This window comes from Rhinopithecus roxellana, chromosome 18, assembly GCF_007565055.1.
Source record: "Rhinopithecus roxellana isolate Shanxi Qingling chromosome 18, ASM756505v1, whole genome shotgun sequence".
Lineage (NCBI taxonomy): Eukaryota > Metazoa > Chordata > Mammalia > Primates > Cercopithecidae > Rhinopithecus > Rhinopithecus roxellana.
This window is the reverse complement of record NC_044566.1, coordinates 44,599,688-44,743,866: the sequence shown is the minus strand read 5'-3', so window position 1 is coordinate 44,743,866 and position 144,179 is coordinate 44,599,688. Positions and strand designations below refer to the sequence as shown.

The 144,179-nt window shown below is 40.3% G+C and overlaps 1 protein-coding gene across 1 annotated transcript; it reads right to left on the bottom strand.

The window, feature by feature from the left end:
* Nucleotides 1-71,009: 71,009 nt before the first annotated feature.
* Nucleotides 71,010-137,089, bottom strand: SUCLA2 (succinate-CoA ligase ADP-forming beta subunit). The gene is made up of 11 exons (XM_010363864.1): nt 136,921-137,089; nt 131,599-131,779; nt 123,029-123,128; nt 122,693-122,855; nt 104,967-105,095; nt 99,506-99,644; nt 83,228-83,389; nt 82,972-83,114; nt 78,223-78,343; nt 77,677-77,765; nt 71,010-71,789 (listed from the first exon to the last, which is right to left on the bottom strand). Exons 1-11 carry the CDS (start codon nt 137,008-137,010, stop codon nt 71,715-71,717), a joined length of 1,392 nt encoding a protein of 463 aa, XP_010362166.1. The 5' UTR covers nt 137,011-137,089; the 3' UTR covers nt 71,010-71,714.
* Between the last annotated feature and the right edge of the window lie 7,090 nt (nt 137,090-144,179).

The following is a 144,179-nucleotide window of genomic DNA, read 5'->3' as shown; positions in this document are numbered from 1 at the left end:
CTGCAAATTCGTCTTGTCACTTCTACTCCTCTGACTGATGGATATTTTCCTCATTCTCAGCGATCTCTGGGGATAGCAATTTTGTATGGCCGCCATTGGAAACCTCTACAGTGGCAGCATGGTGAAGCAGGTGTGAGAGTTGAGAAGCATAAAGATGGGTGTTCCCAGTTCCCCCGGCACAGAATACAGCTTCTCCAAGGCTGTCAGGGCTGCGTTGAAAAGAGGTCTGGCCACACCAAGAATGGTTATCAGTGTGAATTTACCTGGTCTTACAGATATGCTCTCTGGTCCCACTGTCCTTTCCTTCCACCTTGCCAATTCAGCAGGTCTGACCCAGCCCAGACCATTGGCCCTTTCCATCCTTGGCAGCTACTACTACTAAGTGCATATCTTATCTAATGTCACCCTTGCTCCACTCTTGCTCTACCTCCCAGACCTTGAAATTCTATTCATATCTGATCTCAGCCTCCCAGTACCAGCACCTATATGTTCTATCAGTGCTGTAATGGCTAGCATACAAAGTGTGGCTTAAAAGAGCCAGGGTACCCATTTGCCAGTAGAGCAAAATGTTGGCATCTTATGTAATGATGCCTCTTATATTCAGCAAGTAAATTCCATAATGTGTCACCTACCCATTTTAAATGCTAATAAAAGAAATGAGTGCATCTCTCGTAACTATCACAGTAGTGGGAGTTGTAAGGGGAAAAAAAGGCCAGATGCATTTTGCTTTCTTTCTTAGTTACCACTAACATCTTTGCTCTATATTTGTGTCTCAGTGATGTTCCCCTCTTGCTGCTAAGCCTGGTCTATTGTTGGCATAGCACATGTGGGCTGCATGGGTAATTTGTGTCCTAGGAGGTTTCAGTTTACAAAAATAGGCAAAGCTTGACTTTTCACAGTCACTTCCTCTGTAATTAAAATGGCATATTTCTTAAGTTAGGAAAAGATGAGTTTATGGTAAGGGGAATAACAGTCTCTTCAAAGAAACTGAATTTATATTCTTGAACTATTGCCATATATAATAAAAGGCCAAGCCATTACTTGAAAGTCAATTTAAACACTGGATATCACAAAATAGTGCAAATTGGATAAATTAAGCTTCAGGTTCTTTTCTATTGAAAGACATCTTGACTTTTTTGTGGGTTTTTTTGTTTGTTTGTTTGATCCTGGGGAAGTGGAGCAAATGGAAGCATTTTGGCACACATTTCTTTTAAAAAAAATGTAGTTAGGAATATGCACGTCTTCCTCTGGAAGGGTGGGGAGAATCTGTTTTGTTTTTCAATATTTGCTCCATTGTGAATTTATTTTTGGTGTAATGGTGTGTCCCAACACCATTTGTTGACTCATTCATCTTTTCACCACTGATTACAAACACCACATTTTCCTACTATAAAAATAAATAATGTTCCGTTAATTTTATATTTCATGACTAAAACAACTATATTTACATGTGTTAAGATATTTCCTTATTAAATTTAAACATGTAAGCTACACAAGTTTTAATATCCTGTCTTGGCATTTCTTCACTTTTAAAGATGTGCTAAGAAACAAACAGGAAACTGGCCAAGACTTCTCTTAACTGTTGAGAAGCTCCTAGAAATATGACCCACTACCTCACAGCTCTGCCTCTAGCAAGATTCCCCTAAGTCTTGGCCCTAGAGACTTTTACACAAAGACCAAGACATTCAGGTCATAAGGGCAGTGGCAGTGATGATCTCAGAGCCAATGATGGCAAATCGCTCAGCTCTGGCTCAGCACAGGTGAGGGCTGCAATGACATGGAGCAGATGGGGCACCAACCAGAGTCTAACCTGCTTGCTCCTGTGTCCACCACTAAGAGTCCTCAGAAGTCACTGACAGCAGAATGGAGAGGAGAAGGTGCTGATGAACAAAAGATATCCCCAGACTCTGACTGGAAGGGGCCAAGTCAGAGTCCCACTGTATGCTCACTGCCTCAGAGAAGGGCACCGCGGGTATGTGTGTGCATGTGTGTGTGTGTGTATAGCAGAGGAGGGGGCTGGCTGGGGAGGCCTCACAATTATGGTAGAAGGCAAAAGAGAATCAAAGTCCCGTCTTTCACGGCAGAGGCAAGAGAGAGAACATGAGCAGGGGAAATCCCCTTTATAAAACTATCAGATCTCATGAGACTTATTCACTATCACGAGAACAGCATGGGAAAGACCCACCCTCACGATTCAGTTACCTCCCACCAGGTCCCTCCCATGACACGTGGGAATTATGGGAGCTACAGTTTGAGATTTGGGTAGGGACACAGCCAAACCGTATCAGTTGCTTATGATTTGGAGCAGATATTTTGGTTTGGTATTGGTTTCTGCTCTTTGTCCCACAAAATGACTTCTGAACCTGAACGTCCTTCTTGTTGCCCTGAGTTGTTTTGACTGGATCCCAAAAGGCTTTCCCCAGGGGATGTTTGGAGAAGGAGCTCAGAATAGTTCAACTGGATCTAGTCCTCCTGGCTACTAAGAGACAGAGATAGGAATCATATAAGCATGTTTTTGTTTTCAGTTCTTCAGTGGGTTTTTTTTTCTCTCTCTTTTGACTAGGAAACAAGTTTACTGCAGGAAATGGATGCAGATAAAATATATTCAAGTGATTAGGACTTGGAATACCCTACAGAAAAGGTAGGCTATTTAACGTCAGAAAGCAAAACAAGAAGATTGGTTTTTATAATGAATGTTGAGCTGAATTATGTCCATCCCCTATGGTGTAGGGTTGGTAAAGGAGTAGTATGAACCCCACCCCAAGGGAAGTTATAGTCTAAGACTAGTAGGACAGAGGCAGGAAGCAGAAACGTCACTTTTCACAATACAATAACTACTGAGAACATTAGAAAGTACCCATATGAAGGCCCTCATTTTTATAGATAAGGAAACAGAAACCATTTCCAAATAGTTAAGGAGAGTGAGGAGGCTTCAGGTTGAGTGCTTTGTGCACATGAAGAGCACTCATTTACTCTTCACCATGGCTACATGGGGTAGACAATGTAGTTACAGCCATTTTCAAAAAGCTTCATTCACTAGGTTCTCAATAAATAACTCACGAAGGAATGAATTAACAACTCTAATGCATTTATTCTTTTACAGGGGATCCTCTTGGTAAGTTCCCTCACCAAGCCTGTTCCTCTTCCAAGGTTCCCTGTCTCTGTGAACTGCCCACCTTGCATCCATTTGCACGAGCCGGACACCTGTCTCCTTCATACCTCCCTCTCTGACACACGCTTAGAGAATTCATCATCCAGTCCTGACGGTTTTGCTGCCTAGAATTCTCCTAAATCCATCCACAGATCTCTGCCTCCACCACCTCTACCCTCATCCAAATTGCCATCAACTCTCACCCGATGACCGTGGCCATCTCCTGACTGGGTCCACATATCATTCTGAGCTCCCCGCAATCTGCTTGCCACACTATAGCAAGAGTAGCCTTTTCAAAAAACAAATCCCCTCTTTCTATTTTTTCTTTCCCTTTCCTTCCTGAACAATTCAGACCCAAAGCCACTAGGTGGGACAAAGCAAGGCAGGCATTCCAGTCTGAGATGCAAGAAGCTGCCTTAAAAGAGACCTCCAGGATACTACACACCCTAAGGTAGGTACATAGGACCCAAATCAACCCTACTCTGGGATTGGGGGTCAAATATCAAGGATTCCAGTAGTAATGCTATCTGGTGACAAGGCTGAAATGGGAGAAGAGACCACAGAATACAGCAACAAAGCAAAATCTCTCCAGATAACAGTTTTCTCAGCCTCTTGATTCTGATGTACATGGAGATCCCATCTTGTTTTTTCACTCCTTGCCCCTTCCTATTGAGCTTTTTACACAGAACCTGGCCACTGCATTTTAATTCATCAGGAAGGAGACAGAGCTTCACACTGGCAGCAGCACCTGTTCTCTGCCCAGCCACAAGCACAGATATTGGGAAATTATTCAATTATTCAATTAACACTTGCAGCCCACAGTTTACATTCTCAAGTCTTAAGTGAGGGCTAGTGAATGAGGCAATAATACACTGTTTTACATTTTCAAAAATTAAAGAATACTACTACTCACCTATTGGAATGGCCGAAATCCAGAATGCTGACCACCCAAATGCTAGTAATAATGTGAACCAATAGGAGCTCTCATTTATTGCTCATGGGAATGCAAAATGTTACAGCTACTTTGGAAAAGAGTTTGGCAGTTTCTCATAAAACTAAACATACTCTTACCATATGGCCCAGTAGTCATGATCCTTGGTAGTCAAAGGAGCTGAAAAGTTATGTCCGCACAAAAATCTGCACATGGATACTTACACCAGCTCTATTCATAATCGCCAAAACTTAGAAGTGACTAAGATGTCCTTCAGTAGGTGAATGGATAAACTGTGGTACATCCATACAACGGAAAATTAATTCAGTGCCAAAAAGAAATGAGCTATCAGCCAGGCACGGTGGATCATGCCTGTAATCCCAGCATTTTGGGAGGCCAAGGCGGGTGGATCACAAGGTCAGGAGTTCAAGATCAGCCTGGCCAATATGATGAAACCTCATCTCTACTAAAAATAAAAAAATTAGCTGGACATGGTAGCAGGCACCTGTAGTCCCAGCTACTCAGGAGGCTGAGGCAGGAGAATTGCTTGAACCCGGGAGGCAGAGGTTGCAGTGAGCTGACATCGTGCCACTGCACTCTAGCCTGGGCAACAGAGTGAGACTCTATCTCAAAAAAAAGAAAAAAAGAAAAAGAAAAGAAAAGAAAAGAAAAGAAAGGAAAGGAAAAGAAAAGAAAAGAAAAGAAAAGAAAAGAAAAGAAAAGAAAAGAAAAGAAAAGAAAAGAAAAAAGAAAAGAGCTATCAAACCACAAAAGGACATGGAGGAGGCCAGGTGCATTGGTTCAAGCCTATAATCCCAGCACTTTGGGAAGCCAAAGTGGGCTGATCACTTGAGGTTAGGAGTTCAAGACCAGCCTGGCCAACATGGTGAAACCCCATCCCTACTGAAAATACAAAAGTTAGCTGGGCATGGTGATGCACACCTGTAATCCCAGCTACTTGAGAGGCTGAGGCATGAGAATCACTTTAACCCAGGAGGCAGAAGTTGCAGTAAGTGGAGATTGCACCACTGCACTCCAGCCTGGGTGACAGAGTGAGACTCCATCTCAAAAAAAAAAAAGGGGGGGGTGATGATTATATTAATACAATCTTAATGCCATTGAATTACACATTTAAGGATGGTTAAAATGATAAATACTATGTTATGTATATTTTACCACAATACTAAGAATTACCAATGCCCCCCTCCACTCATTTTCCACTGTATACTCTTTGTATATTTATATCATGGGCTTGTATTACCTATTTAAAGCAGATGTTTTTAACCAAAAGATTTAACTTTATACATTTATAGGATGTTCTTTCGACTGCATAAAAGTGGCTCTACTGTATCTTAGAAATGAAAAATTATTGAAAAAAACAGCAAAGGCTTAAAACTGTATCTGAGGTAAGTAAATTCATCAATTGCTGCTGTTCCTCCACAGAAAGAAAGTACAGCCTCCCCCTTTCTTCCTCTCCTCATAGCCCCACACCAGCTTCCTGTCACGCACACTGAGAATTTCATCATTCTAGCAACCTCATATCCAAAAAAGGTTCCTGGCACAAGATTTATCACTCCCCAAAATTATCATGAAAATTATATTTTAATACCTGGCATATTAATGTGAGAATGTAAGCAATAATTGCAGTACTGTCATGAAAAGATTTTCAGTCTTTTTTTCCTTTCTAGAATTGAGAACAGTGGTGGATGTGGAAGCTGTAACTAGCCTGAAGAGTGCAGACAACCAAAATGAGTTTCCAGTAACATTAAAGCAAACCACAACAGAACAGGTAAGTCAGCCTTTATTTCTCAGGTGACACTTTGCACTGTGATACCACAGTGTTCACAAAAGGTATTAGAAGTATACAAGCCAAGTTAACCTATTTGAGAACTTTTCAGAGGCTACTTTGTGCCCAGCACTGTAACTTCAAGTTTCTATTCTACCAAATCTATGATGTCAAGTGGAAAAGACAAATTTTCCAGCTCTGCAGTGTCCCATGTAGAACCCTCTGAGAGGAGGGAGTATGCTTTGTTCCTGTCTACTGCCCAACACAGAGTAGGTGCTTACAAGATGCGTGAAGTTCTAATATTCCATAGCACTGCAGGATGACTACAGTAAACAATAATATATAGATTCAAATAGCTAGAAGGAGGATACTGAATGTTCCCAGCACAAAGAAATAATAAATGGTCAATTTGATGGATAAGCTAATTACCCTGATCTGATCACTATACACTATATATTGAAACATCACTCTGTATCCCATAAATATATACAATTACTATATGTCAATTTTACAAATAAAAAAAAAGATGTTTGAAGTAATGAATGAATAACAAAATGAAGTGGATGGCTGGGCGCAGTGGCTCATGCCTATAATCCCAACACTTTGGGAGGCTGAGGTGAGAGGATTACTTGAGGTCAGGAGTTCGAGACAAGCCTGGCCAACATGGTGAAACCCCATCTCTACTAAAAATACAAAAATTAGCCAGGCGTAGTGGAACATGCCTGTAATCCCAGCTACTCAGGAGGCTGAGGCAGAAGAATCGCTTGAACCCAGGAGGCAGAGGTTGCAGTGAGCTGAGATCATGCCACTGTACTCCAGCCTAGGTGACAGAGCAAGACTCTGTCTCAAGGAAGGAAGGAAGGAAGGAAGGAAGGAAGGAAGGAAGGAAGGAAGGAAGGAAGGAAGGAAGGAAGGAAGGAAGGAAGGAAGGAAGGAAGGAAGGAAGAAGTGGAGGTATGCAGCACCTATCCCATCAGTTTGCATGGCAATAATCAGCGACCTCTTCTTCAACACTTGGAGTGAACGCAAGCTGTTAATCATCCCAAACCAAGCTGTGACCATGCTGAGTGGTGGCCAGGAGATTAGGAATAATAGTTCATTCCGTAAGTATATATTGAATGTCTACTAAGCTCCAAATAAATGCAGGGTGCAGAGGACAAGGGAATGCTGTCCCTGCTCTTTTACTGCTGTATTAATCATAGCTTTTTATTTTATATAAATCTGATGCTCTGGCATCTGGGGCTATGCTGACCTTGGAGAGACTGCCCTTCCCAGGGCTAGCCAATTCCTAGAGATAGTAAATAAATTGCCTGCAAGTGCACCTTCCGAGCAATCCAGAGCCCGTGCCCCCACCACCTCCTCTATCAGACTGACATGCAGAGCTTTTATTTCCCTGCCCTAATCACCGCCAGGCAGGTACCAGACAACTCAGGACAATCCCTATGCCCCAAAACCCACTGAAATCATTCAAACTAGGCAATCCTAAGATGCTTACCCTTCCTCCCCAGCTGTTTCCCACAGAAACCATGATAAAGGCTCCTGCCCACATTTCCCCTTCACTCCCTTGCCTCCTGACTGACCCTGGTGCCTCCCCAGGTGGCCCAGCATGGTGTAGCATGCCCCTCCTCTTAGGAACTGTGAGCAACAAACTATCTTTTCAGTGGCAATCATCTCTTAATCTGCTGGCCTCACCATACCTGGATAATATTAAAACCCATATTTAAAAAGAGTTGCTTACAGTCTAGGAGGGGAGACCAACATATCTCCCTGCAATTACAGGGCTAGATGAGAAGTTCTATAAAGAAGACATGAGCAGAGGGTTGTGGGGGTACAGGGGGGGAGTACTTGATGTGGGCACTGCTGGAGATTCCAGTGAGAACCCTAAAATGAGCTTGAGTTGGCTGGTTTGTTGCTAAGGCAGAGAATGCAAGCATGAGAGAAGGCTGAGGGTGGGAAAGGCTTCACCTGGTGCTGGGAGGAGCCCTCTTTCCAAAGAAAGGAGATGGGCACCACTGCCCTCCTGCCTCTGGGACATGGCTGTTACCCTGTGGAAGGTTCTGGCTGACTATCTTCTATACCTCCAGAGAGGAGGGTAGGTAGTAACTTCAGCCTGGACCAGAGTTAAAAGACGTTGGTCTTGTGGTGGAAGAAAGTTGGGATTCTCTATTTTCTTTTAGCCCAGATTTTATAAATATGAACATTAAAGAATTTCTGGCTGGGCACAGTGGCTTACGCTTATAATCCCAGCATTTTGGGAGGCCGAGGTGGGTGGATCACCTGAGGTCAGGAGTTTGAGACTAGCCTGGCCAAATGACGAAACCTCGTCTCTACTAAAAATACAAAAATTAGCGGTGCGTGGTGGCGGGCACCTGTAATCCCAGTTACTTGGGAGGCTGAGGTAGGGAGAATCGCTTGAACCTGGGAGGCAGAGGTTGCAGTGAGCCAAGATCGCGGCATTGCACTCCAGCCTGGGCGACAGAGCAAGACTCCGTCTCAAAAAAAAAAAAAAAAAAAAAAAAAGTTTCCATTCTCATTCTTAAATTCAGGTTCCTGATCTGTAAAGTGGGTGAGGAGGTGGGTGAGGAGGACCAGGCATCTGAAGTCCACTCCAGTCCTTGACTTAGTATCTATTCCAGCTACAGAGAATAATACAATGTTACGGGCTGAATCGTGTCACCTCAAAATTAATTTGTTAAAGCCCTTGCCACCAGTACCTCAAGGTGTGATGGTATTTGGATACGTGTGTTACCAGCATGAGGTCATGTGGGTGGGCTCTAATCCAGTTTGACCAGTATCCTTATAAGAAGAGGACATTTGTATACGAAAGGAGAAACCGCAGTGATGCATGCACACAGAGGAAAGACCACGTGAGGACATGTGATGCAGCAGCCATCTGCAGGCCAAGGAGAGGAGCCTCAGGAGAAACAACTCTGCTCACACCTTGATCTTAAAGTTCCAGCCTCCAGAACTGGGAAAAAATAAATTTCTGTTTTTTTAAGCTACCTAGTCTGTGACAGCAGCCCTAGCAGACTATATGGTAACAGATCAATTGTTAAAAAATTTAAAGTGTCTAGGAAGAGGACTTCCTCAACAGGAAGCCACAAAATGCTCTCTGGTTATTTTGATATTCAGCCAATTCACCCAAATCTCTGTGCCATGACTAATAAGATGCAATTTAATATAACAAACATTGACCGAATGCCAGTCACAATGAGAGGCACTGGCAAACACATCTAATTCTCCAAGTTCATAAGGATTCAGATAGGGGAAAGAAAGAACAGGTTCTTCAAAAATCTCACTTTAGCCAAATAAACAAAACCTCTCCCTCTTTCCCATGTGACCTGAGTCTCAAATAACTGATGGATTCACCCCCCATCAGGACCACCTCCATCTCTCCCAGAGGTGAGACAATCAAGCGTGAAAAGGAAGAAAAGTAAAGTATAGAAATCCACACGTGTGGACTGGCCATTCTTACAGAGGAGAAGCTGTGGCTGTTCCCTGTGAGAAATTCTCCAACTCAAAGGGAGACAATTGAGAAAGGAACAAGAACTATAAAAACTTTCTAGAGTTTGTCATCAGAACAACCTCCTTCACTAGGGCCATAACCAGCAGAATGGAAAAGAACAGGTTGCACAACACTTAGATAATATTCTTGGATATGCCCAGAAAAGTATGGAGATGGGAAAACTCAAACCTAAGCTCTGTCTTTGGATAAAAATATAACAAAGCAGGGGGATAGGGAAAACAGAGAAATGGCAAAAAGGAAAGAAAGGTCTGGCGATTGGTATATTTTTATCGTTAATACCCAGGGATGAACATCTTTAGAAGCCATGCCACTATCACGAATCTTTAAGGCATCAACAATGTTAAAATAGAAAGGCAGAGACTAAATATTCTATCTTAATGCCTAAGAATCAAAGTCCCACAAATCCACCCACTGGCAAGCTAAGCGTTCCCAGACATCTCAGGAAGAAAACCTTCCATCGGGAGAGCCCAGAGGCCTCGTTTTTCAAGTAACGAAGATCTAAACTTGATTCTAGAGCATGATCCTAGCAGGATAGAATAGCACAAAGATTTTATTTTCTAAATATTCCTTTTGAAATTCTCTCTATATCCTTTCCCAGCAGAAAAAGCCAGTGGGTTTATCCTTCCAGGGCCCTCTCCTCTTCTTTCTCAAAAAAAGCTGGCAGTTGCTTCCAGAAATGGGATCTGCACCTCCCATAAGTCACCCTTGCCCCACAGTCAGGGCCAGGACTGTGTTGAATCAGAGCAACCCAAGAGAAAATTGCAGCCCGCCAGCCAAGGGTACAGCAGGTAGGTGTTGAGTCTCTAAGGACAATCCTCACAGAGAATCAGAGCCTGAGATTTGCATTAATGTGATGCTGGTGTTTGGACCTAAAAGAAACCCAATTCTGAAAGGAACCATGAGCAGGAAGAGCTCTGCACAGAGTCCAAGATCTGGTTCTATCTTTGCTGTGTGACTTGAAGTACTCACATAACTCCTCTGGACCACTGTGCTTTTTCACTGGAAGAAAGCAAATATCAGGTGAATTGCTAAGGTTCTTTCCAGCTGTAAAAGTATCATGGCTTCGGTTTCTTCAATTCATTCTGGTTAATATTCATAGAAAATAATTTTTAGAAAATAATTCATAGAAAATAATTTAAAAATTATTAAAATAATTTTAATAGTCACATAAGACTGTATTATCAACAATAAGCTATTAAAGCATCACAGATTGAAAATACTATTTTCTGAATTTATACTTGATATTTCTCATTCTTTTTTTTTACTAATTTTTTTCTGTATTTAAAGAGTCTCCCAGCCACGTGCAGTGCCTGTAATTCCAACACTTTGGGAGGCCGAGGTGGGTGGATCACCTGAGGTCAGGTGTTTGAGACCAGTCTGGCCATCTCTACTAAAAAATACAAAAATTAGCCAGGCGCAGTGGTGCTGGCCTATAATCCCAGCTACTCAGGAGGCTGAGGCAGGAGAATCACTTAAACCTGGGAGGCAATGGTTGCAGTAAGAGAAGATCGCGCCACTGCGCTCCAGCCTGGGCAACAGAGCGAGACTCCATCTCAAGAAAAAAATGAAAACATTGTAAAAAAAATAGCCTCCCACCCATAGGAGGTATTATGAGTGGAATTATGTCCCCTCAAAAATCATATATTAATGTCTAATCCCCCATATCTCATAATGTGACCTGATCTGGAAATAGGGTGACTGCAGATATAATTAGTCAAGATAAGGTCGTAGTGGAGTAGGGTGGGCCTCTAATCCCATGGGACTGGTGTCCTTATAAAAAGGAAAATTTGGAGACAATCACAGGAGAACACATGAAGGCTGGCATTGTGCTGCCACAAGCCAGACAACTACCAAAAGCTGGAGAGAGGCCTGGCACAGATCCTTTTCCAGTGCCTTCAGAGGGAGCACGGCCCTGCCGACACGGTGATCTTAGACTTGGACTTTCCAGAACTGTGAGGCAAGAAGTTCTGCTGGTTAAGGCACTCAGTGTGTGGTGCTTTGCTATGACAGCCTTAGCAAACCCGTACAGGTTAAACCTACCTCTCACTATAAAGCAAGAAAGACAGCTCCTCACTTTCTCAGCATTCCCTGTGGTTGGGGCCAGGATATGTGGCCTGGGCTCTGCCCATCAGACACACCAGCCACAGCTCTGAAGCAGAGAAGCAGTGACTTCCCTTCAGATGACATGTGGCAGAGCAGCAGCCACTCCATGCAGCTCCAGGAGGTGGCTGCAACAGAAGCCCCTGCAGCAGCAGCCAGAGTGGCCCATCCACAGTGTGTGTGGTGCCAGCAGGACCTGCTCCTGATGGCAATGGCAACTCATCTCCACAGGACTCATTCTGTAGTCTCTGAACCTGGTCCTTCTGGGAATTCCATAAGTTACTCCATACTTTCTCATCAATTTCCTTTCTGCTTTAACAGAGAAGGCTTCTATTGCTTGCCTAGAACAGTTCCTGACACAGTAGGTTCTTAGTAGTTGTCAATGTCTAATAAACCCTAAACTGACATAAGTGGTATTATATAAATCACATAACTTTCTAAAATAATTTCAATTTAATACACATATATTTTTGTGAATATCAAAAAAACAACAGTTACTTCTTACCTCACAACAGCACCTTGGGGAAGACCTTTCTAGTATCCTGACTTTCACAGATGAGGAAATTCCTGCTTGGAGACTTGCCCAAGGTCAGAACTAGCAGATGGCAAATACAGGGTTTGAACCGAGGCATTCTGATATAGTAATGTGAACAGAGTTCTCTGGAACAGTACTGAATTTTTTTTTTTACATGTTACTAGTCAAAGGTTCAAAGTCTCTGATTCTGAACCAGTTATACAACAATATTTGAAATTTGCCTGGGTGTCAATTTGTCTGGAAAAAGTGACATGTGTCTTGCCCTGAAGGAAGAGAACTAGAATAAAAACACTCTGTTTTTTGGGTGATGGTCCAGAGGAGAATGATGTCAATAGCTCTGTAACTTAGGGCACAAATTATTCAGGCAACAGCAAAGTTGAGGATTTAATCTGTCCAACAAATTATGTTGTGTCAGCTTGACTTATAAAACCAAGTTCATTTTTAAAAGTGTTAGCCATTACAAATTCTGAAATACTTTTTAAAGCTTCTGTTTGGCAAATGAGAACAGTTGAGAAAATAAATATGAGCAGTGAAAAGAGTTAAAATATCTTGTTCAAAAAAGAAATTATGATAACTGTGAAAACTAAGTATCAGAACAAATGTCCATTCTCAAGTTAGGCAGAGATGTCACCCTCAGAATCAAAGCATCATTTTTGGAAAATGTTGGAAAGAAACCCACGGTGTAGGTGACAGTAACAAATTTTCCGTTGGAGTTTCTAAGGTGAGGATGAATCAGGTCAGCGGGGACCTGCCTTCCCAGTCTCAGATAGAATCTTCTCTTGTAGAACTTAACTGCTGAAACCAGGTACTTACTTCCCTGCATGTGGATCCAGAATCACAGCAAGTTCTGTTGATTCATCGCCTCCCACGCTGAGCCTGGAATGCAGCCATTCCACCTCTTTCCTGGCCTGTCCTAGATGGAATTTGTGGCTTCTCTGGGCTCTGGCTTTCTCACGAAGTGAAGGGGCCACCTGCCTTATCCTGTCTGGCCTTTGATGCCTGAAAGTGGAGGCTGGGGTTGCTCCTGAAATTCCTGCAAGGTACCAGAGACCTTCCAGCTAAGCTGCCACTTAGCTCCTGGTTACTTCTCATCATATCCTCTCCTCGATCTCTGGGCTCAGAAGTACTGCATTGTGAGGAAGCCGGGGGACCTGAGGCTCACCAAGGCAAAGGCTTCAAGTTCAAGGTTCAGATGAGGCTGATCAAATCTACTAAAACTAAATATGTACCTACCCCATGACCCAGCAATTCTACTGCAGAGCATATGCCCAAGAAACTGTGTGTATGTCTCTTTCAGAAGACATGTGCTCATCATAGACAAAAACTAGACACTATCCAAATGTACATCCACAATACAATGGGCAAACAAACTGTGGCATGTTCATATTTTATTACACAACAACAAAAATAAAACACCTTTTATATTCAACAATATGGATAGATATAACATTGAGTGAAAGAAGCTAGATACCAAAAGTACCTACTGTATAATTCCATTAAGTTCAAGAACCAGAAACACAAATCTGTGGTGAAAGAGGTCAGACTAGGGTTTATCTCTGGGGAAGAGAGTGAGTATTGACTGGAAGGGGACATAAAAGAACTTTCTGGGATGCTGGACATGTCCTAGATATTGTCCTAATGGTAATTACAGGGGTATATAAACACATAAAATTTTAAAAGATATGTGTTCATTTACCTATGTAACAAACATTAAGTACCCCGGAACTTAAAATAAAAGCTGAAAAAAAAAAGATATGTGTTTTTCTGTAGGTATATTACATTCTTTTTTTTTTTTTTTTTTTTTTTTTTTTTTTTTTTTTGAGACGGAGTCTCGCTCTGTCACCCGGGCTGGAGTGCAGTGGCCGGATCTCAGCTCACTGCAAGCTCTGCCTCCCGGGTTTACGCCATTCTCCTGCCTCAGCCTCCCGAGTAGCTGGGACTACAGGTGCCCGCCACCTCGCCCGGCTAGTTTTTTGTATTTTTTAGTAGAGACGGGGTTTCACCGTGTTAGCCAGGATGGTCTCGATCTCCTGACCTCGTGATCCGCCCGCCTCGGCCTCCCAAAGTGCTGGGATTACAGGCTTGAGCCACCGCGCCCGACCTATTACATTCTTTTAAAGAAGTTTAAAGAATGGGCTAGAGGAGCTCAGGATGTCAGAGTTAAAATAGTGATGAGTAAGGGAGATTCCAATTAGGTTGCTCAGGTCAGAGCAATCAGGCTTCAGTGCTTAGTATTCAAGATAGCTCAGAATTCAGAGCTCATAATCAAAATATCTGCAAGCAAACAACAATAATTGCTACCATCTGTTAAGCACTTTCTAGGTGCCAGGCTCTAAACAAAGCATTTTACAAACATGACCTCATTTCATGCCTGCAACAACTTTATAAGGCAGGTGCTGGTAATATTTCCATTTTACAGAATAATGACATGCCTTGCTCAAGGTCATGCTGCTGGTAAGTGGCAGTCAGGAAGCTAAAGAGGATCTATCCAGGACGGAGGGATTGAATGGGTGAAGGGGTGTGGGGGAGTGAATTTTCCAGGTTCCTCTGCTCTGGACACTATATTTCTTAGTAAGAGATTAATCAACAAGACAAGGATGTCCTCTTTCACCACTCCTATTCAACATAGTATTGGAAGTTCTGACCAGGGCAATCAGGCAAGAGAAAGAAATAAAGCGTATTCAAATAGGAAGAGAGGAAGTCAAATTATCTCTGTTTGCAGATGACATCTCAGCCCAAAATCTCCTTAAGCTGATGAGCAACTTCAGCAAAGTCTCAGGATACAAAATCAGTGTGCAAAAATCACAAACATCCCTATACACCAATAACAGACAAAGAGAGAGCCAAATCATGAGTGAACTCCCATTCACAATTGCTACAAAGAGAATAAAATACCTAGGAATACAACTTACAAGGGACATGAAAGACCTCTTCGAAGAGAACTACAAACCACTGCTCAAGGAAATAAGAGAGGACACAAACAAATGGAAAAACATTCCATGCTCATGGATAGGAAGAATCAGTATCATGAAAATGGCCATACTGCCCAAAGTAATTTATAGATTCAATGCTATCCCCATCAAGCTACCATTGACTGTCTTCACAGAATTGGAAAAAAACTACTTTAAAGTTCATATGGAACCAAAAAAGAGGCCACATAGCCAAGACAATCCTGGGCAAGAAGAACAAAGCTGAAGGCATCATGCTACCTGCCTTCAAATTATACTACAAGGCTACAGTAACCAAAACAGCATGGTACTGGTACCAAAATAGATATATAGACCAATGGAACAGAACAGAGGCCTCAGAAATAACACCACACATCTACAACCATCTGATCTTTGACAAACCTGACAAAAACAAGCAATGGGGAAAAGATTCCCTATTTAATAAACGGTGTTGGGAAAACTGGCTAGCCATATGCAGAAAACTGAAACTGGACCCCTTCCTTAAACCTTATACAGAAATCAACTCAAGATGGATCAAAGCCTTAAACCTAAGACCCAAGACCATAAAAATCCTAGAAGAAAACCTGGGCAATTCAGGATGTAGGAATGGGCAAAGACTTCATGTCTAAAACACCAAAAGTAATGGCAATCAAAGCCAAAACAGTCAAATGGGGTCTAATTCAACTAAAGAGCTTCTGCACAGCAAAAGAAACTATTATCAGAGTGAACAGGCAACCTACAGAATGGGAGAAAATTTTTGCAATCTACCCATCTGACAAAGGGCTAATATCCAGAATCTACAAAGAACTTAAACAAATTTACAAGAAAAAAACAACTCCTCAAATAGTGGGCAAGGGATATGAACAGACACTTCTCAAAAGAAGACATTTATGCAGCCAACAGACATATGGGAAAAAAAACTCATCATCACTGGTCATTAGAGAAATGCAAATCAAAACCACAATGACATACCATCTCATGCCAGTTAGAATGGTGATCATTAAAAAGTCAGGAAACAACAGATGCTGGAGAGGATGTGGAGAAATAGAAACACTTTTACACTGTTGGTGGAAGTGTAAATTAGTTCAACCATCGTGGAAGACAGTGTGGCAATTCCTCAAGGATCTAGAACCAGAAACACGATTTGACCAGCAATCCCATTACTAGGTATATACCCAAAGGACTATAAATCATTCTATTATAAAGATATGTGCACACGGATGTTTATTGCAGCACTATTCACAATAGCAAAGACTTGGAACCAACCCAAATGTCCATCAATAATAGACTGGATAAAGAAAATATGGCACATATACACCATGGAACACTATGCAGCCATAAAAAAGGATGAGTTCATGTCCTTTGTAGGGACAAGGATGAAGCTGGAAACCATTATTCTCAGCAAACTATCACAAGGACAGAAAACCAAACACCGCATGTTCTCACTCATAAGTGGTAGCTAAAAAACAAGAACACACGGACACAGGGAGGGGAACATCACACACCGGGGCCTGTCACAGGGTAGGAGGCTAGGGGAGGGATAACATTAGGAGAAATACCTAATGTAGGTGATGGGTTGATGGGTGCAGCAAACCACCATGGCACCTGCATACCTATGTAACAAGCCTGCACGTTCTGCACATGTACCCCAGAACTTAAAGTATAATTAATAATAATAATAATAATGAGAGATTAACCAAGACTTCAAAAACAGAAATCCCTCTCCTTAGGCAACTAAGCCATCAACACACTGATGTGAGGGAAATCAGAAGGTAGTAAATCAGGTCCAGGCGTGAAATGGCTTCTGACTTTGTCAGCCAGTAGATTTTCTCCCTTGTAAAGAAATCACCACAGGAATGAACAGTGCCCCAGCAGGAGCTTATCATTCTCTTCCTTGAGAGTGTAAAGCTCCAATGCTGACTCGCATATGTGGAAGGGGCCAGAACCAAGTCAGGGCACAAGGGCCAGAAGCTCCTGCAGCTGTGGCCCCCAGGCCACCTGCCCACAGCCTTTCCCACACTTGTGACACTTTCATTTCCCTTTTATGAATTTCCCCCAGAGTCTTTTCAATAAATCTTGTGTTACTCATAGTTAGGGCTCTTGGTTACAGTAAAAACCTAATTTGAACCAGGTTAACTGAACAGACGAATTCACTGGAAAGATACAGGGTAACTCACAAACTTTAAAGACAGGGATGCAGCCAGTCTCAAGAATGGAACTATGGCTGCAGCCCTGTAGAGAACCTGAAGCCATCTCTCTGCAACATCCCATCTGTTTCTCCCTCTGTCTGCTCTACTCTTCCCTGTTACTACAAACCAGCCTCCTCTGCTCCTCCATCTATGTGGTGGGACCTGGCCACCACTGCTCCCAGGATTTCTACACTCTCAGTCATGCACCCAACAAGAGGCCTATCTCCAGCTCTTACTCCCCAACCAAAAATCTCAGGGAAATGACCGACTGGCCCAAGTTGAATCAAATGCCCCAGACCCGACAAACGTGGCAAGAAGTCAAGGTCCTGTAGAAACATGGCAACTCCTATCACAATTGTGGGAATGGATGGGGGAAGAAGGAACCAGTAGGAAAGGGAAGGTGGACAACAATCTTATGGGCATCCACCACATGGCCTAATTTAACCAATCTTTTGACAGTAGGGAAAACATCGACCTTGGAGAAACAGGGACTAGCTCTATCATTTATCAGTTCTGTGATCATGAGCAAGCTGCTTGACTTTCCCAAGCCTCTGTTCCCTCGTCTGCAAAGTAAGCACAGTAACACCTACCTCTTGGTGTCACTGAGATTAAGCAAGAAAGACTGTGCAACACCTAGTACAGTGCCTGACACACCTAAATGTTGAATAGTCCTAACCTTATTTTGAACATCAAAACAGTCATGGGAGGACTGAGTGTATTTTGTCTACAATGAATTGTTTTGCTGAAGAGGAGGTTTTCCTATGCTATGAAGCCTGCCAACTTAACGGCATTTCACCAGGGCATCACATGCTTTTAAAAACATGTTTTTAAAAAAATTAGCCATAAATTGTCTTTAGAGTTTGTCACAAGAAAAGTGAGAGGCCAAGACTGCAACATACTGCAGGTACCCAAACTAAATCCTCCCTATGAAGCCCCATAACAGTAAACTTTGTCCTTGGGATGTTTGAATTTGTTGAATGATGAGCACTAAGTGTAGACCTTTATCAGTGATAAGTTATAAATAAGAAAGTTCTGAAGAGGCTGAAAAGCTTATCAGACTACATGGGGAGGAGCGTTCTAGTTGTCAAAAAGATAGGTGGAAGTTTTTTCTTTTTCTCTCTTTTTATAAAGAGAACAATATTTTATTTTAGGAAATCCTGGACTATCTCCGACACTTCTTTCTAGGTCTGATTTAACACCTTGAAAAAGTTGGCTTCATGTCACCCATATCAAGATGGCATTTCATAAAACAAAGACAACAGATATTGACTTTGAACACAGCATGTTGAAATGCTGAGAAAGTGTCTTGTTAAGAGAAAGGGCCAGACTCTTGAAGGTTATCAGTTTGACATATCTTGGCTTAGGATTCCCAGGACTTCTCACTTGCAACAGGATCTGTAATAACTCCCATTCTCTGAAGCTGAATGAAGAAGGCCAGAGAAATTGCTCCATCTACAGTGTTTGCTGAAAATTAGTGCATGTGTGTCTAATATTCAGAGTAGAGCAGCATCTTGTTTGTGAATATTTATAAGCAACAACCCACATATAATTAACATTTTATATTGAAAAACTGTTTCTCAGGTAGATAAAAAAATTTATCTGCAACCTAAAATTTTAGCACACATTTTATGATGTGAAAAGACTCAAGGATTCTATTTTTTTTTTTTTTTTTTTTTTTTGAGACAGAGTCTCGCTGTGTCGTCCAGGCTAGAGTGCAGTGGCATAATCTCCGCTCACTGCAAGCTCCACCTCCCGGGTTCCCGCCATTCTCCTGCCTCAGTCTCCTGAATAGCTGGGACTACAGGTGCCTGCCACCACGCCCAGCTAATTTTTTGTATTTTTAGTAGAGATGGGGTTTCACCATGTTAGCCAAGATGGTCTCGATCTCCTGACCTTGTGATCCACCCGCCTCGACCTCCCAAAGTGCTGGAATTATAGGTGTGAGCCACTGCACTCGGCCAAGAATTCTTTAAATTAATCCATTTTAAATTAACAAAGCAAGTATTTCCTCTTTAGTGTCATGAAAAACAGCGTGCTCATATAAGAATCAAAGAAATCCACCTAGCACAGGAAATCCCTTTAAAACAGTCCTACAAATAATCGTTGACCCTCTTGTTTAATACTCTCAAATGATGGAGAGTGACTCACTAACTTATGAGGTGTCCTTGCCATCATTTGCTTTCACTTTCTACCGATTGGTACTTAGTATGTCTAGGAAGCAAAACAGAACAAGCCAGCCTTTAAATACCCTCTCAAAGATGTGACAATGGCCACAAGAATCCGTCTGTGCTATCTCCTTTATACCAAACTGAACTTTTGCTATCCTCCTGCTACGTTGTTTCACCTAAAGCTGCCTTCTTGAGTATTTTAAGCCTCAAGGTTTCTGGGTACATACTGAACTGAAACCTGACTGGATGTGGAAACAGACCAGAACCTGCTCTTGGAACAAGTAGCTAAGTCTCGGCCAGTCCCAGCAGCCAGACTTGGACACTCACAGGAAGCCAACCACTCAAACCCTGCTAAGATAAGGCAAACGCGAGCTGTAACCAACCCAGATGTTTCTGTACCTCACTTCCGTATTCTGTACCTCACTTTCGTTTTCTGTACCTCACTTCCGTTTTCTGTACCTCACTTCGATTTTCTGTACATCATTTTCCTTTCTCTGTCCATATATCCTTTTGAACTCCCGGCAGTGCCTGAGTAACTCTAAACCTATTCAGGTTGGGAGGTGGGGATTAGCTACTCAATTCACAAATTGTTCTTTACTCAGTTAAAATCTGTTAAATTTAATTTGTCTAAAATTTTTTTTTTTTTAACACTCCCAACAAGATATTTTGTCTAGGCCCTTTATCATCTTGAATCCCTTCCTCTAATCCATGACAGTCTCTCCTGAAACGCCATATTGGGAACTGAACTGGATCCAGCCCACGTTGTGGAGGAGCTTTCTGGTGGTGGGATGTGGTGTGAGCTTTCTTTAGAAACCACTTCACACCATTGGCTACTACTTTAAAAATAGCAGAAAAACGAACTATTTTCTCTAAGATGTTATCACATCTCAATATTACACATTATTTCCATTTTTCTTTGAAGTTACACTTATTTAAGTAGTTCTATTATAGGCCAGCACTGACCTTAAATGGGTTCCATTGTAAAGGAGCTGACTGCTGGTGCTGATCAGAAAATAGTTCTTTTGTTGGCAAGCAGAAAGGTATATATATATGTGCATACACAGACACAATATATTTTAATTCAGGTCAGGTGCCATGGCTCATGCCTGCAGTCCCAGCAATTTGGGAGGCCAAGGCAGGAGGATCATGTGAGACCAGGAGTTAGAGACCAGCTTGGGCAAAATAGTGAGACCTCATCTGTACCAAAAAAAAAAAAAAAAAAAAAAAAAGGCTAGGCATAGTGGTGCATGCCTGCACTCACATCTACTCAGGAGACTGAGGTGAAAGGATCACTTGAGCTCAAGAGGTCAAGGTTGTAGTGAGCTATGACCATACAACTGCACTCCAGCCTGACTGAAAAAGTGACACCCTGATCCCCCCCCCAAAAAATTAAAACATTCTCATTCCTTCCTTCTAGTTCTTGAATATATCTCAGCTACAACTGGTGAAACTGTAGGTAAAAGTACAAGAACTACTCTTCAAAGATGGGTAAATGACAAAACAAAACACAAGTGTGCAGCATGAAAATTAGAATGATTATTGTATAACTTCTCAGTCTTTCTGCTAAAATAAAGTGCAGAATGATTGTTTTTACTTGGTCAAATAGTGTGGACTTTCCAATGATGATAACCTAGTATGCCATGAAAATGTTCCAGAAGAGAACTGGAAGACACCACACCCACACCCCTCACAAATAAATAGTTTCTTCTATCCAGAGAGTACCTCCTGGTTAATGTAACTTCAGTTGAATTCTCTTAAGTTACTCTTTGAGGAAACATCTTTGCCCTCTCCCCGCATACATGCAAAACCACTTTTTAGCACTCCTGGGTATCTCTGAAGTTTGACAAAAACATCAGCACCCTGAGTGATTTCAACTATAATTAATAGAGCACGCTATTTGATGTATATAGTAACAGGAAGTTTATGCTCTGTGTCCACTCTGAGAATTCCTAGGCCATCCCGGTAGTCAGCATCTTCTCTTTCTCACAATTTTCCCTTCCAAATATCACCATTCTGTTACTTTCCATTAGCTCTCAGTCACCTTCACTCTCTTCTAGGACTAGTATTTCTGGCTGTATGCCCATACCACAACTCATTACATAAAATTTCCTGTGTCCTGGCAAACTTTATTAAAATTAAATGAGGATTTTCCTGGTTACATCTCTGAAGCCACAAATTTTAATCCCAGCTGCACATTAGAATCACTTGGAAAGCTTTTTAAAAATGTCATTGCCAAGGCCTCACCCTCAGAGATTCTAATTCAATACAGGGGTGCCCAGCACTAAGTCTCTTTTTTTATTTTCTTTTTATTTATTTATTTTTTTTTTTAAGAGACAGGGTTTTGCCATGTTGCCCAGGCTGGTCTTGAACTCCTGGGCTCAAGCAATTCACCTACCTTGGGCCTCCCAAAGTGCTGGGATTATAGGCATGAGCTACCATGCCTGGCCAGCACTGATAAGTCTTAAAAGCTTTTCAGGTGATTCTAATCTACAGCCAACGTTAAGAGTTAGTGTGTTAATACCCAAAATACCTGAAAGGTGTGATGTATGCCATTAGTAACTGGTTCTCATCACTGCAACTGTTTTCATGAGGCAGAGACAGCAAGATTCTTAGAGACAGACAGCTTCTAACAGTGAGTCCCAGAACACAGGAATGAATACAATCAAGAATTAAATGTCAACGCTGGGCACAGTGGCTCACACCTGTAATCCTAACACTTTGGGAGGCTGAGGCGGGTGCATCTCCTGAGCTCAGGGATTCAAGACCAGCCTGGGAAACATGACGAAACTCTGTCTCTCCCAAAAAAAAAAAAAAAAAAGCCAGGCGTGGATGCATGCACCTGTGGTCCCAGCTATTCAGGAGGCTGAGGTGGGAGGATCATTTGAGCCTGGGAGGCAGAGGTTGCAGTGAGCTGAGATTGCACCACTGCACTCCAGCCTGAATGATGGAGTGAGACTTTGTCTCAAAAAATAAATAAATAAACAAACAAATAATAAAAATAAAACGATTAAATGTCAGATAAGAAATAATGCTTAAGTTCACATGGAAAAATAAACACACTGAAGAGTTAAGAAAACACTGACAAGGGGCTGGGCACAGTGGCTCATGCCTGTAATCCCAGCACTTCAGGAGGTCAAGGCAGGCAGATTGCTTGAGGTCAGGAGTTCAAGACTAGCCCGGCCAACTTGGTGAAACCTCATCTCCACTAAAAGTACAAAAATTAGCTGGGCATGGTGGTGCATGCCTGTAGTCCCAGTTACTAGAGAGGCTGAGGCAGAAGAATCACTTGAATCCTGGAGGTGGAGGTTGCAGTGAGCCAAGATTGTGCCATTGCACTCGAGCCTGGGTGACAGAGGAAGACTCCATCTAAAAAAAAAAAAAGAAAAGAAAGAAAAGAAAAGAAAAGAAAAGAAGAAAAGAAACCACTGATGACAAGGAAGGGCTCAGAATAAACCAAGTCCAATTGGATATTAAAAATACACTACACAGCTCTTGAGGCTTCCAAGATGGCTGAATAGGAACAGCTCCAATCTGCAGCTCCCAGCAAGATCAATGCAGAAGACAGGTGATTTCTGCATTTCCAACTGAGGTACCTAGTTCATCTCAATGGGACTTGTTGGACAGTGGGTGCAGCTCACAGATGGAAAGCCGAAGCAGGGCAGAGTGTTGCCTCACCCGAGAAGCACAAGGGGTCAGGTGATTTCCCTTTCCTAGCCAAGGGAAGCTGAGACAGTCTGTACCTGGAGGAAAAGTACACTCCTGTGAAAACACTGTTTTTTCCGATAGTCTTTGCAACTGGCAGACCAGAAAATTCCCTCCTATGCCTGACTCAGCAGGTCCCACAGTCATAGAACCTTCCTCATTGCTAGCGCAGCAGTCTGAGATCAACCTGTGATGCTGCAGCTTGACAGGGAGAGGGGAGTCCAACATTGCTGAGGCTTGAGTAGGTGGTTTTGTGTTCACAGTGTAAACAAAGACGCCAGGAAGCTCAAACTGGGTGGAGCCCACCACAGCTCAGAAAGGTCTACTGCCTTGCTGTAGATTCCACTTTTGTGGGCAGGGCATATCAGAACAAAAGGCAGCAGACAATTTCAGCAGACCTAAATGTCCCTATCCAACAGCTCTGAATAGAGCAGTGGTTCTCCCAGCATGGTGTTCGAACTCTGAGAACAGACAGACTGCCTGCTCAAGTGAGTCCCTGAATCCCGTGTAGCCTGACTGGAAGGCACCTCCCAGTAGAGTCCGACAGACACCTCATCCAGGCAGATGCCCCTCTGAGACAAAGTTTGCAGAGGAAGGATCAGGCAGCAATATTTGCTGTTCTGCAGCCTCAGCTGGTGATACTCAGGCAAATAGGGTCTAGAGTGGACCTGCAGCAAACCCCAACAGACCTGCAGCTGAGGGGCTCAACTGTTAGAAGGAAAACTAACAAACAGAAAGGAATAGCATCAACATCAACAAAAAGCACATCCACACCAGAACCCCATCTGTAGGTCACCAACATCAAAGACCAAAGGTAGATGAAATCACAAAGATGGGGAGAAACCAGAGTAGAAAAGCTGAAAATTCTTTTTTTTTTTTTTTTTTATTAAACTTCTAGGGTACATGTGCACAAAGTGCAGGTTTGTTACATACACACACATGTGCCATGTTGGTGTGCTGCACACATTAACTCATCATTTACATTAGGTATATCTCCTAATGCTATCCCTCCCCCATCCTCTACCCCACGGCAGGCCCCAGTGTGTGATGTTCCCCTTCCTGTGTCCAAGTGTTCCATTGTTCAGTTCCCACCTATGAGCAAGAACATGCGGTGTTTGGTTTTTTTGTCCATGCGATAGTTTGCTGAGAATGATGGTTTCCAGCTTCATCCACGTCCGTACAAAGGACATGAACTCATCCTTTTTTATGGCTGAGTAGTATTCCATGGTGTGTATATGCCACATTTTCTTTCTTTTTTTTTTTTTTGGAACGGAGTCTCGCTCTGTCACCCAGGCTGGAGTGCAGTGGCCAGATCTCAGCTCACTGCAAGCTCCGCCCCCAGGTTTATGCCATTCTCCTGCCTCAGCCTCCCAAGTAGCTGGGACTACAGGCACCCGCTACCTTGCCCGGCTAGTTTTTTGTATTTTTTTTTAGTAGAGACGGGGTTTCACCCTGTTAGCCAGGATGGTCTCGATCTCCTGACCTCGTGATCCGCCCGTCTCAGCCTCCCAAAGTGCTGGGATTACAGGCTTGAGCCACCGCGCCCAGCCTATGCCACATTTTCTTAGTCTAGTCTATCATTGATGGACTTTTGGGTTGGTTCCCAGTTTTTGCTATTATGAATAGTGCCACAATAAACATATGTGTGCATGTCTTTATAGCAGCATGATTTATAATCCTTTGAGTATATACCCAGTAATGAAGTGGCTGAGTCAAATGGTATTTCTAGTTCTAGATCCTTGAGGAATCACCACACTCTCCTCCACAATGGTTGAACTAGTTTACAGTCCCACGAATAGTGTAAAAGTGTTCCTATTTCTCCACATCCTCTCCAGCACATTGTTTCCTGACTTTTTAATGATCACCATTCTAACTGATGTGAGATGGTATCTCATTGTGGTTTTGATTTGCATTTCTCTGATGGCCAGTGATGATGACCATTTTTTTCATGTCTCTATTGGCTACATACATGTCTTCTTTTGAGAAGTGTCTTTTCATATCCTTTGCCCACTTTTTGATGGGGTTTTTTCTTTTATATTTGTTTGAGTTCTTTGTAGATTCTGGATATTAGCCCTTTGTCAGACGAGTAGAATGCAAAAATGTTCTCCCATTCTATAGGTTGCCTCTTCACTCTGATGGTAGTTTCTTTTGCTGTGCAGAAGCTGTTTAGTTTAATTAGATCCCATTTGTCAATTTTCGCTTTTGTTGCCATTGCTTTTGATGTTTTAGACATGAAGTCCTCGCCCATGCCTATGTCCTGAATGGTATTACCTAGGTTTTCTTCTAGGGTTTTTTATGGTTTTAGGTCTAACATTTAAGTCTTTAATCCATCTTGAATTAATTTTTGTATAAGATGTAAGGAAATGATCCAGTTTCAGCTTTCCACATATGGCTAGCCAATTTCCCAGCACCTTTTATTAAGAAGGGAATCCTTTGCCCATTTCTTGTTTTTCTCAGATTTGTCAAAGATCAGATGGCTGTAGATGTGTGGTATTATTTCTGAGGGATCTGTTCTGTTCCCTTGGTCTACATCTCTGTTTTGGTACCAGTACCATGCTGTTTTGGTTACTGTAGCCTTGTAGTATAATTTGAAGGCAGGTGGCATGATCCCTCCAGCTTTGTTCTTTTGACTTAGGATTGTCTTGGCAATGCGGGCTCTTTTTTGGTTCCATATGAAATTTAAAGTAGTTTTTTCCAATTCTGTGAAGAAAGTCATTGGTAGCTTGATGGGGATGGCATTGAATCTATAAATCACCTTGGGCAGTATGGCCATTTTCACAATATTGATTCTTTCTATCCATGAGTATGGAATGTTCTTCCATTTGTTTGTGTCCTCTTTTATTTCATTGAGCAGTGGTTTGCAGTTCTCCTTGAGGAGGTCCTTCACATCCCTTGTAAGTTGGATTCCTAGGTATTTTATTCTCTTTGAAGCAATTGTGAATGTGAGTTCACTCAAGATTTGGCTCTTTGTTTGTCTGTTATTGGTGTATAAGAATGCTTGGGTTTTTGCACATTGATTTTGTATCCTGAAACTTTGCTGAAGTTTCTTATCAGCTTAAGGAGATTTAGGGCTGAGACTATCGGGTTTTCTAAATATACAATCATGTCATCTGCAAACAGAGACAATTTGACTTCCTCTTTTCCTAACTGAATACCCTTTATTTCTTTCGCCTGCCTCATTTCCCTGGCCTGAACTTACAACACTGTGTTGAATAGGAGTGGTGAGAGGGCATCTTGTGCTGGTTTTCAAAGAGAATGCTTCCAGTTTTTGCCCATTCAGTAAGATATTGGCTGTGGGTTTGTCATAAATAGGTCTTACTATTTTGAGATACGTCCCATCAATAACTGATTTGTTGAGAGTTTTTAGCATGAAGTGCTGTTGAATTTTGTCTAAGGCCTTTTCTGCATCTATTGAGATAATCACATGGTTTTGTCATTGGTTATGTTTACCTGATGGATTACGTTTATTGATTTGCAAATGTTGAACCAGCCTTGCATCCCAGGGATGAAGCCTACTTGGTCATGGTGGATAAGCTTTTTGATGTGCTGCTGAATCCGGTTTTCCAGTATTTTATTGAGGATTTTTGCATCGATGTTCATCAGGGGTATTGGTCGAAAATTCTCTTTTTTTGTTGTGTCTCTGCCAAGCTTTGGTACCAGGATGATGTTGGCCTCATAAAATGAGTTAGGGAGGATTCCCTCTTTTTCTATTGATTGGAATAGTTTCAGAAGGAATGGTAACAGCTCCTCCTTGTACCTCTGGTAGAATTCGGCTGTGAATTCGTCTGGTCCTGGACTTTCTTTGGTTGGTAGGCTATTAATTATTGCCTCAATTTCAGAGCCTGTTATTGGTCTATTTAGGGATTCAACTTCTTCCTGGTTTAGTCTTGTGAGGGTGTATGTGCCCAGGAATTTATCCATTTCTTCTAGATTTTCTAGTTTATTTGCATAGAGGTGTTTAAATAGTATTCACTGATGGCAGTTTGTATTTCTGTGGGATCAGTGGTGACATCCCCTTTATCATTTTTTATTGCATCTATTTGATTCTTCTCTCTTTTCCCCTTTATTAGTCTTGCTAGCAGTCTATCAATTTTGGTGATCTTTTCAAAAAACCAGCTCCTGGATTCATTGATTTTGTTTGAAGGATTTTTCATGTCTCTATCTCCTTCCGTTCTGCTCTGATCTTGGTTATTTCTTGCCTTCTGCTAGCTTTTGAATGTGTTTGCTCTTGTTTCTCTCGTTCTTTTAATATGATGTTAGGGTGTCAATTTTAGATATTTTCTGCTTTCTCTTGTGGGCATTTAGTGCTATAAATTTCCCTCTACACACTGCTTTAAATGTGTCCCAAAGATTCTAGTATGTTGTGTCTTTGTTCTCATTGGTTTCAAAGAACATCTTTACTTCTCCCTTCATTTCGTTATGCACCCAGTAGTCATTCAGGAGCAGGTTGTTCAGTTTCCATGTAGTTGAGCGGTTTTGAGTGAGTTTCTTAGTCCTGAGTTCTAGTTTGATTGCACTGTGGTCTGAGAGACAGTTTGTTATAATTTCTGTTCTTTTACATTTGCTGAGGAGTGCTTTACTTCCAATTATGTGGTCAATTTTGGAATAAGTGCGATGTAGTGCTGAGAAGAATGTATATTCTGTTGATTTGGGGTGGAGAGTTGTATAGATGTCTATTAGGTCTGCTTGGTGCAGAGATGAGTTCAATTCCTGGATATCCTTGTTAACTTCCTGTCTCATTGATCTGTCTAATGTTGACAGTGGAGTGTTGAAGTCTCCCATTATTATTGTATGGGAGTCTAAGTCTCTTTGTAAGTCTCTAAGGACTTGCTTTATGAATCTGGGTGCTCCTGTATTGGGTGCATATATATTTAGGATACTTAGCTCTTCCTGTTGAATTGATCCCTTTACCATTATGTAATGGCCTTCTTTGTCTCTTTTGATCTTTGATGGTTTAAAGTCTATTTTATCAGCGACGAGGATTGCAACCCCTGCTTTCTTTTGTTCTCCATTTGCTTGGTAGATCTTCCTCCATCCCTTTATTTTGAGCCTATGTATGTCTCTGCATGTGAGATGGGTCGCCTGAATACAGCAGACTGATGGGTCTTGACTCTTTATCCAGTTTGCCAGTCTGTGTCTTTTAATTGGAGCATTTAGTCCATTTACATTTAAGGCTAATATTGTTATGTGTGAATTTGATCCTGTTGTTATGTTAGCTGATTGTTTTCCTCGTTAGTTGATGCAGTTTCTTCCTAGCATCAATGGTCTTTACATTTTGGCATGTTTTTGCAGTCGCTGGTACCAGTTGTTCCTTTCCATCTTTAGTGCTTCCTTCAGGAGCTCTTGTAGGGCAGGCCTGGTGGTGACAAAATCTCTCAGCATTTGCTTGTCTATAAAGGATTTTATTTCTCCTTCACTTACGAAGCTTAGTTTGGCTGGATATGAAATTCTGGATTGAAAATTCTTTTCTTTAAGAATGTTGAATATTGGCCCCCACTCTCTTCTGGCTTGTAGAGTTTCTGCCAACAGATCCACTGTTAGTCTGATGGGCTTCCCTTTGTGGGTAACCCGACCTTTCTCTCTGGCTGCCCTTAACATTTTTTATCTTCATTTCAATTTTGGTGAATCTGACAATTATGTGTCTTGGAGTTACTCTTCTCAAGGAGTATCTTTTTGGCATTCTCTGTATTTCCTGAATTTGAATGTTGGCCTGCCCTACTAGGTTGGGGAAGTTCTCCTGGATAGTATCCTGCAGAGTGTTTTCCAACTTGATTGCATTCTTCCCATCATTTTGAGGTACATTAATCAGATGTAGATTTGGTCTTTTCACATAGTCCCATATTTCTTGGAGTCTTTGTTCATTTCTTTTAACTCTTCTTTATCTAAACTTTTCTCACTTCATTTCATTCATTTGATCTTCATTCACTGATACCCTTTCCTCCAGTTGATCGAATTGGCTACTGAAGCTGGTGCATTCGTCATGTAGTTCTCGTGCCATGGTTTTCAGCTCCATCAGGTCATTTATGGACTTTTCTACACTGGTTATTCTAGTTAGCCATTCGTCTAATCTTTTTTCAAGGTTTTAACTTCTTTGCAATTGGTTTGAACTTCCTCCTTTAGCTCAGAGAAGTTTGATCATCTGAAGCCTTCTTCTCTCAACTCATCAAAGTCATTCTCCATCCAGCTTTGTTCCATTGCTGGGAAGGAGCTGCATTCCTTTGGAGGGGGAGAGGCACTCTGATTTTCAGAATTTTCAGCTTTTCTGCTGTTTTTTCCCTTTGGTCTTTGATGACGGTGACGTACAGATGGGGTTTTGGTGTGGATGTCCTTTCTGTGTGTTAGTTTCCCTTCTAACAGTTAGGACCCTCAGCTGCAGGTCTGTTGGAGTTTGCTGGAGGTCCACTCCAGACCCTGTTTGCCTGGGTATCAGCAGCAGAGGCTGCAGAACAACAAATATTGCTGAACAGCAGATGTTGCTGCCTGATCGTTCCTCTGGAAACTTCATCTCAGAAGGGTATGTGATGTCCGTGTGAGGTGTCAGTCTGCCCCTACTGGGGGGTGCCTCCCAGTTAGGCTACTTGGGGGTCAGGGACCCACTTGAGGAGACAGTCTATCCGTTCTCAGATCTCAAACTCCGTGCTGGGAGAACCACTACTTCAAAGCTGTCAGACAGGGACATTTAAGTCTGCAGAGGTTTCTGCTGCCTTTTGTTCGGCTATGCCCTGTCCCCAGAGGTGGAGTCTACAGAGGCAAGCAGGCCTCCTTGAGCTGCAGTGGGCTCCACCCAGTTGGAGCTTCCTGGCCACTTTGTTTAATCTATTCAAGCCTCAGCAATGGTGGGCACCCCTCCCCCAGCCTCGCTGCCACCTTGCAGTTTGATCTCAGACTGCTGTGCTAGCAGTAAGCGAGGCTCTGTGGGCATGGGACCCTCCAAGCCAGGGGCGGCATAAATCTTCTGGTGTGCTGTTTGCTAAGACCATTGGAAAAGTACAGTATTAGGGTGGGAGTGAACCGATTTTCCAGGTGCCATCTGTCACAGCTTGCCTTGGCTAGGAAAGAGAATTCCCTCACCCCTTGTGCTTCCTGGGTGAGATGATGCCCTTTCCTGCTTTGGCTCATGCTCACTGGGCTGCACCCACTCTCCTGCACCCACTGTCTGACAAGCCCCAGTGAAATGAACCTGGTACCTTAGTTGCAAATGCAGAAATCACTTGTCTTCTGTGTAGCTCATGCTGGAAGCTGTAGACTGGAACTGTTCCTATTTGGCCATCTTGGAACCGCACCCAAAAAGCTGAAAATTCTAAAAACTAGAGCACCTATAATCCTCCAAAAGATCACAGCTCCTCACCAGCAAAGGAACAAAACTGGACGGAAAAGGAGTTTGACAAGTTAACAGAAGTAGGCTTTAGAAGGTCGGTAATATCAAACTTCTCCAAGCTAAAGGAGGATGTTCAAACCCATCTCAAGGAAGCTATAAACCTTGAAAAAAGGTTAGACGAATGGCTAATTAGAATAAACAGTGTAGAGAAGCCATTAAATGACCTGATAGAGCTGAAAAACACAGCATAAGAACTTAGTAACACATGCACAAGCTTCAATAGTCAATTTGATCGAGTGGAATAAAGGATATCAGTGGTTGAAGATCAGACAAATAATATAAAGTGAGAAAACAAAATTAGAGAAAAAAAGAGTGAAAAGAAATGAAGAAAGTCTCCAAGAAATATGGCGCTCTGTGAAAAGACCAAAACTACATTTGATTGGTGTTCCTGAACATGACAGGGAGAATGGATCCAAGTTAGAAAACACTCCAGGATATTATCCAGGAGAACGTCCCCAATTTGGCAAGGCAAGGCAACATTCAAATTCAGAAAATACCAAGAACACCACAAAGATACTCCTTGAGAAGAGCAACCCCAAGACACATAATTGTCAGATTCTCCAAGGTTGAAAAGAAGGAAAAAATGCCATTGCAAAAACATGCCAAATTGTAAAGACCATCAATGCTAGGAAGAAACCGCATCAATTAATGGACAAAATAATCAGCCAACATCATAATGACAGGATCAAATTCACACATAACAATATTAACCTTAAATGTAAATGGACTAAATGCACCAGTTAAAAGACACAGACTCCATAATTGGATAAAGAGACAAAAATCATCGGTGTGCTATATTCAGGAGACCCATCTCATGTGCAAAGACACACATAGGCTCAAAATAAAGGGACGGAGGAAGATCTACCAAGTAAATGGAAAGCAAAAAAAAAAAAAAAAAAGCAGGCGTTGCAATCCTAGTCTCTGATAAAACAGACTTTAAATCAACAAAGATTAAAAAGGACAAAGAAGGCCATTACATAATGGTAAAGGGATCAATTCAACAGGAAGAGCTAACTATCCTAAATATATATGCACCCAGGAAAAGGAACAGCTCCAGTCTCCAACTCCCAGCACGAGCGACACAGAAGACCGGTGATTTCTGAATTTTCAACTGAGGTACTGGGGTAATCTCACTAGGGAGTGCCGGACAATTGGTGCTGGTCAGCTGCTGCAGCCCGACCAGCGAGAGCTGAAGCAGGGCGAGGCATCGCCTCACCTGGGAAGAACAAGGGGGAAGGGAATCCCATTTCCTAGCCAGGGGAACTGAGACACACAACACCTGGAAAATCGGGTAACTCCCACCCCAATACTGCGCTTTAAGCAAATGGGCACACCAGGAGATTATACTCCACACCTGGCCAGGAAGGTCCCATGGCCACAGAGCCTCCCTCATTGCTAGCACAGCAGTCTGTGATCTAACTGCAAGGCAGCAGTGAGGCTGGGGGAGGGGCGCCCACCATTGCTGAGGCTTAAGTAGGTAAACAAAGCCACTGGGAAGCTCGAACTGGGTGGAGCTCACAGCAGCTCAAGGAAACCTGCCTGTCTCTGTAGACTCCACCTCTGGGGACAGGGCACAGCTAAACAACAACAACAAAAAAAGCAGGAGAAACCTCTGCAGACGCAAACGACTCTGTCTGACAGCTTTGAAGAGAGCAGTGGATCTCCCCACACGGAGGCTGAGATCTGAGAAGGGACAGACTGCCTGCTCAAGTGGGTCCCTGATCCCTGAGTAGCCTAACTGGGAGACATCCCCCACTAGGGGCAATCTGACACCCCACACCTCACAGGGTGGAGTACACCCCTGAGAGGAAGCCTCCAAAGTAAGAATCAGACAGTTACACTCTCTGTTCAGCAATATTCTATCTTCTGCAACCTCTGCTGCTGATACCCAGGCAAACAGGGTCTGGAGTGGACCTCAAGCAATCTCCAACAGACCTGCAGCTGAGGGTCCTGACTGTTAGAAGGAAAACTATCAAACAGGAAGGACACCTATACCAAAACCCCATCAGTACGTCACCATCATCAAAGACCAGAGGCAGATAAAACCACAAAGATGGGGAAAAAGCAGGGCAGAAAAGCTGGAAATTCAAAAATAAAAGCGCATCTCCCCCTGCAAAGGAGCGCAGCTCATCACCAGCAACGGATCAAAGCTGGTCAGAGAATGACTTTGACGAGATGAGAGAAGAAGGCTTCAGTCCATCAAACTTCTCAGAGCTAAAGGAGGAATTACGTACCCAGCGCAAAGAAACTAAAAATCTTGAAAAAAGAGTGGAAGAATTGACAGCTAGAATAATTAATGCAGAGAAGATCATAAACGAAATGACAGAGATGAAAACCATGACACGAGAAATACGTGACAGATGCACAAGCTTCAGTAACCAACTCGATCAACTGGAAGAAAGAGTATCAGTGATTGAGGATCAAATGAATGAAACGAAGCAGGAAGAGAAACCAAAAGAAAAAAGAAGAAAAAGAAATGAACAAAGCCAGCAAGAAGTACGGGATTATGTAAAGAGACCAAATCTATGTCTGATTGGGGTGCCTGAAAGTGAGGGGGAAAATGGAACCAAGTTGGAAAACACTCTTCAGGATATCATCCAGGAGAACTTCCCCAACCTAGTAGGGCAGGCCAACATTCAAATTCAGGAAATACAGAGAACTCCACAAAGATACTCCTCCAGAAGAGCAACTCCAAGACACATAATTGCCAGATTCACCAAAGTTGAAATGAAGGAAAAAAATCTTAAGGGCAGCCAGAGAGAAAGGTCGGGTTACCCACAAAGTGAAGCCCATCAGACTAACAGCAGATCTCTCGGCAGAAACTCTACAAGCCCGAAGAGAGTGGGGGCCAATATTCAACGTTCTTAAAGAAAAGAATTTTAAACCCAGAATTTCATATCCATCCAAACTAAGTGTCATCAGTGAAGGAGAAATAAAATCCTTTACAGATAAGCAAATGCTTAGAGATTTTGTTACCACCAGGCCTGCCTTACAAGAGACCCTGAAGGAAGCCCTAAACATGGAAAGGAACAACTGGTACCAGCCATTGCAAAAACATGCCAAAATGTAAAGACCGTCTACGCTAGGAAGAAACTGCATGAAATAACGAGCAAAATAACCAGTTAATATCACAATGGCAGGATCAAGTTCACACATAACAATATTAACCTTAAATGTTAATGGACTAAATGCTCCAATTAAAAGACACAGACTGGCAAACTGGATAAAGAATCGAGACCCATCAGTCTGCTGTATTCAGGAGACCCATCTCACATGTAGAGACATACATAGGCTCAAAATAAAGGGATGGAGGAAGATCTACCAAGCAAATGGAGAACAAAAAAAAGCAGGGGTTGCAATCCTCGTCGCTGATAAAATAGACTTTAAACCATCAAAGATCAAAAGAGACAAAGAAGGCCATTACATAATGGTAAAGGGATCAATTCAACAGGAAGAGCTAAGTATCCTAAATATATATGCACCCAATACAGGAGCACCCAGATTCATAAAGCAAGTCCTTAGAGACTTACAAAGAGACTTAGACTCCCATACAATAATAATGGGAGACTTCAACACTCCACTGTCAACATTAGACAGATCAACGAGACAGGAAGTTAACAAGGATATACAGGAATTGAACTCATCTCTGCACCAAGCGGACCTAATAGACATCTATACAACTCTCCACCCCAAATCAACAGAATATACATTCTTCTCAGCACCACATCGCACTTATTCCAAAATTGACCACATAATTGGAAGTAAAGCACTCCTTAGCAAATGTAAAAGAACAGAAATTATAACAAACTGTCTCTCAGACCACAGTGCAATCAAACTAGAACTCAGGACTAAGAAACTCAATCAAAACCGCTCAACTACATGGAAACTGAACAACCTGCTCCTGAATGACTACTGGGTACATAACGAAATGAAGGCAGAAATAAAGATGTTCTTTGAAACCAATGAGAACAAAGAGACAACATACCAGAATCTCTGGGACACATTTAAAGCAGTGTGTAGAGGGAAATTTATAGTACTAAATGCCCACAAGAGAAAGCTGGAAAGATCTAAAATTGACACTCTAACATCACAATTAAAAGAACTGGAGAGGCAAGAGCAAACACATTCAAAAGCTAGCAGAAGGCAAGAAATAACTAAGATCAGAGCAGAACTGAAGGAGACAGAGACACAAAAAACCCTCCAAAAAAATCAATGAATCCAGGAGTTGGTTTTTTGAAAAGATCACCAAAATTGATAGACCGCTAGCAAGACTAATAAAGAAGAAAAGAAAGAAGAATCAAATAGACTCAATAAAAAATGATAAAGGGGATATCACCACCGACCCCACAGAAATACAAACTACCATCAGAGAATACTATAAACACCTCTACGCAAATAAACTAGAAAATCTAGAAGAAATGGATAATTTCTTGGACACTTACACTCTTCCAAGACTAAACCAGGAAGAAGTTGAATCCCTAAATAGACCAATAGCAGGCCCTGAAATTGAGGCAATAATTAATAGCCTACCAACCAAAAAAAGTCCAGGACCAGATGGATTCACAGCTGAATTCTACCAGAGGTACAAGGAGGAGCTGGTACCATTCCTTCTGAAACTATTCCAATCAATAGGAAAAGAGGGAATCCTCCCTAACTCATTTTATGAGGCCAACATCATCCTGGTACCAAAGCCTGGCAGAGACAAAACAAAAAAAGAGAATTTTTGACCAATATCCCTGATGAACATCGATGCAAAAATCCTCAATAAAATACTGGAAAACTGAAAGCAGCAGCACATCAAAAAGCTTATCCACCATGATCAAGTAGGCTTCATCCCTGGGATGCAAGGCTGGTTCAACATTTGCAAATCAATAAACGTAATCCAGCATATAAACAGAACCAAAGACAAGAACCACATGATTATCTCAATAGATACAGAAAAGGCTTCTGACAAAATTCAACAGCCCTTCATGCTAAAAACCCTCAATAAATTCGGTATTGATGGAACGTACCTCAAAATAATAAGAGCTATTTATGACAAACCCACAGGCAATATCATACTGAATGGGCAAAAACTGGAAAAATTCCCTCTGAAAACTGGCACAAGACAGGGATGCCCTCTCTCACCGCTCCTATTCAACATAGTGTTGGAAGTTCTGGCTAGAGCAATCAGGCAAGAGAAAGAAATCAAGGGTATTCAGTTAGGAAAAGAAGAAGTCAAATTGTCCCTGTTTGCAGATGACATGATTGTATATTTAGAAAACCCCATTGTCTCAGCCCGAAATCTCCTTAAGCTGATAAGCAACTTCAGCAAAGTCTCAGGATACAAAATTAATGTGCAAAAATCACAAGCATTCTTATACACCAGTAACAGACAAACAGCCAAATCAGGAATGAACTTCCATTCACAATTGCTTCAAAGAGAATAAAATACCTAGGAATCCAGCTTACAAGGGATGTAAAGGACCTCTTCAAGGAGAACTACAAACCACTGCTCAGTGAAATCAAAGAGGACACAAACAAATGGAAGAACATACCATGCTCATGGATAGGAAGAATCAATATCATGAAAATGGCCATACTGCCCAAGGTTACTTATAGATTCAATCCCATCACCATCAAGCTACCAATGACTTTCTTCACAGAATTGGAAAAAACTGCTTTAAAGTTCATATGGAACCAAAAAAGAGCCCGCATTGCCAAGACAATCCTAAGTCAAAAGAACAAAGCTGGAGGGATCATGCCACCTGACTTCAAACTATACTACAAGACTACAGTAACCAAAACAGCATGGTACTGGTACCAAAACAGAGATATAGACCAATGGAACAGAACAGAGTCCTCAGAAATAATATCACGCATCTACAGCCATCTGATCTTGACAAACCTGAGAGAAACAAGAAATGGGGAAAGGATTCCCTATTTAATAAATTGTGCTGGGAAAATTGGCCAGCCACTAGTAGAAAGCTGAAACTGGATCCTTTCCTTACTCCTTATACGAAAATTAATTCAAGATGGATTAGAGACTTAAATATTAGACCTAATACCATAAAAACCCTAGAAGAAAACGTAGGTAGTACCATTCAGGACATAGGCATGGGCAAGGACTTCATGTCTAAAACACCAAAAGCTACGGCAGCAAAAGCCAAAATTGACAAATGGGATCTAATTAAACTAAAGAGCTTCTGCACAGCAAAAGAAACTACCATCAGAGTGAACAGGCAACCTACAGAATGGGAGAAAATTTTTGCAATCTACTCATCTGACAAAGGGCTGATATCCAGAACCCACAAAGAACTCAAACAAATTTACAAGAAAAAAACAAACAACCCCATCAAAAAGTGGGCAAAGGATATGAACAGACATTTCTCAAAAGAAGACATTCATACAGCCAACAGACACATGAAAAAATGCTCAACATCACTCGCCATCAGAGAAATGCAAATCAAAACCACAATGAGATACCATCTCACACCAGTTAGAATGGCAAACATTAAAAAGTCAGGCAACAACAGGTGCTGGAGAGGATGTGGAGAAATAGGAACACTTTTACACCGTTGGTGGGATTGTAAACTAGTTCAACCATTATGGAAAACAGTATGGCGATTCCTCAAGGATCTAGAACTAGATGTACCACATGACCCAGTCATCCCACTACTGGGTATATACCCAAAGGATTATAAATCATGCTGCTATAAAGACACATGCACACGTATGTTTATTGCGGCACTATTCACAATAGCAAAGACTTGGAATCAACCCAAATGTCCATCTGTGACAGACTGGATTAAGAAAATGTAGCACATATACACCATGAAATACTATGCAGCCATAAAAAAGGATGAGTTTGCGTCCTTTGTAGGGACATGGATGCAGCTGGAAACCATCATTCTTAGGAAACTATCACAAGAACAGAAAACCAAACACCACATGTTCTCATAGGTGGGAACTGAACAATGACATCACTTGGACTTGGGAAGGGGAACATCAAACACTGGGGCCTATCATGGGGAGGGGGGACGGGGGAGGGATTGCATTGGGAGTTATACCTGTTATAAATGACGAATTAATGGGTGCTGACGAGTTGATGGGTACAGCACACCAACATGGCACAAGTATACATATGTAACAAACCTGCACATTATGCACCTGTACGCTAGAACTTAAGGTAATATAAAATATATATATGTATATATGCACCCAATACAGGAGCACCCAGATTCATAAAGCAAGTCCTTACAGACCTACAAAGAGACTTACACTCCCACACAACAATAATAGGAGACTTCAAAACCCAACTGTCAATATTAGACAGATCAATGAGACAGAAGGTTAACAAGGATATCCAGGAATTGAACTCAGCTCTGGACCAAGCAGAACTAATAGACATCTACAGAACTCTCCATCCCAAATCAACAGAATATACATTCTTCTCAGCACCACATTGCAATTATTCTAAAATTGACCACATAATTGGAAGTAAAACACTCCTCAGCAAATGCAAAAGAAGAGAAATCACAACAGATGCTCCCTCAGACCACAGTGCAATCAAATTAGAACTCAGGATTTAAAACCTCACTGAAAACCACACAACTACATGGTAACTGAACAACCAGCACCTGAATGACTAATGGTTGAATAACAAAATGAAGGAAGAAATGAAGATGTTCTTTGAAACCAATGAGAACAAAGACACACTGTACCAGAATCTCTGGGGCCCATTTAAAGCAGTGTGTAGAGGGAAATTTATAGCACTAAATGTCCACAAGAGGAAGTAAGAAAAATCTAAAATCAACACCCTAACATCACAATAAAAAGAACTAGAGAACAAGAGAAAACATATTCAAAAGCTAGCAGAAGGCAAGAAATAACTAAGAGCAGAACTGAAGGAGATAGAGACACGAAAAACCCTTCAAAAAAAATCAATGAATCCAGGAGCTGGTTTTTTGAAAAGATCAACAAAATTGAGAGACCGCTAGCAAGACTAATAAAGAAGAAAAGAGAGAAGAATCAAATAGATGCAATAAAAAATAATAAGGGGATATCACCACTGATCCCACAGAAATACAAACTACCATCAGAGAATACTCTAAACACCTCTGCGCAAATAAACTAGAAAATCTAGAAAAAATGGATAAATTCCTGGGCACATACACCCTCACAAGACTAAATCAAGAAGAAGTTGAATCACTGAATAGACCAATAACAGGCTCTGAAATTGAGGCACTAATTAATAGCCTACCAACAAAAAAAATCCAGGACCAGATGGATTCACAGTCCAATTCTACCAGAGATACAAGGAGGAGCTGATACCATTCCTTCTGAAACTATTCCAATCAGCAGAAAAAGAGGGAATCCTCCCTAACTCATTTTATGAGGCCAGCATCATCCTGATACCAAAGCCTGTCAGAGACACACACACAAAAAGAGAATTTTAGACCAATATCCCTGATGAACATCGATGCGAAAATCCTCAATAAAATACAGGCAAACGGAATCCAGCAGCACATCTAAAAGCTTATCCACCACAATCAAGTCGGCTTCATCCCTGGGATCCAAGGCTCGTTCAACATATGCAAATCCATAAACGTAATCCATCAGAGAAACAGAATCAATGACAAAAACCACATGATTATCTCAATAGATACAGAAAAGGCCTTCAACAATATTCAACAGCGCTTCATGCTAAAAATTCTCAATAAACTAGGTATTAATGGAACATATCTCAAAATAATAAGAGCTATTTCTGACAAACCCACAGCCAATATCACACTGAATGGGCAAAAACTGGAAGCATTCCCTTTGAAAACCAGCATAAGACAAGTATGCCCTCTCTCACCACTCCTATTCAACATAGTGTTGGAAGTTCTGGTCAGGGCAATCAGACAAGAGAAAGAAAAAAAGAATATTCAATTAGGAAAAGAGGAAGTCAAATTGTCCCTGTTTGCAGATGACATGAGCGTATATTTAGAAAACCCCATTGTCTCAAACCAAAATCTCCTGAAGCTGATGAGCAACTTCAGCAAAGTCTCAGGATGCAAAATCAATGAGCAAAAATCACAAGCATTCCTATACACCAATAACAGACAAACAAAGAGCCAAATCTTGAGTGAACTCACATTCACTATTACTACAAAGAGAATAAAATATCTAGGAATCCAGCTTACAAGGGATGTGAAGGACCTCCCCAAGGAGAACTACAAACCACTGCTCAACAAAATAAAAGAGGACACAAATGGAAGAACATTCCATGCTCATGGATAGGAAGAATCAATATTGTGAAAACGGCCATACTGCCCAAGGTAATTTATAGATTCAATGCCATCCCTGTCAAGCTACCATTGCCTTTCTTCACAGAATTGGAAAAAACTACTTTAAAGTTCATATGGAATCAAAAAAGCGGCCACATAGCCAAGACAACCCTAAGCAAACAGAACAAAGCTGAAGGCATCACACTACCTGACTTCAAACTATACTATAAGGCTACAGTAACCAAAACAGCATGGTACTGGTACCAAAACAGAGCTATAGACCAATGGAACAGAACAAAGGCCTCAGAAATAACACCATACATCTATAGCCACCTGATCTTTGGCAAATCTGACAACAACTAGCAATGGGGAAAGAATTCCCTATATAATAAATGGTGTTGGGAAAACTGGCTAGCCATATGTAGAAAGCTGAAACTGGATCCCTTCCTTATACCTTATACAAAAATTAACTCAAGATGGATTAAAAATTTAATGTAACACCTAAAACCATAAAAACCCTAGAAGAAAACCTAGGCGATGCCATTCAGGACATAGGCATGGGCGAAGACTTCATGAATAAAATACCAAAAGCAATGACAGCAAAAGCCAAAATAGACAAATGGGATCTAATGAAACTAAAGAGCTTCTGCACAGCAAAAGAAACTATCATCACAGTGAACAGGCAACCTACACAATGGAAGAAAATGTTTGCAATCTACCCATCTGACAAAGGGCTGATATCCAGAATCTACAAAGAACTTAAACGAATTTACAAGAAAAGAAAACAAACCACCCCATCAAAAAGTGGGCAAAGGATATGAACAGACACTTCTCAAAAGAAGACATTTATGCAGCCAACAGGCATATGAAAAATGCTCATCATCACTGGTCATCAGAGGAATGCAAATCAAAACCATAATGAGATACCATCTCACACCAGTTAGAATGGTGATCATTAAAAAGTCAGGAAACAATAGATGCTGGAGAGGATGTGGAGAAACAGGAACACTTTTACACTGTTGGTGGGAGCTTAAATTAGTTCAACCACTGTGGAAGACAGTGTGGTGATTCCTCAAGGATCTAGAACTAGTAATACCATTTGACCTAGCAATCCCATTACTGGGTAAATACCCAAAGGATTATAAATCATTCTACTATAAAGACACATGCACATGTATGTTTACTGCAGTGCTATTCACAATAGCAAAGACTTGGAACCAACCCAAATGTCCATCAACAATAGACTGGATTAAGAAAATGTTGCACATAAACACCATGGAATACTATGCGGTCAAAAAAAAGGATGAGTTCATGTCCTTTAGGGGGCATGGATGAAGCTGGAAACCATCATTCTCAGCAAACTATCACAAGGACAGTAAACCAAATACTGCATGTTCTTACTTATAAGTGGGAGTTGAGCAGCGAGAACACATGGACACAGGGAGGGGAATATCACACACTGGGGCCTGTCAGGGGGTTGGGGGCTGGAGGAGGGATGGCATTAGGAGAAATACCTAATGGAAATGGTGAGTTGATGGGCACAGCAAACCAGCATGGCACATGTATACCTATGTAACAAACCTACACGTTTTGCACATGTACCCTAGAACTCATATATAATAAAATTAATTAATTGATTGATTAAATTAAAATAAAAATACACTACACGCCTCCATAGTTAAAACAGTGTAGTACTGTCATATGACTGGACAAACAGATCAAAGGAACAGAAAGTTCAGAAACAGACTCAACTATGTATAAAGATCAAGCATATAACAAAGGTGATATATCAAAACACTGGAGCAAACGTAGTCATGTGCAGTAAATGGTGTTGGTACAACTAGACAGCCATCTACAAAAAATATAAAATTAGATTCATTCCTTAAAGCAAAGAAAAGAAAAAATCTCAAATGGATCAGAGGTCTAAATGCAGAAAAGGAAAATATACAAGTACATGAAGAAAACATGAGTGTATTCTCCTTTAACTCTGGAGTAGAAGAAGCCTTTCTAATCATGACTCAAAATTCAGAGGCAATAAAAGAAAAGACTGATAAATTTGACAACATTTAAAAAGATTAAAACTTTTGGCCGGGCATGATGCCTCACTCCTGTAATCCCAGCACTTTGGGAGGCCAAGGCAAGAGGATCACTTGAGCCCAGAAGTTGAAGACCAGCCTGGACCACATAGTGAGACCCCATCTCTACAAAAACAAACAAAATTAGCCAGGTGTAATGGTGCACACATGTAGTCCCAGCTACTCAAGAGGCTGAGGTGGGAGGATAACTTAAGTCTGGGAAGTAGAGGCTGCAGTGAGCCAAGATCAAACCACTGCACTCCAGCCTGAGCAACAGAATGAGACAGTCTCAAGCTTTTGCATGATTAAAAATACCATAAGCAAAGTCAAAAGACAAAAAACTGAGGATAAATATTTGTATCATATATAATAGCTAATGGGCTAATATCCCCAATTCACAGTTTAAACTTTAAAACTGAGGGAAAATGATCACAAATCGTATGTTAAATAGGCAGTAGACATCAACAGATAATTCACAGAAAGGATACAATATGCAAATAGATTTTAAGCAAATGAAACAATGTTTAATTTTACTCATAATAAATGCAAATTAAAACTTTACTGAGTTGGCATTTATCACTCATCAAAAAAAAATAACAAATCAGACCAAAAAAACTCAAAAAGTTTCAATACACTTTGTTGGCAATACTGTGGGCAAATGGGCACACTCATACATTGTTGGAAGGGAACGCAAAACAGAATAGCCCCTATGGAGGACAATTTGGCAATATCTAAAAAAATTACATGTATATTTACTCTTCAAATCAGTAAACCCACATCTAGGAATTCACCCTAAAAAAGATACAACCTCAATAACATCAAAATGCATGACCACATATATTAAAGCATTAATTATAACTGCAAAATATTGGAAACTACCTATATGTCCAAGCAAAGGGGATTGGTTGCATAAAATATAGAAAATACACACAGGAGTACCATGCAGCTAAAAAGAATGAGGAAAATCTCTATGAACTAATATAGTGTGATTTTCAGGAGCTACTGCCCAGTAAAAAAAAAAAAGAAAAAAAGGCACCTTTATGTAAATTTATTAAAAATAAGAAAAAAAATCATATTTTCTTTTTCCGAAAACAAAAAAAAAACAGAATAACAAACTGGTAAACAATGTAATTCATTACCTACAAAAGATGAGGAGGGATGGAAAAATGGGAAAGTGACACTTCTCTAAATATATCTTTTTGTATAGTTTTGACTTTTGAAAGCATATTTATATCTTACCTGTTCAAAATGATAAAGTTGAATCAATAAGATTAGGAATTGGGGGAAAAAAAATCAAATTGAAAGCAATTTCAAACAAATGAACCTAACTGTATTTCAAATAAATAATATAACCACACCAAAGGGAAAAACAATAAAAAGAAAGAACTAGTGCAAGTAACTTATGAATACAGTATAGTAAAGTATTTGACCATATATCCTCAGTCTGGGGAGGGTAGAATATGGGACAAGGGAAAGAAGCACACACAAATCCTAAATGCTTCTTAATAGGCTTCATTTCATAGCGACATGGCAGAACGGTTCTGAAACTACTGTGGATGTGTTATTGAACTGAGCAAAAGAGTCAATATGTTGATACTGTAGATATATAGGATTTCATCATGGAATAAATATCAAATGGGAGACAGTGAGAAAAAGCTCCGTTGATATGGATTAAAATTAGAGTATTGGTGTGAGTTCATGATTTCTAAAATAAGTATACACACACACAGGGTGTATATACATACACATACATACACGTGTGTGAATACTATACATGCATTAATTTACTAGTTCTGCCTGCTAAAGGGCCAACAAGCAGTGACATCCCAGTAGAAATGAGTACACTTACAGCCCAGATCTTGGTCTCTAGTACTACTTTCCATTAAAGGAACCAGGGATCCTAGGAGAAACTTCTGATTCCACGGATAGGACAAGGTAAGCCTAAGAAGAAGGTGCTTAAAAAAAATGATGAGGCATATTGTGAAGACACAGAAGTCAGCTTGAAGGGGTTTCTATTGGTCGAATCTGGTGTAAATTGAGCACCACAATAGTTTAAAATAGTAATGAGGTAGGGAAAAAAATGGTGGACGGGGGCAGGACTAATTTGTAGCTCCCACTTGGATGAAAACAGCAGCATGTGGAGACTCACATTGTGAATTTTTACTGCAAGAAATACTGCAGAAATATACCAGGAAAACCAAGAGAATCCACAGACCCTTTGAAGGAAGTGGCTTGCCTCTGCAGGCTCCATGAGACAGCCAAAAAACTGTGAGTCCTCAAAGTGTGAAGGGAGAATGTCCACCCCTGAACACACATCCTTACTGGAGAACCTGAAGGTCCAGATCATGGGAGAAGGATTAGACCTAATCTGGAGCTGAGACAAATTTAGAGAGTTGAGCAAAATATAGGGGTAGAGGAAGCAGCAGGAAGAGCCCTGTGGGCACTTTCAATCCCCAGGAAAGTCATTTCTGACTTTGTCTTGCAGGGATCCTTGGGGAGGGTTGCCAGTGGAATTGGGGAAAGGTCACAGGGAGAAAGAAACTTCCAGCTGAACTCTGTTAACAATTTCAACTGAATGCAAAGCTTCCCAGACAGAATCTGGGAGAGAGGGCAAACCAGGAGCGCAGGTACCAGCACAGAAGCCATGGCAGCCAAGGAGCAGTGAAACCCAAAAGCCCTGCTTGCTTTCTTAGCAGGGAGGTTTGTAACCCAAGGCAAGTTCTCAGCCCTGCTTATGGGCTGCCTGAAAATAAACTCAGTGCTGTTGGGGGGCACAGTGGGAGTGAGACTGGCCTTTCAAGCTGTGTGGGAGCTGGGTGAGAACTATCACTGCTGGCTTTCCCCCATTTCCCTGGAGACCTGTAAGAAGCAGCAGAGGCAGCCATAATCCTCCTGGGACCCTAACTCCATCAGTCTGAAAACCACACCGCCATCCCCCTCAGTGGCGCACCAAGTTCCACCCAAAGACAGTCTGAGCTCAGACACACCTAATGCTGCCCCCACCTGATGGTCTTTCTCTATCCACTTTGGTAGCCAAAGACAAAGGACATATTCTCTTGGGAGCTCTATGGTCCCACCCACCACCTGAGAAGCAGGAAAACTTATCCAGGCAAGCTTAGGGCAAACTCGTATCCCCCTCTATACTACCGCAGCTGGTGCTCTCTTGAAAGCACCACCTCCTGGCTGGAGACCAACCAACACAAAACCAGTACACTCAACAAAACTGTAACCAAGGGCCTTCACAGAGTCCACTTCACTCCCCTGCTACCTCCACTAGAGCAGGTGCGGGTATCCACGGTTAAGAAACCTGAAGATAGTTCACATCATAGGACTCTGCAGATACCCTCCAGTACCAGCCCAGAGCCGAGTAGCTCTGCTGGGTGGCTAGACCCAGAAGAGACATAACAATTACTGCAGTTAGGCTCTCAGAAAGCCACATCCCTAGCGGAAGGGGGAGAGCACCACAACAAGGGAGCATCCTGTTGGACAAAAGAATTTGATCAGCATCTCTTGAGCCCCAGATCTTCCCTCTGACATAATGTACCCCAATGAGAAGGAACCAGAAAGACAATTCTGGTAATATGACAAAACAAGGTTCTTTAACACCCCCAAAAGATCACACTAGGTCACCAGCAATGAATCCAAATCAGGATGAAATCTCTGGATTGCCAGAAAGAGAATCCAAAAAGTCAATTGTTAAGCTAGCCAAGGAGGCACCAGAGAAAGAAGAAATCCAACTTAAAGAAATCCAAAAAGTGATACAGGATATGAATGAAAAATCTCCAGTGAAAGAGATACCATAAATAAAAAACAATCACAACTTCTGAAAATGAAGGACACACTGAGAGAAATGCAAAACTCACTGGAAAGTCTCAGCAATAGAATCAAACAAGTAGAAGAAAGAATTTCAGAGCTCGAAGACAAGGCTTTTGAGTTAACCCAATCTGACAAAGACAAAGAAAAAATAATTTCAAAAAATGAGCAAAGCCTCCAAAATGTTTGGGATTATGTTAAACAACCAAATCTAAGAATAATTGGTGTTCCTGAGGAAGAAGAGAAATCTAAAAGTTTGGAGAACACATTTGAAGGAATAATCAAGGAAAACTTCCCTTGTCTTGCTAGTGATCTAGACATGCAGATATTAATACCAGAAGCTCAAAGAACACCCAGGAAATTCACCATAAAAAGATCATTGCCTGGGCACATAGTCATCAGATTATCTAAAGTCAAGGCAAAGGAAAGAATCTTAAGAGCTGTGAGGCAAAAGCATCAGGAAACCTATAAAGGAAAACCTATCAGATTAACAGCAGATTTCTTAGCAGAAACCCTATAAGCTAGAAGGGATCAGGATCCTATCTTTAGTCTCCTTAAACAAAACCATTTCCAGCCAAGAGTTTTGTATCCAGCAAAACTAAGCTTCATAAATGAAGGAAAAATCATTCTTTTTAGACAAACAAGTGCTGAGAGAATTCACCACCACCAAGCCTGCACTACAAGAAATGCTAAAAGGAGCTCTAAATCTTTAAAGAAATCCTCAAAATACACCAAAATAGAACCTCCTTAAAGCATAAGTCTCACAGGCCCTATAAAATAATAACACGATGAAAAAACAAACACACACACACACACAAAACCAAGGTATTCAGGCAACAATTAGCACAACAAATAGACTACCTCACATCTCAGTACTAACATTGAATGTAAATGGCCTAAATGCTCCACTTAAAAGATAAAGAATGGCAGAATGGCTAAGAACTCACTGACCAAGTATCTGCTGTCTTCAAGAGACTCCTTTCTTTTTTCTTTTTTTTTTGAGACGAAGTTTCACTCTTGTTGCCCAGGCTGGAGTGCAATGGCACAATCTCAGCTCACCACAATCTCCACCTCCCGGGTTCAAGCAATTCTCCTGCCTCAGGCTCCCAAGTAGCTGGGATTACAGGCATGAGCCACCATGCCCAACTGATTTTGCATTTTTAGTAGAAACGGGGTTTCTCCATGTTGGTCAGACTGGTCTCGAACTCCCAACCTCAGGTGATCCATCCACTTTGGCCTCCCAAAGTGCTGGGATTACACTTGTGAGCCACCACGCCTGGCCAAGAGACTCATTTCTAACACAGAACAACTCGCATAAGCCAGGTGCAGTGGCTCATGCCTGTAATCCCAGCACTTTGGGAGGCCAAGGCGGGCGGATCACCTGAGGCCAGGAGTTCAAGATCAGCCTGGCCAACATGGCAAAACCCTGTCTCTAGTAAAAGTACAAAAAAATTAACCAGGCATGGTGGCACACACCTGAAGTCCCAGCTACTTGGGAGACTGAGGCAGGAGAATCACTTGAACTCGGGAGGTGCATTGAGCTGAGATTACTCCAGCCTGGGTGACAGAGTCAGACTCCATCTCAAAACAAGGGGCGATGTGGAAAAAGATATTCCATGCAAATGGACACCAAAAGTATGCAGGAGTAGCTATTCTTATATCATACAAAACAGACTTTGAAGCAACAACAGTTAAAAAAAAAGACAAAGACACACATTATATAATGATAAAAGAACTAGTCCAACAGGAAAATAGCACAATCCTAAATATATACACACCTAGCACTGAAGCTCCCAAATTTATAAAAACAGTTACTACAAGACCTAAGAAATGAGATAGACAGTAACACAATAATAGTGGGGGACTTCAATACTTCACTGACAGCACTAGACAGGTCATCAAGACAGAAAGTCAACAAAGAAACAATGAACTTAACTGTACCCTAGAACAAATGGACTTAACAGATATTTACAGTACATTCTACCCAACAACTGCAGAATATACATTCTATTAATCAGCACATGGAACATTCTCCAAGATAGACCATATGATAGGTCACTTTTCAAGTCTCAATAAATTTAAGAAAATCAAAATTATATCAAGTACTCTCTCAGACCACAGTGGAATAAAATTAAAAATCAACTCCAAAAGGAACCCTCAAAACCATGCAAATACATGGAAATTAAACAACCTGCTCCTGAATGATCATTGGGTTAACAATGAAATCAAGAAGGAAATTTAAAAATTCTTTGAACTGGACAACAATAGTGACACAACCTATTAAAACCTCTGGAATACAGAAAAGTAGTACTAAGAGGAAAGTTCATAGTATTAAATACCTACATAAAACAATCTGAAAGAGCACAAATAGACAATCAAAGGTCACACCTCAAGGAACTAGAGAAACAAGAACAAAGCAAACTCAAAGCCAGCAGAAGAAAAGAAATAACCAAGATCAAAGCAGAACTAAATGAAATTGAAACAAACAAACAAAAACAACATGTCCAAGATAAATGAAACAAAAAGCTGGTGCTTTGAAAAGAAACGAGAAAATCTAAAAGAAATGGATAAATTCCTGGAAATATACAACCCTCCTTGATTAAACCATGAAGAAATAGAAACTCTGGACAGACCAAGAACAAGCAGGAAGATTGAAATGGTAATTTTTTTTTTTTTTTTTTTTTTTTTTTGAGATGGAGTCCCACTCTGTCACCCAGGCTGGAGTGCAGTGGTGCGATCTCATCAGCTCACTGCAAGCGCCGCCTCCTGGGTTCACGCCATTCTCCTCCCTCAGCCTCCCGAGTAGCTGGGAATACAGGTGCCTGCCACCTCGCCCAGCTAATATTTTTTGTACTTGTAGTAAAGATGGGATTTCACCATGTTAGCCAGGATGGTGTCGATCTCCTGACCTTGTGATCCGCCCGCCTCGGCCTTCCAAAGTGCTGGGATTACAGGCGTGAGCCACCGCGCCTGGCTGAAATGGTAATTTTAAAATTGCCAACAACAAAAAAAGTCCAGGACCAGACAGATTCATAGCTGAATTCTATCAGACATTCAAAGACAAATCAGTACCAATCCTATTGACACTATTCCAAAAGATAAAGAAAGAGGGAATCTTCCCAGAATCATTCTACGAAGCCCATGCCATCCTAATACCAAAATGAGGAAAGGACATAACAGAAAAAGAAAACTACAAACCAATATTCTTGATGAACATAGATGCAAAAATCCTCAACAAAATACTAGCTAACTGAATCCAACAGCATATCAAAAAGATAATCCACCACAATCAAGTGGGTTTCATACTAGGGATTCAGGGACGGTTTAATATATGCAAGTCAATAAATGTGATACACTACATAAAATTTAAAACAAAAATCACATGATCATCTCAACAGACACAGAAAATCATTTCACAAAATGCACCATCCTTTTAACATTAAAACCCTCAGCAAAATGGGTATAGAAGGGAAATATCTAAATGTAATAAAAAGGTATTTATGACAAACCCACAGCCAACATAATACTGAATGCGGAAAAGTTGAAAGCATTGCCCCTGAGAACTGGAACAAGACAAGGATACCTACTTTCATCACTTCTATTAAACATAATACTGGAAGTCCCAGTCACAGCAATCAGATAAAAGAAAGAAATAAAGGGCATTCAAATTAGAAAAGAGGAAGTCAAACTGTCACTCTTCACCAATATGATTGTATACCTAGAAAACTCTAAAGACTCATCCAAAAAGCTCCTAGAACTGGGCTAGGCACAGTGGCTCACACCTGTAATCCTAGCACTTTGGAAGGCCAAGGCAGGCAGATCACTAGAGATCAGGAGTTCGAGACCAGCCTGGCCAACACAGCAAAACCCTGTCTCTACTAAAAATTCAAAAATTAGCCAGGTGCGGTGGCACATGCCTGCAATCCAGGCTAATCGGAAGGCTGAGGGAGGAGAATCGCTGGAACCCATGAGATGGAGGCTGCAGTGAGCCGGGATCGTACCACTGTACTCTAGCCTGGGCAACAGAGGAAGACTCCATCCAAAAAAAAAAAAAAAAAAAAGCCTAGAACTGATAAATGAATTCAGTATACAAAATTAATATACAAATCAGTAGCACTGCTATACACCAACAGCAACCAAGCTGACAATCAAATCGAGAACTCAACCCCTTTTACTATAGCTGCAAAGAAAAATGAAATACTTAGAAATATACCTAACCAAGGAGGTGAAAGACTTCTACAAGAAAACTACAAAACACTGCTGAAAGAAATTATAAATGACAAAAACAAATGGAAACACATCCCATGCTCATGGATGGGTAGAATCCACACTGTGAAAATGACCATACTGCCAAAAGCAGTCTACAAATTCAGTACAGTTCCCATCAAAATGTCACCATTATTCTTCACAGAACTAGAAAAAATAATCCTAAAATTCATATGGAACCAAAAAAAAAAAAAAAATCCTGCGTAGCCAAAGCAAGACTAAGCAAAAAGAACAAATCTGGTGGCAAGCATCACATTACCCAAGTTTAAACTAGACTATAAGGCTATAATCACCAAAAGAGCATGGTACTGGTATTTAAAAAAGGCACATAGACCAACAGAACAGAATAGAGAATCCAGAAATAAAGCCAAATACTTACAGACAACTCATCTTTGACAAAGCAAACAAAAACATATTCAACAAATGGTGCTGGCATAATTCACCTGCCACATATAGAATAAAACTGGATCCCCATCTCTCACCTTATAAAAAATCAACTCAAGATAGAACAAAGGCTTAAATGTAAGACCTGAAACCATAAAAATTATAGAAGATAACACTGGAAAAATCCTTCTAGACATTGGCGTAGGCAAAGACTTCATGACCAAGAACCCAAAAGCAAATGCAACAAAAACAAGGATAAATAGGTGGGACTTAATTAAACTAAAAAGCTTCTGCACAACAGAAGAAATAATCAGCAGACTAAACAGACAACTCACAGAGTGGGAGAAAATATTCACAAAGTATGCATCCAACAAAGGACTAGACTGGCCAACACAGCGAAACCTGTTCTCTACTAAAAATACAGAAAAAAAAAAAAAAAAAATTAGCCAGGCATAGTGGCACATGCCTGTAATCCCAGCTACTGGGGACGCTGACACAGGAGAATCACCTGAACTCAGGAGGCGGAGGTTGCAGTGAGCCAAGATCGCACCACTGCACTCCAGCCTGGGCGACAGAGTGAGACTCAAAAAAACAAAGAATCATATCCAGAATCAGCAAGGAACTCAAATCAGCAAGAAAAAAGAACAGTTCCATCAAAAACTGGACTAAGGACATGAGCAGACAGTTCTCAACAGAGGATATACAAATGGCCAACAAACATGAAAAAATGCTCAACATCACTAATGATCAGGGAAATGCAAATCAAAACCACAAGGTGATACCACCTTACTCCTGCAAGAAAGACCTTAATCAAAAAATCCAAAATTAATAGATGGTGGTGTGGGTGTGGTGAAAGGGGAACATTTTTACATTGTTGGTTGGTATGTAAACTAGTACAACCACTGTGGAAAACAGTTTGGAGATTCCTTAAAGAACTAAAAGGAGATCCACCATTTGATCCAGCAGTCCCACTCCCGGGTGCCTACCCAAAGGAAAAGAAGTCATTATATGAAAAAGATAATTGCACACGCATGTTTTACACGCACAATTTGCATCGAACCAGCCCAAATGCCCATCAATCAATGAGTGGATAAAGAAAATGCGGTATAAATATACCATGGAACACTACTCAGCCATAAAGGAATGAAATAATGGCATTCGCAGCAACCTGGATAGAGCTGGAGACCGTTATTCTAAGTGAAGGAACTCAGGAATGGGAACCTAAACATCGTATGTTCTGACTCATATGTGGGAGCTAAGCTATGAGGACACAAAGACCTAAGAATGATACAATGGACTTTGGGGACTCGGCGGAAAGATTGGGAGGGGAGTGAGGGATAAAGAGCTGCATGTTGGGTACAGTGTACACTGCTCGGGTGATGGGTGCACCAAAACCTCAGAAATCACCGCTAAACAACTTATATATGTAACCAAACACCACCTGTTCCCCTCCACAAAAAATAAAATTAAAAGTAAAAAATTAAAATTAAAAAAAAAATTAAGACAGGTGGAAAAAACAAAAACAGTAAAAAATAAAATAGTAGGAAATCGTAAACCACTGACAAACAGGAATTCATGAGTCCAAGCAAGAGATGGCTCCTGCTTGTAGTATTAGGTTGGTGCAAAAGTAATTGTGGTTTTTGCTATTGAAAGTAATGGCAAAAGGCCGGGCGCGGTGGCTCAAGCCTGTAATCCCAGCACTTTGGGAGGCCGAGACGGGCGGATCACGAGGTCAGGAGATCGAGACCATCCTGGCTAACATGGTGAAACCCCGTCTCTACTAAAAAATACAAAAAACTAGCCAGGCGAGGTGGCGGGCACCTGTAGTCCCAGCTACGTGGGAGGCTGAGGCTGGAGAATGGCGTGAACCCGGGAGGCAGCGGAGCTTGCAGTGAGCTGAGATCCGGCCACTGCACTCCAGCCCAGGCGACACAGCGAGACTCCGTCTCAAAAAAAAAAAAAAAAGCAAAAACCGCAATTACTTTTGCACCAACCTAATAGAATGCTGAGGGGTGACTATTCAACAGACAACAAATTGGAAAAAATCATCATTTGCGGGCTATCACTGTGATGTCTGGATAAAGCAAGAAACAACAATGGATGCTAAAACCAAGGGGGAATTTTTAATGAAGAGCACAATATTTGGCTGGTCTTAAAAGTGTCTCCCTACACAATGCATATTAATTACAAGGAAAAAAGAAGAGTGGTAATTGTAATGTGTAATTGTAAGTGTAAATGTATTACAGTGGAGAAATGGAGGATAACTTTGACAAAGTAATTGAAATGATCACCAGTGAGGGCCAGACGGACACCATGCACTTGTCAACACACTGAGAGCACAAAATCAATGACGCAGTGTTCTTTCAAGCCAAGAATGCAGAATCCGCATCTAATCATAAGAAAAAAGTAGATCAATATAAAATAGAAAACACTAACTTTTGTTAAAGGCTGTGGAAATGTTTCAGGTTAAAAAAAGGCTGAGACATGACAACTACATGCGATACCTAACCCTCGACCGAATCGTGCACTGGAGGGGGAAATGCTACAAAAGACATTATGAGATCAACCGACAAAATTGGAATATAGATGGTAAAGAATTCTATTAATGCACATGTATCACACTGACAACAGTACTAATGTTATATAAATGAATATTCTATTTTTTAGCAGTTTATAAATAGTTTGTTCTATTCACATTATGCAGAATTTCAGTATCACCCACAACGTGAGCACAGTAACTGAAACACAAAGGAGAAAGCAAGGCAGCGGGGTCAGGGTAAGGCTCAACATGCGGCCTGACAAAGCCCAAGAGTTCTCTCCTTTAGTACACATCTCCCACAGGCAAATAATAGCAGTTCATCGTTCGAAGGAGAGTAGCCTATGCAGGATTCGTTTATTGTTCAGGTGTCTTTTCCAAAGTATGATAAAACAGGAGTAAGTTCAATAATGAATATCTGCAATCCAAACCAATTTAGCTATAATCAAGGATATCTTTCTTATCTATTACCACAAACATCCCTGTTGCCTCCATCTGTCTTAAAAGAGTTTTTCTAAAGTAAAGACACAATTTATTATACCTTATTAAATTCCTCAAAAGCAAATAAAAAAATGTGTGTACCACTCAGCATACAAAAGTTACACATTAAATGTGCATACAGATAGATAGATAGATATCTTTCTTAATTGGCCCAGTCATGAAATTTACATTATTTACATTTGGCCATCCTTACTTTTAACATGTCCAGAATTCTTTATTTAAATGTAGATGACTATACTTTTTTTAAAAAAAAATTACTTCCATACAGTACATGCTTCCTTCATGAAATGTTAACCTCAGTTCTCAATATTGTAAACTTGGATAAACCCACAGTTTGTTGGCCAGCTAACATACAAACATCACAAATTTTACTAAAAATTTGGGCCAACTCCTTGTACATCTGCCCCCTGAAATGAAAAATACACTAGAATTGAAGCAGTATATTGCCATAACTGACCTTAAGGGTAAGGAGATTCTCCTATATTTATAGACTAAGACTGGAGACATGACTGGTAATCTCTAATACAAGTGCTTTTAAAGAGAATCTAATTTTAAGCTTTGAGGTAGCATAGGACAAGCTCTATAAAATTCATTTTTCTTTTCTCAAAATAATGGAAGAATCTTTTGAAACCTAATATCTCATCAATATTACCACATTATAGAGCTAACGCAATCCTGATAGCTTGGTCAAAAGGACAAAATACAATAAAAAAATTAAGGTATTATATGAAGGAGAGAAGACAATGAAGATAATTTAAGGCCTTGAAGTGAATTAATCAGTTTAATTTAAAGCTGAAGAATAAACCATAAACTATCCACCTGAAATGCAAGCAGTATGCTTTTTCAGCTTCTGTTCTGTGGACAAAACAACAGAATATTCTTATCCTTAAGAAATACTCAAAGCATTTAGGGGGAAAGAGCCACGATATATGTAGCTTACTCTCAATTGGTTCAAAGAACATGATGAAGAAAGGAAGAGAAAGAGAGAGCAAAAGATTAAGCAAATGGAGTGAAATGTTAAGAATAGGCAAATTTAGGTAAAGTGTACATGACTATTCCTTGTACTATTTTTATTTTAGCAACTTCTAGTAAGTATGGAATTATTTCCAAATAAAAGCTTAAGTCTTTTAATACTAATATTCCAGGTCAGATAAAACAAAAGATTAAACTTATGAAATACTAACTAATAATTCCTTTGTGCTGTCAAATTGAAGACGTACCATTTGTTGGGCCACTTGTGGTTTTCATAGGTCATTTCCCATCTATTTGGCAGCTAGTGGATTTATCTGCCACCATTACATGTAGAAAATCTAAAGTACCTTTGAAAGACAAGGCTGAAGCTCAGAAGAAATGATTACGACTCCAAGTCCCACAACAAGTGGTTACAAAACAAATACAAATTCACCTTACAGGTGTGAAGTGTAGAAGTAAGTGTCCTTTCTCTATCATTCAAGAATAACTACTCAAAAAGATCCTTTGAGCCCTGGGCCCTACTGGCTGCCTGGAAGCTCAGAAATGAGTGGAGGAACACCACTACCTTCATATTTCATCACCTAGGAGCTCCTCCTCCCTGCTTCTATCCTAATGTTTCGTTTCTAGGCTAGTGTCCCTGGGCACATGGTACCTGCTCATAAGCCAGTGTCTCCCCTCTCCACGTGTGCTCAGTCCCTCCAGCCTACCTGTCCCAACGTGGTAGATTCCTACTCCTGCTTCAAGATCTGGCTTTGAAAGCCTTCCCTCTCTCCACACCATCTCTTCTCCCTCAGCACCCTGAGCATATCGTTGTGAAAGCTACAGTCTAGTAAAAGGGTAAGGTGTTTTTCCTGTATTTCCCTCGAAGCTCCTTAAAGGGCAGAAATCATGCCTCAGACATCTTTGCACTCCCCATTTCCTACTAAGTGTCTACTTTAACCAAATGGAACTGCAAGTCTTTTGCTGTAGCCACCAAAAGTCCTTTTGTTGAAAGACGAATATAAATAAAACTAAAATATGAAATACAGTGAGTTACAGAGGTAAGTAGTAGCTCTACCTCTCAGAGAAAGAAACAATCCCTCCTGCAAACGCCCTTTTGCTGGATCTTAGGTATCACCATAGAAAATAAGGAAAGAACCTTTAACCCATAAAGAACTATTTAGTTTAAGTTGAGGAAAATAAATCTCTGATGCTGTCTTTCAGGGTGATAGAGATTTCCATATGAGAAAAAGCAGCTAATTCCTGGACACTTAATGATAGCACTATCTTGCCTAAAAAGGCAAAAGCAGTATCCTGGGCAATGCTGAACTAAGGTGATGGCTTATAGTAAAATGAAAGCAAATTGTAAGCACAAATCTTACTCTGCATAAGTTATTTGCTACCCAGACATGTATTCCTCGCTGATTAAAGGTACAACATCAGTGAACTACTGGAGTTATTTTTAGCCAGAGACAGAAGAGATTTTTTAATCCTTGAAAATTAAGGAGTGGCCGGGCACGGTGGCTCAAGCCTGTAATCCCAGCACTTTGGGAGGCCGAGACGGGCGGATCATGAGGTCAGGAGATCGAGACCATCCTGGCTAACACGGTGAAACCCCGTCTCTACTAAAAAAATACAAAAAACTAGTCGGGCGAGGTGGCGGGCGCCTGTAGTCCCAGCTACTCGGGAGGCTGAGGCAGGAGAATGGCGTAAACCCGGAAGGCGGAACTTGCAGTGAGCTGAGATCCGGCCACTGCACTCCAGCCTGGGCGACAGAGCGAGACTCCGTCTCAAAAAAAAAAAAAAAGAAAAGAAAAGAAAATTAAGGGGTAAGATGTTCCTTACCCTATGCCGCCTCATGTCTCATTCCTTCTCATAAGGTCTGGTATTCTTTCTACTCCCATGCAACACTAACAGCTTTTCTGGAATATGATTATAACAGCACTATCTTAGTCCATTTATGTCGCTATAAAGGAACACCTGAGGCTGGGTGATTTATAAAGAAAAGAGGTTTATTTGGCTCATGGTTCTGCAGGCTATACAAGAAGCATGAAGCCAGCATCTGCTTCTGGTGAGGGCCTCAGGCTGCTTCCACCCATGCTGGAAGGTGAACAGGGGCCGCATGTGCAGAAAGCACATGGCAAGAATGAAACCGAAAGAGAGAAGCGAGGTGCCAAACATTTTTTAACAACCAACTCTCAGGCTCTCACAGGAACTAATAGAGTGAGAACTCACTCATTACTTCAAGGAGAGTACCAAGTCATTCATGAGATTCCTCCAAGACCCAAATACTTCCCACTAGGCCCCACCTCCAACCCTGGAGATCAAATTTCAACTTGAGGTTTAGAGGGTCAGATATCCAAGCTATAGCAGCACCATCCCATGACATATTTGGTATCTATGTCCTTAACCAAAGCTCCCTCTGGCTTTGCTGTAGTTTACTAAGCTGTATATTATACTTTGTGTGGGATTTTCTCACTGCCCCCTAAACTGGAGCATAGAATCTATTGCTGGAGCAATTTCCTCTGAATACTTTTCAATTTGGTGGCTTAACGGATATGTTTATTGCACCTCCTCTGCAGACCCAGAGGTACTTGGAGTCTGGCCACTGCTTGTGCCAATGACAAAGAATGCTTTAGCTCTGCAGTCAGAGCTCAGACCTATGTATTAGCAGAAAAGAAAAGCAAACAGAAAAACAAAGAATACAGAGGAAAAGCAGGGAAATGAAGGGAAGCAGGGAAGAGGAATAAGTAAAACGAATCCCAGGAGTGGTAAGGCACAGTGGGCGCCACTAGGAACTGCCCTCTGATCTAGTTCTCCCAACATGCAGAAAAGGATCCTTTGTAGATTGAGTTCACTATTCTTCCAGCAACCACTATCAGATGACAGAAATTCTAAAGCCTAACATCACTTCCACTTTAAGACCAGCAAGGTATGAAGGAGGTGGGTAGTAATAGATTACGAAGAACATGAGGCTGGGCATTGTGGCTCACACCTGTAATCCCAGCACTTTGGGACACTGAGACAGGAGGTTGATTTGAACTCAGGAGTTCTAGAGCAGACTGGGCAATAAAGCAAGATCCCGTCTCTACATGAAAAAAAAAAAAAAAGAAAGAAACAAAGAACATAAAATTTGAAGGCAGAAGGCCTGGTTCAGGTCTCAGCTATGAGACACAGGGTAACCGCTTCTTAACCTTTTCATCTCAGCGTTCTTATCTGTTAAATGGGGATAATAACACCTGCCACACAGGATTGTTGTGAGCATCAAATTACTGCACATGAAAGGGTAAGTTTCTATTTCAACCGTGGATGGAGAGATGGTTAACATGCCTGCACTTCACAGATCCTGAGAACTAAAGGACAAATAAACCCAACAAGCAAAATTCAAGGTGCAATTGCTTTATTAGATTATATCCAAGTACTCACGCACCTACACATATTTCTCTATATCAACTAATAAAATGGGGAGGCTTAAAAGAAACACAAGTATTTTTTTCAAATATTTGAAGGGTTCCCAGAAAGAAGGATTAGCTATTTCCAAACTAGTTCAAAGACAGAACCGTAGTCAGACTATCAGGTAAAAGCTACAGGGAAAAGGATTTGGGATCAATATAATAAAGAGCTTTTCAATATTTCAAACTGTTTGGAAATGAGACAACTCCCCATAAGGAAATGAGCTCCCTGACAGTGAAGATGTTTACATTGAAAGGAATGACCGACTGTCAGGATATGTTAGATGTTGGGTGAGGTGCAAGTTGCATGAGGGCAGGGGGTGTGTGTCTGTTTTGTTCACTGCTATCACTCTGTGCCTAGAAGAGTGCCTAGCATGTGGAAGGCACCCAGATACGACAAATAAATGAGCAAGCTGGGCATGGTGGTGCATGCCTGTAGTCCCAGCTACTTAAGAGGCTGAGACAGGGGCATTGCTTGAGTCCAGAGGTTTGAGTCTAGCCTGGGCAACATAGGGAGTCCCTGAGGCTGAGGCAGGAAAACTGCTTGAACTTGTGAGGTGGAGGTTGCAGTAAGCCAAGATCATGCCATCACTCTCCAATAAAGAAGGAAGGAAGGAAGGAAGGAAGGAAAGAAGGAAGGAAGGAAGGAAGGAGAGAAAAGAGAAAGAGGAAGGAAGGAAGGGGAAAAAAGAGAAAAGAGAAAAGGAAGGAAGGAGGGAGGGAGGGAGGGAGGGAGGGAGGGAGGGAGGGAGGGAGGGAGGGAGGGAAGGAAGGAAGGAAGGAGGGAAGGAAGGAAGGAAGGAAGGAAGGAAGGAAGGAAGGAAGGAAGGAAGGAAAAAAGAGAAAAGAGAGAAAGAGGAAGGAAAGAAGGGAGGGAGGGAGGGAGGGAGGGAGGAAAGAAGGTGAGGGAAGAAATAAGCACATTCTGTGATCACTTTGAATCTAGGACTCTAATTTTATGATAGATGTTCAACAGTTCTTAGTTCTGCTGAGCCTGTGTCAGCTCAGCAGCTCAGCTGGGCATCTCAAAGGCCAAATCATTTAAAGATTTTCTCTGAGTCAAATTCACAAACACAAGGGTTGATTCTACATTTGCAGACAAACAGGTACCAGAAAGCCCTACTTCACTGTTACACACTAAGAGTGTGGAATGAACAGCAGGTGAAATAGCCAAACCTACACAAATCAACCAACAAAATCCAAATGGGAGTTGAGGAAAGGGGTAGGTGTTACTCAGGTATAGTGCCAAGTGGATCTGTGGACAAGAATGTTCTCGTATGCATCTCTATATCCATAATACCGAGCACAGTGCCTGGCGCAAAATAGATGCTCAAAAACCATTTGCTGAATTCAACTGAACTGAAATTTATGTCTGACAATTATTAAACTATTTGCCTTTTCATTTCATATTAAGTTCACAATTCATTGTTATATATTTATTCACACAGACTTGGATTTAATTGCTTGTATCTCCCCCACTACGTTACAAACACCATAAGGGACCATGTATCCTATTGATCATTGTATACCATGTAGCCCTGGTACATTGTGTGGCACAGAGGAGGTGTGCACTTAATATTTGTTGAATGAAGTGAATAAATACTGGAAGTGGATCTCTAAAATAACTGTGTACTTGAAAGAATTCTAGAATCATAGAATCTTTCTAATCCTTTTAGTTATTATTTATTATCAAGTCTGCCCATTTAGACTGAACCATTTAAGAAACGAAGCAATTTAATCTAGATAAAGTAATGGTAATGCAATAGTAATATCAGAATATTTCTTCTAAATTGATGGTCAAAAATACTAATGAGAGTCCCCACAAAGACTCTGTGCTTCAAGTTTTTTAGGGAAACATTTTACTGGCCAACATTCCCAGTTTCAAACAGACTTCACAGTCAATCCAGAGGCTGCAGATAACTAAGTTAATCCTCTTCTTTGGGCTATATAATTGGGTTTGTCTTTTCTTTGGCACTTCTCCTGAAGGGCATACTAAGCAGAGAAAAGAAATCCAGTCAAACCATAAGCATGAATTTTGGCAACTTTTATAACAGCCAAGCCTAGTGAACAGTTAGTATTTGGTGACTCCAATGTTGTTTTTCTGGACCTCTTCCCACCCAGTCATGGAGATATCCCTCCACCCAAAGCGGCTCCATTCATACCTAAGGCTCAAATGGCTGTAAAGACAGTGTTTGTTACCAGTCTGCAATAAGATAACTTACATCAGAATATAAATGAAAGCACTGAAGCTTCCTCCATTGGAAAAGGCTTGCTACCTTGCTACCAAGATAAAAACATATTTCAGACAAACTAAATAGTGCGCTTCATGACATAATTGACTTAAATCCTAGCAAAAGATCCTTACCTGGGTGCAAATCAGGAACAAAGCTTCAGAGACTGGCTCTTTGAGTAGCATTGTGCTAACCAATAAAATGATATCTGCTCCTGGGTATCAGCATTTTAAAGGACAATAAGAAGCTTCACAGTGAAGGAATCACTCCCTAAGCACAGCTTCTCACAAACATAGGGATATTATGTCTCGAATAGGTGGACATGGTATTTAGAGGTTACAAGGGAACCACTGAAATGAGGCATCCTGCCATAACCAGATCTAGTACCTAATACGTGCATAAAACAGTATCAATTCCTTTTCTCCTGCATCCTGACCCAATCCAATTTTTTTTCAAAGGAACACATGCATTAGAATCACCTAAGAAATTTATTAAACATGCCTGCTGCCAGGCCAACTGAATTAGAATAGCTGGGTATGGGCCTAGGAATCTCTATGCTTAGCAGGCATCCAAAAGATTTATGTACACTGAAATCTGGGAACCACTGGATTAGATAAGCTGAGACTACAGAAAAGAGCTTTGCAACTGCAAAGGAAACAAAAATAAAAGTACAAAGTGAGCACCAAATAGGAACTTTTGTCCCTGCCACAGATATTTCAGAAAGCACATGAATACAGCACAGCCAATCAACTGATGCAAGCACCTCCTACACCACAAATAGGCTTTGCCCTATAGCGTTTGCCATTTACTGTTTAAGCAAAAAATTGTTTAACTGCCATTAACCTCATAGGATTATTGACACTGGGTATCCATTTCTCAAAGAGATATCAGATATTTGACCAGTTTAAATTGAGAAACACTGGATTCTTTGGCTCGCTTTGGTTTTCTGAATGGAACTTCCTCACCTCAGAAACAGCCTGTAAGTCAATTAGCCTTTTTCTCACTAAGGAAACAATGGATTTTATTCACATGGTATTTCACTCACAAGTCCCCCAAATTACTGGCTTGCCAAACCCTGCTCAAGTAAGAAGGCTGAGTGACAGTAACGGAAGCTAAATCATTTGGCATTTCAGTGACAATGTGTAACAGTGTATAAATTTTTAAAATCCCGTTACTGTTGTGCCTTCTCAGCAATGACACATCTGCAAAATGGGCAGTAGGCCAAGTACCCTACCAGAAAACAAAATCGTTGCCTGTTGTGGTATTAATGCCCAGTGAAGCCACTGGTCTCAGTACACAGTCAAGTACACCAGAACAGGCCTCAAAGGGTAGACCCGAACCGTTAACCCAAAGTATCTGAGACGGGTCTCAGTCAATTTAGAAAGTTGTTTTTTTATTTTTTTGACAAGATTAAGGAGGCACCCGTGACACAGCCTCAGGAGGCCCTGATGACATGTGCCCAAGGTGGTTGGGGTACAGCTTGCTTTTATACATTTTAGGGAGACATGAGTCATTAATCAACATATGTGAGATGTATTGGTTCGGTCTGGTAAGGCGGGACAACTCAACGTGGGGGCTTCCAGGTTAGAAGTAGATAAAACACACAGGAGGCCAGGTGCGGTGGCTCAAGCCTGTAATCCCAGCACTTTGGGAGGCCGAGACAGGAGGATCACGAGGTCAGGAGATCGAGACCATCCTGGCTAACACAGTGAAACCCCGTCTCTACTAAAAATACAAAAAACTAGCCGGGCGAGGTGGCGGGCACCTGTAGTCCCAGTACTCCGGAGGCTGAGGCAGGAGAATGGCCTAAACCCGGGAGGCGGAGCTTGCAGTGAGCTGAGATCCGGCCACTGCACTCCAGCCCAGGCGACAGAGCAAGAGTCCGTCTCAAAAAAAAAAAAAAAGACATAAGGGTGCATTCTTTTGAGTCCTGATCAGGCTTCCACTCAATACACAACTTAGTCTGGCTCAGTGAATCTGCATTTTTACATAAACAATAGGGCAAAGGAAGCAATCAGATATGCATTTGTCTCAGGTGAGTCTCACAGGGGTGACTGAGTTCTGTCTGTCCTTTGTCCACAGAGAATTTCCTTGTGGACGAGGATCTGTGGCAAATTGTGAGGGAGGTATGTAGCTATGTTATTTACGAATAAAATGGGAGGCAGGTTTGCCTGACATAGCTCCCAGTTTGACTTTTCCCTTGGCTTAGTGATTTATTTTCCTTTCACATAACCACAGAGGAGAATGCCATGGAGAGGGGCCATAATAGGCACTGAACGTCAGGAAAGCTGGCAGGGGAGTCAGATACGGCTCCAAGTCTGTTCAGTGGTCTCCACAAGGCTTCCACAAAGACCAAAGGTTTCACACTGACTTATGATACCCAACACAAGAGAACCAACAGTGTGGGCGAATTAAGTCTACGGTTTTTTATGAGTTAGCCCATAATGAAAAGTCTCTCACAGACTGAAAAAATGGTCCGTATCAATCAAATCACAATATTTAAGAAAGTCATGACCAATTTGCTTAAGACTGCTCCTTCAGCTGCCCCTCTTCAGCATCCCTCGCAGAGAAAGAAAAAGCATTAGTCAAAAAGATTCAGATGAACACTGCCCCCCTTCAAGAGAGTCATGGCACACCAGACACAAAGCAGTGAATCACCTGTCATTTGTTTCCAGTTCTTCCTTATCAGCCCACACACTGTCATACATGTGGAATCAAATAGTATAGCTTTTTTTTTTTTTTCTTAGTAGAATCAGAGTCATTCAATTGAAAGTTGAATGTTAGGAAAATGGAAAGTTCAAATTTTCTACAAATAAACAGGGATAAGTTTGACAGGTGAATGACTGAAGGAGAAAACAATGCTTTATCTGCAACGCTCTCTGTCACGGTTGCAACAGATCTCTTTCCTACCTCCTACTTTAAGTAAAAATTAAATAGTCTCCCTGTATGTGCCAGTTTCATATACACGCAAGAACATACAGGAAGTTAATATATGATAAAGATGACTTTTAAAATTGGTGGGAAATGGATCAAACAGAGAAAAGTAAATCCCTTAAGGGATAAGCAAATGGTGTTTGGGAAACAGATTAGCCATTTCAGAGGGGAAATTTGCATTCATAACTCAAGTTCAGACTGTATAACAAAACAATTAAGCCTTTCAAAACATATCATGAAAACTAGAAACCACAAAGACTAATACATTTCATTATATTTAAAATGACATATGACACATATATATAATACATAATAGGCAAAAATGGTTAATCTCAAATATACAAAAAGTTATTGATACTAGGAAGAATGAACAGTCAATAGAAAAACAGTCAAAGAACACGAAAAGGAAGTCACACACTGACACACACCAACACACACACACATACACTTCCACAAATGCCCATTGATCAACATTAAACAGGACATTGTTTTTGCCCACTGGAATTAGCAACACAGTATTATCAAGTATGGAAATATTATTGTGCATTGTGAATGGAAGAGTAACCAAGAGAGACCTTCCGGAAAGCAGTTCATGCTTTTACATAGCTATTTCACTTACAGGTTTTTACCCTAAGGATAAATTACCCAAGTGCTGAAAGACATACGCACCAGAGTGTTCACCTGTTATTTATAATGTTAAAGACATATAAACCAAATGTCAATAAATGCTAGACTAGGTTAAATAAACCATGATATATACATTCTCTTGTATGTGCAGCTATTAAAAATTATGTAGATCTATATTTGATGCCATGGAAAGATCCTTATTTGATCGAAGAAATGCAGATTATAGAACATTATGTATGTATATGATCCTATTTACGTAAAAGTGTATTCATATCTATGCACATATACTCATATGTAGAGAAGACCAGAAGATTGTTTACAAAACTGTTAACATTAGTTATTTCTGGGTTCTGGCATTGCAGGTGATTTTTACTTATCCGCACTTTTTTGTATCATTCCAGTTTTGAAGAGGTTTATTTTTTCAACGAGTATGTGTCATTTTTACTAAAACAAAGATCTTTTTTCTAGAACGATGCTAGTTTCATTAAACAAGGATATCAAAAACAAACAAAAAGAGGCTTCTCTGCTTTAAGAACAAATAATAGGAATAATTGTAAAGTAGTTGAGGTTTTTCTCCAGTTTCCTTCTTATTACATGCTCAGCTGGTCACTCTGGAATTGTCACTCTCAACTGATGAACTGCAGGGTCTCAACTGGTGGTCAATCAACTCCTATTTGAAGACATTAATAGATGTTAGTGTGTCATTGGTGATATGGTTTGACTGTGTTCCCACCGAAATCTCATCTTGAATTATAGTTCCCACAATTTTCATGTGTTGTGAGAGGAACCTGGTGGGAGGTAATTGAATCATGGAGCTGGGTCTTTCCTGTGCTGTTCTCGTGACAGTGAATAAGTCTTGTGAGAGCTGATGGTTTTTGGTTTTTTTTTTTTTTTTTTTTTTTTTTTTTTTGAGATGCAGTCTCGCTGTCACTAGGCTGGAGTGCAGTGGTACAATCTTGGCTCAGTGCAACCTCCACCTCTGGGGTTCAAGCAATTCTCCTACCTCAGCCTCCAGAGCAGCTGGGATTACAGGCACACACCACCATGCCTGGCTAATTTTTGTATTTTTTTTTTTTTAGTAGAGACAGGGTTTCGCCATTTTGGCCAGGCTGGTCTTGAGCTCCTGACATCAGGTGATCCGCCTGCGTCGGCCTCCCAAAGTGCTAGGATTACAGCTCGTGAGCCACTGGTTTCATAAGGGGGAGTTTCCCTGCACAAGCTCTCTGCTTGCTGCCATCCATGTAAGACATGACTTGCTCCTTCTTGCCTTCCACCATGATTTTGAGGTCTCCCCAGCCATGTGTAACTGTGAGTCCATTAAAACTCTTTCCTGTATAAATTACCCAGTCTCAAGTATGTCTTTATTAGCAGTGTGAAAATGGACTAATACAATTGGCAACAAATGAACCAGGAAGCTTAGGTCACTCCTGGCCCTTTCAATACTTCTCTCAACTTGCTAAACTTAGTGATTTCTGTGTTACTGTATTACCACTGACTAGACTCTAGGACACACAACAGTCATGACTTCTTTAGTTAATGGCAATTTCACAGATTTACATAACTGTGAGTACCATAATGTTAACCATAACTATTCAATGCTGAGTCTCTTATCCCTAGATATTTGTTTACAGACTACTTCCAATTTGCTTATAGCCTCACAAATTGGATGTGATGGGAGTTTTTTTCAGTCCTACCTACTCAAAATGTTATCTGTGGACTGATGCCAGTCTATAAACAGATCACAAATCTGCAAGCGATAAACAGATATTTAAAAGTATTTAGAAACTTTTATAGCAGTTTGAAAGAGCAATTTTATCCTGTAGAATGAAAAATAAATGAATAAAAGAATTGAGGCTTAGCACTTTGAAAGAGCCATTTTATCCTGTAGAACCAAAAATAAATGAATAAAAGAATTGAGGCTTTTCTATGCTTTTTGAAAATTTCACTTTTCTAGTAATTGTTTTTTATAAAAGAATCAGTCCATTATAGAATTTTAATTTCCAATTTTTAAAAAATGGTCCTTATTTTTAAACTCATCTTTCCTCAGTTTAAGAGCTGGCTTATTATAACTTACGCACAGAGGCATAAATATGGTAGTGTATTAAATTTCCTATCTCTGCCATCACAAATTAGCAGCAATTTCACAGTCTAAAACAACACAAACTTATTATCTCACAGTTCTGTAGGTCAAGCACCTGGATGGGCTTGGCTGGTTTCTCTGCTTAATTTCACAACACCATAATCACAGAGTCAGTGAGCTGTGCTCTCATCAGGAGGCTGTGAGAAGAACCTACCTCAGAATGCATTCAGATGGCTAGCAAAATCCAGCTCCTTACACTTGTAGGACTAAGACGCCCACATCTTAGTCTGGCTGCTTGCTGTCAGCTAACAGCCACACTCAGCTAAAGGTCTCTCTCCAGTCCTTGCACACAAACCCTACATCTCAGAGGCAGCAATGGGGCATTGAATCATTGCCTCCAGCTGTAGATTATTCTCTGCTTTTAAGGGCTCATGTGATTAGATTGGGCCTGCAGGGAAATCCAGAATAAGCTCCCCTGTTTGAAGGTCCACACCTGAATGACATCTGCAAATTTCCTTTACCATGGAAAGTAATGTATACACGTTTCAGGGATTAGAGCATTAATTAATATCTGTGGAGGTCCAAAAGTCCTCATGTATTTGCTGCTTCACCTGGGGAACCTGAAAGCTAAAGCCAAAAGAATGAAGGCTACAATGACAGAATGACAGAAGTGATGGGGAGGGCAAATCAAACTCCTACAGGCAGCTGCCTGACTGGGCCCTGGGAAGGTGAGTGCTGTCGGTCTCATTTGTCCTCACAGTGGGATTGACTGCTTACTGAGTCAGAGCTTCCTGCTGACTGCACAACCAATGAGAATGCATGGTGAAGACAGGCAGGTTGGGATGGCATGCAAGGGAAGGCTACCTCCCACTAACCATGGAAGGGAGGCAAGACACAGGACAAGGATGTACACACAGGACTGAAAGAAATGAAAAACAGAAGCTGGTACTTGTGAAGAAAAAGACGAAGAAACAAAAAGCTGCCTATGGTCTTAATCCACAGGAGGTAAAGTCATGAATAACAAAGGTCCTTAAATTTCTTCCGAATAGAAGAGGAAGGTTGGAGCTCCTAGAAAAGGAGAACAAAGACTGCCACAGCCTCAATCCAAAAAGCACTCCAACAGTGGGTCCAATCCTGGCGTTCAAGAACGCTGGTTATTATCGCTTCTCTTATACGTCATCACAGATATCCCTCCTTCATTTCCCAATGTTCTCCGCTTCAGGCTATCACTTTGAAGACCAACTTTGAAATCAACAAGATCTTATCCCTTGACTTTCACCTTCTGATTTTAAGTCAAACTTTAAATTTAAACAAAAATGTATTTACCAACCTTTTTTTTCTTTTTTTTAAGACCCTGGTTTGTTTCCCAGTCTGGAGTGCAGTGGCACAATCTTGGCTTACTGCAACCTCCACCTGCTGGGTTCAAGCGATTCTCCTGCCTCAGCCTCCAGAGTAGCTGGGATTACAGGCGCCCACCACCATGCCTGAGGTTTTGTATTTTTAGTAGAGATGGGTTTTCACCATGTTGGCCATGCTGGTCTTGAACTCCTGACCTCAGGTGATCCACCTGCCTCGGCCTCCCAAAGTGCTGGGTTTACAGGCGTGAGCCACTGCGCCCAGCTTACTTTTTTCCTCATTTTATACTGCAAACCTCTAAATCTTTTACCACTACTTGTTAAATTATAGAAATCTAAAAATTGATTTTACCACAGGACTTTCCTCAACCCTTTACGTCGACAGGACAAAAGAGCATGACTAACTACAGAACTCTACCCTTGACCCACCATCCAACATTTACATCCATCATTTTGCAACTTTTTTTTTTTTTTGAGACGGAGTCTCGCTCTGTCGCCCAGGCTGGTGTACAGTGGCACAATCTCAGTTCACTGCAACCTCCACCTCCCGGATTCATGCCATTCTCCTGCCTCAGTGTCCCAGGTAGCTGGGACTACAGGTGCCCACCACACCCAGCTAATTTTTTGTATTTTTAGTAGAGACAGGGTTTTACCATGTTAACCAGGATGGTCTCGATCTCCTGACCTCATGATCCGCCCACCTCGGCCATCCAAAGTGCTGGGATTACAGGCATGAGCCACTGCCCTCGGCCTTGCAACTTCTTTAAATAGAATTCTTTGCCAGATAGAAACAACTCACCAAAATATTAACAGCTTCATTGCCCTGCTGGAGTTTTGAGAGTTGGGTTTTTTTTGGTTTTGTTTTTGCCTGCTTATTTTCCCCCTTCATGTGCATCTGCCACCAAGTGGCAGAATCAAGCCGGCTTCGTCTAGGCTTTGTAACTGCAAGGTTAATAGTCAAAACTGGTTGTATTCGGTACAAACCACAGTAGTATAGGATCTACTCAACCATACCTTAGATGAAGGTATAGGTAGCGGGTATATGAAGCGGGTAGGGCCCACAAGGAAGCAAGTTATCAGCCCTGCATAAATAATACTCAAGGTTGTATGTGTTTTAGGAAACGGAGGTGTGAGGGTGTATAAGTAGCTACCAGCTGGTTGCTTCACGTCTCCATTCTCCACATTCTCCATAATCATTCTTGCCAAGACTAGTTAGTTTCAATTCCACTGGTTACTTTTTAGTCTTACCATACTTAACTTCTGAGCTGCACTAGACACCAATGATCACTTTGTCCTTGAAATATTTTCTCCTTGCCTTGCCTAATACTTTGTTGCAGTTTTCCCCTTCAGCCACTTAAGAAATACTTGAAGCCAACCTACTCCTTTTTGCATTCCAAGCATCAGAAGGCTTCCAAACTCCTAGCAGATTCCAAGTACCACCTCTGACCTAGCAGCTACTAAACTGAGTTAACTCAACATCCACTGTTTGTTCTTTCAGTCTTCAAGCACGAATTGTGATGGTTTTGAAAAATGTTAATAAACTCTTTGGTGCTTCTCCCTTCAAAAAGTGGAGCTTAATTTCCCTCCCCTTGTGGGCTGGATTTAGAGACTGATTTCTAATAAATAGCAGAAGTGACAATGAGACTAGAACACAAAGGCACTGTGGCTTGGGGGGCAGGGGGCAGGGAGCAAAGAGCCAGCTGCCATGTCACAAGGACACAAGCAGCCCTGTGGATAGGTCCACATGAGAAACTGAGGCCTCTGGCCAAAAGCCATACAAGTTAGCCACCTTGGAAGTAGGTCGTCCAAGCTCAGTGACACCTTTGAATAACTGTAGCACCAGAACCAGTCACAGCTACACTGATCCCAAACCCACAGATATGAGATATAAATGAGATAGGAAATGTTGTTTGAAACTCACTGTTGGTGGTGATGTTATGCAAGAATAGATAACTAAAACACTAGTATTACCAATAATCTGTATTGTGTCCTCTCTAACAAGCATTGTTTTTAACTCCTAAGTAGACCTCGAATTATACAAATAATACAAATAATGCCAATCTTAGTTAATCACTGACTGGTATTCTTTGGAATGAATCTTTAAAAACTAAAAACTAAATGACTGGACTTTTAATTATAACTTTATCACTTTTTTTTTTTTAAAGATGGAGTTTCGTTCTCTGTTGCCCAGTCTGGAGTGCAGTGGCGTGATCTTGGTGCACTTCAACCTCAGTCTGCCTCCCAGGTTCAAGCGATTCTCCTGTCTCAGCCTCCCGAGTAGCTGGGATTACATGCGCCTGCCACCATGTCTGGCTAATTTTTGTATTTTTAGTAGAGACAGAGTTACACCATGTTGGCCAGGCTGGTCTCAAACTCCTGACTTCAGGTGATCCACCCGCCTTGGCCTCCCAAAGTGCTGGGATTACGAGCATGAGCCACTGCGCCCGGCTATAATTTTAAATGGTTTATGGCTCTGATACTCTGGGTCATATATATGTAAACTACCCAATATATATTTGGCTAAAAATGCGTATTTTATGTTGTCTAAATATAAATTCTCTCACATATTTTTGTTCTCTTCCCTTACTAAACTTCACTGATAAGAAAAGAGCTAAGAAATCTGAGGGACACGAGCATCAAAACTTATTCTAAAGCAGAAAGACTACTTGATGCCAACCTAGGCAATGTAGCAGGACCCCATCTCTATAAAAAATAAATTAGCTGGGCATGGTGGCATGCACATGTAGTCACAGCTACAAAAGGAGGCTGAGGCAGGAGGATCACTTGAACCCAGGAGATTGAAGCTGCAGTGAGTCATGATTGTGCCACTGCACTCCAGCCTGGTTGACAAGACTGAGGTCCTGTCTCAAAAAAACAAAAAACAAAAGAAGCCCTCACATAGCTAGTAAGTAGTGGATCCAGATTCAAAGCAGTCTACTTTCAAAGAGTCTGTGCTCATAATCACTACGTTATGCTGCCTCTCATAGTATATATATCTGATCACACTTTAAGAACATCACAATAGGTAGAAGTTCTCAAATCCATCAGTATGGTTAAATAGTCTACTGCTTGGTCAATATTTCCTTCCATGGCATTAGTCAACTACCAAGTTTTATGCAGTGAGCAAAAAGTCAATATGTATACACACACACACATATACATATATGGACAGAAAGAACAATGTGACTACAATCTGTCTAAAAATATCCACCTGTTACCATATAAAACGTCATACACACTTTGGGAGACCAAAGCGGGCGGATCCCGAGGTCAGGAGATCAAGACCATCCTGGCTAACATGGTGAAACCCCATCTCCACTAAAAACACAAAAAATTAGCTGGGCGTGGTGGCAGGCGCCTGTAGTCCCAGCTACTCGGGAGGCTGAGGCAAGAGAATGGTGTGAACCCAGGAGGCGGGGCTTGCAGTGAGCCAAAATCATGCCACAGCACTCCAGCCTGGGCAAAAGAATGAGACTCCGTCTCAAAAAACAAAAACAAAAACATCATACAAATTTAGACATGCCCAAGACCAAAATACAAACTCAGCTTCTTTCTTCCCCAGTAAAATAGTTAAGCATCTTGGATTCAATTCTCCCCCGTTTCCTTTAGAGGATACACTAGATGGCATATACCTAAATAGCAGATTTCCAGTGAACTATCTATCTATAAGTAGCTCTATAATATGTATGGTTGGCTGGGTGCAGTGGTTCATACATGTAATCTCACCATTTTGGGAGGCAAAGGCAGGAGGATTACTTGAGCCCCGGAGTAAGAGACCAGCCTAAGCAACAAAGTGATATCCTGTCTCTACCCCAAAAAAACAAAAAAGAAACAACAACAACAACAAAAACGTGGCATGTGCCTGTAGTCCCTGCTACTTAGGAGGCTCAGATGGGAGGATCACTTGAGCCTAGGAGGCAGAGGTTGCAGTGAGCATGATCATACCACTGCACTCCAGTTTGGGCGACAGAGTGAGACCCTGAGTCAAAAAAAACAAAACAAAACAAAATAAAACAAAAACCGTCATGGCAAGTATATGATTTACAAATTGGTGCTTAGACCTCTATACTGCAATAGTGAACACATCAACTTCTACTGTGTTAACTTCAAAACAAGCAAACAAAAGTCATTAATCCAAATCATATTGGGAGATTTTTATTAACTTAAATTGACATTCTTAATTTTGTCTACAAGTCCTTGCTAATATGCCTTTATTTGCAACAAACCTATAGGTGCTTCATAATATGACAGAATCATGAAGACTTGCAGTTAATCAGTGTTTCCTAATGATTAAAACAATGTTCAAATAATTACAAAGTTACTTCATCAAAATACTTAGAAGAATATTCTGAGGAGTGTTTGAAAGCTCTATTTATAAATAGTGACTGATACATTTATGTATTTGGTGCTGAAGATAAACACTTTTTACATAAAACAGTTTTAATATACTGCTCTACTAATGAGGCTAGTTATTAAATATACTGTATTTTAACACTAAAGAATAAAGCTTTATCTTCATATTTATCTTATTTATAGGACTCTTATCAATGAAGAACTTTGTATCCAACAATAATAAACCAGCAAATTGCAAGTTATGTTTTGTAGGAGAAGCAAAAAAGACTGGCTGCGACAAAAGAAGATAACTGCATTATACATGCTTCGTACAAACAGTCCATTCTGAATGGTACAATTGAATGCAGACCAAATCCTTTTAAATGTTTGTGTGCCTAGATGGCAATTACAGTCTCCACACACTAAAAAGAAAAAGAACAATAACACAGAACACAGTATTCTTAATGATTATAGCGCATTTAACACCTTCAGTCATCCACTGGGTTTTCAGATCATATTGGCAACTGAAATTTCACATCCACATGCGCTTGCTTCGCTAAGGTCACTATTTCAGAGAGCTTTACAACCTAAAAGAAAAGAACGAAGAATTTTCACAAAAAGGTTAATTCAGAACTACAGGTCTGTGCAAAATTAATGTACACTCAATCTTTTCCATTTAAAACATCTGGGCTATTCTGACATCGCTATAAATCACATTACGTTCTTATAAGCAAATGACACTCTCAAAGGATAATCAAGTCTGACACTCATCATAGCCCAAACTTCAATTAAATACTTTCTGATTAAGATGTTATACCACCTGACAGGATTATACATATGTATTATATCAGACTATATATGTGTGTATAAAATGTGTGTGTGTGTGTGTGTATATATATATCGTATTCTAAATTTTATCTTAAAGACAGAAACAGTGAGTGTCTCTGTTGGATACTCCACAATTCAGAGCACAGCTAAATAAAAATTTGTTTTGCTCTGTCTAAAAAAAGAAAAAAGGAAAAAAAAATTTTTGTTTTGAAATACGTATACAATCTTAACTTAAAATATTGGGACAGAAGTTTGGGTCTAGTAGTTAGTACTTTACTTTTTGTCAGTAAGTTGATAATTGCTACCCTGAGTTCCAATTCCCTCTACAACCTGTCTAAAAATATCCACCTGTTACCACACAAATCATACAAATTTAGACAGGTCTAAGACCAAAAAAACAAATTCAGCTTCTCTCTTCCCCAGTAAAAGAGTTAAGAAAAGGCTTTGAAGTTAGATATCTTGGATTCAAATCCCCCCTCTGATGCTTATGACATATAACCTTGAATAAGTTAACTAATCTAGCCTGTTTCTTCATCTGTAAAAATGGAAATTTTATCACCAAACTCATATTAAATGAGATAATCCTTGAAGAAAACAGCTGAACATTGCACACATAAATACTCAATAAACAGTAGTAACTGCTAATATCATCATCATCTCATCCAATATTATTGTTATGACTTCTATAATCTCCCAGTCAATAAAAACACTGTAGTCACAACTTAAATCAACTGTTCCACTTTTACCTCTCATGACCTATTTGATCAAGGTCCTGCAAGGAGATCAAGATCTCCTTCTTTTCCATGTCCTCCAAGCTTTTCTTAATTCAAGCTTTCATTCCAAAAAAGTGTACTTTCAGAGGCAAGTTATAACCTATTTATTACCTTCACCTTTTCTCATATCTAAGTACTGCACTAGATGGACTCCTACTATCTCTCCTTTCTTCCCTTCAATATATACCACATCTCAAAGTCAAAACAGGCTTTCTGAAATATTTTCTCCTACTAGTCCCTTGATTAAAATCTTTAATTTTAACTCAGATTTAAGTTTAAATTCTTCTGTCTCTAGAGTTAAACTTCATTTACTAGTAAGTACTTTCCCAAAGAAGGACAAAAGACTTTTATTACTTTTGTGAAATGACATCACATTAACTCAGCAAATTCAAGAGTCTGGCTAAGCGTGGGGGCTCATGCTTGTTAATCCCAGCATTTTGGAAGGCCGAGGTGGGTGGATCATATGAGGTCAGGAGTTCGAGACCAGCCTGGTCAACATGGCAAAACTCTCTCTCTACTAAAAATACAAGGCCAGGTGCAGTAGCGCATACCTGTAATCCCAGCACTTGGGGAGGCCAAGGCAGGTGGATCACAAAGTCAGGAGTTCGAGACCAGCCTGACCAACATGGTGAAACCCTGTCTCTACTAAAAATACAAAATTAGCCAGGTATGGTGGTACATCCTGTAATCCCAGCTACTTGGGAGGCTGAGGCAGGAGAATCACTTGAACCTGGGAGATGGAGGTTGCAGTGAACCGAGATCACACCACTGCACTCCAGCCTGGGCAACAAGACCGAAACTCCGTCTCAAAAAAAGAAAAAAAAAAATTAGCTGGGAATGGTGGCACACGCCTGTAGTCCCAGCTACTCAGGAGGCTGAGACACAAGAACCGCTTGAACCCAGGAGGCAAAGGTTACAGTGAGCTGAGATCATGCCACTGTACTCCAGCCTAGGTAACAGAGCAAGACTCTGCATCAAAAAAAAAAAATTCAAGTCTACTACTGATTAAGCTATAGAGCCCAAAGAGTGTTTGAGTGTTCAATGAAATGTCTATAAACATAATGGAAGGGAAGACAATAAAAAACTCTCATCTCGGCCGGGCGCGGTGGCTCACGCCTGTAATCCCAGCACTTCAGGAGGCAGAGGCAGGCGGATCACGAGGTCAAGAGATCGAGACCATCCTGGCTAACACGGTGAAACCCTGTCTCTACTAAAAATACAAAAAATTAGCCGGGCGTGGTGGCGGGTGCCTGTAGTCCCAGCTACTCGGGAGGCTGAGGCAGGAGAATGGCGTGAACCGGAGGCGGAGCTTGCAGTGAGCTGAGATTATGCCACTATACTCCAGCCTGGGAGACAGAGCCAGACTCCATCACACACAAAAAAAAGATAGGGAAAAAAAAATTCTCATCTCTCTGTATCTACTATGAAGTGTTCTCTGATACACCTTATCATTAAGTAAAAGAAACAAAGTATACATTACCATTAAAGTGGGAAAAGGGAGACACACATACACACACACACACACACAAAGTCCCCCCTTATCCACAATTTCACTTTCTACAGTTTCAGTTACCTGCAGTCAACTATGGTCCAAAAATTTTAAATGAGAAATTCAACAAATAAAAAAGTCATTAAGTTTTAAACTGTGTGTTGCTCTGAGAAGTGTGATGAAATCTTGCATCATCCTGCTCCAAGTGGAATGTGAACCATCTCTATGCCCAGCGTATCCACGCTGTATACACTATCTTCCATTAGTCATCAACATTATCTGCTCTCGACATCCAACTATCAACATCATGGCTCAATGATCCAGGACGAACCAAAGCAGATGATTCTCCTTCTGCTACACCATTAGGTCAGTAGTAACCTAACACTATGTCACAATGCCTTCATCATTCACCTCACTTCATCTCACCAAGTAAGCATTTTATCATCTCGTTATCACCACAAAGGTGAGTATAGAACAGTAAGATATTTTGAGACACCACATTCACATTTGTCACAGTATATTGTTATAATTGTTCTACTTTATTATTAGTTGTTGTTAATCTGTTACTGTGTCTAACACATAAACTTTATCAAAGGTATATATGTATAGGAAGAAGCATAGTACAAACAGGGTTTGGTACTGTGATTCAGGCACCCCCTGGGGGTCTTGCAATATATTCCCTGCAGATAAGAGGAAACTACTGTACACATACACAGAGTTATATACATATAATTAGCTTACGTTTTTAAAAAGTTGAAAGATAAACCAAAACTTTCTTAAAAAGAAAAAAAAGAAAGGTAAAAAGGTTGCCTGTTGGGGAAGAAGGAAAGAGGGAAATATATAAAAGCTAGATTCCCTGATAATACCTTGTTCTATACTTTCGACTTTAGAATCGTGTAAATATAAAATATAGAACAAAAGGTTTTTGTTTTTTTTTTTTAAAGCAATCCCTTTAAAAACAATGAAACTATATTAAACTGAGGCAAAACACACAGAGAATTATTTCACATGAATTTAAAAATCTAGTAAGTTGTGGGACATACCCAAAAGGACAGAAAGAAATGCAGATATAATTGCTTTCAATAATCAGACTGGTGGTATTCTTATTATAAAACTGTCATATCTGTACTAAGGGACAAACCAAATGAATAATTATGATAGTATGGCATGAAAGAAGGCACAAACAGATGTCAGATAAGAAAAAAATCCAGCCGGGCGCGGTGGCTCAGGCCTGTAATCCTAGCACTTTGGGAGGCCAAGACAGGCCGATCACGAGGTCAGGAAATCGAGACCATCCTGGCTAACACAGTGAAACCCCATCTCTACTAAAAAATACAAAAAAACTAGCCAAGCAAGGTGGCAGGTGCCTATAGTCCCAGCTATTCGGGAGGCTGAGGCAGGAGAATGGCGCAAACCCGGGAGGCGGAGCTTGCAGTGAGCTGAGATCCAGCCACTGCACTCCAGCCTCGGCGACAGAGCGAGACTCCGTCTCAAAAAAAAAAAAATAAAGAAAAAAACTATACTCCTGGACTTGCACTGAAAATACCAGTATGAACTCAAATATCATCTCTTTAAAAAATACCTGTTTTCTCAGACTCGCCATTTAAAAAGCTCAGAAACAATAATCAACCCAGTATCTATGAATACTCTTAAGGCCCAAATTGTGGTCTCTAAATACCATTTGGCCCATTCAAGTTCTGACTCAAGAAATGTAAAGATGAGCCTGAAACATTTTATCATACCAGATAGAGGGCATGTCAGAAGGATGCAGCAATTAACCTGAAGAGAGGTTCCCAAAGGCCACAGGTTGGAGAATTTCAATCAATCACAACTTATATGAACTGAACTACATCAAATGTTTAAGTCAAAAGTTCAAAACAGTATGCCAGTGGAACACACACGTGCATGCATGTGTACGCACACACACACACCTGAAAACAAAAAGTAAACAAGATACAAAACAAAAAACAAAAAACAAAGCCTAGGTCACCTTTATTGGACATAATAGAACAAACATTATTTTGGAAATTGGTCAATAAAGGCAAACAATCAGGTAATTATCCTACTTTTCCCATGCAAAATAGTAAGTGAAGAATGCCAGAATTACAACAGCACCGCTTTGCAACACAAACAAAATACTGGATCTAAGCTATGATGTCAATGGCTAGTAATACCACAAAAAGAAATGTTCAAACATTGTATATGTTTTGATGAAATTCACCAACACCTACTATGAAATATTCTTGTTCCCTGCTCCCCAAAATCAAATATGAATATGGTCAAGCCTATAGACTGAACTCTCGGTTTACAGGAAATACAGACGGCAGAGAACAAAGAGAGGGCAGAGATCATAGTAAATGAATGACACCCTAAAGATGCAACCATTAAAATCCAGACTACGAGAAACTTAACAGGACCATCAACCTGGACTTTTCAACAAATAAACCACAGAAAATGCTTTTCTTTTTAAAAGGGGAAACCAACAGATTAAGAAACTTAGTGACATATTAACCAACTGCAATGCAGAGACTTATTCTGATCCTAACAAAGAACTTAAACAAAAGATATGAGAGACTCAGAAATTTCAAAGACTGTATTATTTTTTATAAAACATAACCATAATACCATTACCCCACCTAAAACAAATATACTATTATCAATATCTATATCTTTTATAGATGCATGATGAAATATAAGAAATGATACAATGTCTGGGATTTGCTTGAAAATAATCACAGTTGAAGTAAGAATACAGACAAAACAAGAAACAAGACTGGGCAGGAGCTGACCGTTGTTTAAGATGATCACAGGTATAAGACGTTCTGACAAAGAATCTCTCCTTGACCAAACCCTTTTGTTTTTTCAATATATATTTATCGAATATAGATAGATAGATAGATACACAATCCTCCTGTCTCAGCCTCCCAAAGGCTACTCTGAACTCTTCTCAACTTGGTCCTAACTTTTGGACTTCTGTATTTGTCCCTGCATAGTCCAATTTTAGCAAGAATCTTGCTTAAGTCAGTTTAGCCAGGGTCCTCCCTTACCCATATTGCATCCTTTTAGTAACTTTTCATCCACTGCCCCCACCCTCTTCCTTGGTTATAAATTCCCACTTTTCCTTGTTGTATTTGGAGTTGGGCCCAATCTTTCTCCCCTACTGCAAAACTCCACCGCAGTAGTCTCTATGCTTATTGCAACAGCCCCTCTGAATAAAGTCTGCCTTAACATCTTTCAGCAAGAGTCATAAATAATCGTTTTCTTTAACCATTCATAACACTCATAATATTTAGCTGAAGCACAAATTATTAGCTGCATGAATAATTAGCTTCGTTTTAGAATCTGTGTTTATAAATTATCTTTAGATTAACATGGCCCATTTACCATTCTAGCAGCTTCATCCAAGTCATCACAAGCAAGTATTTTAAGTCCACTTCCCGCTATCAGTGCCTTAGCATCATCGACTCGTGTACCTGTAGATGATTTATGCAAATATAAATGTTTTAAATACACACACAAAAGCATTTTAAAATGTTTGCCAAAACATGGTACAAGAATGAAACCTCAACAGAGGAGACTTCCATTATTTAGCATAAATGTTTCTAAACCAAAGAAAATACTGTAAAAGCCCAGGTTATCTTATAAAATATTTTGCCTTACAATAATTCTGACTTGCTTAGTAAGTCAGGCAAGTCAGAATTCAAGACAAATCACAACAAATAAAATGTGTATCAAATTATACCAAGCAAAAGTGTAAACATTTTTGCCCCAATGTTAACATTTTTTTTAAAACTATAGTTTTAAATTTCGTATTGTATAATGCTTTCAAAGACACAGCTATTCAAAAACTATGTTTTAATGAACTGAGCTCCATGGAATTGTGAACTTTTAAAGAATTAGGAACGATTGCAAGATACCTTTTACACTCACCTTGTAACCGTACCACAACAGGTATTTTAATTTCCAAACCTTTTACTGCCATGACTATACCCTGTGCAATAACATCACAGCGCATGATTCCTCCAAAAATGTTGACCAGAATAGCCAGTACCTATGAATAAAGTGTTCTGATAGATTAAAATTTAAAAGAAATTTAAATTCTTTTCCCCCCAAAATACTAGTGTATGTGCTTCATGATAAACATTAATTTGATAGAAAGATTTTCAAACCAAACCACCATACCCTCCTCTAGCTCTCTTTATTGAAGTCTGTGTAGTCCACTGCCCACCAGAACTTATTTCCACCTCCTTGGGTAATTTCAATACCTAGTTCACATTTCCTTCTCTACTATATCCCATATGAACAAGACTATCTAATTCCATTTACTTTCTCCTGTTAAACTTGGCCATTCACCAACATGACTACCCCCAGATCATATTATAAGATAGGCTCATGTGCAAGATTTCCAATTTAGTGTTCATTACCTATCATTTCCTCATCTATCCCTGCAGGAATGGGGTGTGTTATGTGGCAAGAGTAACACCATCTTGAAGGAAAACTGCCATAATGAGCAATGTTTAACTCCTGCAGAGCAAGGCCTTCTGCAGCAAGGTCAAGAAACACTGCCTGTAACATAGATAACCCTTACAAAGAAACAATGCCTGTAGCATAAATGACTCCTCATAAAGATGTTTATCCAACTTCATCAATGGTCACAAGTTTGACAAGAGGGTCTGAGACATGACCAGCTGTACACGTGTTACCAAGAAAAAAAGCTCACTATATAAAGGATACTTTCTGGAGGGTGAGTGTGGGAATCCACCATCTTGCAGCCACCCACCCCACAGTTTCTGTTTCTAAGTCACCATATAAATTTAGTTTCTTTCTGAGAACTGGATTTGCCAGCCTCTTTCTTTGGCCTCTCAGATCCCTTGGCCTCTGGGGGCACACGTGCATAGACTTGCTCACTGCAAAACAATCCCCATCAATGTAATCAACTTTTCACACAAACAAGGCCCTAACAATCACCCAGCTTCTCCTGTATGGCCCTCTCTTGGCTACATTTCACATCCAAATCGCAGGACCTGTTTGGGTCAGCATTCTTTCAACATCACAATGACAGTTCTGAATCAGTGTTCTCCTATCCTTTCCAAATAATCTCATCTTTTAAAAAAGAGGTTTAGAAAAAAAAAAAAAAGAGGTTTAGTTCACTCAGCTACACCAGGGATTCTCAAACAGTGAGATTAAAACGGGTTGTAGGTACACCAAAATATCATTTCCCTCAATTCTTGGTGCAGCTAGGAACGTTCTGGGGCAGCAGGAGCTTCAGGGCCAGTGGACTCTGACTAAAAGCAATCTTCTCCATCTACCTCCAAGGCCTCATTGAAATATCTTCTGTGAATGCCATGACATGAAAAGGGTTGAGCTATACTATACATTCTTTACCTTACCACTATTATTAGCAGATCTTCAAGAAATGAAGCTCTGGAATTCACATAGACTAGAACTCATAGTAGCCTTTGGCATCTCCCATCTCTCTCCCTCTCACCTCATTCTGGATAGTTTCCATATTCACCGCCAGGCACCATCTAACACTCCAGCCTTAAAGCTCTTGGATCTTTACCAAGCCACTTTCACCTGTAGTCAATTTAAAAGAATTACTACCATAGATAAATCCTGGACTAGGCCAGAATGAGTGTCTCTAGAATATTAAATGTATAAATCTCATTCTCTGCTCAACCTCCTTCCCCTTTCACTTTAATGCCTTTTACCTCTAGCTCTATCAAACACTATCTTTTCCTCTTAAAAGCCTCTAGTCCCTCAATCAATCTTTAATCTTCAACTCTATCAGCTCTCAATGGATCTGACTTTCTTCATTATAGAGCCTGGAACATATAGCTGAGCAATTCAATGTCACTGCCACCTGCATGCTCAATTCTGTCCTACCTACTCCTCTGCCATCCTACTTCAAACTATGCCTCTTTGGATGATTCCAGCCATAGTTTATTCAAGGAAAAGTAAAAAAGTAAAAACTGAAAACAAAACTGGAAACACTAGCATAACCTGAAGAGCAATAAAATAATGATTCATCAGCAATCCTCAACTTAGTAGTCTGCCTCATATCTCTAACTCTCTTCATAAGCCTCCTATCCCATGCAAGCTCTCTAACTTTCAGTATACAACCTTCCTTTCTCTAGTAGCACCTCAGGAAAGGAGTAACCACCTTTCCAAAGCTAACCTGGACAGATAATTATCTCCATCTATTTATTATATTGTATTTCCTCCAGGTCTTCACCCCTCTAGCTACATTCACTCTCTTTATTTTCAAATCTCTTCTCTTCCTCCAACTAGAAACAGCTCATCTTCTTGATCTTCTAAACAAGCAAGAAAACATACACCACAAAACTCTCCTCAATCCTACTGCCTTCGACTGATAGCACTACATCCCTTCCACACCTTTGTAAAAAAAAAAAAAAAAAAAAGTCCTGGAAGAGTAATCTCTCCTGCATATCTCTATTCCTTCAATTCCTCGTCAAATCATTCCATTACAATCTGGCCTATGCCTCCATGTCTTCTACTATTCTTATTAAGGTTCATACTCACCTCTTTCAGTTCTTACTCTGTCTGAATGGTCCTACAGCATTTGACATTTCCCAATGCCTTACTTCTCAAAACTCTTCACCTTGGTCCTTCAATGTAACCACTCTCTCCCGATCTGCTCCTATCTGTCATTTGTTCTCTGTTTTTCATTTGGGTTTTCCTTCTCTATTCAACCCTTCAACAAGAATGGAGGGGCCAGGTTCCATTCTTGGTTCCTCATCTCACTTGCATGGATCACCTCACCAACTCCTAAGACTTTATTCTCCACTATAGGAAGTACAATATCTTTTCAACCCACCATCTGCTAGATATAGTCACCACAATCCAAACTTGACATTCAGAAATACCTATTCCTCGACTTTGCCTCTGACAGCATGAAAGGCATCACCACCCAATGATTCTCCCCAGCCCAAAGTCCTAACGTTAACTTAACCAACCCTTCTACGGGGTTCCCAGAAAAGAAGAAAAAAAAAAGGATTTAATGACCCTATCTCCCGTATCTCAGAAATGCCTCTAAATTAGGTTTCTTTGTTTCTTTTCTTCATTCGTACTGATATTGCCTTTATCTCTTCCATGACAAGAGAATTCATAATGAATGAATTCTCTTTGAAATTGATCTCTCCTGTCAGTCAGTGTTTCCCTACTCTTCATTTCACTCCCTACTAATCTTCTTTTAAAATTTTCTTTAAAATAAAAAACAAAAAGGCAGGGGATAGATATATGCATTTGTGTATGTGCTGGGGTAGGGAGTTAAAATCCAAACTCCTTAACTATAGATAATAGGGATCTTCACAAATGTGGTCACAATTTGCCAACATTATCTCTTATCATTTATCTCAATAATGCCTTATTCTTACACATAAGCATCTTATCACCCCATGAACATAATGGCCCTCTCTGGATTCCATGTCTTTGCATATTTTCTTCCTCTTGCCCTCATTTAATTTTCAAGACAGCTCAAGGTATCATCCATTCAGTGAAGGCCACCCTAATTCTCCCAGTTTTTGCCTGTCTTCTGTTCTTCTGTGGAAGAACAGCACTACTTTTTGTCAATCACCCCAGTAAAACTATAAGTAACTTAAGAGAAGGGCTCATGTATTCCCAAGTCCAAGCATAGTGACCATCACAAAATATATGGCCACTTCAATGCTATCCACATTGACACCCTGAGTTCCCGTTCTGTTTCCAACTCTGATGCCCATCACATCAGTCCCCTACACTGTAACTCCTCATATACTTTTCTCCATTCTTGCACCTGGGCCCTAAGAGCCATGCTCAGAAAAATAAACAACTAGAATTCTAATTCTAGTTGTAAGTACTCAATTCTAGTAGTAAGTACTCAACAGTGACATAATTAGATTGTCTTTAATACTCTGCTTCTCGAGTTTAAGTCAAAAGAAGCTATAGAAATATAGTTCCAATAAAATGTTTACTTATTACTAATTTTAGTAATTACTAAACAAGGGAAATAAGGCACATTTTACATCTCATTTTAGTTTAATCCTGTTTGCAAAATTAATAAATATGGAAAATAAGGCTGTAGGCTCAAAGGGAAAGGCAGTGAAGTAAATTTATGTTTTAAACAATTCTACAGTCTAACACCACAAATAAAAATATACATTGTCAGCACCATCATCAATAATAAATACTGATTAATGACCTACATATGTACTAGGCATTATACCAGACACTAGGAGAAGCAACAATTAGTAAGGTATGATCCCTATCAATAAAGAATTCTCGGTCTAAATCCAGTAAGAATAGTTCCACAGAGATTATTATCTTTTTTGTAAGCCTTACATTGGCCACACAATGATACACTCCTTAACAAATACCTAGTGATTAATAATATATATGTCTTCTGAATTATGATACTTCACATCCTTGTACTTTGATAATCATTAATAAACACGTAGTTCTAAATTATGGCACATCTATAATGACAGATTACACAAACATTAAAATGAGTGTTCAGAAGAGTTCTGGTGAATTGCAAAAAAGATACGACAGCAAAAAAAGACTCAAAATACATATATTAAAAGACATATATATGAATTCTAAAATATAAAAATACACATTTTATATGTATTTATTTTATACATTTACATGATATAAAAATATATCAAGCCCTGCCCTTACCTTTTTATCTGAAGTGATAAGCTTAAATGCTTCTGTTACTTGATGGACTGTAGCACCACCACCAACATCAAGGAAGTTGGCTGGAGTCCCTCCATGAAGTTTTATTATATCCATTGTGGCCATAGCCAAACCAGCACCATTTACTATATAGGGGAAAATGATTTGTATAAGCAACAAACATAGAGAAAATAAATTAAACTTAGTAAATCCAAATTAAACTTAGTGAATCCAGTTCTAACATAAAAACACATGGTACCTAGGCAGCCTATATTTCCATCGAGGCCAATGTAGTTGAGATTTGCCTGAGCAGCGTCTTTGTCCCTTTCATCTTCCTGGGTCCAGTCCTGTAGATCAAAGATTTTCTTTTGGCGATAGGCTGAATTAGAGTCAAAATTGATCTTTGCATCCATACACAATACTTTGAAGGGAAAAAGAGAAAATGACTTCAATTTCAAGACAGAGACAGTAAAGTATCAAATAATCAAATGGTCTTTCATTTAGGGAAAAGACACATTTTAACTTTGTTACTTAATGAAAGTATTTCAATTTATGTTCACTACGAATTCAAACTGTTCTTTAAAAAATAGTATTTGGGAATTTGGCCGGGCGTGGTGGCTCAAGCCTGTAATCCCAGCACTTTGGGAGGCCGAGGCGGGCGGATCACGAGGTCAGGAGATCGAGACCATCCTGGCTAATACGGTGAAACCCCGTCTCTACTAAAAAATACAAAAAACTAGCCGGGCGACGAGGCGGGCGCCTGTAGTCCCAGCTACTCGCTACTCGGGAGGCTGAGGCAGGAGAATGGCGTAAACCCAGGAGGCGGAGCTTGCAGTGAGCTGAGAACCAGCCACTGCACTCCAGCCTGGGCGGCAGAGCAAGACTCCGTCTCAGAAAAAAAAAAAAAAGAATATCTGGGAATTAAAACTGCCCCATCAAAGTTATTGGGTCTACATCCATACTATGTACCAGATAAAGAAAAAGAAAACCTCAAAAATATTTTAAATTATTTAAAAATAGGGCCCCATATCCCATCCAGTCTCTTCTACTCAAAAATATTGTTCCAGCAATTCTCTCTCCCCTACATTATAAACCTGCCTCCCCCTATTGGCTAAATCTTACCAACTTGCTAAAACAGTTTTATTTCCTCACCTTAACAAAGAGAAAAAAAAATCTTTTAACTCCTATCTCCTCCTTACTCTTCACTACACAGCAACTCCTTGAAGATTTGTCTAATTAAAAGAGGGGTCTCAGAACAAGGGTTTCTGGGGGAAAAAAGAAACAGAAGGGTGAGCAAACTATGGCCAAATTTGACCTGTGCCTGTTTTTATTTTTATTTCTTTTTGAGACAGAGTCTCACTCTCACACCCAGACTAGAGTGCAGTGGCGTGATCTCATCTCACTTCAACCTCCACCTCCCAGGTTCAAGCGATTCTCATGCCTCAGCCTTCAGAGTAGCTGGGAATACAGGTATGCACCACAACACCCAGCTAATTTTTGTAGTTTTAGTAGAGATAGGGTTTGCCATGTTTTGCCAGGCTGGTCTCGAACTCCTGACCTCAAGTAATCCACCTGCCTCAGCCTCTCAAAATGCCAGGATTAAAAGTGTGAGCAAATGAGCCCAACCTGTGCCTGTTTTTCAAATGGCCTGTAAGATAAGAATGGGTTTTACACTTTTAAAGGATTATGAAGACAAAAGAGAAAAAGAAAGAAGGAGAAGAACAAGAAGAAAAACAGCAGCACCGAAAACTATACGTGATCCATAAAGCCTAAATAAAATACTTATTAATTGCCAACCCCTGTGCTTAAACTCCTTGTACCAAATTTTTTTCCTGCCATTCTCTCTTATGCCCACTCTAATCAGGCTTTTACTTCCAGCACTCTACCAAAATGGCTCTCAACAAAGGTCACCTCTCTGACCTCACCTTTCAGTACTCTTACCCCTTCCTCTCTCCAATCTAACCATAACATTCTCCTTGCAGTTCCTGAAAAGACACAGGGTTGAAAGAAACAAGCAATTTCAGCTGCCGCCCAACACAGGAGACAAAGTTTGGAGCCCAGCTAAGTTAAGTACCATTAATACCAAAAGTCAATATTCTTTCAAGGAAGATAATAGAATTGTCTTTACACCTCATCTCCCAAAATGTACAGTATATGAGTCAAACTTACTAGATCCGTAATGAAACGGGGAAATGTGACCACTATTAAAGAGAAAAAGCAGTCAACTGAAACCAAACCCACCGTAACCCAGATTTAGAATAATCAGGAGACTATTATAAACTTTTTAAAACATGTTTAAGGATTTAAGAGAAAATATGGTCATAATAAATGAACACACAGGTAATATCAGCAGATAATAAAACAAGGGAACAAATGGAAAATCTAGAACTAAAAAGCATAATATCTGAAATAAAAAATTCACTGGATGAACTTAACGGCAAACTGGTGATGGGTCAGTGAACCTGAAGCCAAAGAGAATGATCCAGCTGCAGAAGAAAAAAAAAGAAAAAAGAAACTGCACCTCAGTGACCTCTTGGACAATATCAAGAAGTCTAACGTGAAACTGGAAGAAAAGGAGAATGGGACAGGAAAAAACTGATGAAAGAAAAATATATCAAGCCAAGATTCTATATTCAGTGAAAATGTACTTCAAAACAAGGGCAGAATAAAGACATTTGCAGAATAATGGCAACAATATTCATCACTAGCAGACTGGCGCTAAGAGAAATGCTACAGAAAGTTCTTCAGGCTCAAGGGATGTAACGTGGAAATCTGAATCTAAAGTAGTAAATTTCAAGAAGGGTTAGTTTTGTCTCAAAGGGGACATCACGAAATATCTGGGGGCATTTTTGTTTGTCAAAATGGGGGGTGCTACTGGCATCTGAATGCTATTGGATAAACATTCTGTTAAACATCCAACCAAGCACAGGACAGCCTCCCATAACAACAACAAAAAAATCAACCTACCCTAAAATGTCAATAGTGCCAATGTTGGTAAATCTTGATCTATGGGTAGGAAAGAACAACAAAAATACATGAGCAAATTGAAAGCAACCCAATAGTCCCACAGACTGTTCTTTTGGATAAACAGTGAAATTGACCTTTCTGGTCTTAAAGCTTGAAGCTTATACTTGTTTTATCTGAGTTCCTTCCTCAGGAAGGGACCTTCAGGGCTCTGGAAAAAAATGTATCAAAGAACTGAAACTCACCAGATCACCACATCTAGACAGTGAGATTAGACTCTGGACCCCTCATTCATCATGATTGCTTCCTTGACCCTCCCTAGTTCCTATTTTCTTACACATTGTTACATTTTTTTCCCCTGCTATATAAACCCCTAGTTTTAGCCAGTCAGGGAGATGAATTCCAGACTGAGCTCCCATCTCCTCAGCTACAGCACCCAATTAAAGCTTTCTTCCTTGGCAACACTTGTTGTCTCAGTAATTGGCTTTCTGTGAGGTGAGCAGCAGGACCTAGACCAAACCCCTAGTGTTTCCGTAACAGATTTTAGTTAGTTGACAGGGAACATGTTGCTTGTGACTCAGCTGATGTGGGCGGGGAGTCTCAGAAGCCATCCTAAGCAACCGCCCGCCCAATTTTGGCTGAAGGTGAGTGTCAGTCTCTCTCTGGACCCACCACAGCCAGCCCCAACGACCTTCCTGATTGCCTCATTAGAACTGCCTTTGAGGTTGGGCATGGTGGCTCAAGCCTGTAATCCCAGCACTTTGGGACCCAGACGGGTGGATCACGAGGTCAGGAGATCAAGACCACCCTGGCTAACACTTAAAACCCCATCTCTACTAAAAGATATAAAAAACTAGCCAGGCGAGGTGGCGGGTGCCTGTAGTCCCAGCTACACGGGAGGCTGAGGCAGGAGAATGGCGTAAACCTGGGAGATGGAGCTTGCAGTGAGCTGAGATCCAGCCACTGCACTCCAGCCTGGGCAACAGAGTGAGACTCTGTCTCAAAAAAAAAAAAAAAAAAAAAAAAAAAAGAACTGCCTTTGAAACTTGTATCTGCATCCAAATAGGTGAGTGTCCTTTGTGGACACAGACATAAGGATTTGCTCCTCTCTATTTGGAAAATCTTTAAAAGAATTTTCATTTGTAGGTTAAACAAGCCCAAATGACTGACAGAGGGAAGCACCCTGTTTCAGTATGAATATTCTTGGAGGTTTTTTTGTAATTGCATGTTGTGTCCGGGCAAGTGAGTGTCCTTTGTAGGTACTGGACAGTTGGATCAGCTCCTCTCGATATGGGAAATTACTAAGGAATTTTTGTATGCAGTTGACCAAGCCCAACTAATAGAGAGAGGAAGCACCCAAGCGTTTCAGTTTGGACACTCTTGGGGCTTGTTTGTTGCTGTAGCAGTTGGATTGTGTTTGGGTGACTGTGTGTGTTTTACATAGTTATGAGAAATTAGAATTTGGTAAAATGATATACTTTTGCAATACTGTTTGGTCTTACTGTTGTTTGGAATCTGGAGTTTGCTGTTGAACGAAAAAGTGGGATGGAGTTGCATGTTATCCAGGCTTTTGTGTTGCTATCCTAAGCAGGGTTGAGCCTGGTTAGTATGTGATGTTCTCCTTTGGTGATGTTCGGCCTCAGTTTTCTTTGGAGTACGGAGAGGTTTGGCCTTTTAAAAAATCAAACTGCCATGAAAATTGCTTTACCCAAGTTTTGGTTCACAGCTTTCAGTGGATTACCTATTGGGGTAAACAAAGTACAACCATGTAAAATCAGTGAGTTTGTATTGCTATCTCATGGCTAGAGTTCCAAGGTAAACACTTCTGGATTTTCATTTGTGTGTGTGTATACATGTCTAGATGTGTTTATTTGTATGTACACTTATTGTTATATGTTGTGTCTACCAAACTGGCTTATAAGTAAAGGAGTGCACAGAAATTAAGACTAAGCAATTTTTAAGTTCATGTGACTTAAGTAAATCTTTGCTAAACAAGCTAGCTTTAAAATTGTTAGTAAAATGACCGGGCATGGTGGCTCAAGCCTGTAATCCTAGCACTTTAGGAGGCCAAGACAGGCGGATCACGAGGTCAGGAGATCGAGACCATCCTGGCTAACATGGTGAAACCCCATCTCTACAAAAAAATACAAAAACACTAGCCGGGCGAGGTGGCGGGCACCTGTAGTCCCAGCTACTCGGGAGGCTGAGGCAGGAGAATGGCGTAAACCCGGGAGGCGAAGCTTGCAGTGAGCTGAGATCCGGCCACTGCACTCCAGCCTGGGCGACAGAGCGAGACTCCGTCTCAAAAAAAAAAAAAAAAAATTGTTAGTAAAATTAAAACAGCAATGTCTTCAGAATGGTCAGTATACATTTTTGCCTGGATTTTATATTCGTCTCTAGTAGATATTTTGAGGTGTCAGGGTTTGGCATAGAAGGTTATAAAACTATAAACACAGCCAAAACAAAATGATCTTTGTGCAAATTTTTTGATAAGACTAATTATGTTACTGGTTTAATGAAAATAGTTGAATCTTCTAAGTTATTGGTGAAAATGCCTATGTAGTTAACTTTAAAGTTCTTATTTCACTGAATGACTGATATTCATAGATTATAAAATGGTTAATAAGGCAATAACTCTAAATGATGGCATCTAATATATCAGTTTTCAGAAGTAATCCACATAAACTGTTTAAAATGAAAGAACTGAATACATGTAATTGGGATAAACATTTTAGGTAAACTTTTTGTGTAATTTAAAATCTTGAAATTATTTTTGATACTCATTGGATATCTGGATCATTTCCAATTAAGAAAGAGTTATGATATAGGGAAATGTATTTCTAAAAACTGTGAAACTTTTCTCATCTATAAAATGCTAATATACTTCAGGATTGCTTCCTAGGGTTTCACTAACATTTAAGGATACTAAGGATAAGAATTAATATATAATTGTTTTTTAAAAAGTGCCCAAAAACTGTGTTACGAGGAAAATAATAAATTTGTTTAATTCAGAAGTTATCTAAAAGTTAATTCAAATTATGGCCTTGAAAAAGTTTTTTATGAAACAAGGTAGTAAGGAAATAAGTGGGGGAGAAAGGTGTGAAGAAAATTATGTATATGAAGATCATGTATTTTTGGTAAGGAAGGCTATAAAGCAAAGATAATAATTTTGTATGTGAAAGGATCTTGTATGGTAAATTGCTGTCCTGGAGTAAAATGTTATTTAAAGAAAAAAGAAGAAGGGGGAGGCGAAGGGGGGAGGGGAGGAGGAGAAAAATCTGGGACTGATGGGAAAGTCCAAGAGGAGGAGGAAGAGGAAAAAAATCTGGGACTGATTGGAAAGCTCAGGTATGTCGTGGATGGTCTGTGTAAGTCATATGTAGCTTTTCTGGTTTTCCACTGTGTCTATCTTCATGCACATAAAGAGAAAACAGAACACAGAAAAAGGTTTAGATAATAGATTCTTTAAAACCTGAGAACTAGAGAAATTTGGCTAATTAACATTTCATAGTTAAAGCTCTTAGTCTTGATGAAGGTAAAATTAGAAATACTATAAAGAAATGCATTGACAATTTAGCAATTCTTAATAGTTAAGCATGAAGCCAGATTTAGCATGGACCCAAATTTCACATACATACTTGCATTGCTTCACACTATGTTAGTTGTTTTGCATGGATAGTGCTGGCACTGAAGTATTTACTGGTCATGTGCCTAGAGTGAAATTTCTTGATTGCACAGGACGTATGGTGATATCGGTAGACTTAAGATTACTAAATTGTGTACCAGGAATAAAATACTCATCATGTGGTTTTTTGGGAGGCTATGGGTAACACTGTAGCCTCCAGGGTAGACTGAGTAGGGGATAGATTGAGGGCTGGGTTTCCTGTTTGTTTTTGCTTCTCATTTTCATTTGTTTGCTGTTGTTCTCCTGTGGGTTTTGCTTGTGTATATATATATATATAAAACCATAAACTTTTTCATTTCCTAATGGAAAGCTTTTATTTCCTTCTACAATTAGCCTTATTTATCTAAAGTTCCTAAGCTACTTTGGTCAAGCCTTTAAAAATTGATAGAGGACACCAGCCATTTAAAGTATGGTGGGTTTTGCTTACCTCTAACGATCTGGAGAACTACAAGAGCTTTAAGGTCTCTGGCACACACAAAAAAATAATAAAAGACAATTTCTGAACAGTACATTATATATTCTGCTACTTGGAAAAAGGTGAGAATAAAAATGTTTAAATGTTCATATCCAAGATAATTCAATTCAATCAATTTAATGCAGAAAAACTGTAATATGGGTACAAAATTTTAAAGTTCAGAAAAGACTGGCCCTGTCATTAAGGAAATTATATTCATTAGGATTTCTCCTCAAACTAATTTAGTTGTGTTGACCACTACTAAAATTAAGTGACATTCATTTGAATTAAGTAGTTAAAAAAAAAAAAAGAGACTGTCTAGTGACTTTTTGATCCCTAGACGTTTATCAATGATGGGCCTTCATGTGTGTACTTGTAAACAGAATGAATGTGTGCACGTGTTGCACTGAAGACTAACACTCATAATGAACTGCTTTTATGAGACATGGGACCATAAGTTAAAACGATTCAATCCCTCTAGGCCCAGGGACCACTGTGGAAGAGGTGGTCATGTAAGATTGTAAAGGCCGATTTTGAGGGATAAGATTAGTTCAGAGTTTTTCTATAAATTAAACATTAATACCAAAAGCACACTGATGCAAGGCCAGCATCTGGGTCTATGTGTTAGAACAACATGGTTTTCTTGGAGCACTGATATACTCTTTAAAAAGAAAATTGGGAACAGTTATTAAAAGTTTATGAAAATCTTACCTAATTATCAAGCTGATTAAAATTAGGTTTATACAATTTTATTAAAATTAACTTTAGCATTAATAACATATCATATAAAGGAAAATTTTGGTTTTTGCTTTTGAACAAAATGGTTGTGTAATATTAAGAGATGAAAGATTTTGTTTACCTTCTGAGTAAGTTGCAGGGAGAAAATGGAGGGGGAAGGGCCAAACAGGTTTAGTTGGCATGCTATCTTTATTATGTCTTATTGTTTAGAAAATGAGTCTCCTCTCTATCACACAGTAAATGCTTTTGTATAATTTTGGCTAAATGAATGACATTTTACAGTGACTTTGTGATTCTATTTTGTGATAACAAGTGTCTTAAAACTTTGATATTTGCCAAACTTTCTATAAGCAAAATTTCAAGATCTAAATTCAGTCTTTTTGACCTCAAACTATTTTTTTTGGATATTAGGTTCCCTGACGTCCAGGAGAGCTATATTAGGCTTATTAAGCTTGTTATGTTAGAATTATACAGGAAGCATTATCAAATGTGAGGTGGCATTTAACTGTCTTAGGGTTATATTTATATAGATATGGTATTAATATGCATTCCAGGATTGTATGACATTCCTGAAATTCTGATGTGTCTTAATATATGTTGTCAGTAGTAATTATGATTATGGTAAATTGCTGTATGCCACACAAGTAACCTAATTACCTTATCAACTGTGTCTTCATGACTGTCTTATGGCTTTTGACATGACAGTTGATATATTGCTCTGATTCTCCTCAAAAAGTGACTTATAATCACCTACGGTCCAGGGCTTGCTTCTTTGGAGGAGTTCATGAAAAGGACTCCTTGATGCAGGTTTCTAAAAACTTTGAGAGTTTGTGCCCCTGGATTAGAGAGACCTTCCAGGACTCTAATTAAAGAGCTAATGTATTTATAAAGATTGCTAACCCAATATGAAGTAGAGCAGGAGTTGATTGCATGGACTGAAATAATGGGAGACTGAAATAATTTTTCTGGCTCTTTTTGTTTGAAATATTGCTGATTCTTGTTTGTTTTTTGTTTTTCCGAGTCTGGAGAATATGTTCCTTTCGAGTTATATATAGCCTTGATATATCCTTTAAGTGTATTGAGTAGAGGATACTTTTGTAAGTAGAATTTGCGGCATATTTCTCTCTCTGCCTAATTTCTCCAGAATTTGGAAACTATTTGTGAATATTCTTAATTCATGGAAATGTGTTTGTTTGCATACATTTAATAAAAACCTGTTTTCTTTTGTAATAGGACACAGCTGGAGGAACTGGCTATTTTCCTAGGACTTTGACTGAAATGACCTTGTGAGATTCTCCAGCAAAGACAATTTGGAACAATCTATGGGCAATGATTCTTGTTGCACTATGTGTGGGTAATCAGGCCAAGTATATGGGACTGAAGCCTATTTTGCAGGTAGATTGGTAGAAGCTTATTTTGCAAGTAGATCCTGCTGTGATTTGTCTTTGGTGAGAGAAACGTGTGTCAGAAGAAACTCTCTATTAGATGAACCTTTGATTCCTAGGTGGCTACATGGTCACCTATGGTATGGAGCTGCCTATGACATCCCTCCTCAGCATGAAGCACCAGAAAGATCAATGACCAGATTCCTCATGATTGACGAATTGATAAATAGAAAGGGAAGATTGAAACTGACCCAACAGTCCCATAGACTGTTCTTTTGGATAAACACAGAAATTGACCTTTCTGGTCTTAAAGCTTAAGACTTATGAGTTCTTTCCTCAGGAAGGGACCTTGGGACCTCTCAAAAAAAAAAGTATTGAAGAACTGAAACTCACCAGATCACCACATGGCAGACAATGAGACTCTGACCCTTCATTCATTATGACTGCTTCCTTGCCCCTCCCTGGTTTTTGTTTCTTACACATTGTTATGTTTCTTCCCTGCTATATAAACCCCTGGTTTTAGTCTGTCAGGGAGATAGACTTGAGACTGAGATCCAATCTCTTCAGCTGCAGCACCCAATTAAACCCTTCTTCTTTGGCAATACCTCTCAGTGATTGGCTTTCTGTGTGGGAAGCAGCAGGACCTAGACCAAAGCCCTGGTGTTTTGGTAACAAAATGAATAAAATATATTGAAGCTAATAAAAGCCATTTATATAAATGTTGAATAAGAAAATTATAAATATAGAAAGTGGTAAAACTAGAATGAACCTTGAAGAACTCAAGTGGAATTAGAGTTATCAGTATACATTTGGAGATTTTTTTTAAAAAATGGCAAAAACTGCAATTTTTGCATCAACCTAAATATTAAGAAACTGACCCCTTTGATAATGAGTTTTCCTCACAATGAACACTACATTCCTTGCAGTTGTTCAGTTTGAAATATTCTCTCATTTCCATTATTATTTCTTCATTAATTCATAAAGTATTTTCTTTAAATTAAAAAAAAAAAATAAGCTGGGTGTGATGGCTCACACCTTTAATCTCAGCATTTCCGGAGGCTGAGGTGGGAGGATGGCTTGAGCACACGAGTTGGAGACGAGCCTAAGCAAAATACTGAGGGCCCATCTCTACAAAATGTTTTTTTTTAAAAATACAGATAGAAGGCCGGGCACAGTGGCTCACGCCTGTAATCCCAGCACTTTGGGAGGCTGAAGTGGGCAGATCCCCTGCGGTCAGGAATTCGAGACCAGCCTGGCTAACATGGAGAAATTCCATCTCTACTAAAAATACAAAAAGAGTAGCCAGGCATGGTGGCAAGTGCCCATAATCCCAGCTACTCAGGGGGCTGAGACAGGAGAATCGCTTTGAACCCGGGAGGTGGAGGTGAGCTGAGATCACGCCACTGCACTCCAGCCTGGGCAACAGAACGAGACTTGGTCCCAAAACAAACAAACAAGCAAACAAACAAAAAAAACCAGACATAAACATAGGTGTGTTTTTATGTATGTGTACAAACATATATATACACATATACAAACATACTTCTTGGCTGTGTTTGCTGAAAAGGTCTAGAAGCAATGACACAATATTAGCAATATGCATTAAATAGTATGTCTATCTTGGTACCTATTAATAAATATCGTTTTCCACAAAAAGAAGCCAGGGTCCTTTGGAGAAACAGTGGATTGCCAAACTGTGACAAGGAAAACAGAAGACAATCCTGGAATATATTATTGCACAAAATTTAAAGCCTTGCTCAAATAATAATATGGACATATCAAAAGGACAAAGGGAGGACTTACAGTCACACAAACCTTGCAAATGTTTGTAGCAGCTTGTTGGTGATAGCAAACTACTAGAAATAACCCAAATATCCTTCAAAGTGTAAATAGTTTAATGAAATCAGGTACTTCTATACAGTGGAATGCTACTCAGCAATAAAAAAGAAACTATTGGCAGATGCAACAACCTGGATAGACCTCAAAGGCATTATGTATAGTAAAAAGGTCAACCTTAAAAGGTTATGTATTATATGATTGCATTTATATAACATTCTCAAAATTAAAAAAAAAAAAAAAACTATAGAGGATGGAGAATAGACTAGTGATTTCCAGGGCACAGGGACGGGGTAGGAAAGAATTGGTAGAGGCTGTGAATACAAAGAGGTCTCCTGTATTGATGGAACAGTCTGTATCTTGATTGTGGTGGTGGCTACTCAAATCTATGTATGGAATAAATTAAATAAAATTATACATACACACACAAATGACTGCAGGTTTAAAATGTTAAAAAATGGTGAAAACTAAATAAAATATTTAGTCTAGCTAACAGTAATGAGCCAATGTCAACTATTTGGGTGTATACAGCTAAATAAGATGTCATCAATGGGTGAAGGTCATGTAAGACTGTATTATTTTAACAACTTCCTGAAAGTGTATTTGTTTCAATATTGTAAGTTAAATTATAATTTTATTTATAATTTTTCATTTATTTAAAAAAAAAAAAAAAAAGAGGCCACAAGAGCAAGCCTGAAAGTGGCCTGTGCTGGCCAAATCTGGGACAGTCCATGCAACAAAATAATGATTAAAAGGGATAACTCATTGATTAAAGAATGGATGAGCCCATCCTAATACAAATCAATGGGGCAGAAGAGAAAGTTCTTCTTTTAATACAAAGTCAACTACTAAATATAGAAGGAATGATGCAGTTAGAAAAGCATCAGTAGATGCCAAAACTAATGGGTAAAAGTTTGACAAGTAGTATAATATTTTCCCACAAATTTCATAGTAATTACAATGGGAAAAAACAATGATTCTATAATGAAAAAACCTTCTGGACATTACCTTAAACAAGTGAGCCAAGTTAACATTATCAATACTGGAACAAACCAACATAATGTACCTCCTGACAACGTGCACTATGAAGGAAAAAAACACCATGAGGGAACATCAAACAGAGAAACACAAACTGAAGGGCATTCTACGAAATAAATGAGCCCTTCTTTAAAAAAGAAAAAAAAAAATGGAACAACAAAAACATAAGGTCAAGAAACAAATCAAACTTCAAGATCTGTTCCAGGTCAAATGGACGTGACAACTCAATTCAATGTGTGATCCTGCTCCTGGGGGAAAATAGTATAAAGGACATTACTAGGACACCTGGCTACATTTGAATATGTATTATGAATTAGATAATATTTTCTCAGTGTTAAATTTCTTGGTTTTCATAAATGTAGCCAGGTTATATAAGAGAATGTTCTTGGGTCATGCCTGTAATCCCAGCACTTTGGGAGGCCGAGGCGGGCAGATCACGAGGTCAGGAGATCAAGACCATTTTGGCTAACATGGTGAAACTCCGTCTCTACTAAAAATACAAAAAATTAGCCGTGTTGGCGGGCGCCTGTAGTCCCAGCTACTTGGGAGGCTGAGGCAGAAGAATGGTGAGAACCCAGGAGGCAGAGCTTGCAGTCTGCCAAGATTGCACCACTGCACTCCAGCCTGGGCGACAGAGCGAGACTTATCTCAAAAAATAAAAAAATAAAAAAAAAAGAATGTTCTTGTTTTTAGATACTAGAAGAACAATGTCTTCCAACTTACTCTTAATGGTTCCAAATATATTTATATTTTTATACACACAAATGCATGTTTACGCAGACAGAGAGCAGAAAGAGAACAAAATAGAGTGAAATGTAAACAACTGGCAATGTTGAGGAAAGTGTATTTAGGAGTTCCCTATACTGTTTATTTCTGTATCAAAATTTAAAAGTAAGGGGAAAAAAAGCCCACATGGTACCATATTCACCGTAAGGAATGATTTAGTTCAGCAAAATACCACCCATTAAATTAAATTAATGCTGTTGAACAGGAAAAAAATTGGCAATTCTTATCCTTTTACTTTCCATATAAATTGGATAAAGATCCACTCTTGGATGGTTCTTGGACAGTTTTTAGTTAATCCTTAGATAACTACATTTAAGTTATACAAGCTGGTGCAAAAGTAATAGCCGTTTTTTTAAAAAATGGCAACAACTGCAATTTTTGTACCAACCTAAATATTAAGAAACTGACCCCTTTGATAATGAGTATTCCTCACAATGAACACTACATTCCTTGCAGTTGTTCAGTTTGAAATATTTTCTCGTTTCCATTATTGTTTCTTCATTAATTCATAAAGTATTTTCTTTGTATTTAAAAAAGAAATAAGCTGGGTGTGATGGCTCACACCTTTAATCCCAGCACTTTAGAAGGCTGAGGTGGGAGGATGGCTTGAGCACACAAGCTGGAGACGAGCCTAGGCAACATACTGAGGGCCCATCTCTACAAAAAATTTTTTTAAAAATTAGCCAGGCATGGTGGCATGCGCCTGTGGTCCCAGCTACTCAAGAGGCTGAAGAGGGAGGATCGCATGAGCCCAGAAGACTATAATGAGCTGTGACTGTGTCACTGTACTCCGGCCTGGGCAACAGAGCAAGACTGTCTCAAAAAATTAAAAAATACAATATTTTATATTAATTTCCAATGCTATTGCTTTGTATTTAAAGATCATTATCTGTTATGAATTCTTAGATATCTGCTAATACTTTTTAATTTGTGACTCAGTATTAAGGTTTTTTAAATCAGTATTTGGATTTTAAAAAAAGTGTTTTTCTAAATACTGGGTAGCCCATTAAATTTTTAAAAGGTGGGGAGGGGCATGAGGAACACCTAGTGAAGGCAGTAGTCCTGCTAGGCCTCTGGAGTACACTCCAGAAGATCAAGGCAGGTTTACTGAGGAAGCAGTTGAGGGCGATTCTCCAATGGAAAAAAACTCAGGGTGAAATCCCTAGGAAAGAGATTTCTTAGGCAGAAGGTCTGTAACAGGCAGTAGAAGCAGCCACTGACAATACATGCTCACAAGTAAGTATGGGTAGAATATCAGTAGAGCCCATTCTCAGTTCACACTGAGGTGCCTATTTCATGGTACTCAACAGGGGAGATGACACATTGGTAGTTTTCCTCTCTAGAAGTAACAAATGCATAGTACCAAAATCAATTTTTGCTTGGAGATTTCTCCTGAGTTTAAGTCCACAGGAAAATAATCAGGATGACTGGTATTCTGGTGAGACTAGTTTCTGTCTACTGTTCTTCACTCAGATACCACTGAGTTTCTGCCACGATCTTTGATAAAACTAAGGCCAAGGTTCTGGGAACATAGTAATGCTTTGGATAATTGTTCCCAGTGAATGGCTAAGGTTTTGGGGTGCTATTATTTCCCCAAATTTGGTAATTGAGGAGTCAAAGCTGTGATAAACTTGTATATATTAATATTTTATATATCTTTAAATGTGAAACACATAAGAGACTTAAAATTCAAACAATAATAACTTCTGAGACCATGAAGAAACTCAACCCATTCCCATGAGAAAACTCAACCCATTCCCATGAGAAACTGTCAAAATTGCCATGGCTGAAAGAATCCCACTCCACCTAGAATCCATAATCCCTCTAGATAATATTCAGTCAAACAACAAATTAGAGAGAACATCAATTTCCTTGAACTTCTACCTCAAATAAGAGAATCTGACGTAGGACTTCAGTTATCAAGATCCTTTGGATCTTATCACATTTGGACTTTAAATTCCAAGTGTGTCTGCATGCAGTTTACTATTAGTTTTTTAGAATATCTTAATGCCATAATTTAACCTGACTGCAGAACTTTAGCTTTACTTGAAAGCTTAAAAAAAGAAAATAAAGTTCTCACTGCAGAACCTTTACTTTAGCTTTACTAAAAATAGAATAAGATACTCTAAAAAACAAAAAGTAAAGCTAAAGTAAAATATTAATTGATTAAACATGTAAAAGTAAGAAAGAAACAATTCAAAAAATAGAACATATCTGACTAAACTGACCCAAAGGAAAAAACAAAACACATTGAGGATGAATATTTACTGATCTTAAGATGGAGAAGGCTGGACACGGTGGCTCACGCCTGTAATCCCAGCACTTTGGGAGGCCAAGGCGGGCAGATCATGAGGTCAGGAGATCGAGACCATGGTGAAACCCTGTCTCTACTAAAAAAATACAAAAAATTAGCCAGGCGTGGCAGGGGGCACCTGTAGTCCCAGCTACTCAGGAGGCTGAGGCAGGAGAATGGTGTGAACCTGGGAGGCGGAGTTTGCAGTGAGCCGAGATCGCGCCACTGTACTCCAGCCTAGGCGACAGAGCAAGACTCCATCTCCAAAAAAAAAAAAAGTGTAAAAGACGGAGAAAAAAAAATATCTCAGTATAAAAGTAATGGAACTTGGCGGCGCAGGGGCTCACGTCTGCAATTCCAGCACTTTGGGAGGCCGGGACAGGCAGATCACCTAAGGTCAGGAGGTCAAGAACAGCCTGGCCAACCAACATGGTGAAACCTCACCTCTACTAAAAACACAAAAAAAATTATCTAGGTGTGGTGGTGCATGCCTGTAGTCCAAGCTACTTGGGAGACTGAGGCAGAAGAATTACTTGAATCCAAGAGGCGGAGATGGCAGTGAACCCAGATCACGCCATTGCACTCCAGTGTGGGCAATAAAGCAAAGCAAGACTCAGTCTCAAGAAAAAAAAAGTAATGAGATTTGAGTACATGCAAAAACAAAAATATTTCCCCAAAAATCAAATAACATTAAACAATAAAGTACAATCTCAGAAAAAGATTCAGACCAAATGTCAGACAAAAGATTGACATCCTTAATATATAAAGACCCCATATACATAAAGACTTCCCCAGGATATGTTACTAAGTGAATAAAGATGCAAAATGTATGTAGTATGCAATCTATATATCCAGATAGCTAATTTGACAAAATTACAGCTCAATCACCACCACACTGGATACACTAACCCAGCACTGCCCAATAAAACCTTCTGCAATGATGGAAATGCTCTATATGTGTGCTCTCTTAATACAGTAACCACATTTGGCTACTGAGTATTTGAACCATGACTAGTGCAACTAATTAAATGAATTTTTAAATCTTATGTAACTTTAATTAATTTTAATAACTACGTGTGGCTGATTGTCACTGTATTGGACAGCACAGTTCCGACCCCTCTGTGCATGTCTCTATAAGGTGTTTTATTTTTTTTGTTTCGTTTTAATGGGTTTAATAGTTTGTTTTGTTTTAATGGGTTTAATATTTGCTCATATTCGTTCTATTTGTTATTTTAAAAAAAAGCTTCTACATAGGTAGAAGTTTAACTTCTTGAACCTCTATGAGTTTAACTTCCTTAGGGAAGCATATAACAGAGAAATAAATGAATAATCATATTAGACAAAAGAAGATACTTTACCAGCTCCATCTGAATCTTCCACCATTGGATTTATTTCTATCATGGTTGCATCATATTTCAGAAAAAGGCTGTAAAGCTTGACCATGTTTTCTGCTGCTGATTCCACAATATTAGGTGGAAATCCCATCTTCTGTGCAAGCTGAAATCAATATTTCTTTTTATTATAGGTGGTCTGCATGTCTAATCAACATTATTGTAAATAAAAAGCCTTGTAGTTTATCACTTAAACGATAAATATGAGTCATTAATAGTCAAACATTAATTACTGAAATAGCAGCTACCATTACTAAACGGTTAAACAAAACTTTTTACTCAAAATCTTAAACAAAACTTTACTTAAAATATTATGCCCATTTTATAGATGAGAAAGAGATTCAGAGAGATCAAGTAACTTGCCATTGGCCTAGATTCCAGTTCCAGGGTTTATTCCATAATGTCCATACTGCCTAAGCTTTATGGCCAACCTAAGCTGAAAAGAGAGGCTTATATCTTATTAAAACTATATATAAAATGTGGGCCAGGCACAGTGGCTCACGCCTGTAATCCCTGCACTTTGGAAGGCTGAGGGGGCCAGATCGCTTGAGGCCAGGAGTTAGGGACCACCCTGGCCACCCACAGTGAAACCCTGACTGTACTAAAAATATAGAATGTGACAACCCTAATGGTCCAAATAAAAGCCAAAATATTAGAAGACCCTATTTTACCTTTTGTGTAATTTATAAAGAGTGTCTAGCAAGCAATAAGAATGCATGTCATTGAGTCAAATGAGTGTTACCCCATTCATTCAAAAATCTACCGAGCATCTAATACATTCCAGGCACTATGCTAGGCCCAAAAGATAAAGATATTTAACTTTATAATATCATAAAGGAGTTTACAGTCTTGAGGGATTCCCAATTAGAGATACCCATAGAGCTTTTAAACAATACAATATCAAGGTCCCAACTCAGAAGTTCTGGTTGACAAGTTCTACACTGGATCAAGCATCTATCATGTTTCAAGTTCCACAAGCAATTCTGAACCACTGGTACAGAGGATACATGTCTATATGTTTACTCTAACAGTGCTGCCACTGCTCAGGAACACTATGAGAATACTTTCCTATTTTTCATTTGCTATCTAAGGTTGTAACACATTCTTTTGATTTTCAGTAACAAAAAATTCTTAAATTCTTTGAAGATGAAGAAGATATTTACAAAGAGCCAAATGCCAATAAATAAAGTAAATGATCAAGTTAAACAATGTAATCTGGGCACAGTGGCTCATGTCTGTAATACCAGCACTTTGGGAGGACAAATGGATCACTTGAGGCCAGGAGTTTGAGACCAGCCTGGGCAACATGGTGAAACACTGTCTCTACTAAAAATACAAAAATTAGCCAGGTGTGGTGGCGCATGCCTATAATCCCAGCTGAGACACAAAATTTGCTTTGAACTCAGGAGGTGGAGGTTGCAGTGAGCCGAGATCACACCACTGCACTCCTGCCTGGGTGACAGAGTAAGACTCTGTCTCCAAAAAACAAACAAAAAAAAAGCACTAAGGAATGTAATCTTTTGTTATGACCTATTTCAAATAAAGAATAATATGAAAGTACCATTTTATTATGAAAGTTTTTCACTATGTCATAACTCACCTAAAAAACCAAAAACTAAAACCAAATGTTTAGGCTTAAACATTTGAAAACTACAAATTCTGATCAATTCATTATGACATCAATTTGCTAATGCTAGGCACTATTTCCACTCATAACCATCAGGAAAAATGCTATATAATCTTAGATTATTTCTTCATGTATTCTTGTAAATCAAGTATTTTCTTCCTCATCCAAATTTCACTCTCATCATCTTCACATAACTGCCTAATCAAATCTGTGCATTTTAAACATTTATATCATTCATCTGCCAAAATTATTTGCTTTACTCTCCATCAGAAACATTTCTCTATCTTCTTTAAACCTTTGTGCTGGTCAAAATTCTTGCACTTGGCTGGGCACAGTGGCTCACGCCTGTAATCCCAGCACTTTGGGAGGCCGAGGTGGGCAGATCATGAGGTTAGGAGTTCAAAACCAGCCTGGCCAACATGGTGAAACCCCGTCTCTACTAAAAATACAAAAATTAGCTGGGAATGGTGGCGGGTGCTTATAATCCCAGCTACTTGAGAGCTGAGGCAGGAGAATCGCTTGAACCTGGGAGGCAGAGGTTTCAGTGAGCCGAGATCATGCCACCGCACTCCAGTCTGGGTGACAGAGCAAGACTCCGTCTCAAAAAAAAAAAAAAAAAAAAAAATTTATTGCACTTGCTGTACTTTTTTTTTTTTTTTTTTTTTGAGATGGAGTCTCGTTCTGTTGCCCAGGCTGGAGTGCAGTGGCCGGATCTCAGCTCACTGCAAGCTCTGCCTCCCGGGTCCACGCCATTCTCCTGCCTCAGCCTCCCGAGTAGCTGGGACTACAGGCGCCCACCACCTCGTCCAGCTAGTTTTTTGTATTTTTTAGTAGAGACGGGGTTTCACTGTGTTAGCCAGGATGGTCTCGATCTCCCTACCTCATGATCCGCCCATCTCGGCCTCCCAAAGTGCTGGGATTACAGGCTTGAGCCACCGTGCCCGGCCTAACTTGCTGTACTTCAATACCATAAACTTATTCTTTTTTTTCTTTTTTTGAGATGGAGTTTCACTCTTTTTGCCCAGGCTGGAGTGCAATGGTGTGAACTCGGCTCACCGCAACCTCCACCTCCCGGGTTCAAGCAATTCTCCTGCCTCAGCCTCCCGAGTAGCTGGGATTACAGGCATGCGCCACCATGCCTGGCTAATTTTGTATTTTTAGTAGAGACGGGGTTTCTCCATGTTGGTCAGGCTGGTCTTGAACTCCTGACCTCAGGTGATCTACCCGCCTCGGCCTCCCAAAGTGCTGCGATTACAGGCGTGAGCCACCACGCCCAGCCATAAACTTATTCTGACATAGTTTTCTCATGAAGAAATGTTTAAGGAGAATGGTGTGAACCCGGGAGGCGGAGCTGACAGTGAGCCAGGATCACACCACTGCACTCCAGCCTGGGCAACAGAGCGAGACTCCATCTCAAAAAAAAAAAAAGAAAATAAAAATAGAAATGTTTAGGCTGGCACGGTGGCTCAAGCCTGTAATCCCAGCACTTTGGGAGGCTGAGGCGGGTGGATCACAAGGTCAGGAGATCAAGACCATCCTGGCTAACACGGTGAAACTCTGTCTCTACTAAAAAATACAAAAAAAAAAAACTAGCCAGGCGAGGTGGTGGGTGCCTGTAGTCCCAGCTACTCGGGAGGCTGAGGCAGGAGAATGGTGTGAACCCAGGAGGCGGAGCTTGCAGTGAGCTGAGATCCCACCACTGCACTCCAGCCTGGGCGACAGAGCCAGACTCAGGTTCAAAAAATAATAATAATAATAATAATAATAATAATAATAATAATAATAAAAATGTTTAACTTCAAAGTTCAATATTCGAATTTTTCTTTTAAGATGAATCATTAGGCCAGGTACAGCGTCTCACATCTGTAATCCCAGCACTGTGGGAGGCCCAGGCAGGCAGAACACTTGAGATCAGGAGTTCTGGAACAGCCTGCCAATATGGTGAAACCCTGTCTCTCCTAAAAATACCCAAAAAAAAGTTAGCTGGGCATGGTGGTGCATGCCTGTAATCCTAGCTACTTGGGAGGCTGAGGTGGGAGGATTGCTTGAATCTGAGAGGTGGAGGTTGCAGCGAGCCAAGATTGTGCCACTGCACACTCCACCCTGGGTGACACAGCTAGACTCTCCATCTCAAAAACAAACAAACGAAAAGATGAGTCACTAAATTTTATATCCAAAGCAAACAATTTAATTCAATAGCAGCATTACAAATATTACCAAGCAACTCTCACAGGCCATAATATTAAACTCAATGGGGACATTTTTTTGTGAGGGGAAGAATGGAGGGGAAGGAGCACACAAGGACAATAGAGAAGACCAGTAAAACTGTAGGCAAAATTTTATTGTGAACATATACAAACTGAAAGAAGGACCACAGCATTCAACGAATTCTTAAAATCATTCATAAACCACAGCTCTATCATGGAGATATATAAGACAGTGTCCCATCCATTCTATACAATTTACAGAAAATAAAGGGGACACAGGAATATTTTAAATGTTCAACCACTTAAACCATGGAGATATAAAATCCAGACTACAAAAAACAATGAATGATAATCACCTAAGTTTCTTCAACAACTAAACTGGAAGAAAAAAGATGAAGACAGCAAAAAAGAGAAACCTGTTAAGTTTTTGAAGACCTGTGAGCCAAATCAGTCAGTAAATATGAAGGGGCCCGGCACAGTGACTCACGCCTATAATCCTAGCACTTTGGGAGGCCGACGAGGGTGGATCACCTGATGTCAGGAGTTCAAGACCAGCATGGCCAACATGGCAAAACCCCATCTCTACTAAAAAAAAAAGTACAAAAATTAGCCAGGCATGGTGACGCACACCTGTAGTCCAGCTACTCAGTAGGCTGAGGCAGAAGAATAGCTTGATCCCAGGAGGGAGAGGTTGCGGTGAGCCAAGATCGTACCATTGCACTCCAGCCTAAGTGACAGAGCAAGACTCCATCTCAGAGAAAATAAATAAATAAAATAACAATGAAGGACCTTATTTGGATCCTGAGTCAAATTGTAGATGAAAAATTGATTTGAAACAACTAGAGTAATTTGAATGACTAAGTGATGATACTAAGAAATTATTGTTGGCTGGGCGTGGTGGCTCACGCCTGTAATCCCAGCACTTTGGGAGGCCGAGGCGGGTGGATCACCTGGAGTCAGGAGTTCAAGACCAGCCTAACCAACAAGGTGAAACCCTGTCTCTACTAAAATACAAAAATCAGCCAGGTGTGGCAGCAGGCGCCTGTAGTGCCAGCTACTTGGGAGGCTGAGACAGAAGAATTGCTTGATCCCGGGAGACGGAGGCTGTGGTGAGCCAAGATGGTGCCACTATATTCCAGCCTGAGCAACGGAGCGAGACTCCGTCTAAAAAAAAAAAAAAAAAAAAAAAAAAATTATTGTTAATTTTACTAGACAAGGTAATGGTATAGTAATGACCTTTTTTTTTTTCTTTGAGACAGAGTCTCACTCTGTCACCCAGGCTGGAGTGCAGCGGCACAATCTCGGCTCACTGCAACCTCCGCCTCCTGGGTTCAAGCGATTCTTCTGCCTCAGCCTCCCGAGCAGCTGGGACTACAGGCATGCACCACCATGCCTGGCTAATTTTTTTTTTATTTTTAGTAGAGAAGGGGGTTTCACTATATTGGCCAGGCTGATCTCAAACTCCTGACCTTATGATCCGACTGACACTCAAAATATTTAAATAAGTTTTGACAATTACTTCAGTTGTATAGTTATCTTTAAATATCATAATTCTCTAATCATAAGGTAGAAATTTTTCAGGAATACAACATACCTGGAGAGCTTGTTCCTTTTTGATGCCTTCTTCAATATCAATAGGTTCTTTAATTATTGCTTCAGGAGTCTCAGCAGCAACATCTTCAATGTTGACACCACCATGTGAACTTCCTATTAATACAGGACCCTGGCAAGGGTAGGAAACAACCAAAACTAGATTTATTTAGACTCATCAATCAAACTTTAAAACCTACCCATGCATAATATCAGATGTAAGCATCTATTACTCTCTACCCATATTTTTTAATTTTCTTGAGAATTTATCCTCACATCTCCAGCATAGTGCCCTCTTATAAATATTCAATTAAAGCAATGAAAAAAAAAGTAAAAAAAAAGAAGAAAATAATGGCTTGCCTGCAAGAAAAATAGATTTAAAATATACACAAAAACTTACACCACAATAGCAACAACTTGGAACTAACCCAAATGCCCATCAATGATAGACTGGATAAAGAAAATGTGGCACATATACCATGGGATACCATGCAGCCATAAAAAAGAATGTGTTCATGTCCTTTGCAGGGACATGGATAAAGCTGAAAACTGTTATTCTCAACAAACTAACATAAGAACAGAAAATCAAACACCACATGTTCTCACTCATAAGTGGGAACTGAACAATGAGAACACATGGACACAGGGGAACATCACACACCAGGGCCTGTGGGGCTTTGGGGGCAAGGGGAGGGGTAACATTAGGAGAAATACCTAATGTAGATGACTGGTTGATGGGTGCAGCAAATCACCATGGCACATGTACACCTATGTAACAAATCTGCACTTTATGTACATGTATCCCAGAACTTAAAGTATAACTAAAAAAAAAAAAAAGAAAAAAACAAATTTACACCAAATATGTAAACATATACATGTGAAATATAACCTATGCATTTTTCGTAAAAACTGAAGGGACATTAAAAGTATTGCCTAAAGCATAAACACTAGAAAATCCTGAAAACAGGTATTTGAAAGAAAAAGCCTAAGAAAACGTAAAGTCTAAGCTCTAATCCTACTGCAAGACAACGAAAAAGAAAGCTGGTAGCTGGGCGCGGTGGCTCTCACCTGTAATCCCAGCATTTTGGGAGGCCAAGGCGGGTGGATCACGAGGTCAGGATATCGAGACCATCCTGGCTAACACGGTGAAATCCCATCTCTACTAAAAATACAAAAAATTAGCCGGGCGTGGTGGCGGGCGCCTGTAGTCCCAGCTACTGGGGAGGCTGAGGGAGGAGAATGGCCTGAACCCGGGAGGCGGAGCCTGCAGTGAGCCAAGATCGCGCCACTGCACTCCAACCTGGGCAACAGAGTCAGATTCCGTCTCAAAAAGAAAAAGAAAAAGAAAGCTGGCCAGGCCCAGTGGCTCACACCTGTAATCACAGCACTTTAGGAGGCCAAGGCAGGAGGACTGCTTGAGTTCAGGAGTGAAGAGCAGCCTGGGCAACATAGTTAGACTCCATTTCTACAAAAAATACAAAGAAATTAGCCAGGCGTGGTGGCATGCCCCTTTAGTCCCAGCTACACAGCAGGCTGAAATGGGAGGATGACTTGAGACTGGGAGATCAAGGCTGCAGTGAGCTGTGATCACACCATGGCACTCCAGCATGGGGAAAGAGTAAGACCCTGTCTCAAAAAAAAAAGTAAAATAAAATAAATAAAAGAGAAAGCTAACTAGTTTGAAAGAATAGCTCTGGGTATTATTATGAACAATATGAGAAGGTAAGGTATCAATACCAGTAATTATTAACCTTTAAGTTCTTGAATATCAATCAAGAAAAATCATAAATTATCTAATATATCTACTAATTTATGCATTAAACTAGAAATAATGTTAACATGAAAAAACAGAGAAACAATAAAACTGTATTTAAAGATTATTTACTGACATAGGAAAATACTGATCTGTAGTGTGTTATGTAGTATATGTTTACATGTAGTGTTATGTACGAAAAAATGACACAAAACCCTAGGAAACGACCCTAGGTCGTTTTCTCAATTGTATTTTTTTTTAACATAAAATGCGTTTCAATGTGCTCCATATTGACAGAAACAAAAAAAGAGTGGGGAATAAAACATTAAAAGACTTTTGTTATTTTAAATGCAACTCTTTTCCAAAAAAATTGTTTTTACAATGAACATATTACTTTTATACCCAGGAAAAAAAAAACAGGCATGACATTTTTTTTTTTAAATCAAAAGACTAATTTCACTTTTCTTTTTTTTTGGATACGGAATGTTGTTCTGTCACCTAGGCTAGAGTGAAATGGTGTGATCTCAGCACACTGCAACCTCTGCCCCCCAGGTTCAAGGGGTTCTCCTGTCTCAGCCTTCCAAGTAGCTGGGATTACAGGCATGCACCACCACGCCCAGCTAATTTTTGTATTTTTAGTAGAGACAGGGTTTCACCATCTTGGCCAAGTTGTCTTGAACTCCTGACCTCATGTGATTCACCCGCCTCAGCCTCCCAAAGTGCTGGGATTATAGGCGTGAGCCACCATGCGAGCCTAATTCCACTTTTCTATCCTAGCACTTAGTGTTTTAGTAACATACTCATTTAAGGTATAAATTAAAGGAATAGTACTGCATTCGTTACTGTTTAGAGAACAAAACAGTCCTTCAAATAGTTAAAATACTGCGGTAACAAAAATTAAAAAGAAGAATCTATCACTTTTCTAAGACTGTTAAACTTCTATTTAGGAAAAAATTATTTTGTATCATGTGATTCAATTTCTATAAACATTTGTAACAAGGAATTTGGCTGACTTTTGTCCCCAGGGTCTTAGAAGTAATTTCTAAACCCTCCAACCACATCTGATAGTTGATGCTAAACTAACAAGGAGACTTATGGTGAGCTCCTAGACAGTTTACACTAAGGAGATGACTCAGGTGGGCAATGGCCATGCCAGAAAGATCGATGTGATTAGAGGTTTGGGGTTTTCAGCCAAATTATATCAACCCACTCTGCAGAGAAGAAATGGGCTAAGTCAACTGCATAGATGATGATTCAATCAATGATACCCAGGCTGGGTGTGGTGGCTCACATCTGTAATCCTAGCACTTCGGGAAGCCAAGGCAGGAGGATTGCTTGAGTCCAGGAGTTCGAGACCAGCCTGGGCAACATAGTGAGAACCTGTCTCTACAAAAATTCAAAATTAAAAAAAAATTTTTTTTAATGCCTACACCATGGAACCCCAATGAAAACTCTGGACACCAAGGCCAGCAAGATGACAAAATAGGAAGCCCAAGACCATGCTCCCTGACAAAAACACTGACTTTAGCAACAATATATGATCCAAAAAGCTTTTATGACAATGACAGAAACCAATTAGGAAGTCACAGTACCCCAGGTAAGCTCAAAGCCAAGAACATCTGTATTGAAATTCAACATCAGCATCCTTCCCCCCACCACTCCAAACTAATAGTTTGGGATTAAAAGGCTTCTCCATTTGGAGAGAAAGAGAAGAGTAGAACACATGTTCAACATTCCAGCTGCTTGGAGGGCTGTCCAAGGGACTGTTTCCTGTCTCAATTGACATGGGTGCTGTTGGGGAACCAGCATACTCTGGATGCCTGTGGGGCATCGAGAACAAAGGAGAGTGCACAGGCTCATGGCAGCACCAGAAAACATGTAACATCCCAGAGAGAAGCTGACACAGCTTGCCACAACTGAGAAAACACACTCAGCTCCTGATTTTTTTACAGGTTGAGTATTCCTCATCTGAAATGCTTAGGACCACAAGATTTTGGATTTCTTTGAATATTGAAATATTAGCATTATACTTACCATTTGAGCACCCCAAATCTAAAAATCTGAAATCCAGAATGCTCCAATGAGCATTTCCTTTAAGTGTCATGTCAGTGCTCAAAAAGCTTAGGATTTTATAGCATTTTGGATTTCAGAATTTCAGATTTGGGATGCTCAACCTATATTTATACCACAAGATACTAGAAAAAGAACAGCTAGGCCGGGCGCAGTGGCTCACGCCTGTAATCCCAGCACTTTGGGAGGCCGAGGTAGGCAGATCACGAGGTCAGGAGATAGAGACCATCCCAACTAACACGGTGAAACCCCATCTCTACTAAAAATGCAAAAAAGTAGCCGGGTGTGGCAGCGGGCGCCTGTAGTACCAGCTACTTGGGAGGCTGAGGCAGGAGAATGGTATGAACCCAGGAGGCGGAGCTTGCAGTGAGCCGATATCGCACCACTGCACTCCAGCCTGGGCGACTGAGCGAGACTCTGTCTCAAAAAAAAAAAAAAAGAAAAAGAACAGCTAAACCCAAAGTTGGCAGAAGGAAGAAAATCATAAAGATTAGAGCAGAAATAAAAGAAACAAGGAATAAAAAAAAAAAAAAAAATCAACAAAACTGCAAACTGGCTCATTGAAAAAGTGAATAAAATTGACAATCCTTTAACTATAAAAAAAAAAAAGACTGAAAAAACAAAAATCAGAAGTGAAAGGAGACATTACAACTGTAACAGAAATAGAAAAGAGCCTAAGAGACTGCTATGAAAAACTATATATCAACAAATTGAATAAACTAGAAGAAATGGATAACTTCCTAGAAAGTCTTCAAAATCATAAAGAAATAAAAACTACGAACAGACCTATAAGTAGTAATGATACTGAATCAGTAATCAAAAACATCTAAGCAACAGGAACCCCAGGACCAAAGGGCTTCACTGGAAAATTCTATCAAACATTTAAAGAACTGAACCAATCTTTCCCAAACTCTTTAAAAAATTGAAAAGGACAGAAAATTTCCATACTCACTCTATGAAGCCAGCATTACCATGATACCAAAATCAGAGAAAGGTATTAAAAGAAAACTACAGGATAATACCTCTGATTAATAATGATGAAAAAAAAAATATCCTCAACAAAATACTAGCAAACTGAATTCAACAACACATTAAATGGACTTTACATCATGATCAAGTAGGACTTACTCCTAGAATGCAAGGATGGTTCAACATACAGAAATTCAGTATAATACATCCTATTAACTGAATGAAGGACAAAAACCACAATAATCTCAATTGGCACATAAAAGGCATTTAACAAACTTGAATACCCTTTCATGATAAAAACAATCGACAAAAAAAGACTGAAGGAAATGGCCTTAATATAATAAAGGCCATATAAGAAAACTCATAGCCAACATCATATGCAAAAATGAGAAACTGAAAATCAATGTGCAAAAATCACAAGCATTCCTATACACAAATAGACAAAGGGCCAAATCATGAGTGAACTCTCATTCACAACTGCTACAAAGAGAATACAATACCTAGAAATACAACTTACAAGAGATATGAAGGACCTCTTTAAAGAGAACTTCAAACCACTGCTCAAGGAAATAAGAGAGGACACAAACAAATGGAAAACATTCCATGCTCATAGATAGGAAGAATCAGTATCATGAAAATGGCCATACTGCCCAAAGTATTTTATAATCAGTGCTATCGCCATCAAGCTACCATTGACTTTCTTCACAGAATTGGAAAAAAACTACTTTAAATTTCATATGGAACCCAAAGAGCCCACGATAATCCTGAGCAAAAAGAACAAAGCTGGAGGCATCACGCTACCTGACTTCAAACTATACTACAAGGCTACAGTAACCAAAACAGTATGGTACTGGTACCAAAACAGATATACAGAACAATGGAACAGAACAGAGGCCTCAGAAATAATGCCACACATCTACAACCATATGATCTTTGACAAATCTGGCAAAAACAAGCAATAAGAAAGGATTCCCTATTTAATAAATGGTGTTGGGAAAACTGGTTAGCCATATGCAGAAAGCTGAAACTGGATCCCTTCCTTACACCTCATACAAAAATTAACAAGATTGATTAAAGACTTAAACATAAGACTTAAAACCATAAAAACCCTAGAAGAAAACCTAGGCAACGCCATTCAGGACATAGGCATGGGCATGAATAAACACCAAAGCATGAATAAAACACCAAACTTCATGAATAAAACACCAAAGCAATGGCAACAAAAGCCAAAATGGACAAATGGGATCTAATTAAACTAAAGAGCTTCTGGACAGCAAAAGAAACTATCATCAGCGTGAACAGGCAACCTACACAATGGGAGAAAATTTTTCCAATCTATACATCTGATAATATCCAGAATCTACAAGGAACTTAAACAAATTTACAAGAAAAAAAATCTCATCAAAAAGTGGGAGAAGGATATGAACAGACACGTCTCAAAAGAAGACAACATTTATGCAGCCAACAAACATATGAAAAAAAGCTCATCATCGATGTTCATTAGAGAAATGTGAATCAAAACCACAGTGAGATACCATCTCATGAGAGTTAGAATGGTGATCATTAAAAAGTCAGGAAACAGGCTGGACACAGTGGCTCATGCCTATAATCCCAGCACTTTGGGAGGCTGAGGTGGGCGGATCATGAAGTCAGGAGCTCGAGAATATCCTGGTTAACATGGTGAAACCCCGTCTCTACAAAAATAAAAGAATTTAGCCAGGAGTAGTGGAGGGTGCCTGTATTTCCAGCTACTCAGGAATCTGAGGCAGGAGAATGGCATGAACCTGGGAGGTGGAGGCTGCAGTGAGCTGAGATCGTGCCACTGCACTCCAGCCTGGGTGACAGAGCAAGACTCCATCTCAAAAAAAATAAAAAATAAAAAATAAAATAAAAATAAAAAGACACAAACAAATTGAAAGACATCTTGTGATCACAGATTGGAAGGCTTAATATTGTTAAAATGTACATACTACTGTAAGCAATCTACAGATTCAATGTAATCTCTATCAAAATCTCAATGGCATTTTTTTATAAAAATAGAAAAATATGGCCGGACATGGTAGCTGACGCCTGTAATCCCAGCACTTTGGGAGGCCGAGGCGGGTGGATCACGAGGTCAGGAGATCGAGACCATCCTGGCTAACATGGTGAAACCCAGTCTCTACTAAATATACAAAAAAAAAAATTAGCCAGGCAAGGTGGTGGACACCTGTAGTCCCACCTACTCAGGAGGCTAAGGCAGGAGAATGGTGTGAACCCGGGAGGTGGAGCTTGCAGTGAGCTGAGATCACGCCACTACACTCCAGCCTGGGCAACAGAGCCAGCCTCTGTCTAAAAAAAAAAAAGAAAAAAGCAAGAAAAATACACTTAAATGCATATATAATCTCAAAAGACCCAGAACAGTCAAAACAATCTTGAGAAAAAAAAAGAAAAGGGAGGTCTCACACTTCTTTTAAAATATAAGATTACAATTATCAAAACAGCATGATAATGCATAAAAAAGACATATTGATTAATGGAATAGAAAAGAGAACCCAGAAATATTTCCTCAGGTATATGATTACATGATCTTCAATAATGGTATGAAAGCTACACAAGAGGGCAAAAAACAGTCTCTTCAACAAACAGTGCTGGAAAAATTGGAAATCCACATGCAAATGAGTGAAATTAGACCCTTACCATATACTATATGCTAAAATTTACTCAAAATAGATTAAAGACCTAAACATAAAACTTGAAACTATAAAACTCATAGAAGAAAACAGAGAGAAAACAGTTTATGACATTGGATTTAGCAATGATTTCTTGGATTTAGCAACGATTTCTTAAATATGATACCAAAGGCACAGGCAGAAAAAAAGCAAAAGTTGACAAATGGAACTATATCAAACTTAAAAACTTCACAGCAAAGGAAATAATCAACAAAGTAAAAAGGCAATCTATATGAGAGAAAATATTTGCAATCCATACATATGGTTAACAGCTGAAATCCAGAATATGTAAGATCTTCTACAACTCAATAACCAAAAAAAAATCAAAATAAAAAACCCAAACAAAAAAATTTAAAGATGGGCAAAGGACTTAAATAGACATTTCTCCACAGCAGATCTACAAATGGCCTATAAGAACATGAAAAGATACTCAATATCACTAATCACTGGGGAAATGCAAATAAAAACCACAGTTAAATATAACCTCACACCCTTTAGGATGGCTACTACCAAAAAAACAGGAAATGAATGTTGACGAGGATGCAGAAAAATTGGAAGCTTTGTCTGCTGTGGGGAAAAGAAAGAAAGATCAGACTGTTACTGTGTCTATCTAGAAAGAAGCAGACATAAGAGACTCCATTTTCTTCTGTATTTGAGATGCTGTTAATCTGTGACCCTACCCCCAACCTTGCCCTTGCAAGAGACGTGTGCTGTGGTGACTCAAGGTTTAAAGGATTTTGGGCTGTGCAGGGTGTGCTTTGTTAAACAAGTGCCTGAAAGCAGCTTGCTGGTTAAAAGTCATCACCATTCTCTTAATCTCAAGTACCCAGGGATATGCACACTGCCAAAGGCCACAGGGACCTCTCCTAGGAAAGCTAGGTATTGTCCAAGGTTTCTTCCCATGTGACGGTCTGAAATATGGCCTCGTGGGAAGGGAAAGACCTGATCGTCCCCCAGCCTGACACCCGTGAAGGATCTGTGCTGAGGAAGACTAGTACAAGAGGAAAGAAGGCCTCTTGGCGGTTGTTGGCAGTTGAGATAGAGAAAAGCATCTGTCTCCTGCCTGTCCCTGGGCAATGGAACATCTCGGTATAAAACCCGATTTTACGTTCTGTTTACTGAGAAAGGAGAAAACCGCCTTAGGGTGAAAGGCGGGACTTGCTAGCGCAATGCTGCTCTTTACGCACTAAAAAGGTTTATGGAGATGTTTACATATGCATATCAAGGCACAGCACTTTTTCTTAAACTTATTCATGTCACAGAGATCTTTATTCATATGTCTTACTGCTGACTTTCTCCCTACAATGATCCTATTATCCTGCCACTTCCTTTTCTTTAAGATGGTAAAGATAATTAAAACTAAATACTAAGGGAACTCAGAGACCGGTGCCAGTGTGGGTCCTGTGGGTCCTCTGTATGCTGAGCGCTGGTCCCCTGAGCCCACTTTTTCTTTCTCTATACTTTGTCTCTGTGTATCATTTCTTTTCTCAAGTCTCTCGTTCCACCTAAGTAGAAACGCCCACAGGTGTAGAGGGGCAGGCCACCCCTTCAGTCTGCTGTCAAAAAAACAAAACTCTGAACATCAAAAGCTTGGGGAGCTTTGGGTAGGCAATATTCTGCATACTGTCACACATTAAGATGCTAGCAAGACAAAACATTCCTGAGAATAGTGGAAACTTCATGTTTGGGAACCCTCCCAGACCTTGTCCTATGTGTCTTTTCATTTGGCTGGTTATGATTTATATATCCTTTGGCTATAATAAAACTGTAATCCTAAGTTTAACATTTTCCTGAGCTCTGTGAGTTGTTCTAGGGAATTAACCCTCAAATTTGTAGCTAGCTAGTCAGAAATGAGGGTAAGCTGGAGATCACTAAAATTGAGGCTGGTGTCTAAAGTAAGGGCAATCATGTGCAGGACTATGCCCTTAACCTCCGAAGTTTGGCTAAACTCTGGGCACTCGGTATTAGAACTCCTTTCAATATAAAAAAAAACTTAAATAGAAGAATTCATTGAGCCTTCTGAGGCTAAAGAAGACAACATAAGCAAGTCTAAGTAAAGAGAAATGTTTGAAATTATACTCTAATTTTCAGTCCCTCTATAAATTTCAAATGAAAGGGTATTCTTCGATTCCTCTCTAGCAAGGCAGTTCTTAATTATAAGCTTTTACAATGATCTAAAGAGCAGGAAAAAATTTGGATTGAGGAAGAGCCAGTTCAGTATTAGTCATGCCACTGAAATAGAATATAGACAAATTAAGTCTATAGATAACCATAAAATATAATTTTATTCAACAGGAGAGGTACAGACCAACAAATCTTTAAAATATTCTAACAGAAACAGAGTTTCGCTCCGCCAGTCAGGCTGGAGTGCAGTGACTCTCGGTTCACTGCAAGCTCCGCCTACCGGGTTCACGCCACTCTCCTGCCTCGCCTCCTGAGTAGCTGGGACTACAGGCGCCAGACGCCACGCCCAGCTAATTTTTTGTATTTTTAGTACATGAGCTCAAAGATCAGGCTTTTGATTAACCCAATCAGACAAAGATATAAAGGAATCAAAAGAAATGAAGAAAGTCTTTAAGAAATATGGGATTGGCCGGGCGCGGTGGCTCAAGCCTGTAATCCCAGCACTTTGGGAGGCCGAGACGGGCGGATCACGAGGTCAGGAGATGGAGACCATCCTGGCTAACACGGTGAAACCCCGTCTCTACTAAAAAATATAAAAAATTAGCCGGGCGAGGTGGCGGGCGCCTGTAGTCCCAGCTACTCGGGAGGCTGAGGCAGGAGAAAGGCGTGAACCCGGGAGGCGGAGCTTGCAGTGAGCTGAGATCCGGCCACAGCACTCCAGCCTGGGTGACAGAGCGAGACTCCGTCTCAAAAAAATAAAATAAAATAAAAAATATGGGATTATGTACAACAGCCAAACCTAAGAATAATTGGTGTTCCTGAGGAAGAAGAGTAGGCTAGACATTTGGAAAACTTATTTGAGGGTATAATTGAGGAAAACATTCCTGGCCTTGCTAGAGATTTAGTTGTTTTTTGTTTTTGTTTTTTGTTTTTGTTTTTTTTTTGAGACGGAGTCTCACTCTGTCGCCCAGACTGGAGTGCAGTGGCACGATCTCGGCTCACTGCAAGCTCCGCCTCCAGGGTTTAGGCCATTCTGCCTCAGCCTCCAGAGTAGCTGGGACTACAGGCACCCACCACCAGGCCTGGCTACTTTTTTTATATTTTAGTAGAGACGAGGTTTCACCGTGTTAGCCAGGATGGTCTCGATCTCCTGACCTCGTGATCCGCCCGTCTCCGCCTCCCAAAGTGCTGCGATTACAGGCATCAGCCACCGAGCCCGGCCGCTAGAGATTTAGATATCCAAATACAAGACACTCAAAGAACTCCTCGGAAATTTCATTAAGAAAAGATCATCACTGAAGCACAGAGTTGTCAGGTATCTAAAATCAACACGAAGGAAAGAATTCTAAGAGCTGCGAGACAAAAGCATCAAATAATCTATAAAAGAAAACCTATCCGACTAATAGCACACTTCTCAGCAGAAACCTTATAAGCTAGAAGGGAATTGGGGTCCTATCTTTAGCCTCCTTAAACAGAATAACTGTTAGTCAAGAATTTTGTATCCAGCAAAATGAATAAATCCAGCAAAACTAAAACCTTTCATAAATGAAAGAGAAATGAAGTCATTTTTAGACAAACACATGCTCAGGGAATTTGCTGCTACTGAACCAGCACTATAGGAAATGCTAAAATAAGTTATAAATCCCGAAACAAAAGTTCAACATGCACTAAAATAGAACTTCTTGAAAGCAAAAAAACAAAAACAAAAAGAAAAACTCATAGGGCCTGTAAAACTAAAACACAACAACAGTTTATCTAGGCAACAACTGATACTGATGAATAGAATACTACCCCACATCTCAATATTAACGTTGAATGTAAATGGCCTAAATGCTCCAATTAAAAGATATAGAATGGCAGAATGAATTTAAAAATCACAATCGAAATATCTGCTTTCTTCAGGAGACTTACCTAACACATAAGAATTCATATAAACTCAAGATAAAGGGATGGAAAAGATATGCTACACAAATGAAAACCAAAGCAAGCAGGAGTAGCTATTCTTATATCAAACAAAACAGACTTTAAGGCATCAGCAGTGAAAAAAGACAAGGTCATTATATAATGATAAAAGGATCAATCCAACAAGAAGATACTATAATACTAAATTTATATGCACCTAACACTGGAGCTCTCATATTTATAAAACAGTTACTACTAGACCCAAGAAATAAAATAGCAACACAATAATAGTGGTGGACCTAAAAGTACTCCACTGACAGCACTAAACAGATCAAGACAGAAAGCCAACAAACAGTGGACTTAAGCTATACCCTAAAACAAATGGACTTAACAGAAATTTACAGAACATTCTGCCCAACAACTGCAGAATATACATTCTTCTTAGTACATGGAACATTCTCCAACATAGGCCACAAAACAAGTCTCAATAAATTTAAGAAAGTCGAGATCATATCAAGTATCTTCTCAGACAACAGTGGAATAAAATTAGAAATCAGCTCCCGAAGGAACTGTCAACACTATACAAATACATGGAAATTAAATAATCTGCTCCTGAATGATTTGGGGATTAAAAATAAAATCAAGATGGAAATCAAAAGATTCTTTGAAATGAATGGTAATAGTGACGGACAAAGCCATTCCATGGGCATCTGCCAACCTAAGAGATCTCAGGTAGAAAGTATCCCCAGTGCCATGGAAAGGTTCAACAATAGACTACAACATGTAGACAAAAGAATTTTAGAGCTCAAAGTCGCGATCTCCTGACCTTGTGATCCGCCTGCCTTGGCCTCCCAAAGTGCTGGGAATACAGGTGGGTGCCACTGTGCCCAGCCTCTTTTCCTCATTTTAGTTTTACTTTCTCTTTTTATATCATCTGGTAAAAGAAATGAAAAGCCATAGAGAAAGCAACACTAGTTGAGGAGAAAAGTTAATATTACATTCTCACTAAGTAAAAATCAAGTCTTCAACAATTGGTTATAAGTTAGAAAAAAAACTAAAGGCCGGGCGCGGTGGCTCAAGCCTGTAATCCCAGCACTTTGGGAGGCCGAGGCGGGCGGATCACGAGGTCAGGAGATCGAGACCATCCTGGCTAACATGGTGAAACCCCGTCTCTACTAAAAAATACAAAAAGCTAGCCAGGAGAGGTGGCGGGCGCCTGTAGTCCCAGCTACTCGGGAGGCTGAGGCAGGAGAATGGCGTGAACCCGGGAGGCGGAGCTTGCAGTGAGCTGAGATCCGGCCACTGCACTCCAGCCTGGGCGACAGAGCGAGACTCCGTCTCAAAAAAAAAAAAAAAAAAAAAAAAAAGAAAAAAAACTAAAAAAAAAAAAAAAAAAAAAAGGAAACAATAATACACAGAAGAAAGTGGAGTCTCTATTTGTCTTAATTCCACAACCAGTTAGAAAGGAGCCAACTTGTATGGGTAAACAGGTTAAACAATGACTGTAGTTCCACCTTTGGTCATCACTGTAGAATGAATAGCTAGTTCACGTTCAAATGACTTGGCTTCACTTTTAAATCTTGGTAATAAACTTTCAAAACAATTTCATTTCGAGCAAGTAGCTGAAATTTCAAATATGTTAATAATGCTAATTTTCACTTTCTTAACCTAAATTCTTTTCTTGTTGGTATTTTTTAAAATTTGCCTTAAAGCCCGGGCGTGGTGGCTCAAGCCTGTAATCCCAGCACTTTGGGAGGCCGAGAGGGGCGGATCACGAGGTCAGGAGATCGAGACCATCCTGGCTAATACGGTGAAACCCTGTCTCTACTTAAAAATACAAAAAACTAGCCGGGCGACGAGGCGGGCGCCTGTAGTCCCAGCTACTCGGGAGGCTGAGGCAGGAGAATGGCGTGAACCCGGGAGGCGGAGCTTGCAGTGAGCTGAGATCCGGCCACTGCACTCCAGCCTGGGTGGCAGAGCAAGACTCCGTCTCAAAAAAAAAAAAAAAAAATTTGCCTTAAAATAAGCTTAAATGTAAAAGGCTTAAATGACAAAGCAGCCATATGTAAAGATCTGTAGCCGGCATCGTGGCAGGTGCCTGTAATCCCAGCTACTCGGGAGGCTGAGGCAGGGGAATCACTTGAATCTGGGAGGCGGAGGTTGCAGTGCGCCATGATGGCACCACTGCACTCCAGCCCGGGCGACAGAGCAAAAAAATTAAAAATAAAAATAAAAAATAAAGATGTGTATTTAAAAACAAATCATACAAAATAAAACTAGAATTTTTAAGCACATTTTGTAACTATTTCAGGTAAAGTCAAAAATTGACACAAGAAAATGTCCCACTCATTTGCAGCAGACTGCAGCTGTTTTACCAGAAAAATAAAGTAGTAAATGTGATTTATTAAATAGACTTGACTCAGCCCAAAGTACCCAAAAGGCACTAGGCAAATGTTAAGAAATCTAATTTAACAAAGGTATCACACAGAGAGTAGGTACTTTAATTGATTTTCTGGCATGCCAACCCCATGGAAGATATCCCCTGGAATCAGGATGTGAAAGGTACTAAAGACCAGGAGAACCTACGACACATCTCCTAAAAACAAGTCAGTCATCAAAGTAATTGTTTTCTGTTTTTAGTCTTATTTTTTTTTTTTCTTCAACTTTTAAGTTCAGGGGTACATGTGCAGGATGTGTAGATTTGTTACAAGGTAAACATGTGCCATGGTGGTTTGCTGTACAGATCATCCCATCACCCAGGTATTAAACCCAACATCCACTAGCTATTCTTTCTGATGCTCTCCCTACCCCCACTCCCATCCCGACAGGCCCCAGTGTGTGTTGATCCCCACCTTGTGTCCATGTGTTCGTTCTCATCATTCAGTTCCCACTTATAAGTGGAAACACACGGTGTTTGGTTTTTTGCTCCTGCATTAGTTTGCTGAGGATAATGGCTTCCAACTCCATCCATATCCCTGCAAAGGACATAATCTCATTCCTTTTTTATGGCTGCAGAGTATTCCATGGTGTATATGTACCATATTTTCTGTATCCAATCTATCATTGATGTATGTTTAGGTTGACTCCATGTCTTTGCTATTGTGAATAGTGCTGCAGTGAACATACTGATGCATGTATCTTTGTAATAGAATGATTTATATTCTTTTGGGCATATACCCATTAGTGGGATTGTTGGGTCAAATAGTATTTCTGCCTCTAGGTCTCTGAGGAATTGCCACACTGTCGTCCACAATGGTTGAACTAATTTACACTCCCGTCAACACTGTAAAGACATTCCTTTTTCTGCAAAACCTCACCAGCATCTGTTGTTTTTTGACTTTTTAATAACAGCCACCTGAGTGGCATGAGATGGTGTCTCATTGTGGTTTTGATTTGCTTTTCTCTAATGATCAGTGATAAGCTTTTTAATCACATGTATGTTGGCCATATGTGGCCATTTTTTTTGAAACGGAGTTTTGCTCTGTTGCCCAGACTGGAGTGCAGTGGCACAATCTCAGCTCAGTGCAACCTCCACCTCCCAGGTTCAAGCCATTCTCCTGCCTCAGCCTCCCAAGTAGCTGGGATTACAGGCACCCACCACCATGCCCAACTGATTTTTTTGTTTTTAGTAGTGACAGGGTTTCACCATGTTGGCCATGCTGGTCTTGAACTCCTGACCTCAGCTAATTCATCCATCTCCGCCTCCTAAAGTACTGGGATTACAGGCATGAGCCACCGCACCCAGCCTGTGTCATGTACTTTGCCCCCTTTTTATTGGGGCTGCTTTTTTCTTGAAAATTTAAGTTTCTTATAAACTTTGGATATTAGACCTTTGTTGGAAGGATAGATTGCAAAAATTTACTCCCATTCTGCAGGTTGTCTGTTCACTATGATGACCGTTTCCTTTGCTGTGTAGAAGCTCCTTAGCTTAATTAGATCCCATTTGGCAATTATTGCTTTTGTTGCAATTGCTTTTGGCATTTTTATCATGAAATCTTTGCCCGTGCCTATGTCCTGAATGGTATTACCTAGATTTCCTTCTAGAGTTTTTACAGTTGAGTTTTACATTTAAGTCTTTAATCCATCTTGAGTTAACTTTTGTATTTGGCATAAGGAAGGGGTTCAGTTTCAATTTTCTGCATGGCTAGCCTATTCTCCCAGCACCATTTACTAAATAGGAAGTCCTTTCCCCATTTTAACAAAAGCAATTTCTAATGATTAGTTAATTCCCATGCATGGGACATTAACTCAATCACAAGTGCTCTTTGTAGTTTAAATAGCTGACTAATTTTTGTTGTTCAACAGAGATCTGTCCACAGGGATTCCCCAAAAAATGGCTATACCCCAAAAAGTAACACCAACCAACTCTACATTGGTCTAATGTGGTAATATCAAAGAATGTTATAATGTCTTCGGTCAAATAGTTTTACTAGTACTATAGTATTTTTAACCTGAATTATTATAACCATGTATTAAAATAAAAACATTTTATCCTCAACAAGACTTAAATAGTTGTCAGAAAATTCAGATTCTTAAGATGAACTCAAATTTGATCCTTTTCCCAAATGCCTTAACATATCTTTAAGGATACATATTCATTATGCTACCTTTACTACAACAGAGATGAATTACTATGGAGAGAGAACGCCTATCTCAATTCGTCCAGGTATTTATACCTTGTTTCTGACTACTATAACGAAAAGTAAAAACGTAACTAACACAATGACAGATGCTGATATATAATGTCAACGAAAAGAAAAATAAAATGTAGTGAAAATAAGTCAATGTGTAAAAATATAATTTATGTAAATTTTGGGTAATAGATGAGGTTACTGTCATGGGATTTTTAAAATAACTTACAAACTAAATTCTACCACATAGAATATCACTGAAGAATAAAACAATGCTTCTTAATTTTATATTCTGAGTGGATTTTTACTACCATCTAGTGTTACATCTTAAGATTTTATATACCTTATAAAAATTAAAAGTTGCAAAAGACGTATCACTCAAACATTAATAGAAGATTTAACTGCAAGTAAGAAAAATCACAATATAGAAAGCTGTTATTTTTTAAAAAGCTATTCTACATAAGAAAATTATTTTCATGACTCTTAAAATTTTTATTATTCTAAATTCTATACAATTAATGTTCTACGTCAAATCCTTACTGGGGCTTTCAAATATATACTCAGTTGCTTCAAAAAAACAAGCAGTTCTGGCTGGGCACAGTGGCTCACTCCTGTAATCCCAGCACTTTGGGAGGCCGAGGCAGGCGGATCACAAGGTCAGGAGATCGAGACCATCCTGGCTAACAGGGTGAAACCCTGTCTCTACTAAAAATACAAAAAATTAGCCGGGTGTGGTGGTGGACGCTTGTAGTCCCAGCTACTTGGGAGGCTGAGGCAGGAGAATGGCATGAACCCAGGAGGTGGAGTTTGCAGTAAGCCAAGATGGCACCACTGCAAGCCAGCCTGGGTGAGAGTGCGAGACTCCCTCTCAAAAAAAAAAAAAAAAAGCTAGTTAACACACAGATTCAGCTTGTAAAACCTAACTAATACCCTCAAAAAACAGGTAATTCTAGTATAAAATGATTATCAATGCTCTCTCCACACATCAGGTCTATAAAGGGATTTTTCTCTTCACCAGAAGCTTCAACATCTTAGGTTCCAATAAAGAGAGGAGAGCTGTGCTAATGTAATAATGCTCCTTAAAATCATATTGTTTGCTACTTAATGTCATCCCTCAAATTACCAAATATTGAATCACAAATCCCCCAAACTATTAAAAAAAAAAAAAAAGAAGTTGAGAAAACAGAAGATGATGCAATGGATACACATTCTTCTAGTGGGTTCAGCGACTTTCTCTTTCATTAGAATATTTTACTATGCTAGATATTATTTTCTCAATCTGGAGATGATCCAGAGATGATTTAAGCTGCTGTTAGTGAATTAACAATTTGAGAATCCCATGAAATTTATTACAACAGATTTTTTCCTATGATTTTAAAATCATGATATTATATATCAAATTTTATGGCATAACAAAGCTGTTTTTTAAATGACATAAATATCATGCTCACGACATACAGATTACAGTTGGACTTTTAAAATCTTTCCCACATAAATAGAAACAATAATCAACTTTTGAAATTGAATGTCATAAATTTATCCTCTATGTATCATATCTGCAATTACTCACTTGAAATGACCTTTCCATTGTTATTGCAAAGTAGTATTCTCTCCTGGGATATTTTCGCTCACAGACCAATACTTGATTGCATATTCTGCCCTTTTCTCCCGTTTGCTTGGTAAACAATTTTTTCCCAATCATTTGTGAAGAAACAGCTTTTGCTTCTTCTGGACTAAAATAAGAAAAATAACTCAAATTTTTCTTTCCTACAGTTGAGAAAAGGCAAATCCACATAATAGCCAAAATTTTATCTAATATTTAAATTTCAGTATTTTTATCAATTCAATAAACAATCTTTAATCAATCTTTAACAAGGATGATTTATCCTTAAAAAATATGACTTACGAGAAAACTATCTTCACTCCTCCTTTGAGGCCACTTTCAAACGTTCCTTTTCCTCTACCACCAGCTAAGACCTGCGCCTTTATCACAACATCTTTTGAACCTAGAAGAAAAACACTTCTATTAAACGTGAAGCATGGAGCAGCATGCCAGACATAGTATTTTGTTATTTAACACACATATTGACAGGTGGTATTAAATCAAGTCTAATTTATTCACAGTGTCCAAAAATGAGGCATTCTGTTTATGTAGACTTTCTTTTTTTTTTTTTGAGACGGAGTCTCGCTCTATCGCCCAGGTTGGAGTGCAGTGGTGCCATCTCGGCTCACTGCAAGCTCCGCCTCCCGGTTCACACCATTCTCCTGCCTCAGCCTCCCGAGTAGCTGGGACTACAGGCGCCCGCCACCACGCCCAGCTAATTTTTTGTATTTTTAGTAGAGACGGGGTTTCACCGTGTTAGCCAGGATGGTCTAAATCTCCTGACCCTGTGATCCGCCCGTCTCGGCCTCCGAAAGTGCTGGGATTACAGGCGTGAGCCACCGCGCCCGGCCTATGTAGACTTTCTAGATTAGAACACTAAAATAATCACTGTCTAAAAGATCCACAATTTTCGGGCCGGGCGCGGTGGCTCAAGCCTGTAATCCCAGCACTTTGGGAGGCCGAGACGGGCGGATCACAAGGTCAGGAGATCGAGACCATCCTGGCTAACCCGGTGAAACCCCGTCTCTACTAAAAAAATATAAAAAATTAGCCGGGCGAGGTGGCGGGCGCTTGTAGTCCCAGCTACTCGGGAGGCTGAGGCAGGAGAATGGCATAAACCCGGCAGGCGGAGCTTGCAGTGAGCTGAGATCCGGCCACTGCACTCCAGCCTGGGCGACAGAGCCAGACTCCGTCTCAAAAAAAAAAAAAAAAAAAAAAAAAAAAAAAAAAGATCCACAATTTTCAAAATTAGTCACTTACATTAAACCATTTTTTTTTTTTTTTTTTTGAGATGGAGTCTCACTCTGTCACCCAGGCTGGAGTGCAGTGGCCGGATCTCAGCTCACTGCAACCTCCGCCTCCTGGATTCACGCCATTCTCCTGCCTCAGCCTCCCGAGTAGCTGGGACTACAGGTGCCCGCCACCTCGCCCGGCTAGTTTTTTGTATTTTTTAGTAGAGACGGGGTTTCACCGTGTTAGCCAGGATGGTCTCGATCTCCTGACCTCGTGATCCGCCCATCTTGGCCTCCCAAAGTGCTGGGATTACAGGCTTGAGCCACCGCGCCTGGCCAACCATTTCTTAAAGTAAACTGAAAATAATTTAACCATTCCTTGACACTTTGGAAAATGTCATCTAGAACTTTGGAAAGTATTGAAAGTATAAAATTGAATTTCATGGCTTTCTAACACTTCCTCCCTCTCTAATCACATGTAAACTTGCTGTCCTGAGAACATTTGAGTTGCATATGCTATAGCAGAAATATGTCACGACTTGGGGGATATTACTATTACCAGTACTGATACTGATTTATACTGTCCCACTAAGCAAAAGTTTTATTAAAATACATTATTGAGCAGTACTGCATGAGTAGTATTATCAGGAGTTATTAAAGTATCTGTATCAAAAGATTTCAGAATGCTATGCTTGCAAAGCTTATGCATATTTTTAAATAAATGGACTGAATTTTTCTTCTTTAACAGGTAGACTGATTACTATTTATCCCTTTTCCTCTCCTTTCTAATTTGCTGTGGAAAACCAGCAAACTAGCTGTTTAGCCTAGGTAGTACTCATCATTCATGATCAAGAGTAAATGGGCCAGGAGCAGCGGCTCACTCCTATAATCCCAGCACTCTGAGAGGCTGAAGCAGGCAGATCACATGAGGCCAGGAGTTCAAGACCAGACCAGCCAACACGGCAAAATCTCATCTCTATTAAAAATACAAAAATTAGTCGGCCGGGCGCGGTGGCTCAAGCCTGTAATCCCAGCACTTTGGGAGGCCGAGACGGGCGGATCACGAGGTCAGGAGATCGAGACCATCCTGGCTAACACGGTGAAACCCCGTCTCTACTAAAAAAAAAAATACAAAAAACTAGCCGGGCGAGGTGGCGGGCGCCTGTAGTCCCAGCTACTCGGGTGGCTGAGGCAGGAGAATGGCGTGAACCCGGGAGGCGGAGCTTGCAGTGAGCTGAGATCTGGCCACCGCACTCCAGCCTGGGCGACAGAGCAAGACTCCGTCTCAAAAAAAAAAAAAAAAAAAAAATACAAAAATTAGCCAGGCATGGTGGTGCACGTCTGTAATCCCAGCTACCTGGGAGGCTGAGGCACAAGAATCACTTGAACCCGGGAAGCGGAAGTTGTAATGGGCCAGGATTGCGCCATTGCACTCCCTCCTGGAGGACAGAGCAAGACTGTCTCAAAAGAGTAAACGCTCTGGGTAATGGGTATCCTAAATGCCCTGACTTGATCATTACACTATGCATGTAACAAAATATCACATGTACCCCGAAAATATTATGTATCGTTTAAAAAGTAAGAGTAATACCTCTTACAAAGGCATTCTCTGTCTACCAGACAGGCAGAATTTCAGAGCCTCCTCATTTTGCCTCTCATAGCATTTTGCCCATACTGGCAGTGTGGCACCAATGATACATTATGGCAAAAAAATTAACCTTTGAGATCAGGGCTAAAGGTCTCATTGTATTCATTTTATCCCAAGCACAAGGCAGTCTCTGGGATATAACAACCATTCCATAGACATGGATTTGAACAGACTGAAGTAGGGTCCTCTACAACTAGGATGTCACTCCACGACGCACTTATCAAGCAGAATGAACCAACCAAATCAATGAGGTAGGAAATGGAGTTTGAAACCAAACAAAAATAACCTAAAGTTTACACATTAACAATTATTTTAAAAGAACATTTAGAAAATTACTGATGTAAGCCTTCATCAGAAATGCGTGCTATTTAAACCAGATCATGACCCTATGCATAGTCAGTCAAGAGAGTGTTTAAAAAACTTGTCTTTCTCAAACCCCACTTCCATTCAGCCAGGAAATCATACTGCTTTTATCTTCAAATTCATCCAGAATCTTCCCCATTCCTCATCACCTACAGTTTAGACTCTGATCCCAACCACCACTATCTCTTACCTATATGACCTTTGTCCCCCACAGAATATTCTCAAGGCAGCAGCCAAAGCAGGCACACCATTCCCCTACTTAAAACCTTACACTGAATGCCAATCTCACTCAGAGTATATATATGAGAAAGTCCTTACAATGGCCTAGAAGACCCTATAATACCCTCTACACCCTATAATACTCTCTACTCTTTTTTATCTCCTAGGCCCTCCTTGTTGCTACTCAGTTCCAACTGCGCTATAGTTCCTCACTATTCCTGGGCATGTTCCTGCCTTCAGGACTTGGCTCTAATGCACCCTCTGCCTAGAATACTCTTCACCAGGTGTCCATTTGGGAAAGAAAAGTCCCCAATCCTTCAAGTTTCTCTTTAAATCTCATGTTGCCCATGAAGCTTACCCTACGAACCTGCCCACCTGTGACCAATTCCCCTTACCTACTCCACTTCTTTCCACCACAGAATTCATCACCTTCGTACATACGTAATTTTCTTACATATATCATATAATGTTTTGCTTCCCCACTAGAAAAGAGGCCCAGGAGGGCAGAATCTTTATTGTATTCATAGATGTTAACAAGCGTCTGGGAGAGCTCCTAGCACATAATATTTTGCTAATGTTGAAAAAAAGGAACATTTAAAAATATGAACAGAATTCTTATAAATCTGGATTTTCACTGCTCTTACGAAAACTCAGAACTGGAAAAACTGGGTGTACAGTACTACGACTAGAGCTGATTAGAAAAGGTATCTTGTTTAGATAAGACAGACTCTTCAATGAGCCTTCATTTCACAAGGTATCACAACTAATATTAGGTAATGAATAGAAACAACTTAGAAATTTCCTTAAAACAAACAATTACGTTCTTATTGAGACTACTACAGGTAGTCTCTGAACTGTGGCAAATTAGAGAGTTTGTATCCAAACGGAAAGGAGCAGCCACTATTTATTCCACCTGTTTCTGTTTACCTGTCAAGTCCTGGTTTTCCAGCACTTTGAGTATTTGTTTATATCCAAAGAAATACTTGTTTATATCCAAAGAAGATAATTACAATGCAAACAATGCAAATGTAATGTAAAAAACATAGTTAACACTGTACTTTACTGAGCTAAATTCAATCATTCCTATTCATTAAACTGGGAACTTAACACACTAACTTAACACACTGACCAATTAAGTAAGAGTAATGAAACTCTATTTTTTCAAAAACATTTTGCAAGACAGAATGTACTTCTCTTCCCCACAAAGTGTCAATTTCCTTTCTCTAGGAATATAAAGTCTTTAAGGGCAAAAGATAATTCTTCAAAAGTTTCTTCTAAAAAAAAAAAAAGCCCTTCACAACAAAAGCAAAAAAAAAAAAAAAAAAATTCATAAAATACAGTCTCATCAACTATCAAGAAGGGAAGAAGGATAAGAAGAGAAGTATGAGGACAACTGGTTGAAACAAACATTCTATTCAATTCCATTAATTCACTCGACAGGTTCATCTACATACCAGACACTGTGCTAGTGCTGTAGATACAACAGTGAGTGAGACCTCGCCTGCCCTCATAGAGCCTGCAGTCTTACCACATTTGGCACTTTGTTCTAGTCAGACAAGATCTTTTTTGGATTCCAAGACTGTCTCTCTAAAACACAATCACTATCCCACCTACCTTTAGTCACTCACAAACATTTTAAGCATTCCTTGTATACAGGCATCTAAATAATAAATATTTAGAAGAAGAAAAAAAGAAGGTAAAGTCCTATTATATGCCATTAGAAATCTCCCTCCAGACTGACATTCATTAATCAGCATCCTTTACATGTATTTATTCAACCAGATAGGGATTCCGTCTTAAATATACTAGAAGCCAAACTATCTTTCTATAGTCAATAGGGAAATTCTAAAAAATCTGCCAAATCGGTGCCCAAGCGCAGCGGCTCACGCCTGTAGTCCCAGCACTTTGGGAAGCCAAGAGTGGGTGGGCTGCTTGAGCCTAGGAGTTTGAGACCAGCCTGGGCAATATGGTGAAACTCCAACTCAAGAAAAAATACAACACTTAGCCAGGCATGGTAGCGCACACCTACAGTCCCAGCCACTCAGCAGGGGGAGAAGTCCCTTGAACCCAGGAGGTTGAAGCTGCAATAAGCCATGATGGCACCACTGCACTCCAGCCTGGGTGACAGAACAAATCACCATCTCAGAAACAAAACAACAACAGAAATTCTGCCAAATCCTTACTAAAATCATATTTTCTTGAATTATGAACTGTTAGAAAGAGATAATTTGCTCTCAAAACTGACCCCAAATTATATCTACTACATTTATCTGTGCTAACAACCATCCCTTTGATAATCTATTCCAGAAAGTTCATGATCTTCAAGCTCACCAACCTTCATTTTGGGGACTCATATAGTCTTTTAAAATATTAGAATTAGATTTCTTTCTAACCATTCCTCCATTCCTAACCTCAATTATTCACAACAGGTAAAACTTACCTCCAGGACAATGTCTCTCAACTTTTTTCACATCATCACACAAACAGAAAATGATGGACATGGTAGGAAATACTGGGTAAAGAGGCTCAGTGGCCCCAAACCCCATGCTAACTCAACTTCTCCTGCCACCACAGGACTGGGGAGAAACAATAGTTTGGCACACCTGTAAAGCATTTATACACTATTATATCACTTGTTGAGCAAAGCACTGAGTTAAGAGTTTTTATGAAATGAGAATTAGCATTTTGTGAATTTTGCAGAAACTCAAAAAGCAAAAATCACCCTGAAGTAATGAAAAATCAGCACTGGGAATTGCTAGCTAGATGAACAAAACCAGGTGTACTGCTAAGGTCCCTCATGCTACACCTTGTGCAACTAGATCCCATAATCGTTATCTTTTGTTATCAATGACTCACTAAAAACACAAAATTGTCCTCTATGTTTTTGCCGAATTTTCTAAATTTATCTTTTAAAAAGTAGCATTTCTGCTCCTCTAGATTTAAATTTTCTTGTTAATTATTAGTCTCACTCCCACACTATAATCATCATTTGCAATATTCTTTGACAAAAAACACTTTCTAAATGAACAAGGTATCTGTTCCAAGGGGCTCAAAATCAGAGCTGCCTATCTGCTTCTTACTACTTGTGAGTTCTAGTCCCAGAGAACTTGCCAGAAATACTCATAGTTACAGTTTATCCTGCACATATTATTTCTTTCTTCTGTACCTAAGAATCATTAAAAGTTTTTATAAGGCATAATCAAAACAGATTGGCATCTAAATAAATCCTATTCATTTTATGAAAAAGTTTCTATGCAAATTATTTTTTCTGACAAAACAATGGAATTTGACTAAATGAGAAAATATATGGAAAACTAGTTAAAGAAACCAATTATAACAATCAAAACATAGACAGGCACAGTGGCATGGGCCTGTAGTTCCAGCTACTTAGAGGCCTAGGTGGGAGGATCACTTGAGCCCAGGAGTTTGAGACTAGCCTGGGCAATATAGTGACCCTAACTCTAAAAAAAGTTTTTTTTTGGAATTTTGAAATCTGAAAACAAGGGGAAAACCGTTTTTACTGATGTAATTATATATAAATCAGGTCCTATTAACATTATGCAGAAGTTACAACTATAGGTCACCATTAATTAACAAAAATTTCACCACAATTAGTATGAACCTATACAAAGCTTTTGCTTAATAAAAAGTTTGCTTGTAATCTGATTTAAAATAATTTCTTCTGATTAACAACAGTAACTAGCAAACTATAAATGAAAAATCATGCTTCCAAGTCAAGGAAATCACGGTCATCTCATTCAAAAACTCAGCTTATACAACAGTTTTCTTAACTTGTATGTATCTTTAATTTCGAAAGAAAAATCCAGTCTAGAGACAAATAAGTACTACCCAAGATGAATACTTTTAAAATTTCAAACACTTTGAAAATGTTCCTTATGTTTCTCAAAAAACATAAAAGCAAAGTATTCAACAAATCATATTAAAGTCATATTAATTAAATGTACATAGAAGAGAGATTACTTATGCTAATCTACATAAAATTGGTGGGATTTAAAATACTGCTAAAAAGAAAATGCAGTGTATAGCTAGTACATCAGCTCATGTTTTTATGCTAAATCTTTTTTTTTTTTTTTTTTTTTTTGAGATGGAGTCTGGCTCTGTCGCCCAGGCTGGAGTGCAGTGGCCGGATCTCAGCTCACTGCAAGCTCCGCCTCCCAGGTTCACGCCATTCTCCTGCCTCCGCCTCCCAAGTAGCTGGGACTACAGGCGCCCGCCTCGTCGCCCGGCTAGTTTTTTGTATTCTTTAGTAGAGACGGGGTTTCACCGTATTAGCCAGGATGGTCTCGATCTCCTGACCTTGTGATCCACCCGTCTCGGCCTCCCAAAGTGCTGGGATTACAGGCTTGAGCCACCGCGCCCGGCCTATGCTAAATCTTTAAAAATGTAAGCTTATTTTCAGAAATCAAAATTTTTTTATTAAGAAATTGAAATTAACAAAAGCTATTAAGGCTTCTGTTATCAATAAAGGAATGTAATAAACATGGGCAACTATTAAATTCATTTAATATTTATTAATTTAGTATTTATTGATTACCTAAGTGTAAGGCATTCTTCTAAGATTTTGGGATGTATTAGTGAACAAATAAGAAAAAGAAACTCGGGCTGGGCATGGTGGCTCACACCTGTAATCCCAGCACTTTGGGAGGTCGAGGTGGGCGGATCACGAGGTCAGGAGTTTGAGACCAGCCTGGGCAACATAGTGAAACCCCATCTCTACTAAAAATACAAAACAATTAGCCGGGTATGGTGGTGGGTGCCTGTAATACCAGGTACTTGGGAGGCTGAGGCAGGAAAATCCCTTGAACCTGGGAAACGGAGGTTGCAGTGAGCCAGAATTGCACTACTGCACTCCAACCTGGGTGATAAGAATGAAACTCCGACTCAAAAAAAAACGAAAGAAAAGAAAAAGAAATTCTGTTCTCATGGAGTTTACATTCTAGCACTCTACTTTTTGTTCCCCTTTGGTTCCATATTTTTCATGACAAAAAATGGAAGGGGAAGCACTGGACCTCTTCTTATAAGCGCATTAACAGCTAAGATTTTCCTTCACCATTTCCCCAAAGAATCATCACAACTGCCATCCTTTAAGCTCCAGAGTAGTTAGAGTAGTAGTAGTAGAATTCCCTTCCCCATAATTATATTCCAACTAAAAACAGGACTTCCACTTCCTAATGCCAATGTAAGGGACTCCCACGTCACTGGCACTATGGGAGCGCATAATAATAACAATTTTAGAATTTCAATAATCATAAAGTTCCACCCTCTATTTTAAGCAAAGAAAATGTACTTAAAAAAAAAAAAGTTAAAAGTTGTTATCAAACCAAAACTAAACTTGAAATCTTCTCAGAGCTCTCATGTCAAGGTGGCAAAAGTGTTTCTTAATTTAGTACCTAATTTTTTGGCAATTGCATAAGCTTCATCTGGTGACTTTGCCACACATCCTTTGGGAATGGAGACACCAGCTTCTTGTAATAATTCCATACTCATGTATTCATGTAGTGAGAGATTCCTTTGCTGTTGCTGCTGTACTTGGAGTCCATGGTTATTAAACAATCCAGAACTTCCCAGAACCTAGAAAGATTGGGGACATATTTATATATGACAGTGATTTGGCAGCCAGTCTTGTTAACTACTTGGTTCTTCATAACTATAACAAAACTGTTTTATCAGAGTACAATATTCAGAGTACTTGAATCACAGCATAAAACTAAAAGCTAGCCTATCAACTAAATATCACTGTTACCACTGTTGTTTTAATTATTTCCTTATCATCTCTATTCTTTATTTTAGATTTCAGCTTTACTACCATATCTCCAATGATCTACAGGGCAGTTCTACCTCAATGCCATATTCAGCAGATCTAAAACCAATCTCATCTTTTCCACCAAACCAAAACTCCTTCCCAATTTTCTTCTCTCTACCATTCCTCCAGCACCTAACAAGTCACCTGACACTAGATATGTAAAAATAAAATAATTTGATACCATTACTCTTTCATACACTCGATACTCAAAACCATGGCTTCATCTGTAGTGGATATTGCAGTATGCTGCCCATATCCCCCCGGCACTCCCCATTCAGGACCAAGACATTCATAGCCGCAGCAGCTGCTGCTGGGAGTGCTGGTTGCTGACAGCTCTCAGCCAAGTCCTCTCACTGGAGACTACTTGCCCAAAGTCACACCTCCTTCCCACTGGCAGCCTATACCCAATGACTGGTCAATGGAATCACGCATTTAAGTGTTATCCACACATTTCCATAATCTCAATACAGAATGTGGTATACTGAAACATGGTTCATATGAAACATATAATGTCGTAAGAATCAAATTTAAAGAAGTCATATAAACAATCTGTTTCTTAAAGTAGGTTCATGAGCTTTTGCCTCAAAATGAACTGGGTTGTTTGTAAACTGCTGATTCCTGAGACCCATTCTCAGCTGCAAAATTAGAATCTCTGGACTGGGCCCAAGGAAATCTGCATTCATAACAAGTCACTCAGTTGATTCTTAAGAACCCTACAGTTATGAAAACTACTAGTCTTACAAATCAATCATATATAACAGTAACTTATTTCTGATTCTTTTAGCAAGCTAAAAATCCTTGGTAACATTTAACCTAGGTAGCTCAATTCCTTGATTTAGTGTCACTTCAATATTAAAAGCCAGCAACCAAGCTGGGCACAGTGGCTTGCACCTATAATCCCAGCTACTCCTGAGACTGAGGCAGGAGGATCGCTTCAGCTCAGGAGTTTGAGACTGCAGTGAGCTGTGATTTCACCATTGTCCTCCAGCTTGGTCAACAGAGCAAGACCCTGTCTAAAAAAACAAATAAATAAGTAAAAAAAAAAAGAAAGAAAGAAAGAAAAGAGAAAAGAAAAAAGCCAGCAACTTCTCAAACTACTGTTTAGCATGCCTCCACTTTCTGACTCAGAAATCCCATTCCTGGGTATAGATCAATGGAAATTAGTCCTTGGCCGGGCGCGGTGGCTCACACCTGTAATCTCAGCACTTTGAGAGGCCAAGGTGGGCTGATCATGAGGTCAGGAGATGGAAACCATCCTGGCTAACACGGTGAAACCCCGTCTCTATTAAAAATACAAAAAGATTAGCCGGGTGTGGTGATGGGCGCCTGTAGTCCCAGCTACTCGGAAGGCTGAGGCAGGAGAATGGCATGAACCCAGGAGGCGGAGCTTGCAGTGAGCTGAGATTGCGCCACTGCACTCCAGCCTGGGTGACAGAGAGAGACTCTGTCTCAAAAAAAAAAAAAAAAAAAAGAAAGAAATTAGTCCTTACATCTATAAAAAGGCACACATAAAAATGTCCAGAGCAGGCTTGTTTATAACAGACAGAAAACAGAAATTAGCTGATTGCCCATTAACAGGAGAATGGATAAACTATGGTATATGTATATAATAGTATACTGCAGAGAAATAAAAAGAAAAAAAAGTACTATGGCTCACAATAGTAATCTATGTAATCTAATCACAATATGTAATCACATATTGTAATCTAATCTAATCACAAAATGTAATTTAATCACAATAGATTAATCTCACAAACATAATATAGAGGGAAAGAAGACAGAAACAAGAATATATACTTACATGATTTATTTTTACAGAGTTCAAAACCAGTCAAAATTAGCCTATAATGACAGAAGTCAGTTGCTACCTTCTGTCCAGGAGTATCGATAAGAGAGAAGACATGAGAGCCTTCTGAGGGCTGGAAACATTGTATATCTTGATGTGGATGATGGTTACACAGGTGAATACATACATAAAAATTAATCCAGCTATCTACTTAGCTGTACATCTTACTGTACATAAATTATACCTCAAAATAATAAAAATAAGTGGGTAGGGGAGTAACCAGCATAAGCTTGGCAAAAATAGTCATACACTCAAATTTTTTTTTTTTTTTTTCGAGACCGAGTCTCACACTGTCGCCCAAGCTGGAGCCCAGTAGCGCAATCTCGGCTCACTGCAACCTCCATGTCCCGGGTTCAAGCGATTCTCCTGTCTCACCCTCCTGAGTAGCTGGGACCACAGGCGCATGCCACCACACCCACCTGATTTCTTTTCATTTTTAGTAGAGATGGGGTTTCACCATGGTAGCCAGGATGGTCTCAATCTCCTGACCTCGTGATCCACCCGCCTTGGCCTCTTGAAGTGCTGGGATTACAGGTGTGAGCCACTGCGCCCGGCACACTCAAATATTTTTTTGATGACTATGTACTAGACAGTGGACTACAGACACTAAAAGAATAAAGACACCTGAGTCCCAGCCACAGAGTTCACAGGCATATAAATAAAGAACTGCAATACATAGGTCACTAGCATGTAAATCACTAGGTGGCACCTAATTGGTTAGTTGGATCAGAGAAAATGTCATAAGGTCTGATCCCAGTTTAAATTTTAAAAAATCTAATGTCTATAAAGAACACTTTGGGGACGACTAGAAAAATCTGAATTTAAACTATATATATTCATGTTACAGCAATATTGAATTCCTAAGTATGATCATTATATTGTGGTTATTTGGAAGAATGTCCTTATTCTCAAAGATATATGCTGAAATATCTATTTTCAAGGAAGATACACTAGGCTAAAGATATCAAGAAATTGGAGGAGGGTCAGAGAACTTAAAAAAACGTTGAAAACAGGCCAGGCGCGGTGGCTCAAGCTTGTAATCCCAGCACTTTGGGAGGCCGAGGCGGGCGGATCATGAGGTCAGGAGATCGAGACCATCCTGACTAACATGGTGAAACCCCGCTTCTACTAAAAAATACAAAAAAATTAGCCCTGAGCGGTGGCGGATGCCTGTAGTCCCAGCTGCTCGGGAAGCTGAGGCAGGAGAATGGCGTGAACCCGGGAGGCAGAGCTTGCAGTGAGCAGAGATCGAGCCACTGCACTCCAGCCTAGGCGACAGAGCAAGGCTCCGTTTCAAGGAAAAAAAAAAAAATGTTGAAAACAAATTGCTAAATTAAATGTGTGACCTTGAACAAGTTTCCTAAGACTCTGTACTTCTATGTCCTCATCTACAAAAGCAAAGGGTTAGACTAAGGTCCTTCCAAATTCTAGAGCTGCATTTCTTAATAGTAGGGTAGAAGAGAGCAACTGGAATAATGAAAATAATATTAGATATTTCCATATGGAGAAATGAAGCCTTTTAAATGAACTTCCAAAAAGATAAAGTTTTTGATTAGAATGAAAACGTATTTGTCACCAAATTCCCCATTTTCTAAAAACTAAATGGCCCTCTTGTAAGACTCACAAGAAGGAAGTTCAAGGCCAAAAAGTCACTTCTTTTGGGAAGCAAACTCACAGAACTCACTACCCCTAGGCTGAAAGTATGAACAACTTTTTGTTTGTTTGAGACGGAGTCTAGCTCTGTCGATCAGGATGGAGTGCAGTGGCGCGATCTCGGCTCATTGCAAGCTCCACTTCTGGGGTTCACGCCATTCCCTGGTCTCAGCCTCCCGAGTAGCTGGGACCTCAGGCGCCCACCACCACGCCTGGCTAATTTTTTTGTATTTTTAGAGACGGGGTTTCACCGTGTTAGCCAGGATGGTCTCGATCTCCTGACCTCGTGATCCGCCAACGTCGACCTCCCAAAGTGCTGGGATTACAGGTGTGAGCCACCACGCCCGACGGAACTTTAATAAAAATGAAGAAAAAAAAAAGGTAGCGGCGGGAGGGCCCCAAATCAATCCATACTATGACATGTATTAAGAGTTACTTCAGAAAAAAAACTAAAACTCTGGAATTGACTTAGGACGCCAATAATGCCCTTCCACAGGTTTTTGTTGTGAAAGTTGGAAGGAAGATGTTTGTTTTCAAAGTTGTAGAGCCGACTCAAGTACACAGGCTTTAGAACCAGACAGCGCTGGGATTAAATCTCAGCTCTGATCTTACCTCCTATATGGCCTAGTCCAAATTACTTGTTCTCTTGAACCATAATATGTTCAACAATAATGCAGGTATTGAATGACTTCCTCACAGTTGCTGAAAAACCAGAGAGACTACACATAAAGGGCTTAGCACATTACCTGGCACACATCAAATATTCAAAACAAAGCCAGTAACTACTACGCTATGGCCTATCCAGAAATAAGGCTATACAAAAGAAGATTATTTTCTTACCTCTCCAACTGGTTAGGTAGAAAACATAATCTTATTACTCCTATTAACAAGTAGAACAGCATACAACTACTGGGAGAAGAGGGGAGACTTCCCTACCTTGCCCCAGAAAAGGCAAGTCAGCAAACACCGCTGGTCCTCTGACATTCCCACCTATGACAGCTCCCAAGAAACACAAAAGTACATTTGAAGGGCATTCCCCCCTGTCCAAAGAGGGGCCGCTCAAGTCTCAGCCCACCGCGCCAGACGCGGGAATGGCAGCAGACTGTCCTGACCCCCTCACCTCCACTCAGAGGCCCCCTGCTCCCGCCCACCCCTCAGAAACTGCAGGAGCAGCCACGGCCGGACCGTCCGGGCTCCTCGCGGACTAAGGGCTGGGGCAGCGCGGCGCAAACATGGGCTCGCTCGTAGTCTTGGCGAGCAGCACTCCCGGGCAAGTAGCCCGAGGGCCTTGCAGGGTACCCAAAAAATGTCACTGCCGGCGAAGTGACCCCGAGTCGGGCCACGAGACCCCTCATACCTCACCCTTTCTCCTGCCGACCCTCCAGATGAGAGTGGGCTGGAAGGCATTACCTGAACAGCGGCCCGCAGTGCCGTCGGAGGCCTGTGGTTCCGAAGGGTAGCGACGGCCAAGAGCCGGCCGTAGAATACGGAGGCCGCCATTTCTGAATCAGACCCCGTCCCCTCAGCGCCCCGCGCAGGCGCACAGGCGCTAGGCGGCCCAAGGCGCAGCCTCTCTGCAGTGCTCACCAACGCCCCGCCTCGCCCCACTCGTTGGGGGCGGGGCCTGGGGTTAACACTGCAGCTGCTTGACCAGCTCCCTGGCGGGCACAGAGCAAACTTTGAACTTTGGAACTGGGCACCGCAGCCCCAATATCTGTCCTGCAGTCAGAAAGCAACCTGAACACTTCCAAGTGAATTGCAATGGAAAGGTGACCAGCGTTGCCACTTATGTGAACTTAACTTCTCTGAGCCTCAATTGCCTCATCTGTAAAATGGGTTTCATTCAAGAAATGATTACCCAATGTCTGCTTCGTGCTAAACAGCGTTGAGCCCTTGGGCTACAGCAATGAATAAAACCACTTGTGATGCTCAAGAAGAAGATGGTCGGTGTCACGCCCGTCCCTATGAAGAGACCACCAAACAGGCTTTGTGTGAGCAACAAGGCTGTTTATTTCACCTGGGTGCAGGCAGGCTGAGTCTGAAAAGAGAGTCAGCGAAGGGAGATAGGGGTGGGGCTGTTTTATAGGATTTGGGTGGGTAGTGGAAAATTATATTCAAAGGGGGTTTTTCTCTTCTGGGCAGGGGCAGGGGTCACAAGGTTCTCAGTGGGGGAGGTTCTGAGGTGATCACGGCTCACTGCAGCCTCAACCTCCCATGCTCAAGGGATCCTCCCACCTCAGCCTCTCGAGTAGTTTGGGACCACAGGTGTGTGCCACCAGGCTTGGTTGATTTTTTTATTTTTATTTTTTTAGGGACAGAATCTCTCCATGTTGCCCAGGCTGGTCTCCAACTCGTGGATTCAAGCAATCCTCCTGCCTCAGCCTCCCAAAGTGCTGGGATGACAGGTGTGGGCGACCACACCCAACCAAGGATCTAGTTTTTGAAAAGATAAATAAATTTAACAAACCTCCAGCAAGACTGCAAAGAAAAAAAAAGAAGACATAAATTACCAACGTGAGGAACGTACCAGGGAATATAATTACCCTTCAGACACCAAAAAGGAATGCCATAAATAACACCACACAACATAAATTTGACAACTTTGACAAAATGAGCAAATTCCTCAGAAGACACAAATTACTACAAATAACCTAATATGAAAAGGATAATTTAAATAGTCCTCTAACTAGAGAGAATTGTAATTGTAATTTTTAAACTCAAAAAAAAAAAATACCTGAGATCTCCAGTCACAAAAGCTTTCACTAATGAATTCTATCAAATGTTTACACAAGAATTAACACCAATTCCATGCAACCTCTTACAGAAGATAGAAGAGGATGGAACAGTTCCCAATGTATTGTATGAAGTTAGAATTACCCCAATACCAAAACCAGGAAAAGACCTTACAAAAAGAGAAAAATTCCAACATTTCTGATGAATATTGTTGGAAAAATCCATAGCAAAATATTAGCAAATGTAATTCAGAAATATGTAAAAAGAGTCGCACAATATGACCAAGTGGGATTTATTCCAGAGATGTAAGTTTGTTTTAATATTTGAAAATATGTGTAATGCATTTTGTTAACAGAATAAGTTAGAAAAATCACATCATAGTTGTCAGGCCTCTTGAGCCCAAGCTAAGCCATCATATCCCCAGTAACCTGCACGTATATATCTAGATGGCCTGAAGCAACTGAAGAGCCACACAAGTGAAAATAGCTTAACTGATGATATTCCACCATTGTGATTTGTTTCTACCCCACCCTAACTGATCAATGTTCTGTATAATCTCCCCGACCCTTAAGAAGTTTCTTTGTAATTCTCCCCACCCTTGAGAATGTATTTTGTGAGATCCACCCCCTGCCCCCAAAACAGTGCTGTTAACTCCACCACCTATCCCAAAACCTATAAGAACTCATGATAATGCCATCACCCTTGCTGACTCCTTTTTTGGACTCAACCTGCCTGCACCCAGGTGAAATAAACAGCCATGTTGCTCACACAAAGCCTGTTTGGTGATCTCTTCACACGGACACGTGAAACAATAATTTCAATCAAAACAAAAAAAGTTGCTGGGCACAGTGGTTCATGCCTGTAATCCCAATACTTTGGGAGGCCGAGGTGCGAGGACTGCTTGAGCCTAGATGTTCAAGACCAAACTGGTTGGGCCACTTAGCAAGACCTCATTTCTATAAATAATTTAGCCAGTCATGGTGGTGCACACCTGTGGTCCCAACTACTCCAGAGACTGAGATCGGGGGATCACTTGAGCCCAGGAATCAAGGCTACGGTGAGCAGTGATCGTGCCACTGCACTCCAGCCTGGGTGACATAATGAGACCCCATTACAAAAAAAAACAAACAGGCAGGAGGGGATTCTCCTCTTCTGTCCCAGCCTTGTCATGCTTCCCATTTGAGTCCTCATCTGAAATGAGGTCATCCCAAAGAGTCTCCTATACCAAAGCAAATTTGGTAACACAGTATGATCAGGTGGCCATAAAGAGAGGGACCTCTTCAGCACTCTTTGTTGCTCTATTTGGACTCTTCCCATCTCTGGTCTGCCTAATCCAGGAACACCATACTGAGTCTACATGGATGCCAGGATTTTCAACCTCCTACATCTGGGTTCTTTTTTTTTTTTTTTGAGACGGAGTCTCGCTCTGTCACCCAGGCTGGAGTGCAGTGGCCGGATCTCAACTCACTGCAAGCTCCGCCTCCCGGGTATATGCCATTCTCCTGCCTCAGCCTCTTGAGTAGCTGGGACTACAGGTGCCCGCCACCACGCCCGGCTAGTTTTTTTTGTATTTTTTTAGTAGAGATGGGGTTTCACCGTGTTAGCCAGGATGGTCTCGATCTCCTGACCGGGTTCTTTTTTTGGAGATGGTCTTGCTCTGTCACCCAGGCTGGAGTGTAGTCCCACCATCATAGCTCACTGTAGTCTCGAACTCCTGGGCTCAAGTGATCTTCCCACTCAGCATCCCCTAGTAGCTAGTACTACAGGTGTGAGCCACTGCACCCAGCTACATCAGGAACATCTTAAGTAGGCTGGGAGCAGTGGCTCACGCCTGTAATCCTAACACTTTGGGAGGCCAAAGCAGGCAGATCACCTGAGGTCGGGAGTTTGAGACCAGCCTGGCCAACTTGGTGAAACTCCGTCTCCAGAAAAATTACAAAAATTAGCCAGGCAGGGTGGCAGGTGCCTGTAATCCCAGCTACTCAGGAGGCTGAGGCAGGAGAATCACTTGAACCTGGGAGGCGGAGGTTGCAGTGAGCTGAGATCGTGCCAGTGCACTCCAGTCTGGGTGACAGAGACCCTGTCTCAAAAAAAAAAGTAAAGGGGCACAAGGAGAAAAAGATGATTGAGAAGACAGCCCTTTAAACCAGGACAGAGTGAACATGATTTAATGGGACCAAGTTGAACCACAATGAACATCTGATTCATTTTACACAGACCCATATCCCAAGTAGTGACAAAGAGATTTGGGAGAAAATCAGAGTCCATATTAAAAAAAAAAAAAAAAAAAAAAAAAAGAAAGAAAAGAAAGAAAGAAACTCATTTTCTTTGCACATCTGAATTGCAGTGTGAATTAAATTTGTGATTCAGTTACAATACATACCATCTAATACTACACAAAACCATAAGGTGGGTTCTTGAGTTTTATACATGAAGCTTCAAATATCAAACATTTCCCCAGAGGAAAGAGGGAAAAGAAACTGGATGAGTTTAAACAAGAGGCTCAGGTCTGAGAGTAGAATCAAGCATATCCAGGCTGGACCCGGTGGCTCAAGCCTGTAATTCCAGCACTCTGGGAGGCTGAGGCGGGCAGATCACGAGGTCAGGAGATCGAGACCATCCTGACTAACACAGTGAAACCCCATCTCTACTAAAAATACAAAAAAAATTAGCCGGGCGTGGTGGCGGGCGCCTGTAGTCCCAGCTACTGGGGAGGCTGAGGCAGGAGAATGGCGTGAACCCGGGAGGCGGAGCTTGCAGTGAGCCGATATTGCACCACTGCACTTCCAGCCTGGGTGACAGAGCAAGACTCCGTCTCAAAATAAAATAAAATAAAATAAAATAAAGCACATCCTGTCAGCACAGGGTTGCCCAGGGCAGGGTGGGGTGAAAGAATGGCTCCAGTTACAGTGAACTCTCTTTTCCAAATCAATCTCCTGAGAAAGAGTTACAGGTGAAGGAAAGAGGAATCGGGCAGCATGATCTCAACTGCATTATTTCGTCTTATAACCTAACTGTATTTGTTACACGTTATTCAGGAAAATTAAGGAGAGCCTGCTTCCCACTTCATTGCTAGGAATATTCTCAGCTTTAGTTCAAATTACCTTCTGGTAAAAAGCTGACTCAATAATAATAGATACATAAAAGAGGTATGAAAATAGAACAGAGAGGCTGCCAGAATGTACTGGAGCAGAACAAAATAGCCAGTTTGAGGGGCATTCCAGCATCCCCCAGACTGAGGCTATTTCTTTTTTCTTTTTTACTTTTTCTTTTTCTTTTTTTTTTTTTGAGACAGAGTCTCGCTCGGTCGCCCAGGCTGGAGTGCAGTGGCCGGATCTCAGCTCACTGCAAGCTCCGCCTCCCAGGTTCACGCCATTCTCCTGCCTCAGTCTCCCGAGTAGCTGGGACTACAGGCGCCTGCCACCACACCCGGCTAATTTTTTTTATTTTTAGTACAGACGGGGTTTCACCGTGTTAGCCAGGATGGTCTCAATCTCCTGACCTTGTGATCCACCCGCCTCGGCCTCCCAAAGTGCTGGGATTACAGGTGTGAGCCACCGCACCCGGCCTATAATTTTTTGTATTTTTAGTAGAAACGGGGTTTCACCGTGTTAGCCAGGATGCTCTTGATCTCCTCACCTTGTAATCCGCCTGCCTCGGCCTCCCAAAGTGCTGGGATTACAGGCCTGAGCCACGGGCCCCGCCGACTGAGGCTATTTCTATGTAAATGGAGGGAGGAAAATGTTGCTCTCCTGGCAGAGTCCTGGAATTGGGCAGGAAAGGGGCCTCTTTGCCTAGATCAACTTTCCTTCAGCTGGGAATCAGGATAAATGTAGAAGAAAGTGTAGCAAAAAGGAGCTCTGTCAGGTTCTCATGCTGCAGTAACTTCTGGTAGATCCTGTTCAACCGGTTGAGAATCCCGCAGAAGGGAATTCAATATGGGGATTCTCTAAATTAGACTAATATTTATATGGGTTGACATTTCTTTGATATGATTCATAAACATCAGCTTGGTGCTTTTTTTTCATGACCATTTGTACTTACTTGAATCATGCCACTTTTCTCCACACAGCATAAAGTTTTCAGGAAAAAAAAAGTTTTCTTGTTTAACTATTTAAAACGACAGATGCTCCTCAACTTACAATGGGGTTACATCTAAATAGAACCATCGTAAGTTGAAAGCAATGATTTGTTTTTCTAAGACCACCAGAGCGGGCACAAAAGAACCAGGGAGTAGGCAAGGGTAGGAGCAAAACTGCATATTTTTGGTCACCTAGCTTCAGGGAAGAAGGTGGGTAGGGAGAAGTCTGTCGGCCTCTGGCAAAGGAGGCAAAGAGAGTCGCCTGGTGAGCTCTGGGACAGAGTGGGGGGGCTGGGAAGTCCGCGCCGCATGTCTGTCGGGAGCGGCTTTTCTAGGAGTGGGAGGGCAATAGGCGGGCACGGGCGTGTCGGGGGGCGTTCCGTAGGTGCAACCAGGTAAATCTTGGTCTCTTCGGATTGATGTCACCTGGCGCATGCCTGGTTGGTCTGCACCTTCCCGGGGGCCGGCTGCTCGTCCAAACAAACAAAATCTTCAACTTGACTATATTTTCAACTTACAATGAGTTTATTTGGAAATAACCCATTATAAGTCAAGGAGCCTATTGAATTGTTATTGCTTTTGCACCACTGTAAAATAGAAAAATCATTACATCAAACCATTTAATCTAGGGACATCTGTATTTTGTTACACTGGTATTAGGGAGAGCAACTTTTACTCAAGTACTCATTTATAGTGTGTGTATGTGTTAGTCACCGTTTGGGTACTAGAGATACTGACATCAAAGCCATCCTCCTTGACCTTAATGCTTCTCTGGGCTGGTGCACCTTTCTTGTCATTCCTTTACAGGAGGATATACTTAGGCTATTCCAACTCTTCAAAGCTTAGTAAAGATCAGGCTGTAACATATAACTAGGCTTTGTTGAAGGTTTTGGGATGATGAAATGGAACTACTATGCAATAAAAGAAAACTTTAAACTGGCTAGCAAATGTGACTTCTGAATGTCTTAGGCTCTCCTCTTCACCTTCCCACGTCCTGTTAGCCCCAGACTTCCTACTGTGTTCTAGGAGTGGCCTACTCACCTCAACAGGAATACCTGGGACCATGAATACCACCACCCCAGAGCCAAGCTCTCCAAGTCTTCCAAGGCCCAGTGAGAGGAGGAACCTGCTAAGGCTAGCCTCTGCAGATATATAATCTTCATAGGCTCTGCTCCACCCAAAAGGATGACCCCTTTTTATATTAAGTGGAACAGTTCAGTTCAGCATCGCTTTGATACTTTCTACTGCTGAATTGTATCTTGATTTTTTTCTTTCTGCAAATCCACATTACATTTTTCTTCTTTTGGTTTTTTCAAGAAGTTTGATTTTAGTTTTAATATACAGATAGTAAAACTCATTTTTTTTAGTGTGCAGTTCTATGAGTTTTAGCAAATACATAATCATATTACCACCGCGATAATCAAGATACAGAATCATTCCATCACCCCCGCAAAATCCCCCACATCTTTTTGTCGTCAACCCCTCTCCATATCCTCAGCCCCAGGCAAACACTGACCTGTTTTCTATGTCCAGAGTTTCGCCTATTCCAAAATGTCATATAAATGAAATCATACAGCATATAGCCATTTATATCTGATTCCTTTCATGTAGCATAATGCAATTGAGATTCATCGATGTTGTTGAGTGTATCAGATGTTTGCTCCGTTATATTGCTGAGTGGTTTCCCATTGTATGAATTTACCACAGTTTCTTTATCCATTCACCAGCTGAAGAACATTTGTTCCCAGATTTTAATGATTATGAATAAAGCCACTATAACTGTTACATACAGGTCTTGGTATGAACATAAGATTTCATTTCTTGTGAGTAAATATCTTGGAGTAAGGTTACTGAG

Excerpts from the sequence above, each read along its gene's own strand:
- SUCLA2 (XM_010363864.1), bottom strand. The coding sequence starts at position 137,010 with ATGGCGGCCTCCGTATTCTACGGCCGGCTCTTGGCCGTCGCTACCCTT. Across the intron at positions 122,856-123,028 it reads GGAGTGAAGATAGTTTTCTC|TCCAGAAGAAGCAAAAGCTG; the intron begins GTAAGTCATATT and ends TTCTTATTTTAG. Across the intron at positions 78,344-82,971 it reads TTATCACTTCAGATAAAAAG|GTACTGGCTATTCTGGTCAA; the intron begins GTAAGGGCAGGG and ends CTTTATTCATAG.